At 39.6% G+C, this 144,179-nt stretch overlaps 1 protein-coding gene across 5 annotated transcripts; it reads left to right on the top strand.

Annotated features, from left to right (window-relative positions):
• Window positions 1-51,475: 51,475 nt before the first annotated feature.
• On the top strand, window positions 51,476-129,324 carry IGF1 (insulin like growth factor 1). Of its 5 annotated transcripts, XM_047868257.1 has the most exons (5): window positions 51,476-51,687; window positions 56,325-56,481; window positions 106,918-107,099; window positions 108,606-108,657; window positions 122,723-129,324. In XM_047868257.1, the coding sequence occupies exons 1-5, from the start codon at window positions 51,625-51,627 to the stop codon at window positions 122,746-122,748; spliced, it is 480 nt and encodes a 159-aa protein (XP_047724213.1). In that variant the 5' UTR covers window positions 51,476-51,624; the 3' UTR covers window positions 122,749-129,324. The 5 variants fall into 5 exon arrangements, with proteins under 5 accessions (XP_047724213.1, XP_047724214.1, XP_047724211.1 ...); XM_047868258.1 differs by lacking the exon at window positions 108,606-108,657; XM_047868255.1 differs by lacking the exon at window positions 122,723-129,324 and having other exon boundaries at window positions 108,606-108,767.
• Window positions 129,325-144,179: the final 14,855 nt, after the last annotated feature.

Here is a 144,179-nt window from a genome sequence, read left to right as displayed (position 1 = left end):
ACTTATCTTTTCCAGTGTAAAGAGATTCCAGTTCACCTTCTTTTGTTTGCCACGGAGTCGGTGGGGTGGGGGGCAGTTATGTCACCAATGATACTCTTCTACATGGTGCAGACACCCCATTCATGAACGCAACAGTCCCTGCAGATCTGATTTTGGGACTGAAGTGTTTTTCCAAAGTTTAAGTTTCAGGAAATCTGTTTTCTCTTCATGGAAAATCCTGTGGATGATTTCTCTTTCCACTTTTGCTAAGGAAAGTTACTCCCCTTTAGGAGGAGGAAATAAGGCATAGGAATGAATAATGTGGAAAATAAGAAGAAATGTAGGCTGTAGAGTTAGAATTCTAGGAACATAAACCCTCCTATACAGTTGCTGCATGACTGTGTGGCCCTGGGCAGCCATGGAACACACCAAGTCTCTGTTTCCCTGTGTGAAAGTGAGTAGTCATGCTTGTGTCATAGGATTGATACCATATTTGTATTAAAATTGCTTCATATGTATAACATATACATATACACACTGTATATCCACAAATGTATGTGTACACACACACACATACACACATACAGTTTTTTTTCCATAAATGCTTGAATGTGATCAATTCAGACATACTGTTTGTTTGTTTTTTTAACTTAGCATCTCCCTTCTTCTTCTCTCCCCAACCCTTGCAAACTTCCCCTCTCATAACTATGTAGCCCCTGTGCACTACCTGGTGTGTCTTTCCATGATTTTCTCCATGCCTATGTAATCATGACAAATTCATGTTCATATTGCATATGGAAACTCGTGAAAGCCCTTATAAACATGGGGTGTCATACATGCTTTTCTGCATTTTGGCTTTCTCGCTCAACATTTCCTCATGGGATTCCCTCCAAATCAAGAGGCAAGCTCTAAGTCAATCTTCATCATGGCTTAATCCGTGGTTTGACTGTGCTATAATTTATTTAACCACCACCTCTTGGTGAGCGTTTGGTTTTCCTGTGCTCTGTGGCCTAAATGCCACTCATAGATTGTGACTTGGCTGATCAATGCCCCCCAGAGGCGCCCTTTCTCACTCAAAATGAGATCCAGAGGCCTCATAATGGCCTGTGAGGTCATGAATGCTTCTTCTACCCTCACTTCCCTTCCATCCTCCCTGGGCATTCTTTGCCTCCCTCACTGCTCCAGCCACACTGACCTCCTTGTGGCTCTTCAAACCTATCACACACGCTCCTGCCTCTGGGTTTTTGTACTTACTGTTATCCTGGATCTACATTTTCAACCTATATCTACACAGCTCACTTCCTCACCTTCTCCAGGAACCTCTATTAAGACTGTCTCAGGGCACCTGAGTGACTCAGGCCATTAAGCATCTGACTCTTGATTTCAGCTCAGGTCATGATCTCACAGTTCATGGGATGGAGCGCTGCATCAGGCTCCATGCTGACAGTGTGGAACCTGCTTGGGATTCTCTTTCTCCCTCTCGCCCTCTCTGCCCTCCCCTGCTCATGCTGTCTCCCCACCTCAAAAATAAATAAATAAACAAATAAAAGACTGTCTATACCTTCCCAGCCTAAATAAGCAACTCCCCTTCCCCTTAGAATTTCATCTCTCCCTTCCCTGCTTTATTTTTCTCCCTAGGACTTATCACTTATTTATTTGTTTATTATCTGACTCTTTCCATTAAAGTGTAGACAGGGCAGGCATCTAACTGCTTTACTCAATTCTATAGACTGAGTACCTACAAGAATTCCTGGCCCTTAGTAGGGTTCAATAGATATTTATTGAATGGACCAATGAATGCATGAATAAAAGAACAAACAAAACTACATAGATAAGTGTGGGATATGGGTCATCATGGGACACAGAATAGCATCTAATCAGAACCAGAACAGAGGCCATTTTCATAGCCCTATCAACTTAAAGTTTCACCAAATTCTTAGCAAAGAGGAACTGACATAACACTGGAATTTGAGTCTTATGTATTAATTATGGATACACACATGCTTAACTACTCACTGAACTATAGAGAGCTTATTCCACAGGATAGATCTGTCAGTGCTGTCTTTGTTAAATCTATACTCAAACCCATCTGGTCTCAATATAGAGAACTCTGTATCCACTAGGCTATAGCTAAACAAACATTGGGATAGTGTGGCACAGTAGCTGACAACGCTAGGTCTGGAGTCTGATTCCCTGGGTTTAAACCCCAGCTCTGCTAAGTACCTCTGTGCGAGCTTGGACGAATTACCTAACCTGTCTGCGCCTCAACTTTCTATGTGTCAACTGAGAATAAAAAGGGTGTACACATCAAAAATTGCTTGTTGCATAGGGCAAATGAGTTAATACATGTAAGACACTTGGAACTCAGCCCATAGAAAGCACTCGCGTGAAAATTACAGAGGAAAGAACACAAACCCTCAAGACAGACTGCCTGGGATTAAGCCCAGTCTCTGCTACTCAGTAGCTATGTGACCTTGGGCAGATCACTTAACTTCCCTGATTCATTTTCATCATCTGCAAATTGAGGATAATCATAGTCTCCCCTCCCAAGACTATTGTGACACTTAAATATGTTTAGAGAGAGAGAACCTAAAATAACGCTGAGCAGTATCATAACATGCCATCTACCATCTGAGCATACAATATAATGTTTGCTGTCATCATCATCATCACTACATGTGGAGCCCAGATTCTGAACTACAGAGAGTGTCCCTTCCTAGGCCTACAGAGTGTCCCTTCCTAGGCCTGCCACACGTCACACAGGCCATTCTACCAGCAAACTGGACCTGACGTGTTTGCCAGGCCACTGCCTTCCTGTTCCTCTTCATCAACAGAGTTAGCCAATTCTGTGTTCCCAGAGCGCCTTGTCTTTGTTCCCAGTTTCCTATCCCTGGCCAGAGGTATTGCAGGTGGTCCCACCTCTGGGATTTCCAAATCCGCTGCCATCTCTGGAAGCTGTGGAGGAGACAAACAAGGAAGGCTGGTAGAGGCAGAAATCAGAATGGGTCACCACAGGGTTAGAGAAACACAGACAGAAGCAGGAAATAAACAGCTAGCTGTCCACATCTCCACCTCAACCTCTTCCTCTGTAAAGTGAGGTTCATAATAGCACTGACTCGGCAGAGTCACTTGTGAGGATTGAATAAGAGAAAGGGTGGGAAAAGCCTAGCCTGGTGTCCGGCATAGTGAGCAGTGAGGAGGAGGAGGAACACAGGTGTGCTTGGGGTACTACGGGAGCACAGGACACCAGCTTGGCAGGGGCAGAGATAGCAAGGTGAGGCGTGTGGGCTACAGTAAACTGTTTCTCTTCCCTAGGGAGGATGTACTTGGCACTCCACGGAGGCAGTCTTGGCTATGTGAATTTTTGGCCAATGAAAGTTGAATGAAGGGTGTGTTACCTCTGGGCAGCAGCTTTAGGACTCAGTGCCTGGTTCACTGTACTGTCTTCCCTGACTCTGCCAACCTGGAGCTTGTTTTGGGATCGAGCCTCCATCAGTCTGGAGGGCTGAACCATGGTGATGATCAGAATCGTTTTTGCTCACTTGCAACTGGCATGCAGCATGCTGGAGAAATAAGTTTTGCGTTAATCCACTAAAACATGGAATTGTCAGATGCTGCATCCTGAAAACACCTTAGTATTTCTGGAGCCTGAAATCATGGAGGAGAATGTTAGGAGATGTGTCTGGCGGGCATGCTTAGGTACTTGAGCTTTGTCTTGCAAATCACTGGGGAGATGCTTTAGCTAAGCCCTCCTGCCTTTGAGGAGCTCACAGTCTCATGACACATAATTTGCGTGGTGCCTGGTCTAGGGTCACATAACAATAAACCAGCTTCAAAATCCTCATGGCTCCTTCTTTGAAAAAAGATGAATTCACAACACTTCCCTGGCATTTAAAAATGCATATAAATGGCCCTGCTCATCCTACTTCTTAACACCGTAGTGTTACTGTAGTAACACTGCAGTAACCCACTGTAGTAACCCCACTATAGTAACCACAATGGTCTACTTACTGTCTGCAGAATGTGTTGGCAATTCTATTTTTTAGCCTTTGTTCATGTCTTTCTCTTCCATCTGTATTGCTCCTCTTTTCCTCCCAATTTATCAAAGTCCCAGGAGAAAGGCACAGACCTTTGAGGGATTGAAGCTCTGGTCCTGGTTAGTTTAATGGACCCATAGGAACCCTGTTACCAACTTTTGAAAAATCTCTTAACCACTCTGGTTCACATCAACAAAATGAAGATTATTGGGCTGGTGATCTTAAAGGTGTTTTTTAGCTTCCTAAATAACTATTATTTAATATTACATTTGACTGCAAATGAAAGAAACCCCAAAATGACTAGAGTTTAAGTCACACAGAAGTTTATCTTTTACCTTGTGTAAATGAAATCCAGAGGTAGGTAGTTCAGGACCACAATGGCACGTTATTACTATCTTAGTTCGAACTGCTATAACAAAATACCACAGGCTAGTGGCTTAAACAACAGAAATTTCTTTCTCACAGGTCTGGAGGATAGGAGTCAAAGACCAAGGTGCCACCCAATTGAATTTCAAGTGAAGGCCCTCTTCCTGGTTTTCAGACTGCTGTCCTTTCATTGTGGTCTCACATGACAGACAAAAGATCATCTCTCTCTTGTCTTTTTTTTTTTTTAATAAGGGCACTAATCCCATTCATGATGGCTCCACCATCATGATCTGATTACCATCTCCAATACCATCTCTTTGGAGACTAGGGCCTCAACATGTAAATTTTGGGAGGACATATTTGGTCCAGAGCATTCTGCCCCTGGCCCTCCAAAATCCATGTACTTCTCACATGCAAATACATTAATTCCACCCTCGAAGCTCCAAGGTCTTAACTCATTTTAGCATCAGCTCTAAAGTCTGAAGTCCAAAGTCTTATCTAAATATCATCTAAATCAGAAATCAGTAAGACTTAAGATATGATTCTTCTTGAGGCAAAATGCCTCACCAGCTGTAAACATGTGAAGCCAAACAAGTTATGTGCTTCAAATACATGAATATCTTGAGGCATAGGATAGACATTCCCATTTCGAAAGTGAGAAATGGAAAATAAAGAAGGGATGACAGGTCCCAGGGTAATCTAAAATTTAGCAAGGCAAACTCCATGAGATGTTAACACTCAAGAACAAAACTCTTTAGCTGAATGTTCTGCCTTTCAGATCCACTTTTAGCTATCTTATGTCATCAAAGAGAACTGGCGTCAGCCAATTAGCATCTTGGATGATGACTCATTTGCATTCAAAAGCTTAAAAATATTAGGTCTTTATCAATAGGCTCACCTTCTGGACAATTCTCAGAACTAAAATCTGTTGTAGTCAGGACTCTCCAAAGAAACAGAAAGACAGAGATAGTGACAGAGACAGACACAGAGAGAAGTGGCTTAGAACTCTCATGGTCTGTGACTTGCAGGCTGGAGACATAGGGAAGCCAGTGGGATAGTCTGAGAACTTTTAAAGAAGCCAATGATACAGTCCTGGTTGGAGTTTGAGTACAGGATAAGACTGATGTTCCAGCTGTGCAGTCAGGCTGAGAGATCAGATTCTCCCTTCCTCTGCCTTTTTATTCTCTTCAGGCCCTCAACAGATTGGAAGATGTCCACCTATATTTGGGAGGGCAAGATGCTTTATTGAGTCCACCAATTCAAATGCTAATCTCTTCCAGAAACATCCTCACAGACACCCCCAGAAATAATGTTTAGCCAAGTGTTTGGGTACTCTGTGGTCTAGTCAAATTGAAATATAAAATTAATAATCGCAATGGCCATCAGAAGACCAGCTTTTTTTGTCCTATTGTTCCATCATTGTCAACATGTAGTTAGAACTCAGTGGGGCAAGATGGCTTATTGAGTTCCAGTCATTACACCACATTCCACTCAGCAGAAAGAAGGAAAGGGATAAGGAAAAATTTCCCTTTATGGGTTATCTGGCAGCTACACACACCATCAAATTGCATTGGACAGGACCTAATCATATGGCCATATTTAGCTGCAAAGGAAGCTAGGAAATATGGTCTTTATTATGGATGACTATGTGTCTCACTAACACCTGGGAATTTTATTACTAAGGAAAAAGAGGGATTGGATATTAGGGCTAGCAGTCTTGGCTACTTAATTCATAAGAGAGATCTTAGCAAACCCATCTAGCTGTGTTTTAGGACTACCCTTTCACTTATTAGTCATGAAGGAAAAATGTGGATCTCCATTGGTCTGCCTCTTATGTGATTCTCTCAATTGTTTCAAACTCAGAAGTGGAAGAAGGGATTTATTTACTAAAACCCAATACCTTCAATGTATCATAGCAAATCAGTATAGATGGTAAACTGTGTCAATTTTGTTCTGGAAACAAGGTACCAATATACCAAAGAAATACCTTCCATCCCCACTCTCAATAAAAACACTAGAAATAATTACAGATAATGTAAGTATGAATATATGTACATTTTGATATATAAGACAAGCAGCTTATGAGAATAGCATATAGCTATTAGCATATATGCTATAGCATATGCTATAGAATAGCATAATGCTAAGAGATTGTTCTGGAGGAAGATAAATGGGAAAATATTATCTTCTTATTTCTCTACAGTGTCCAATTCCAAAGTCAAAGAAAGATGCTAGCCATACATTCTCAAAGAGCAAGGAGTTGATACATGAAAACTTACTTAAGTGTCTTGTTCCTCTTTTCGCTAAGGTGAATCCAGAGCCAACATAATACTGAATAACCGTGATGTTTTTACAAGAAGAATTTTACCTATTTTATGTTAGACACATATGTTACTTTACACATTAGTACATATTAGGGACATAAGTGTTCAACACATATTTTGTTAGATACTAACAATGCTACCCATCACTTTTGTTTAAGGGCATCCATCATTTAGGAAAGAGCATTACTGCTGACAAAACACATTTAGATAAATAAGATTCCTTCTCTTATTCACATAATGATTCATTTCATGTCACACACACTTCATTTTTGACTCATAAAGTGTGTCGCAACAGGCTTTGTAAGACTTATAATTATTGAGGCTATTTTTGTGCCGCTATTCACTGCCTCTTCTTAGCCTCTTTGCATTAATAACCAGTTTCTTCATCCTCATTATTTTGTATCCGACCAAAGAGAACTGTCGTCAGCCAATCAGCATCTTGAATGATGACTCATTTGCATTCAAAAGCTTAAAAATATTAGGTCCTTATCAACAAAAATTAAGCCTTCTGCTATACACTAGGCACTGAGGTAGGACAGGGGATACAGTAGAAAATAAGATGTGGTTCCTGCTCTAGTCCTCTCCTGCTGAAAACTTAAACATTAGATTATATATCACTGAGACCTTTCCAGAAGAGATTCACATTTTAATACAAAATAATTACTGCCATTGACTTCACAGCTAACAAACTGCCTTCATTTGCACTGAGCTCATATGAGCTGTGCAGCAACCTCTAGAGAGAGGTGTCTCCACTAACAACCCTATTTAACAGACCAGAAAACTAAGGCTTGAGATAAAAAAAAAACTAGCCCCCACATAACCTTGACTTCAACATCAAACTTGTCTTTAAAAATCTCACCCATATGTTCCTTAATTCTGGAATTCTTCTCAGAATGTCTGGATAAAAGAATATGGAGTTTTTTCAAAGAGTGGCCCTTGAATCTTCAACATCGGAATCATCTGAGATGCCTGTCTAACAAGCAGACGCCTGGGTTCCATCCCAGACTGCCTGAGTCAGAATTTCATGAGAGGTCCAAAAAAGTGGACAAGTTTTCCCAGGTGATTCTCCAGCCCGCTACAGTTGGAGATCCACCAAAGGAGGCCCTCTTCAGGCAGAAAAGAAAGGGAAGAACATTCCAGGCAGGGAGAAGTGTGCAAACTGATGTCTGGAGTTATGGATGTTCATGGAAAACTCAGAATCCACAAGGATTATCCATTGCATCCATTTCTAGGTGATGTCACAGACTAACCACTGAGTTGAAAATCTTAAAGGGAGGAGCTAAAATGCTTTTGGAGCCCTAGTCCCTGAGTCTCTAACACCTTCAGCCTTTTCAATCAGATTTGGGCTACCACAGCTGGAAGGTCAAAAGTCTGCCTCTCTTGAAACCAGGGACACTTAATATAATCCCTGACATAGTCTGTCCCTGGCTGCAAAAGTCTGCTTTGTTCCTCTGGGAGAAGAGTTTTCTCACTAAGTCACATCCAGGTTCTAAACAAACTTCATGCCATAATGGGTTGGAAGCCAGGGGACTTGGGTTCAGATCCTGTCTCAGCCACTGTGCTCATTATATGTCTTTGTTTGCAAGTCACCAGGATAGTTTAAACTAACATATTTATCATACAGACATGGGGTGTTTCATTGGTCCAAAAGACAGATCCAAGCCTCTGGAAAGAATATGCCTTCTCTATTATTCTTTTCTACTTTGCTCAACACATCTGTTTATTTTTCTTTTCTCTGCCAGAGTAGATTTTCCTGCTGCCCTGTTTATGGGATGGAACACAGCTGCCCCTCTGCTCCCCGTAATAGCTAATAGTTACTATTAATGTGGGTCAGACACTATTCTAAGCTGTTTATAAGTATTATCATGTTTAAGCATCACAACAATTCTTTGTGGTAAGGATGCCATGAATACCACTTTTGTACAGATGAAGAAACTGAGACACAGAGAAATTAAGTAATTTGCTCAAGGGCACACAGCTGGTTCTATTATGGACTCCAGGTAGGCTGAACTCAGAGGCAATAGATTTGTATCCTGCCTCATACTCTTTCATGTCACATAGAAAGATGTAATGGCTACCTCTGTCTCATTTTATATTTCCAAGTAAAACCAGATTGTCCCAGTATGGCTGGAGTCTAGGGTCACACAGAGCAATCAAGAATGAGAGGGCAATGCTAGCAGAAAGTAAGGGTTGGGGAAGTCCCTGTTCTCTCTACAGAAGGACCCTCCACACCTGCTAATCTAACCAAGTGATTTTCTCCAAATCCCTTTCCATCTTTGGATTGCAGTTTCCTCCACCATAAAGTGAAGTTGTTGATCCTGTTCAGCCTTTTCCAGAAAGTCTGCTGTGAAACACTGGTTCCATGAGGTGCTATGCACCTAAAGAGCTCTGTGGTGCAATAAGGAATGATATGTGCTCTATCCCTCCTTGGACACCCACAAGGAATTCTTGTGTACTAAAGACTCTGAAAAGTCCATTGGTGAAGATAATTGCTTGACTTAACACAGTGTTTCCCAAATGTATCTGAGCACAGAAACTTCCTGTCCATTCTCCATACAGACACAGAGCCTCCTGCTTTACAGAAACCATAGAAGAGTTCAAATAGGAATGCTATCAACTTCCTGCCACAAACACTTCAAGCCCACCTATAGTTTTGTCCTTCCTCTCTAGTTATAATTCTAAGGCTCATAGGTCTGGATTCTATCCCCTCCTGTATTTTCAGGAAACTTACAGTATCCATTTCCAATCTCTCTCTCTCTCTCTCTCTCTCTCTCTCTCTCTCTCCCTCCCTCCCCCTACCTCTACCTCTGTCTCTTCTATATTTTCCAACCTCTGTTTCTTGGAACCAATAAACCAGTTGAACATGGTAAAGTGTCTCTCGTCCTACAGAAAAGCTCTCCCCTTTTCTGGGAGAAAGTCGTCCTCACTTTCCCCTTTACTAGCCTATCCTCCATTCTTCCATAGCCAAACTTCTCTAGGAGGAATCTACTCCATATCTTCTCCTAGGCATTGCTTGGGCCACTCCAGCCTGTCTTCTGACCCCAACACCCACCATTCCCAAAATGGCTCTTGCGGGGTTCACCAATGGCCTGCATGTCATTAAATCCAAAGGACAATATTTTGGTCCTTATCTCCCATCTCCCCCCAGTAGCATATACCACTGCTGATCCAGCCCTCCCTCTCAAAGTGCTCTCCTCCTATGGGTTAAGGAATAAAACCCTCTCCTGGAATCCCTTCTATTCCTCTAGATGTTTCTCCCAAGACTCATAGATCTCTATCCTACAAGTCCCTAAGTTGAGTTCTTATCACACACATGGCTCCAGTTATTATCTCCAGTTGTGTATTCTCCCCTGAGCACCATGCTTGTATCTCTTTCTGCCCACTTGACATTTCTACTTGAGTAACTCACAGAGGCCTCAAACTCAGCACAACCAGAACACAATCTTCTCTCCACAGTCTGCTCCTACCCAAGTGCTCCCCATCTCATGAGAAATCATATGTCTACTGGAGTGCGAAAACAAGAAACCTATGAGACATCCTTACTACTTTCCTTTCCTCACCCCTCTTGTCTATTCAGCATGAGGTCCTCCCTAGTTTAACTCATGAATACACTGAAATTATGTCCATCTATCTCTGTTTCTATATCCACCACCCTAACTAAAATTGCCATCATTCATTACCTGGTCTCCAGCAATAACTGGTCCCACTGTCTTCCCTCCAAGTCTTCTCCTATTCTTTCTACAGATCCCAACTAAAACCATTTGGTAGCTTACTGGTGTTTTCCAGATAAAAACTGAAATCCTTAGTATGCCTCATCTTGCCCTTGTCATCCTCCCAGCCTCACCTGAAGCCACACTGTCCCTTGCTTTTGGGACCATGTGGGTAGACATGAGGAATGCTGGTAAATAGTCAACGATGAACAGGACAGCCCCCCAAATAAAGACTTACCCCTAAATTTCAATAGACCCAAGGTTGAAAATCTTGGTCTAAGATAATCATTTTATACTCCTTGTTAATGATTGGTTTAAAATTCCTGTACCACACAGCATCCACCAGGCCACTAGCACAGGTCCAGGAGTGAGCACTATCCTAAATTAACTCAATATGACCGCAGAAAAGGACTTGTTTTTCCATGGTTAAGGAGAAGCTCTCTCTCACCCTCTGTCTCATTCTCTTTCCTTCACCCCTCCCTCTCCATTGGTTAGAAACAAGAAAGCATGTTGTCCCACCTGCCACTGGCAAACACTTTATGACCATAGGAAGTAGCCCAAGAACACAACTTGTACACCAGGGATGGCACAGCAGAGAGAGAAATAGAACCCAGACTTTATGGCATCGTTGAGTTCCTGGATCAACCAAACCTGAAGTCCACCTTACTGCTAAACTTATTACATGTGATAAGTAAATATCCTAGTTGTATAAATTAGTTTGTTTTCTGTTACTTGAGATACTCTCCAATTGATTTGTATGGTTCCTTTCAGTCTTTTATGATCCTAGATGTGGCTAAGATCTACATGTAGCTTCTAGCCCTGTATGTATTCAATAGAAAGGTAAATAATTCAAAGGGGTACAGGTAGAAGACGGCAGGGACGACTACATTTTCACCAAATGAAAGAATACTTGTTTACCACTTGGGCCATTTCACATTATCTATTCCTCTCAGATTTATCTCAGACATATTCAGGACATGTTGAAAGGCAGATAATTTATTCTACTAAGATGATGACAGGTGTGTTTGTGACCCCATCAACCTTGCCTTCTGCCCGTTCCTATGGCTTCAGTCTCAAACATCTGCTCCTTTCCCCACTTCCGATGGGCTGGATGTTCAGGAACTATTTATCCACCACCACCGCCGCCACCACCATCATCATCCATCACAGCTCCAGATGCTGTGGTCACTTGCCATGACCATGAGGCACTGATTTTAGGACAAACAAGCCCAAATTGCTGAGTTCTGTGTTAGAATGGAATTTGGACAATACCAGTGATAGCCAGCATGACAGAGCGCTTATGATGACCGCTGTTAGCACTTTACACACCTTTTGTCATCGAATCCCCACACTGGCTCCACGATGCCATTCATTGATGCCATTAATCCTATTTTCAAGATGAGGTAATGGGCCACAGAAAACTTAAACAATTTGCCAAAGTCCACACAGCTAGACAATGAAGCCCTTTTTCTTGCATCCTAGAAAATAGAGTAGGTAAAGTCCGTATGATTTAGTTTGTTCTCATTAAATTTGTCTTTTCTTAAAAAGACAGAAATCGCCCTCACCTGGCTGTCCCTTTCCACCTTTCCTGTTCACCTCTGTGAGGGAAACAAATGCAGCTTCTGGAAGATGTTTTACTGAAATCCCCTTTGAGTAAAGAAGCAGTTCTTCCTTTTCAGTCACATTTTCCTACCTCCCCCAACCATTCGGGGCAGCACTCTCTTGACACAAGCCATCCTTTGCTTCTTTCCAGTGTCTTTCCCACCTCCCCGCCTTACCTCCACCCCAAGGCCTCTTGGCCCTTCCCTGGAGGGCAGGAACTGCCTGTTGCCAACTTTTGCACAGTTGCAAGTCCTTTTGAGCACAATCACGGAATACAAGGACGAGAGCTCAATCACCAGCAGCTTGCAATGAGAGAAAGAAGAAAAGGATAAAAAAAGAAAAATCCTGAAAAGCAGAAGGTCCCTGAATAGTCTTCCTGCAGCCCTGTGGGACAGCTCTCCCTTTCTTAGGTCTGAATTGTCACCCTAAATGGGCAGACTCTGCTTAGTTGCTGAACTGTCAGGGTGAGCCCTCAGCTGGACAGTTAAATAAACACATGAGGTCACTGGCAAAGAAAGACATTCCTAAGGATCTGTGCTGTCCTTGAGATCCCCAAGTTAAGACAGCCCCAAGTGTTAATTTGGGGTTCCACCCATTGTTCTGCTTTCACCACAAACTGCCTATATTTTTTTATTGTTTTCTAAGTTAAAAAGTGCAGCTCTCTCAGAGAAGCCCCAAGAAATAACCTTTCAAATAGGGCCTTCCAAATGTGTTCTATTCCAAATGCTTGCTCTGTCCAGAAGAGGCACACATTCCCACTCACTATGAATCCTAGTTCACTCTCCATCTCTCTGTTATATTCCTCAATAGCATTGACCTAAGTATTAGCGAGTAACAAACATTTCCTCCTTAGAAAATCAAATGGAGGGGCACCTGGGTAGCTCAGTCAGTTAAGCATCTGACTTTTGATTTTGGCTCAGGTCATTATCTCACAGTCATGAGAGAGTCTCTCTCTCTCTCTCTCAAGAAATAAAGAAAGAGATAGAGAGAGGGAGGGAGAGAGGGAGGAAAAAAGGAAGAAAACCAAATGGAAATTGGGCAGCAGGCACTGGATCTCCCTAGAGCCCAGTCAATGCTGCTCCTGTCTGAGAAAGATAATTTCCTGAGCAGGTAATGGCTCAAGAAAATGGGGTGAAAGCTCCAAGCCCACACCTGGAGGATTTCATGATATTGGCAACAGGGCAGGGACTTTGAGAGATGCCCTAGTCAATAGGGAAGAGAATTGACCAGCTGGTAAAAACAAAAATATATTTAGATGCCTCATGAGTATATACATGCCATGAGCACATAATCCACCCTTTGATTTTGAGCTAGGTAACTCAGATTGTTTCCTCCAAGATGAGGTATGATATATAAAGATCTAGTCTTGCTTTAGACATAGCTCTATCTCCCTTTCAATGCCCATCACCTCCACCTTGATGGCATCTAGCACTTTCATCAAACTCCACCCCCCAGCCACCACCACCACCAGACAAGCATCTGGCAGTCTCAGTTTGTATCACCCCTGCGCTGATACCCCAAGTTCCAACTTGTGTGAAAGACTAAAATATTAATATCTGGACACCCTCCACTGATTGATAGAGCCTGCCTGGTGGGCCTTGTCCAGATTCAAGAGGAAGACCTTATGAAAACACCATGTTTCTGTCATGGGTACATAACTGGGGAGTTATACAGTTGGATTGCCACAGATTTGCAACCCTGACAAATTCCTCCTCTCCTATCAAATTAACCTGATACTTAGCATCTCTTGGAAACTATATTAGGTCCATTCATTCATTCCACACATATTTATTGAGCATCAATTATTACCGTTGGTACTTGCGATATTTTAGTCTATGATACAAAGAACTTTTGTCCTCATGCAGCTGATACTCTATGGAGGTATGAAGAGAGGCAGGAGTGAAAGTGGAGATAGTGAGTAAACGATAAACATGATAAAAAAACTTAAGTTATATAGTATCAGAAGTGCTATGAAAAAGGGAAAAAAGAGTAAGTCAGGGTAAGAGAGATTGGAAGTGTTATAGAAGGTCAGACTGCTATTAACATTAAGGGTTCAGCATAGGTCTCAGTAAGAAAGTGACCAAACAGGTGGCCTAGAGTCCTTAAGACCACGTGCTCCTTGAATGCTTATGTGTGAGCAGGATACCCAGTAAAGCTAAAGTAGAATGGAATGGAGAGAGTGGTAGGAGATGAGGGAATGAGTTAGGAAAAGCAGACGCTGTACGATCTTTTACTCTAAGGAAAACAGGGAGCCATTGGATGGAGACATCTGTAGCTTTGTTGCCTACCCAGCACCCATTTCTCACCTTTTATCATACTTCCATTTTCCCTCTCCCATTCAGTCCATGTGGTTTAGGTGGGGCTGACCAAACCTCATGATCCGGGTTTGGACACCCAGGTCTAGTAAATCAGAATCCTGGTCATTGGGATTGGTTCAGAGGTGGACATTTGACCCACATTAAGCCTAAAATTCAATTCCAGGATTTTCACTGAAATAAATGAAAAGAGGAATGCTCTTTCTGCCTGGGTTGCCAAGTTGATAAAGTAAATCTGGAGTTTTCAGCAACCATTGTGGCATCATGAAGAAACAGCTTGCCTCAGCATGATGCCAATACAGAACCTAGGGATGGAAAGACACAGAATCCTATTCACATCATCTGAGCACCTGGATCCAGCCCTGCCTGAAGCTAGTGTCCCATCTTTTTAGTTATGTTAATAATTTCCCTTTATAGCTTCAGCTAGTTTAAGTTGGATTTCTCTTACTGGAATGGGAAAAGTAATGATTACAATGCTGATTGATGCAAATTAGTTGTTGTTTTTCTAATGGTCTTAATGTGTTGTCCCTTCAGCCAAAGGAGTAATTAATGCAAGACAGCAAGGAGTACATGTGAGTTGTGGATAACATTTAAGAGAACATCAAACCTTATGCTCAGCCTCAAATTTCCACAACTGAGACCATTAAAACCCCACCTTCACACTCAGTCTTACCTCAGTTCATGAGGACTTTTCTAGGCAAACATGGATGTATTGGAATAAATAGGCCTTATATCTGGGTCCCTCTGACCCTTGACACCCTGTTTCACAGTAACTGACCTCCTGCTTCCGCCTCCTCCTGTGTCTGAGTCCTCTTTAGCTCCGAAGCTACCAGGGACTTCACTTCCTTCTCCTGAGTCTCACTTTCCCCACGCCTGCCTGTAGTTGATTGAATCACCAGTCCCAGGTCTTCACTCCTACATTCACAGCCTTTCATGGCCTCTTCATGGGGGTAGTGGGCTTCCCTACCTTTTGATTTTTGAGTCTGGCCACATGATTTGCTTTGGCCCGTGGCATGTGGGCAGAAATAACAATGAGCCAGTTCGAAGCTTAGGCCTTAAAAGGGCTCACATATTTCTCGCCAAGGTGACTCAGTCGGTTAAGTGTCTGACTTCAGCTAAGGTCATGATCCCTTGATTCACGAGTTCAAGCCCTGCACGGGGCTCTGTGCTGACAGCTCAGAGCCTGGAACCTGCTTCAGATTCTGTGTCTTCCTCTCTCTCTGCCCCTCCCCTGCTCACACTCTGTCTCTCTCTCAAAAAGATAAACATTTTAAGAAAATTTTTTTAAAAAGGGCTCACATATTTCTGTTTACACTTTGTTATCACTGGTTCCTAGAAGAGGATAAGAGATATGTGAGAGCCTTACAATCTGCAATAGCCTGAATGGAGTTATCCCTATCTAACCAAAGATTACATTTACAGGCAGATTTGCTCACCCAAGTTCATTCCAGATGAAAAAACCACAGCCAACTTGCAAAAGCACTAACAATGTATGATTATTATTTTGAACCACATGATTTTGGAGTGATAGGTTATGTAGCATTTGATAACTGATACACTGACTTCCTTATACTGGCTGTCAATATCACCTTTCCGGCCCATATTCTTGGACATTTACTGACTAGATATCCTGGGCATCTTGGAGCAAGATGTTTAGACTTCACATCTGAAAAGACTTCGCTTTTCTTCCCTGTAGGGTTGCCGGATAAAATATAGGATGCCCAGTTTAAGTTGCATTTCAAATAAAACCTGAATGTTGTTTAGTGTTAGTATATTCTGAGCAATATTTGCAAATATTTATCTGAAATTCAAATTTGGGGCACCTGGGTTGCTCACTTGGTTAAGGGTCCAACTCTTGGTTTCAGCTCAGGTCATGGGTTCAGCTCACAGTTTGTGGGTTCGAGCCCTGTGTCTGGCTCTATGCTGACAGTGCGGGACCTGCTTGGGAATCTCTCTCCCCCTCTCTCTCTGCCCCTCCCCACTCACGCCCGCCTGCTTCAAAATAAATAAATAAACTTACAAAGTTTCAAATTCAAATTTAACCGGGCTTTCTGCACTTTATATTTATTAAATCTAACAACACTGCTCCTCTACTGCTTAACTCTGGTTGGCTCTGAAAAAAGAAAAAGATGCCCCTCCCCCACAGCACACACACACTTCAGGTTTAGGATCACTTACTCTGTCACTTCACGGAAGAGTTATTTGCAATGAAAGTTTAGAGCATTTTTTGGGTCAGTTTGTTTGAAGTGACTGCCCTGTGAATATTCTCTCCAAATTCCAAGGTGCAGAGGTGAGGGAGGGAAGATATGTGGAGTTGTTTACACTCTGTGCTCGTGCAGTTAACTGAGTAAGGACTCATTTCTCTCTCCGTTGGGAAAATCTGTCCATTCTCAACACATCAGAGGTGAAACACAGAGTTAAATTCCAGCAGCCACATATTGAGATTGCAAATGGCTGCTTATCATTCCTCAGTTCATAGAAGGACCATATCTTTTATTGTCAATTTGATTAAAGGCTTCAGCTTCAAAATAAAATTCGTGTCCAAGGGGCTTTCATTTTCCCTTTGATAAACGGGCATAATTCACTTTTCTTTAATGTTATTCCAAAGAGTGTTGTGTTACAATGGGGTTTTTGTGATGCCCCAAAAACATTTTTTGAAACTGTTCTTATCTTTCCAGGCTCTTGCTAACAGCCACCACGATACTCTCTTGGGCATAAGTGTGCCTGCTCTAGTAAAGGCTCAAGAAATAAGTTCATAGCCTCTGGAAGTTGGATCTCCTGGGTGGGAGGGAAAAAAGGTTGCACATAAATTCTTTTCCATAAAAGGCTTTATCAAATGACTGAAACAGCGCATACTAGGTAAGTAGTTCCAGATTCATTTTCAATCAGCATTTTGTGAGCACCAGCTAGGTACAGGGTGGTTCATGGTGGTTCCTCACCTTGAATGCACATGAGAATCACAGAGGGAGCTTTTTAGAACTACTGTTCCCCGGTGCCCACCCTCAGAGACTCTAGCTCAATTGGTTTGGGGTGGGGGCTGAGCATTAGTATTTTAAAAAGCTCCCTAATGATTCTAAGTTGGAGGCAGCAATAAGCCACGCTGATATATACAATTTCGTTTATTCTCCCCTACAATCTGACAAGGTCGGCAGGGGTATCAAGTATAACACAGGAGGGGATTTCTCATTATAAAGCAGCCTCAGTGAGCTCCTCAAGCTTGGGCTTATTTCATGCTCAATTTCATACTATGACAGCTCCGGGCACCAAGAGACTGAAGGGAATTTTTTTTTTGAGGCCTCTAAAGAGTTTAAATGCTCAGAGCATCTCAGAAAATTAAACTCAACATACCAAAACATGATAGATGCACCTTAAACTTTATATTATCAAGTGATTAACACACATAAAAGCAAAGGTGCAGTGTGACTGACCCCCCATTACCCATCTCTCAACTTCAGCAATTACATACAGTTTCCTAGTTCTGCTTCCTCTCTGTCCTCCAGGGTTTCGTTTGTTTTGTTTTCTGAGATTATTTATTTATTTTTAATGTTTTACTTATTTTTGAAAGAGAGAGAGAGAGGCAGAGAAAGAGGGGGACAGAGACTCCCAAGCAGGCTCCACACTGACAGCAGAGAGCTCGATGTGGGGCTTGTACTCAGGAATGGTGAGATCATGACCTGAGCTGAAGTCAGACTCTTAACCAACTGAGCCACCCAGGCATCCCGCTCTATCCGGTTATTTTAAAGCAAATCCCAGCTGTCGTATTATTCACCTGTGACTAATCCAGAATTTATCTCTAACACCTGAGGACTTTTTTTGTTTCGATGGTAAAATAAACACGACACAAGATTTACTATTTTAACCATCTTTAAGCGTACAGTTCAGTGGTATTAGGAACATTCACATTCTTGTGCAGCCATCACCACCACCCATTCCTAGAACTTTTCTCATATTCCCAAACTGAAACTCTGTTCCCATTAAACAGTAACTCTCCGTTCTCCCTTCACTCAACCCGTGACAACCACCACTCTACTTTCTGTCCTTATGAGTTGGACTCCTCTAGATCCTAGTTTCAGTGGAATCATATGATATTTGTCCTTTTGTGTCTGGCTTATTTTACTTAACATAATTTCTTCAAAGTTCATTCATGTTGCAGCGTGAAAAACACTAAGGACTTTTTTTTCTGTAGCAAAATCCAGTACCATTTTCATCCTTAATGAAATTAATATGATATTATTAAGATAAATTTCCTTTAACCTAATAGTGCCCTCTTACCCCAAACCCGGCACCATTTTGTGCCATTTATTTGTTAAAGAAACCAGGGCATTTGTCCATAGAATTGTCCATGTTAAATTTGGCTGGTTATATTCTCACTCCCTGGGAAGGATTTGGTATGCCCCTCAATCCCATTATTTCCTGAAAGCTGGTGGGTAGAATCAGAAGCTTGACCAGACTTGGACGATTGTCCAATTTTTTGGCAAGAAGCATTCACGGGGGGTGTGACATATGTTGTATGGTGCCTTTCAGGAGGCTAGTAATGTCTGATTGTCCTTTTAGTGATGTTAAGGTTACTCAGGTGATGCCACCCTGATCTTCTATCCAACTTCTCCATGATAGAATTTCAATACTTAAAGAAGCCACTTTGAATTTATGACCCCCCTACCCAGCTTTTCTCCTCTGTTTGAAGGAAGAAATAGTACCAAAGAAGCTTAAGGATTTGTTCAACATCATTGGTTTGTCAACCAATATATATCAAGTTCCCACTCCTGAGAGAACTCTTTCTTCTCCATCCTTCCATGTGGCTCAGTTCGTAAAGAACTTAGTAGGCCATGAAAACTTCCTAGAGTAGACCACAAGCCACAGGAGGGAAGAGAGCTTATCTATTTATTCTCCATTGAACTCCTTGGGCAGATGGCACAGAGCAAAGACTACTAAATATTTGTTATATCAAAGAATGACAAAAATGAATGAATGAATAATTACTTAATTTAATTAAAAGATGCATGAACTTTTTGGGCACTTTTCCAAACATTAGTTTCTACGTACATCTTCATAAAAGAAAGCCAAGTAGCTTTTAATAGATTCTGTCCATGATTCATCTCAATATAAATTTTAGATACTTGTAAAAAAGCAGTGTAATCCTTTGCAAAATGCCTTTTCTGGGAGCTCTCACAAGGGGTCAAGGACTGGCTTTGATCCACCCACAGGGCTCTGAAGTCTCTTACCTGGATCCTCTGATGCCCCTCTACAATTTGCAGAGAGCAGCCAGGGTGAAATTTTTCAAATGCAATTCTGGTCATGTCATTCCACCACTGAAAACCCTCCAATGTCCTTCCATTGTGCTTTAGAATAAAGCCCAAACTCCTAGCTGGGACCCCCAAGTTCCTATCAAGCCTACCTCATATCCATCTCTCCAGCCTCTTCTCTTAGCTTCTCTTCTCCTTCACTGGCCTCTTCATTTCCCTGACCCTAGAACCTGAAGCCTGTTCCCACCCAAGGACTTTTGTACCTGCTTTCCCCTCTGCCTGGCCTGTTCCCCCACAGATCTTCCTAAGGGTGGCCTCTAATCAATCACCCTGGGAAAACCCTACTTAAAATAGGCCTCCCTCCTCCTGGTGTTCCATCACTGGGGGTATTTACTTCTGTTCCATCACTGTGGGTATTTACTTCATAACCTCATCATCATTTTATTTTATTTATATTTTCCCTTGTTGACTATCCCTCTTCTCCATTAAAACAGAAGCTCCATGAAGACAGAGAATTTGTATTTTTACCATTCTATTCTCAACAACTAGCACAGTGCTTAAAACAGAAAATAAATTGAATAACTGTTTACTAGGTGAATGAATTAAAGCAAACCTTTATAACTTGTGAATGCAGAATGCCTAAATCCTTACATCAGCCTGGCTGCTCCCCTATCCTGGGCCTCAACACAGTATACAGCTAAGCCTTTTGATGCACTATGGCTCCCCTCAGACCCAGACTGTAGGAAATGCTGAAAGAGCCCTGATTTGCTTGGATCTCACATCTAATTTCCCTCATGTGAAGCCTGCTCCCACTTTGGGCCTGAGGTCTAACTCCTAAGGTTGTGGCTTATTCCTTCACCTAAATATCCACATTATTCCTCAGGTCATACATAGACTCTGCCTTTTTCTCCCTGCTTCTCCCTCTGCCTTATTCTTATCCACTCTCCCCCGATCACAGGAGTTAGAGCCTTATCCTTATCCTATCCCTGTGCTTGGGCCATGCTGCTGCTGACCTGGTGGGTCTCAACTGGATCTATCTCCACTCCCCCACCAAAGCCTCTCACCAACTCTTGACCAAAGCAGCCAACACCAGAATGGTGGGCCATCTTAAGTACTATTACACCAAGAGCAAGCAAACTTGTCTTGCTTCTTGTCTATGGAAGATGGAAAGGGTGTCCCCAAGGTCTTGAAAAGGAAGATGAAGTGGGCCTGTTTCTCTCATAAACACTTAGAATAAAAAGAAACACCAACATTGAAGATTTGAACTATTAAGTTGAACTGCATGAAATTGCCAGTATGCTACCTACCAAAAAACAAAAAAGAAGGTTCTTATCAGTCAGCCTAAAACATTTCCCACATGCCTCTTCCACCCAGTCATGGCACACAAAGCTATTGTCAGCTGTTTTAGACTAACTTGGAGTGAAGAAAATATGGACCATAATTAAAGGGTGAAGTCTGAGACCAAAAAATTCTGTGGAAGAGAAAGCCTCCCAACCCCTTTGTCATTGCTTAGGAACACTTGAAGCCAAGAATAAGAAGGAAATATTGGTCATTCATTCGATTCCTCAGCACAAATGCATTCAAGTCCTATGTGCACTAGTCACTATGCCTTTAACCTAACATTATCTTCATACTTCATGTTTAATCCTAGCCTTATTCTTCCTTTCTAGGAAGATCTTTGTGTTACAACAGAAACAGCACTGCTTTAGGGTCTCATATCTGTTCTTAATTAGCTGCATGACCATGGGAGAAGTTTCAGACTCTGAGTTCTGATTTTTCTCATTGATAAAATGGGTATAAGAAATACCCACACTATACTTTGAAAATGAAATCAGTTGATCCATACAACAAGTGTACTCACTACGGGAACATTCCTTTCATTTCTCCTTTTTTTCATAAACACTTTATATATTCTCAGATTTCCTCATAGCAGCCACAGCCTCTATTTTTGATAGGTTTGTGCAGTTGGAGCACACACTTAAAAAAGTCTGGGGTAAGGTTCATAGACACCAGGTGAAGAGTCCCTGATGTATGTTTATATGCTCCAATACTCAGTGGATGACTCTGACCCCAAATGATCAATGTTGCTATTTGCTTTCCTGTTCTATTTTTGGATGTTTTATAAACACACTAATTTCAAAGAGCAATATCAGAGTTTGGCTGTCACACTGGACTTTGCCCAAAGTCCTTGGCCAACGTGATCATTGGTCACGACTAATTGTTAACAAAGCTGCAAAGAAGAGCCACCACTCTTATGTCCTGCTAGGGAAAGTATAAATTCAGAATACTTTTTGGAAGACAATTTGACAGTCCATATTAAAGCCCCAGAAATGTGTATAACTTGTGATCTAGAAATTCACCATTAAGAATACCTGGTGGGAAAATAATACATTAGATGTTTGTTTATAACACATTGGAGGGGAACCCCTCAATATCCACCCAGAAACTTAATTAAATCAAGTATAACTTCCCATAAAATGGAATACAATGAGCCACCAGACATTGCACGATGAAATGAGAAAGTGTCATCTGTTGCTAAGTGAATAAAGCTGACTATAAAACAACATAGAACAATGTTTATTTCATTTACTTATTTTTAATAAATACACCAAAGGTTTAACAGCGGTTACATCTACATGAAGGGATTATTGGTGGTTTTTGTCACCCTCTGTGATTTTGTATATTTTCTAAATTTTCTGCAACCCACATAAAATACTTACAATGCTTTCAAAATTAGGAGGTGGGTGAAAGGATGCATCTTTTTGTTTCTAAGTAGTTGATTTAAAAACAACTCTTCAAATAGCACTGCCCCATAGGGTTGTAGAGCAGAGAGCACGGACTTCTGAGAATGATGGGGATATAAATAGCCATTTATGTCTATGAAAGATTTGAGGATCAACCCTGTTGACATTTCCCTGTTCTATATCGTTACATGTTTAGAGGATGTTGTAAGTTTTCCAGGCGACATACAAAAGATTTCCTTGACCAGTTGCATTAGACTCAGTGAATAATAATACAATGGAATTTCAGGGCATAAAGGAATCTTCAAAATCAATTTGTTTTGTTCCTTTCTTAGATGAGGCATCTACTCAGAGGAGTCAAGTGACTTGTCTTAGGCTACAGAGCTAGTCATGTCCTTACATATGACACTATGTAGAAAGTATATTGGGGTTCATATGATGAATGGGGAAAGATTACCACAGATTGGAAAGACCCATCACAAAACTATCCATCTGGAACAAGGTGGAGTATAAAAATCAGTAATGAAACAAGATGAAAACTGTGTCCGCCAGCATTCCACTGAAGGAGAGAGCACAGTGTTTGCTTCAAGGAATGTTATGATAAGCTTACTTGGACTGGAAGTTGAGGCCATGGGGTCATGAAATGGTTGGTGCCAAGGCTTTAGGAAGGGGGCAGAACCTCTCTCCACAAGAGGAGAGAAATGTATCTTTTCCTTAAAAAGGTAAGGATGAGGAAAGAAGAAAGAGATGAGAAATGTTAGTCATGAAACATTGGTGAATAGATGTGTTTTTTGGGAGGTCCATGAAATAGCTATGTTCTGTACCCAAGTTGAGGCAGTCAGTAGGCTGACTTGTCCCAACTCATCCAAGTTTGCCTAGGACTTTCCTAGTTTAGCAGTCATAGTCCCATGCCCCAGGAGACCCTCCGTCCTGGACAAACCAGGATAGTTTATCACTCCATGGCAACATGCATAGTTATGGGAGTTGGAGGCCTCATTTAACATTTAGTTTACAAAATAACTTTTTTAAAAATCCAAAGGACTGTCAAATTTTGCAAAACACTATGAAGTTTTGTAACAGGTTAAGTGAGCAAAAAGGGAAAGAAAACATCTCTTCCCACATCAAAAGAATGTATAATTTTTCAGAAGCCACTTCCTAGGATAATAGTAATGCTTTAAATTATTTATGAATGTGAGAATCTTAATTAGAAAGCTTCTCTCTTGCCAGTCTTGTGCCTGACAAGCAGGGATTAAATTCCTACCCTCCCAATGGTGCAGCTTACCAAACTTCTGTGATACATGTAGAAATCACATCTCCTATAAATAAAATCAAACTTCCATATGTAAAATGGAAATATAATTGTTGTACTATTTCAAAGTTCCAAGGTTCAAATGAGCTCATGAGTGTAATAGTGACTTAAAAAGTTGCTAGTTTCTTTGACTTTTACTGGTTAGAGGTGCCGTTTGCATTTCTATTTCATTTTTAGATCCTCTGAAAATATGCTTAAGATTGAAGGCAGAAAAAAACTGAATGCAAAAAGCCCCAATCATAGTGCTGGGCCAGAAGCTGCTCCCCAGCTCATAGAAACTGCCACTTTTTCCTCTTCTAAGTTTTCTCACTTTTCCTTTCTTAGTCTAATTCTCTGCAGCTCCAGAGTGAGGATTTGGGTGGCCATCACCCATGCCTCAGAGGAGAACTTGCCTTGGGAGGAAGAGTCAGGTCAGTTGGAAAAAGATGTGCCTTCCTTCTTGTCATTGCATTAAAGCCCTCCAGAGTTTGGTACAGCTCTCATAAACTGCCTTTCTTGTGGTCTCTTTGTGGCCACAATGGTAAGGATAGCATAAGGGGGAGGTGATGATGGAAAGATGTGAATTGAACAAGAACAACAACAACGAAAACACCTGTCCATTTAACTCCTAAATAAGAGTTAGAAGTATCTTGTTCTAGTGGGTATAGAATAATGGTTCTCAACCCTAACTGAGCATTAGAATCACCAAAGAAATTTGTTAAAAATAGAAATGCTACTATAGATTTACTCAATCTGTAGGTCAGCTATGACCTGAATGTTTGTTTCCCCTCAGAATTTATACATTGAGATCCTAACACCTCAGGTGATACTATTAGGAAGAGAGGCCTTTAGGAAGTAATTAGGTCATGAGGGTGGCACCCTTGTAAATGGGATTAGTGCCCTTATGAAAGACATCTGAGAGAGATCTCCTGCCTCTTCCACAATGTGAGGACACAATGAGAAGTCTGCAGCCTGGTAAGAGGTCCCTCACCCAACTATGCCAGGACCTTGTGGTTGGACTTCCAGCCTCCAGGACTGTGGAGAATAAATTCCTGTTGTTTTTAGGCCACCTAGTCTGTGGTATTTCGTTATGCCAACCCAAATGGAGTAAGATCAGGTTTATATTTTTAGCAGGCATATGTATATTTAACTACTTCCTCAGATAATTCCAAAGTAAAGTCAGGATTGAGAATCTTGAGTATAGCATATGTGTGCTATACTGGGTGCAATGGGTCTCAGACTGGGGGTTCTGAGGCAAGTAGAATGCAAGCCGCACTCTCAGAAAGGGTGCTTCAGTAGTTAAGAGCACAGGTTGTGAAGTCAGGAGGACCTGGGTTGGAATTCCAGCTCTGCCCATGTATAATCAGACAAATTACTTAACCTGAGTCTCACTTTCCTTAGGTATAAATTGAGAATGAAAATAAGACCTTCCTGTTAGATGAGAGAATGTTTGCAAAATATTTATAAGCACATTAACAAGGTATACAGTAAATAGCAAAATATAGGCGTTCCTCTACTTCTAACTAGTCACTTAATCCTCTATTAGTCTCAACAACCTCATCCACAGAACAGAGTGTGCTCAAGATTATCTCTCTGGTGACTCTCAGTTCCCATTTTCTATGACTAAGTAGGATGTAAAGGAGGCATTGGAAAACTTTTTCTCTAAAATGGTAAATATTTTAGTCTTTGCAGACCATACAGTGTCTGTTGCAACTGCTAGACTCTGCCATTATAAAGTGAAAGAAGCCATAGTTAATACATAAATGAATGAGTGTGACTGTGTTCCAATAAAAGTTTATCAACAAAAACAGGCAGTGGGCCAGATTTGACCCTGGGCTATAGTTTGTAGAACCCCGATATGAAGGATAAAAGAAGAAGGCAAGTTCTCTCCACTCTGTGCTAGTCAGAACAACTGCAGGTACTACAATTTTAGAATATACTAAGGCACAGAGAGGTTACATAATATGCCTATGGTATGCATATTTTTCAAATATGGTCATAACAACATCTCCCACTGCACATGCTGTTCATACAATGAGACTTTGACATCCTTTCATCAAGAGGTGGGGTCCATATTTCTTACCTTTAACTCTGGGCAAAATTATGACTACGGCATGATGGCACAATGTGTCTTTTGAGACAAGTTCATAAGCAGTGATACAGCTTCCATCTGGTTCTCTTGGGACACTTGCCTTTGTAACCTAGACACTATGCTGTGAGAAGCCCAAGGTCTCCTTGTGATAAAACCCACATGGAGAGAAATTGGCAGTTAGCACCAAATTATCAGTCATGGGAATAAGCCATCTTGGAAGTGCATCATCCAACAATAGATGGACCACCCCAGCTGCGAGGATCAGAGATGAAATGTTCCTGCTGAGTGCTGTGCAGGTTGAAGATTCATGAACTAAATAAATTATTGCTTTTACTCTAATCTGTAAGTTTGGAATGGTATATCATGGAGCAATTGATAACATTTGGTACTGGGAACAGGAGGAAAAAGTAAAATACACCATACCAGCTTTGGGATTGAACAGTGGGCAGAAATCTAAAGGGTCTTGAAGAGAGTGAAATCCAAAAGGCCTTAAGAAGGTATAAAAAAAAAAGTGAATTCAATGTTATTTTGAAGCTAGAGGAAAGGGTATCCATATTGTGTAGTGGCAGAAAATTTGACAAGTCAGTCACCTAGGGTAACATGGCCAATAGGAAATGTACCTAGTGAATTTGATGACTTAGCTAAAGGGATTTCCAAAAATATTGGAAAAAGCCACCTTGCTTCTTCTCACTATCTATGATAAAATGTGAGAGGAGACAAATTAGCTAAAGAACAAACTATTGTGTACAAATAAGCCAGGATTTTCAGGGTTTGAAAATAAAACTGTCTCATTCCTAGCCTTTCCAAGATTTTCAAATCTATAAATGGTTTCAAGGGAAAGATGATTAAATACAGGGTGTGACTATAAATCCTTTTGTTAGGGCTTCAGAAAAATTTAACCTGGTGCCTCAGAGACCTTGATAAAAGGACTTCTAAGAATATGAGGGGCATAGATCACCAATGATCTCCATTAAATAATAGGGTTTCCAAGAATATTAAAGGCAATGTCATCCAGTCGACTCACAGGGGGCCAAATATTTAAAGGTCTGAAATAGGTTTGTGGGTATAACTTTTGTATAATGGGTAAAGATCAATATGATGCATAGAAAACCCACAGTGTTTTTAAAATAATTTTTCTGGTGGAAGCACTACCAATTTAGGTTGAAAGGGACAAAGCCTATATAAAATTAAAAGACTTTTGGACTGGGATATGGACTAAGAAAATTACTCAGCTGCAAATACAGTCTACTGTTTATGCATAATAAAGGATAATTCAGAAGATGGAACCAAGAGTTAGAAGGTAGAGAACCAAGAGCTGTGGAGAACCATTCTAGAGAGTAGGATGAGCCCTAATCAAGGACTAACATATGTGTCTGGCTGGATTCCAAAATTATTATAGCCCCAAACAGTTGTGTGTTTCTTATTTTCCCTCTCTCTGAAAGACAACATCTGTCAGGTCATTTAATGCCTATCCCAAATTATATGTTGGCTATGAGAAGAGCAGATAATTTGCCTCTCTAGTCACAAGTCATCAGAATAAATACTCAAATGACTGTGCTTGATGCCATAATGAGATGAGATTTGGGGTTCTGGGAGAAGGGGATGGCACTCCTCTATCAAAATGTGATACTCTGTGCCTTCTGAGGCTACATCGTAAAAGATAATACAGCTTTTGCCCAGTTATCTTGAACTACTCATCCTTGGAATTCAACCACCAAGCTACAAGACAGCCCAAGCTCTCAGATGGAGAGGTCTCTGTTGAAATTGTCAGCCATGTAAGTGAGCCCTCTTGGAAGTAGGTCTTCCAACCTTAAATGTGCCACCCCCAGCTGATACCGTGCAAAAGAGAGATGAGCCACTGAACCTTACCCAAATTGCAGATTTATGCCATAAATAAATGATGATTGTTTTTAAACCATTATGTTTTAAGCCAACACATTATTATGTTTTAAGTCTGTCACATAGTGACAGATAACTGGAACACTTAACAAATGGTGGAGCTCACACTTGAACACGAGTATTCTAACTCCAGAGTCCACATTTGCAGTTGATACAGAGTTGATGCAGGATCTGCACTGCCCAGATTTCCCTGCAGGAAAGAAAGGCATATTCACTCAAGTGCTGCGTATGTTGCTCACCAATGGCTCTCAATTCTCAGGTCCCTACTGTAATTGCCCTTGGCTGAAAAGAGACACCTTGCCTAAGGTCATGGCTCTCTCCAGGAGCAGCCTGCATCCAACATCTGGTTGATGTAGAGACATGAAAGGTCAGCCTCCTTCCCCTGACCTGGGCCAATTCTGAAGGGCTGCCCCAGCTTCAGAACTCTCTGAGGTCAACTAAGGCCTTCCTGCTGCTGTGCCACAGCACAGCTTCTCTGTCTTCCCAATCTGCTTCTTTCACTTCCTCCACAGGTGCAGATCCTGAGAAACCTCCACCAAAACTTCCTGCATGCAAATCTCCATTTCAGAATATTTTTCTTGAGGAACCCAACCTGTAACACTATTCTTATCCATCATGAAAATAGAATGAGATGTCTACAAAGGACACAAGCTTAAGGCATTCAAGCACAGGCACTTGATGGAAATAGGGTAGAGGGAAGTTAGTCTATGTAAGTAACTTTTAGTGATTACCTACTACATGGGAATATAAAAATAAGAGACTGCCTTTATCTAGAAAAGCTTGCCATCTAATAAAGGATGTAGACAAACATGGAATTACAATACAGTGTTATAAGTACTATGAGACAGAAGGATTCTAATGGGTCCATGAGAACCTAAAGGACCAGGGACAGTCTCTGTGCTTTGAAATATGGCAGAACACGAGCAGCATACAGGGATCCATTGGCACTGCTGAAAATACAAAAGGATGGGAACTGGTAAGTGATATAGCTATAGAAGTTGGCATGGGCTGGACCATGAGAGACTGTGAGTACCCTGCTTAGTGGAATGTATTTTACTTTATAGGAAAATAGGCTTCCACTGAAGGGTTTCAAGAAATGGATCATCAGAGTTATATCCACATTCTAGAAAGATTACAATGGTCATATCTCTGAAGATAATTTTTAAAATGGCAACACTGGAGACAGAAAGAGCATTTAATGTTTGCTGTAGCAATGATCCAGATGTGAAATTAAGATCTTTATTATTCTTCAGTGGTGCCGACTAAGAAAAATGGGAATTCTGTACCTCTTCCCCAACTCCCTGCCAAAGATTAAACCATCTAATCTGGGCAGTCAATGTTAAATGTGACTGTCTGGACTGATTAAACTGAGCAATTAGCTGATTAATCCTCTCTTCCATGGAGAGGCTGAGAAGGCAGAAGAAACAGCAATAGGTCACCAGTTTTGTTAGGGAAAATTAGTTCCTCCAGCCCCAGCACTTCAGAGAAAGCACCAGTTCCTCAAAATGAAGATCTGTATTAGCCACTTCTGTGACATGCCACTGCCCAGCCAAGTGTTGAGACATTCTGGGCACCCCTAAGGAGTGATTTCCCTGCCCCAGAGTGTCAGGACCACTCGAGGGACTTTCCTCAAGGATGAGAACATTTCTGCTGGCAATGTCTTATCAAGAATATCTAGTCCAGCTTGTGCCAGAACTTATTTGGTGTTTGTGTTTACCTTAAAAAGTTATTAGCCATTGTTTCTCTGGTTCACAGGAAAGCAGAGACCTGAGAACAGTGCAACAGCAGAAGAAGTATGGAGGAGGTCATTCTCATGATTGGCTGGGAGCAGAATAATCTCAGCATTAGGACATCTAAGAGTTCAAGAAAATTGCTGGAATCCTTTCATATTCAATTCCCTTAAGATTAGAAGGTGGGAATGGAAATAGGAAGAAAAGTTTCTATTTTGTTTCATTAACTACAATCTACACATACACACATACATACACAACTACCCCAATTCACTTAACATTTTAATTTCTTAAAATAGGTCCTACTTGAGCATATGAAAAAAATTACACAATACAACATACTATAGTAAAAATAATGTTTTTCTCTTTCACCTTGTCTATCTTGTCTCTCATTCTTCTCAATTTCCATGTTAGGGGAATTACTGTGTGCAGTTTCTTCTACATCCTTCCAGTAATATTATATATATATATATATATATATATATATATATATATATATACACATACACACACATATACACACATACATACACACATTTTTACACATATGGTAGCATATTATTCAAGCCATTGTTAATATTGCTTTTCTATACTAATAATACACATTGATGATCTTTCTGTATCCATACAGATAGAACCTTCTTATTTATTTAGCAGCCACATAGGATTCCAATATATGGTTGGCAATAATTTGTTTAATCAGTCTCTTACATTGATAGACATTGAAACTGTGTCCAAAATTTTGCTACTACAAATAATTAGGCAGTGAATGTTGTGTGTATATGTGTATGTATTTGTGCAGTTGTATGCATTTATCAAGTGCATAAATTTATAGAATTGGAAATATTGCATGGAAGGGTATGAGCATTTAAATTTTTGAAATATAGTGCCATACAGGCCCTTTGTTTCCGATGCCCCACCGTACCCTTTCCTTAGTCACTAATGGCTTCCTACTACAAGCACCTGCACGGCTTTGTCTGAGGGATTTCCCTGGCTGTCAAAGTGTGTTTTGAGTGCTCTCGGGTAGGCCAGAAAAGCTGGGAACTGAACATACCAAAGAGAAGTCCTCAGTCAATGACAAATAAATGCCCCCACTTTCTTCACCCATTGGCAGGGAACATCTCTATACTGAGGTCTGTAGTGGAACTGAGCCTCAGCTATCCACAATGATAGCCCTCTCATTAACGTACCCTTTTATTGGCTTCCTTCCCTTCCCTCGCCTTTACCCGTGCTACATGGGATCGCCTACTAAGTAAACTACTTGCTCTCAAATCTTTGTCTCAGAGCTTACTTCTGAGGAAACACAATTTAAAAGTACCCTCCACAAAATTTGTGATAATTTGCACCTCCACAAACAATGTCTGATCCCATCCCCATTTCAATTCCATCCCCACTCCAACTCACTATCTGTTTTATTGTTTTTATTCATTTGTTCATTTGTTCAATAGATACTTCTTGAGTATTCTCTATGTTTCAGGCACTTAGCTGGCCCCTGGATACAATATGAAGCACTACAGATCAGATGTACCTCCATTGCCTGTATTCCTCCTCCTTTAAGTTGACACTTAAATTGCTTCTAAGAAAAGGAAGTCCAATATTATTCCATGGTCAGAGGAAAAGCATTGAAAATGCATAATCTTGACTAAAGAAACATACAAGTGAGGGATTCCAAAAATCTGTTATCAGCAGCAACAAGACTGATTATCAAATCCTCCCCAGGTTTGTAGATGGATGGGATTGAAGAGAACAGGAGATGTCAGACCTTTGAAGTAGGTCAAAGGGACCTAGGACAGAAGATATTCTTCAGAGATTTCACATGGTGATCGAGACTAGGGTCTGGTCCAGTACAAAAAGAAACTGTGTAGTAAGCAAGCAATTCTGTCATACAGCTACAAGTGTTCTGCTTTCGTGATTTATGGACATGTTTTTGTTTTTCAGACTGCCTGTTTTAATAGTAAAGAACTTTATTCCCAGAGCACTAATTAATGGAGGTATTATTGTTCTTAAAAGAACAAGAAGGAAAGTCACCCCTATTCTGGACAAATGCCACAGTCTGCCTTCTCTGCTCCTAAACCAGGCTGCCAAGCTTTGCTGGGAAGAAGTAGCTCCATTCTAAAATCATGGACTCCAACCACAGCTGAGCCCTGGTTGCTCTGAATATGACCTGATGCTTGCCCACAGTCAACTTTCCCCCATTTTTCTCAGCAGCTATTTTAAACTTTCTCCTTTCTCTTTAACCCCCCTGAGCTTCTACCTTTTGCCTTAATCTAAGCACATGAAACTTTTTCCTATTTTAAGGGGAAAAACTGGGCAATCCAAACATGGGCTCCTCCATCCACAAATCTCTCCATATCTGCTCCATCTTCTGCTCTCGATTACTGAGAGGACTCAAGGACCTCACCTATTTCTCTGGTCTCCTCCAACTCATTACTCTAGGGCTCACCTCCTATAACTCTTGTATCTTCATTTTCCCAAGGCTTCACTACAGACCTTTGTTTTTAGCAAATAAAAATGCCCAGATCTTTCCCAACTTTAATTAAGAGGTGCTTTTTGGGTCATTCCCTCAAACTCACTCCCTCTCTAATTTCTTTGATAATTTTATGCCTTGAAATAATTGCCTATCCTCACTGCCTTTACTCCACCTCCCCATCACTCCAAACTCCCTCCATCTTCATCCACCCACCACAAACACATGTACTGTTCTCCTTTTCCATATTTTCAAGTCAAATAAACTCTTTTCACATTTCAACCTCCTTCAAAATCTCCATAGCAGTGGTTCTCAAAGGTGGTCCCCAGACCAGCAAGCAATCAATACATACATACATACATACATACATACATACATCACCTGGGAACTCTTGAGAGATTTAAACTCTTGGGCTCCACTCAAGACTTACTGAATTAGAAATGCTGGGGTGGGGCCCAGCAATCTGTGTTTCAGCAAGCCTTCTAGGTGACTCTGAGTTTAATACTTCTAACCTTTCCTCTTCCTTTCCAAGATTCCTTCTTCACTTAATTTCTGTGAGCTAGATAGTACTGATTCTTCTTTTACATTTTAAGCTATTCTTTTTAGTCTCCTTCTTCCATTCATCCATAAATACGGTTTTTACTGGTGCTCTATTATCTCACTATCTGTCCTGCCCATGTGATGTAATCTATTTACAATACTTCAGTTACAACCAGCATTAGTCAGGACTCTAGGTTATAAATGGCAGAAAATGAAATTCAACTTAAGTGATGTTGAACAATGTTAAACAAAAGATAGAATTTATTGGTTCATGTAACATGTTTGTCTTGCCCCAGGATCTTAAATAATGTTATGAGGATTTGGCCTCATTCTCTTTCTCTCTTAACTCTGCTTCCATCCAACTTGGTTTTGCTTCTAGTCCACGTCCCTCTATGTGGTCCCTTAAAGCTCCAAAAATACATGCTTTCAGTTCCAGGGCCATATTGGTTTATGTGCCCATCCTAAACCAATCATTGTCTCCAACAAAGTAATATGATTATTTGTTAATCCTGAGTCATATCACCATTTCTGGAGGCAGGAGTGAGGTCAACCTCAAAAAAACTGGTGTTTATTTAACATACATTGAGCACTTACTATGTCCCCAGTTCTTTGTTCTAGGAATGCAATAGTGACCAACAGAGTCAAAGTCCCTAGGCTCATGGAGCTTATATTACAGAGGGAGATGTAGTCAATAAACAAATAAAAGAAACAAACAAAGGAAGATAAGCATAGGAAGATAAGGGAGTGGAGAGTGGTAAGCTGCTGAGAGGGACAGGGGTAACTTCCCAGAAAATATCAGGATGTTGTTAACAGAAGGAATAATGAATTCTAAGTGGGTAAAAACAATAGATACAATTCCCAGGTCTACATCTTTAACAATTATAATCAATTGCCTATTGACCCTATCACTTAATAGGAAAATTAAAATTCCCAAACTGAAATTAGCATATGCCCTACTTTGAAGTTCTTACTCAGTTTTCTTTGAATTGTTTTTCCTTTTTAAATGCATGATTTTTTTTAACTATTAGGGATCAATATCTTGTCTTCATCCCTTCAAACTGGAAGTTATAAATAACAAAGGATAGTAGAATGGAAGCCTCACAAACAGGAATGGAGAGAAACTACAAAGACTATTTTTGAGAAGTCTTAGGTAGGAAGTTTGTTGAAAGATGAAGTGTAAAGAAATGAACAACAACCTATGAACAACAGAAATGAACAACTTCCTATGAACAATAACCTTCCTATGAAGTCCCCTCCAATCATCCAATGAAATACTCTGGGTAAAATCTTAAATCTAGAATGACTTCATTTTTCCATTATCTCTAGCTTCTACCTGATGGTTCATGATATGAGCCAAACTGATTATCTAATTTCCCAAGTCAAGTTTCACTCACCAAATCTTGCAAATTCTGCTTCCTAAATGTTTTTGGAAAATATTCTCTAACCAACATTCCTGTGACTATTTCTCTAGTTCATGGCCCACCATCTCTTTTCTGATTCTTTCATCTGAATCCTACCCAGTCTTCTTGTTTGTAGTATGTCCCCTTCCTCAATATTCTTCACATTATTTCTGGAAAGGTCTTAGATTTCCAAGCAGTACAACCTACTGTACTATAGGTTGATTTGATGTTTTAGGGGAAAAAAATCTAATGTGAGGCTGCTCAGCCTGATTATGCATTTTTGTTAGCCACATTCAACTGATAAGGTGCAGCTAGGGAATCAACAGAGATTTAGAGTTGGGGTTTTTGCCTGACAAATATGGTGGGAAGAGGGATGGACAAGGTATATATACACATAGGGATGGATTAAAGTGCCAGATCATAGAACCTAAATTGGTAGAGAGGGAAGCAAGGTCATGAGGGAATAAGACAGGGAAATATGGTAGAATCAAAGGATTGGATATCCCAGTGGGGTTAATAATGGTTACAGGAAGAGTACTGAAAGAAGTAAACTGGAAAGATAGAAGATGGTATGCAGGCAGTGGTAGGTATACTTGGAATAGGGATTTTGGAGATGATTCTTTTTTTTCTTCCCTGAGGACATGTTTATCTAACATATTCTGAAAACAATGGAAAATGGATTGAATTCAATTTAAAGTTAAAGTATGCTTTTGCATTGGAATTTTAAGGAATAATACTTGGTCACCTAAGTAAATGGCAAAAGCCACAAACCCCCAAACATAAACTTGAACCCTGAACCCTCGGATTAAACATCTGATGCTCTACCAACTGAGATACCCAAGAGAGTAGTAATTGAAATAGAAATCTCTAGGGTATAGTGTGTGCATGTGGAAGGTGGGTGATAGCTGAGACAGAGTGGAGGAACAGATGATTGGATGCAAGGAAGCCAAGGAGTTCAAAGACCACATTATCAGATGGATTGTTCATATGGATGCTATAGTCCTCAAGAATGGTTACAAGAACAATGATGGAAGGAAAGACAATGATCCAGACAACAAATCTTCAATGAATGAAAGGGAATGACTAGGAAGACAATGGGTAATAGCAATAAGGTGGGATAGAAGGTGGCATATTCTGATAGCTTGTGCTCCTCAGTAGCTGGAAGTAGAGTAGCTTGGGAAAGAAAGAGCAAAATCAGAAAATTGTCATGGGGAATAAAAAGGACATCTATCCATCATTTCCAGACCCTGCTGTTTATGAAATATAACATGAAAAAATAAAAGTTTCAAGAGAAGACTAGGAAAAATTGCTGTCCTCAAGAGACAGATGGGTTTCAGTTAGAGTAAAAAGGGGAAGCAAAAGATGAAGAAATGGGGGATTTTGCTGATGACATGTCATGAGTTCCAAAGAGCATAGTTGAAGAGTTTGGGGAAGGAATACAGAAGACTAAGTCAGATTAAGGAACGTGTAGAGCAGGATAAAGAATATTCATTATGAGATGTGACCTGAAATGTAAACAAGGATCAAAAACATGATGGGGTTAGTCTACGTAGTCTTTTAGAGGGAAATTAGTAACCAGCTCTGGTTGTAGTCTCCTTTCTGTGACTGGTCTCTGAAGCAGTTTTCAGTAATGAGGTGGGAAGTATTGGAAAGCAACATGGTCTTGCTAAAAAGCACGAGAAGCTCTGTTAGCCTTTTAAGGAACCCCAAAGCAATTCCTATTAACCTCTACATAAACTGGAACCTTTCCAGGGACTGTTTGTACTTCTAAGTGAGGCTGTTTTCCTTAAGTATATGGAGAGAAGGGATTTGGGCCTTTACATCTTGCCTCCACTGATCCATTTTTACGTATGTTCCTCCACTTCCCCTCAGCTAATTGTCTAGAGAGTTAACATGGCAGAACAAAAATTACAGTTGCTACTCAAATCATCAAAATAAGATAAATACTAATCATCAAATCATCAAAAATAAACAAATCATCAAAATAAGATAAACACTAATATTTAATGTAATGTCTTTCTAAATTAAAGCTAACAAATATGACAGAGAGATCAATGTGACTATTTTCAGTTTGAATGAAATTTCAGAATCTGAGATTCTTTTGGATAGCTATTAGGTGTCCACTGTGGATTAATGACAGGGATAGTAAATTTTATAGTAGGTGATATTTCCTATGGACATTGCAATCATTCATATTAGCTAGCTTATCTATCAAGGCTTAAATAAATTTGAGAACATCCAAATTGGTTTGAAACAGGTCACCTTGACCTTGACCCAATTTTTCTACTAAAGAGAGGCCATCAGGAAACTCCATATACAGATAGCACAAAATAGGTTCCAAATTGGAAAACTTTATGTTAGTGGTTTGTACTCAATGTATATAAACATTCTCACACTAACAACATCTACTTTACTAGCACTTTTTGTGTGCTCAATCCGTGAAGTATGTATCCATATCCTAATTTTATAGGTAAGTAGTTTTCCAGAGAATAAATAACTAGCCCAAAATCATACCAGCAATTAATGATGCTGCTGGGATTTAAGTCTCAGTCTGCTTCAACCTGGGATTATAGATAGAAAAGCTCAGAGAGAATGAGTAAATACCCAAGGTCATAGAACTATTTGGCAATACTTCTGGGATTTAAATCCAGGTCTTGTCTCAAGTTCTGTGACACTTAATTTGGGGTTATTTACTCTTTCCAACACAATGCTTCTATGTCCCAACCTAGACCATCTTGAAGCTTGGCCTATCCACCCAAAAATCTATGTCTAAACTTCCTTTCTTTTAGTGTTGCCTCTCTTTTCTGAGGCACACAAATCAGAAGAAATCTTTTTCCCAGGCAAGTGCCCATCAATGTGTCCAAGAGGCCATTCTATTTATTCACCTACCTCTTCCACAAGGTGCCATATTAGTAAACATATATAGCAAAGATACATTTCTTCTTTCTTGTTCTGTTGCCCAGTTGAGATCACTGTACTTCATTATTCTGTACATTATCCCTCATCAGATCTCCCATTCTCCATTTCAGTAAGATATCAAATGAATAGTCAGGTGGACTTGTGGTTTCTAAGGTCCCTTCCAATAATAAAATACCATGAGTCTCTCAATACTGTACTTCTGATTCTTGTCTTGAAACATGGTACATTAAGCACTGATGGCAAATATGTGCTTTTCCTTGCTATCACTCCTCCTCCACCCCTCCACAAGGATATGCATAGTATTTATTTTAAGTGTTGGCTTTGCATTTCTATAGTTTCTTCTATGATGTCAAGTAATAAGGTTTAGTCATGAAGAGGGAAGGTTGTTATGGTTTTCTATATTTGCCATCTAAGTTTCCACACACTCAGTAGTAAGATGAAAAGATGATGTTGGCTTTCCTGTCTTTGAGGCTGAGAGTCCATATGTACTAATGAGTGGTTCATGTGCTTCTTCTAGATGTCTACAGATTGTCTGTTTTAGAAACTTTCTTGGCAATTTACCAATTAAGCTTTGTCTATTGCAGCTTCTGATTTTCTATGAGTTTTCTCAAATAGCTTTCCACCTACATCTAACACAATTTTGGTTCAGTTCTGTGAACTAGATAAAATTGTTTTCTTTTTTTTTAATGTTTATTTATTTTTCACAGAGAGAGAGAGACAGAGCTTGAGCGAGGAAGTGGCATAGAGAGAGGGAGACACAGAATTGGAAGCAGGCTCCAGGCTCTGAGCTGTCAGCACAGAGCCTGATGCAGGGCTCGAACTCACAAAACGCGAGATCATGACCTGAGCTGAATTTGGACGCTCAACCAACTGAGCCACCCAGGTGCCCCAGATTAAATTATTTTCTGCCAATAAGCTAAAATTATCATAATTATAATTCAGTAACATAAGGAACAGTATCTAATTCACCAATGATTTGTGTTCTAAATGTTTATGTACTCCAAGAAATCGTAGCTGCATGAAGGAACTGAGGCCTGTGGACATTAACCCACTTGCTAGGATATTGGCTATGAAGTCACACTGCAATACAAAGCCCTTCCTTTTATTCCAATTTTCTTTTTACTCTACCTACTTTTAAGAAGTGCTTTTTTTTCCTAAAGAAAAGATTATTTCTATTCAGTTGGAATCAGACCTTTAGGAATTCTTACCACTGATAACACTGTGATTTCCCCTACTCCCTATAAGAATATACACATTTTTAACTCAGTAGGGAAAAGTCCAACAACAGAAAGGTAAAAGGAGAGAGAGAGAGATGAGCTGGCAGCTGGATGGGAAGGTAGAATCAAGATGGGAGAAGGGCAAGCATATTTATGTGCTAGTGAGAATGATGCAGGAGGGAGGACTAATTGAGAATACAGGAGAGAAGGGAAGAATTTCTAGAGTGAGGTCCTTGAACAGGCAAGAGGGAAGGCAAAGGTGATTAGTCTCAACTAGGAGCATGGGCATGTACATCTGCTAGTGGGAAAGCCACAGTATGTGGCTACAAAAAAATGGGTGGACAAAAGAATACTATGGGAGGAGGTTGTAGGAAGTCTCTTTTGATGCTTCTATCTTTTTGATGAAACAGGAAGTAAGGTCTTCAACTAAGAGTGAGGATGGTGGTAGAGGTGGTAGAGAATTTGAGAGATGAGAGAAAATGAAAACCACCATCTATAAGAGGAGGTGAGTGAACTGATAAAGGAAATGAACTACTATTGCTAGCCAAGGTCAAGGGCCCATTCTCCCCTCTCTGCTGACCATAGCAATAAATACATACCAACAATCACATAATCTAGGAATTCGTCATCACATGTTCAATTTAACACTTCATGGTTATATCATCTCTAATTTTTTTGTGTGTTTAGTGTCTCTTAAATCAAAAGAGCTAGCTCCTCCAAGTCATAGATCATGTCATGCATTTCTCTGTGTCCTCCTGGTGCCAACTAATGGAGTGGGACACATAGTAGAAGTTCCATGAATGCTCACTGCATTCAATTAGAACCATAACTGCTCCCTCTCTAGAATCAGAAACTGACCTCATGTGGCAGCACTCACAAGCATGATGCCAACACAAAAAGAGAATGTGGTTCAGAATGGTTGATTTTGAGCTCCCTGGTCTTAGAGCTTGGAGATTTGGACTGGGGGTAATGGTTAGGAGGGTACCAACTGGGATACAAATATCTACACTGGAGAGTTGTATGCTCTGTGGAGACTTCAGACTACAGAGGTGGCTTTGGAAGACTTACTGTGTTCAAGTAACGTCACCAGGAATGCATGACAAAACCTTATCCAGCCCATGGCAAATACAGTAAAACACAGTCAAATCTTTATCTGTGCCATTTAGATAAGTTAACTGTTAATCCATTTGCTTGCTCATTTTTCAAGAACATTTGAATATTTGTTTCAATTTATACAAACTACAACTTTAAATGAGGAAACTTTGATTCAACTCTTAGTACTAAGCTTATTCTGCCAGCTAAAAAGTTTAAGCAACTTGAGATTTTAGTTTTTATTATTGGTCCTTTAACCATGATTATCATAACAGGTAATTTCTTTTAAAGAACTACTTCTAGATTCTTACATTTTTAATCTTATTTCAAATTTAAATTATTTACCATCTCTTAAGTCTAACCTATTTTCTACCTGCATTAAAAAAAAAAAGTTACTTTGGGTTCATGTTGTTTAGTTAAAGCCCACAGTTAGTGCCCACAGCACACTTTCCCTTTGTGTTTCTAGGAGGTCTTTTTTCAAAGTGGGTCAGTGACACAATCAATTAACCCAGGTACTGGATAGAAGAATACAGCTAGAAGAATATAGATTGTATTTCTACTTCTTACCATGTTGCCTATTATGCTCAATGACTATCTTATGAATGAAGGAATAAATATACAAATAAGTGTCTGTATGCCTATACAAATGCATACAAGAGGAGAAGGGCATGAACAAGTGATATGGGAGTTTACAGGGATGAATCATCACTTCTAGCCAGTGCAGGGGTGAGGAGGGCGTGGAAGAAATGGCAGGAGGATTAAGGAAGGATAGGTGGAAAACATGCCAGAATTTTCAAGCCAAATGTGCTGAGGTTGAGGTAAGGATGAAAATGACTTTAGTAGGAGCCGAAGGTACAAATGGGGCAACACATGTCTAGAGTAGAGTAAGCAGTCTAATTTGGTCTGATGGACAGACGAGTTATGGAACAAGAGGTACTTTTGTTTGCAAAGGTACGTTTAGGCTTATTTGTAAAGGGCTTGGAAGTTGTACTGATTTATATAACTTCAAAATAAAAAGCTGGTGTGATTCAATACATTACCCTCCAGGATAGAGAACATTGTGAGGCAGATATCTACAAAGAATCTAAATACTTCTTTTATTTTTTAATATTTATTTATTCATTTTGAGAGAAAGTGCAGAAGCTGAGGAGGGGCAGAGAGAGAGGGAGAGAGAGAATCCCATGCTGGTTCCTTGCTGTCAGCACAAAGCCCAACGTGGGGCTTGAACTCACAAACCACGAGATCATGACCTGAGCCAAAATCAAGAGCTGGATGCTTAACAGACTGAGCCGCCCATGTGTCCCAAGTCTAAATTCTTCTTAAGATGACTCTTTAGAGGTTGCTTAGAATGTCTCCTTTTGGAGGACATTTTGAAATGTAAGCAACACAACAAACAGAAGCCTCTTGTTCTGACAGTGCAGGACACTGAAAGGTCTGATTTTACAAAGTTTGGATACTCAGTGATACAGTCAAGGTGATCTCTATCTGCATTTGCATTCCTTGTCCCTAGAAATTTCCGGCAAAAGTCCGTTTGACAGTAGAAATGAGCATGGCACCATGAGACTAAAGTGAAAAAGAAAGATCTCAGATGGAAAGGTCCTTCAGTATTGCCTTTGCTTGCTCTTTCTTTTCTTTTTCTCTTTCTTCCCACTGCTTTTTACGTGTTTGTTTTGTTTTGCACACGTACACTTACTTAACTGGAACTATGGGATTTAGCATTATAATTCCACACGTATCATATTTCAAGTGTTTCTCTGTCTCAGTTACTAAAATCAGACTTCCTGGGCAAGGAGAAAGCCTCCACTCTGCTCCCAGCAGATGATTGGGACATAATGAACATCTGGAATGTATACTCAGCTTCTTTACATGATTACTGATAGACCCAATCCTATTGCGTTCTTCCAGGACTATAAAAACGTGTTAACATGGTTACATCACACACTTCAGCTGGTTTGTATAAGGCTGATTTTGTCACATGATATTTACTTTAAAAAGTAAATAATAGTCTCATTCAAAGTGATGCTGTAATTCAGGGCACCCATGTCAGCCCAGCCCTGGCATTTCCTGCCCATTTTCTGGACTTAACCAAATTACTTAGCACTGAGCTATGTAAATGTATTCTCCAGGCAGCATAATTTAGTAGTTTCAGGAGAATGAAGTTTTCTCCAGTTTGGGATGACCCCAGCTTCAGTGTGAGTAGCTGGTATGCCCTAAATGATGAATTGGATCTTCTAGTCATATGTTTCAGAAATGACTTACCTTTCACAAAGAAAATCCCTCTTGTGTAGGATAACACAGCCCTGGGTTTGGCATGTTCGGGACATGATTGCCGGTAAAATTTTTCAAAAGGGCTCAATGAAGATCCTGTGGAATTGTTATTTATAACCTGCAAAAATGCAAATTTATCATCACTGATGCTAAATGCTGACAATTGCTATTGTCTGGTTATTCCTGACTACACTTAGCATTTGTTCTTGGTTCTTCTCTCCCACTGAAAAAAATTCCCTTCATTCCCCAGGAACTTTGGGTTTTATGCCTTGTCTATTTTGTGTTTGGGTCTTAAGAGTTGGTTAGGTTTGGATCACAAGAGTCCCTTGCCCCACTGAGGCTATCCATGGATGCAACACTGGCATATTGTCTGTTGTTTGACAACACATGCTTTATCTGAAAAATCCACAAGTGAGTGGGGAGGAAAAGTTCAGATGTTGGAAAACTTGACCTAGATAGCCGCTTGGGAAAAACAGATGCCCTCACTTAGCAGCCCCAGCCTCTTTTCACACACTGCAAATGCTACAAATGCCTCTGGATGTCTCTTGCTTTCCAAAGTAGTGGAGTGAGTTTAACAACCTTGGCACCTTGCAGAGAAGCTAGCTACTCCAGGATATGGGATTGCTACCTTGATGGGAACCCAAGCAGGGAAGGAGGCTGCCAGTTGGATTGGCAGTGATCTAGCCCCAGCAAGATCCAAATCTGAAGTCACCATCTTCCTTGTGAAGAATCAGAAAAGGAAAGCCAGAGAGCAGTTGATTAAAGGGAACTAGTTCAGCTAGTATTCATTAGCCAGTAAAAGAATGGAAAGAAAGGGGTATGGAAACGAACACAGAGAGTAACTGGGAACGAAAGGCCAAAATACTAATTAGTGAACATACAGTCTGGTCAAAGCAACCTACCTTGAATCGAAGAAAAGTCAGCAAAAAATTAGGAACTGTTCCTAATCTATCCTGAGGTCCATTTGGGAATTGCCAGACAGGAAAAGAAATAGCTTTCTGAGAACCCTCAACCTGTACTAGTTCTAAAGCAGGTTGAGAGGGATTTGCTATGTTATCCATCCCAGGACAACCTGTAGCTGTTTCCCAACCTTAAGAAGTACAGACACCAAAAATTGAGTTTGCCCTAATGTCTAAGAGTCTAATAAGTTGAGCATAAATTACCATCAAGTAGGAAATGTTAAGATCTTAATGTCTCATTGGAACAAGTTCATATAAATCAGAGTAGAATTCAGTAGATAGACGTTTGGCGGTGTGAGTTGCTTTACTGCAGCTGCCCACATGTACATCCCAGAAAATCTACACTCTGTTCTTACTGTAATCAGGAGAGTATAAGCCTCCTGTCTGAGGCAAGCTCTGCCTGAGTTTTTGGCTTGGGCTCTTGTACCTTTTGCTTCTTGAGAGTAATTGTCGATTTATTTGGTTACTTGTTTTGTTTTATTAGACACAACATACTGTAGTGAAAATTCTGTGGGGACTTGTTTTCTTCTCTATGCTTCTGAGGCAGCAGCTCAGGCTGGAAGTAAGCATAATCTTTCTTTGTTAGTTTCTCTTAATATGCTCCAAACCTGGCTGTAACCAGACTCCACCCTAAGAGCTCATCTCTGAGCTCTTCAGGCTGGCTATTTTAGAAATTACTATTACAATTATTCTAAATTCATGTTTAGAATTAATTATCCCTTTACTGAGCAGCAAAGAAAGTAGAATATTGTACAATGGAGGATGGAGGGATTATACAACAAAATACTGAAAGGATCATCCATCTACTAAAGATGTATAAACCATGTCATGTTATATAGTAGACTAGCCTGAATTTGAGTCCTGGCTCTGTAATTTACCAACCATGGGACATTAGGCAAATCATTATGTTCTCCTAGCTCAATTTTCTCTTCATTCATCCAACAAATACTTTTGAGAATCTGATTATGTTCTAAGAAGTGTGCCAGGCACTTTGACATGAAAATGGTAATAGAGTATTTCATTGGGATATGTGAGAATTAAGTGATACAATTAAAGTAATATGAAATAAAGAACTGAATATAATATATACTTAATAATACCAGTAGTTATTGTCATTGTTAATTAACAAATATATCCTGAGAGCCTATTAAAAAGCAAGCACTATGCTGGGACTAGGGATATGCTAGTGGACAACAACAGGTTATGAAGAAGCCATGATGAGCATTATCAAGAGAGGAGGCTACTGGGAAAGGGGGTGTTTTGAATGGGAGGAGAGAGACTTAGATGTGGCCAAGGGACTCTGAGGCAATGTGAAACACATGAACATGGCATTTGAGGAGGATGATTCTAGAAACCAGAATTGGCTAGAATGACATGAGGGAAGACTTGTTAGGAGCCCATGCAATAATCCAGGAATTCATTAATCCAATCTAAAACAATGCTGGGCAAATTGAGAGGAAGAGGCTGAGCTTTTCAGACATCATAAAGGAAGGTGGAAGAATGAGGGTGAGGTTTGATGAGTGAGTGTGTATCCACATCACATAAGTAAGCCAAGACCAAGATAGTAATCACAGAAGTCCAAAAGATTTGCAGAGGTAAACCGAGTTACTAGATATACATCTTCTCAAACACAAATGCATATATGCTCCTATTCAGTCAATACTAAGGACAGATGACATTTTCAATAAAATTTTTGAGACTTTTATTGACTATAAAAGTAATACCTGCTGAATATAAAATAACAATAATAATAATAATTGGGAAATGCAGGAAAGTATTAAGAAGAAAGTTAAAATACCACTTGTCTTCCTGAATCTGAAAAGAGGATCAGCCCCAAAAAGCCAGGCATGGAGTCAGTCTCTGGAGGCAGAAGCATGTGGGAAATTTCTCTCCCATTTTGCAAAAAGGCAAGACATCATCCTACCCAAACACCACCATAGGCCTGAAACTTCTCTCCAGTGATCGAAACAGCTAGTTTTAAAATAAGAGAATGAATACACTTATTATCTAGAGAAACTAAGCACTGATGTTTGAGTGTTATTGTGTGCATACGTTAGAGTTGTGTGAGTGTGTGTGTATGTGTGTTATGTATATTTGTTCCCATTAGTGGTAGGGAAAAAAAACTGTTATTGTTTTTTGTCACCAGTGAGAAGTATCTTCATAAAATATAATGACATGGACAAGGCAAGTGCCCTGTGACTTCCTTTTATCAATAATCAGGGAACAGTGAGTGCAGGAGCCAAAGGTTTAAGAAAAATGTATAGGAAGAAAACTTAGAATTGGGAAGTATAATCCATTAACTTGAGTTTTCTTTTCTGCCGGGAAAAGACAATTATTATTGTTCAATTTTAGTGAGGGAGGACTAGTGAATGTACCTTTGGGGAACCAGTGGTGTGATATTAATATATATGTCAGCTTGGCTAAGCCACAGTAGCCATATATTTGGTCACATTCTAGATGTTTTGTGAAGTTAATTTTTTATTTTTGAACTTTTATTATTTTTAAGTTTATTTATGTATTTTGAGAGAGACAGAGAATGTGCAGGAAGGGCAGAGAGAGAAGAGAGAATCCCAAGCAGGCTCCACACTGTCAGTGCAGAGCCAAATGCAGGGCTCAAACCCACCAGCCGTGAGATCATGACCTGAGCCAAAACTGAGAGTTGGACACTCAACTGACTGAGTCACCCAGGCGCCCCTGTGAAGGTAATTTTTAGATGATATTAATATTTAAATCAGTATACTTTGAGTAAAAGCAGATTACCCTCCATAAAGTGGGTAGGCCTCATCCAATTAGGTGAAGGCCTCCACGGAAGAAGAGGGAATTCTACCAGCAGACCACCTTTGGATTCAAACTGCAACTCTTCCCTGAGTCTCCAACCTCCTGGCCTATCCTGCAGATTTTGGACTTGCTAAGCCTTCACATTCATATGTACCAATTCCTTAAAATACATTGAGAGAGACAGAGAGAGAGATCCTATTGGTTCTGTTTCTCTGGAGAACTCTGATCAATACAACTGGGTTTAAATATTTATGTTGAGTTCTGGAAGAAGCTGAGGCCTTTAGCAGGTGTTGTGAAAAATAGCCAAGTGTGTTATAGGCATATCTGAATCCCTGCCTGTAAGGTGTCCATAGCCTCCTTTCACCCCATGCTCTCAAAGAGAACAACAAAACTTCCCTGATTGACCCACATAAAGAGTGGGATGCTCTCATGAACCAGTTTTTATAGCAAATTCAGGTCTCACCAGAAATAAGACCTTTCTGACTTATTGTGCAAAATCTTTATCAAATATAATTATTTCATTTTTCCATTAAAACCTACTTACCAAAGTATACACACAATTTAATCTTTCCAAATGGAAGCTCTGGCAAGACCATTGGGTGACCAATAGATACCTCAGTCTTTCTCACCTAGCACTGCTCAAATTGACCTATGTTATAATGTAACCCAGGTTTGTTCTTGCATATTTACCTTGAGGCACAATGCTATTCCCAGAGGTAATCACAGATTCAGCTACGTACAAATCTTTGTATCATGAGAGAATTAAGACTATTTTCCAGTCTTGTAGCCAAGCAAGGACTACTGATGGTGAAAGAAGACAAAAGGGTTTCCACAGTGCAGAAGTCTGAGAGCATAGCTACAGCCTCATCCCCCCACATCCCCCAACAATGGGAACCTCTTCATTCGTATATAACTTTGTCCAAGCTGTTCCTTCTGCCCAGAATAGCCTTTACTGTTTTTTTTTTTTTTCATCTTGGAAGTGAACTCATGCCTCAAGACCTATCTCAAATGCTATTCACTCCTTTTTCAACATCTCTAAGCTCTATGAAAGACTGGAATAAAAATGAATGTGAGTTTAAAGGGTATTTACATTATTAAGAAATGTAATCAATACATTTATATGGTAGCATTTTTTACATGCAGGGTCTTTGTTCCATACTTTTTCATTGTGGCTATGAACTTTTTTTCCCCAACACATGGCAGAGTCTACCGCAGTGATTTTCAAACATCAGATATTCAAATATCAATTACACATTTGTTTTTTGGTCATAACTGTTGGCCACCTATATTATCTACTTACTTAATTTTTTTTTCTTAAATTGATTTTTTTATTTTTTTTTTATTTATTTTTTTTTTAATTTTTTTTCAACATTTATTTATTTTTGGGACAGAGAGAGACAGAGCATGAACGGGGGAGGGGCAGAGAGAGAGGGAGACACAGAATAGGAAACAGGCTCCAGGCTCTGAGCCATCAGCCCAGAGCCTGACGCGGGGCTCGAACTCACGGGCCGCGAGATCGTGACCTGGCTGAAGTCGGACGCTTAACCTACTGTGCCACCCAGGCGCCCCTTAAATTGATTTTTTAAAAGTTATATGCTAAGTTAGATTCTGACAGAATCTGAGATTTAAAATATCTATTTCAAAAACAGCATCAATTGCCCTAAAAAGATCCTTAAAAATAAACTCCATGAAAACAAAATAATACTTTTAAATTCTGGATAAAACCGCTGCACGCAAAGCCTTTGGGCTTAAGGTCCATTTTTGTTTGTTTGTTTGTTTGTTTGTTTGTTGTAATCAGACAGGAAGATTAGGAAATGTTAGAGAGGCAGCGAAGGCAGGCTGGTACCAAATTGAGATTTTCTCCCTGGTAAACTTAGGGTAGAAAGAATTGACAATAAAACTACACCCACACTTGTGTGACTCTTTAATGCCCTGTCTTTGATCATCAGTGTAAAAGCCCTTATTTTGAACAGTGATGAGCATAGAGCAGACAGGAAGAGTGGATTTGAGATCCACTTACAAGCACCTAAATTTGTTTCATTAAACAAGTAAGTCACTTTTCTATCCATCGATGCCCCCCCCCTTCATTTTTCTTATTCACCCGCAAGAGAATTTATTATAGTTTTCACGTGAAATAGTTTACCTTTATCATCACTTATTTTCCGGACTTTCATTAAATCAACAAAATGTTTTGAACCCATACCAGGAGCTCAGCATTGGGACTGCAGTCACGGGAAAGACATGTGTGCCCTCGCTAAGTTTATCATCTTTCTCTCCCCTTAGCTCTCTTCCCCTTTTTAAAACTACAGCGAATCAAAGACCCAGCTTATTTATTTCAAAAAGATGAAAAGATTAAAGATTAGTGCAGCTTAAAGTCTATTTGAATCCGGAGATTTTCAAAACGCCCCACTCCTCCCAGACTCCACACATTAACCACGAAGATTGCCCTGGCACTTTTCCTGCAGGCCACTAGGCGGCGCGCACATTTTTCGATTCCAAAAGAAAGTGCGTATGTGGGTACTTCCGCTGAAGTTTGGAATTGGTGTCTCCTTTCCCCACTTTCTATTTAACTTGGGGCAATTGTGGAGCCCTCGGGTTCTCCCACTGCACCAAGACATCCCCGCCCCATGCAGTGACTCCTTGTCTGCCATTACGAAGAATTCTTTTGCTCCCCAAACCACAACAGTTTTGCTTCTGACTGTTTTCAGCATTTGCCCTTTTGACATTTTAGAAGAAATGGGATCCAAGTTTGATGTTGAAAAGAAAGCACTGATTTATTTAGTGAGAAGATCTCTTCTCGCTATTACCGTTTTCCCTAGCTGTGGGGAAAATGCTCCTCTAAGGATTTAAAGCAGTTCATTTGAGCTAAATATCGTCCTAAAGAATAACAGAGCTCCTTCTGAGCAGATCTTTCGGAGCTGACATTGGTGCCCTCGTTCAGCAGTATGTTGTATTTTTGAGGTCCAGCCTTCTTCTCTGAGTTTTACATTCTGAACTGACAAACGTTTGATTTCAAACATTGCAGAATACGCTTCCAGACTAACCGTCCCAATAAATCATGGTCTAAGACATACATCCAAGAGTTCCCTACCTTCTTTGCCTGGTAGGTGGCCCTAGAACCTTACACCTCACTGTTTCTCTGATCCCAAAGTCCCCTTCCCTCTAAATATCCATCCTGAGCATTTCTTGGGAGTCAGCAAAGCCATTCATGAAATAAATTGTAAATATGCCCTATTGTACATGGAAAGAAATTGCCTTTGGGGTGAGTTCCTCTGCAGTTGACCCGGGGAACGCTGGGAACATGTTTTGAGAAAAAAGAGTGAAGACGGCCTTGCCCACTGCGTTGTGTGAATTTCCATCAGCCTGCTCTTTAAGGAGATGAACAACTTTTTTGTTTGTTTGTTTGTTTAAAGAGAGGTGTCAGAAGTCTTCTGAGGCTGCAGCTTTATGCAAATACGCTACTCAAGAAGCCGGCTCTAGGGGAGAGTTATTTATATCCCATAGGCATTACACATGCAAAAGGTGAAACTGTGAATCTCTGAATTTCCAGGAGTGGATGTTCTCATGATGAGCACATCCTTGCAGTTAGCTATTTTGGTGGCACACAGTTCCCATACCTAACTGTCAGATTGTTCCAGACAGGAGACTACATAATCATTCAGTAATTTTAGAATGACCCCGTATGTTTCTCTCCCCATGGGACTTCATGATCTGAACTTTTCCTAGGATCAGATTTACTACCACCTTGGACTGTCTGGTAATAGATACATTTCATTTCTTTTTTTCCTAAACAGGTACAGCCCTCAGTTATTAAGAGGTAATCATGTGGCACATTTATTGCCCTTTCACTTTCATATTGACTCGTGGAATTAGCAAAGAAATTCCATTTCTCTAGGAATTATTGCCCCGCTCCATTGCTGGCTCACCCTACCCGGAAATACAGACCATTCCCCACATCGAAGTATACAATCATCACTTCAGGAAATTGCTTTCCCTATTGGAAACTGAGAGCTCACATCGGAATGTTTCCACAGCACAGCTGATGATAATTACGACTCACTGAAATTTCAGTTTTCTTTGATTGTGACATAAAAACTGGGACATAAATTAAAACCCAATTATCCTTTAAGGGTAATTGGGGTTATAAAACCAAGAGACTGTGAGTCAGTGTGTCGATATCGCAGGAGCACAGCGTCTGACGGAACAATATGTGTCCTGTGTCCCAAACAGCCTTTCACACGAAATGGTTGGGGATAAGGTGATCTGTGCACAATGCATATGCCGAGAGAGTACATCAGACTGGGTTACGGCCTTGGAGAAATGCAGTGAGCCTCTAGGACATCTTGGAAAGATTAAAATGTGCTAACACTGCAGTTGGAACGTCCTGGCCTTCACCTGTGAAGGTGTCCAGTGGTGGAGCAAGGCACTCGGCACCGAGACTCCAGCCAAGACCTGACTGCACGCTTGGAAAATGCAGTTCTTTCTACCTGGGAAATAGGTACAGCTGTTTGGCTCAATACAATCTATATCATCAATGTCCACGAAAGGGTGGGCTTTGTTTTTTACAAAGGGCATGATCCACAAAGGCTGCAGAAAGGATTTTTGGTAAATCATGTCATAAATTAAGTGCACAGAGGGGAGCTCATTAAAGGAAGACCTGAGTTATTCTTTAGGACAGGAATTGCCCACACACCTGCAGCTGCCTACCAGGCCACCTCCCGCTGACGTGTATTTGTATACACTCTTCAGGTCACATCAAATCCACTGAAACTTCCCAACATTGTACCCCAAACCCTCTCGTGACACATCCCTCATTCTGGATTTCCAAAGAGTTTCACTTCCCCATCTTTCTAGAGAATTTTTTACTCCCTCTTGGTGTGTACTGTTTGTATTTTTACAAGAGCACATACCCGCCACGTGACAGTGACATTTTCCTCTCTGGCTCTGCCACTCAGCTGAAAGCCCCGTGGGGGCCTTGACTGCAATTCATGCAGCTGGGCACACAGTAGACACTCACTAAATGATGCTGAATATAATGTACCATCCAAACAGCATGACTCCAGATTTCCAGTTTTTCTTTCTGGAAGGTAAACATTGCCACGAGTTATTAACTACACAGAAGACTTGACCAAACCCAACCCCCTTGCAAAACCAACCAGGTTTTCCTTTGAGGACACTCACCTCTGCAAACAAATTTCTGGCCACAGGACACCATAAAGGTCCAGACTAGGGTTTGGAGCAGACCTCTGTTTTAGTTGTTGCGTCAGACCCATCGAGGCCCCTGAGAATCACGAGAGAGAAACGCAAGGTCCAGGTTATTTCCACCAACCCCGGGAAACCGTGCCTGGATAGACATCTAGGGAAAGTGTTATGTCTGATCTGGGCTTTTGCAACCTTATTTCATAATCTACTTTCTTATCTACTATCTCACAAAACCAAAGAGCAATTGGTACAAACTGTATTGACAAAAGATCAGAACTTGATTCTCAATGGCAAAGGCAAGTATACATTATAAATAGCAAAACAGCTGGCTTGGACCATGTTGCCGGCCACTCATCCAGTTGAGGGATTTAAATGACATCATAACCCTTGAGAGGGTATTGCTAGCCAGCTGGTGTTATTTAGAATACACAAACATTGGAGAAAGAAAACACACACACACACACACAGTCACACACACACACACACACACACACACACACACACACACACAGGTTCAAGTTATGCAGAAAAACACGAACAATGGAAAAATAGTTTGCCCCTCAGGTGCCCTTCCCCTGGGGGGTTGATAGGAAGCCTAGCGGAGAAAGGAAGAAAAAGATTTTATTTTTTCAATTGGCTTTACAGCTCAGCAAAGTCTTTGCCCTGTTGTGGGCAAAAAGCATGAGACAGTGTCCTAAAGGGAGCCAATTGCAATGCTGCCTGCCCCTTTTCTAGGTTCTAGGAAATGAGATCATTCCCCTTGCTTGGCAACTAGGACAAGGGGTCACCCCAGTGCTATCTTCCAACCTAGTTTACCCTGGTCATTTCAGGGTTAAAATTATAGGGTTTGCTCAAGCTTGTTTTTTTCTTCATTTCTGTCTTTTAATTTTGCATTTGCTCTAGAATATAAAAACGTTTGCCCATCCTCCATCGTATGTTCCTTTAATACTGGTAAGGTGTATTAGCAGATGTGTCTCCCTGCCCAGCAGAAAGTTAATCAGAGAACAGATCCTTATTTTCTATGGCAGCATCAGTATTTTAATGTCTGCTAACCCTGTCACTAACACACATTCTTTTAAGGGAAAAAAATGCTTCTGTGCTCTAGTTTTAAAATGCAAAGGTATGATGTTATTTGTCACCATGCCCAAAAAAGTCCTTACTCGATAACTTTGCCAGAAGAGGGAGAGAGAGAGAAGGCAAATGTTCCCCCAGCTGTTTCCTGTCTACAGTGTCTGTGTTTTGTAGATAAATGTGAGGATTTTCTCTAAATCCCTCTTCTGTTTGCTAAATCTCACTGTCACTGCTAAATTCAGAGCAGATAGAGCCTGCGCAATGGAATAAAGTCCTCAAAATTGAAATGTGACATTGCTCTCAACATCTCCCATCTCTCTGGATTTCTTTTTGCCTCATTATTCCTGCTAAGCAATTCATTTCCAGACTTTGCACTTCAGAAGCAATGGGAAAAATCAGCAGTCTTCCAACCCAATTATTTAAGTGCTGCTTTTGTGATTTCTTGAAGGTAAATATTTCTTACTCTTTAAAGTCATTGGGGAATTTTCTTTAAATTGTGTACTGTTTGCTTCTGCCTAGAAATGTTATTCACTTTAGAATTTTCATTGTTTCGGAACTGGGAGTTATTTATAAATTGCTGAATATGCATTTCTGTGGGATCTGAAAAAATAGCTCCGGGAGATGGATGCCTTTGCACAGATATCTGTATGAGTAGAAACTATTGCAAGGTACTTGTGCTAAATCCTCCACTTCTGCAGGGCTTCAGTGGTGTCCTTATAGAAGATTCCTTTAAATCCTGTCTATGGTTAAAGACTGTAGAGCATGGATATGAACTTTTGGATTTTTTTTGCAGGTGCAGATGTTTTATTTTTAAGACCATGTTCGTGTGTCTATGTGTGTGTATGTGTGTGTGTATGTATGTGTGTGTGTGTGTGTGTGTGTGTGTGTGTAACTTGTCAGGACTGGACTTTTTATTACAAGGCACATACGAAGAGTTATCTGTTAGATGATATTAAAGCTTTTAAATATGATCTTTGGAGCTAAGGTCCCAGAACTCTCTGCACTTATGCCCAGAGAGTCAAAGTTAGAGTGAAGTTTAATTTGCTCTTCTGAAAAAGAACTCCTTGACAATTCTTGCTGGCCTCGCATATTCGTATAATTTAAACAAATGCATACTGTATATACGGAGAGGGAAAACTTTCTAGCAACTGCATGTCTAAGTTTTCTCTTTTGAAGAGGACTATCATGGGCGAAGTTTGGACTTAGGGTTTCGTGTTGTAACACTCTGATTTTATACTCGGTGTTGTAAAGTCTCTTTAGGTAAATTTGGCTGCGGTTGTTAATGCCAACTTCTCGTTTCCAATCACTGGCCCTAGTTCAAGTTTCCATTCTCAGCAAAATTATATCCTTCAAGACTTGTGTTTTTCCAATTTGCAAGCACTTTTAAGCCGCTGTCACTGGCTTCTCGATGCAATTGCCTAAGAGCTCAATTCATAAAACGTCCCTGCACTTAGTACAGCATTCATTCGCTGCTTTCAAATACTCCACCACTAGGACTTTTCTTAGTCAAGTAAGTGGCTTAGGAGTTAGGGATACGGCTTTGTCAGGCACCTGATTCTGCTACCCTCAAGATACAAAGCCACATGATGGGTACTTTGCTTTTAAAAGAAATGAAGTCTCTCTATATGTATATGCATGTATGTGTGTGTGTGCATATATATATGTGTGTGTGTGTGTGTGTGTGTGTGTGTGTATATCCATATATATATGTGTGTATATATATATGTGTGTAGATAGATAGATAGATAGATAGATAAATAGATAGATCACGCGATCTTACAGCTAGGGTTTTTGTGTCCCTACTTAGATATTCATAAAAGAGGTTGTTGAGTGTTATTCTGCATTAATTACAAGTTTAGAAAACTGTCTCCAGATGAACTTTTCAGAAGTAAAGCTAGCAATAAGTTATTGCTTTCCCCCCATTCCTGGAGCAGTAAGTGGTTTGAGGAAGCCGTGTGATCCTTCAAACATAATTCAGTAAGTAAAGGTGTCCTGCCTAGAGGCAGCATTCACAACTTGATTGTACTGAGTCTCAAGATATTTGCAAGTGTTTGAGTCAGAGGGAAGAGGGTAAGGCAGAAGACTGGAGCTTGGGTCACTGTTCAGGGTGGCTACAATAGGCACACAATGGAAATTGGTGCCTTGATTGGGAGGAAAAGATTGACTCAAATCCCAGCTGTGCAATTTGTTCATTGTTTGAATGGACAAAAGGCAGTTTACCCAGGCTAATAGCATACCTGCCTGGGTGTCCAAATGTAACTAGATGCTTTCACAAGCCCCACCCACAAAGCAGCACATGTTTTTAAGTCCTGTTTTCTATTCACATCAGCCTCATAATACCCACCCTGACCTGCTGTAAAAGATCTGGAACAAACAAAAATGGTTACACCTACAGTGAGTATTTTCTTATGACTATTGCCCTGAAATTTTGCTGGGCATTTTCGTTGTAGCCCAGACATCTGGAACCAATTGATATTCCATTTATTTAAGATAAAAAGAAAGGTCTTTTAAATTTTGAAAATGTGAATGATTTTTGAGAAACAGTGTTCTGATGTTTTTCCCCCTTTTTTTTTCTCTCCTTCTCTTTCTGGTTCTTCTTTCCTTTCTCTCTGTATCTTTCCTTTCTGTTTCTTTTGTGTTTGGCAAAATAAAAGACCAAGAAAAGGATGAACATATGGGGCCACTTGTTTCAAACTTTTAACTCCTAAGCGAGTTTGTTATTGTTTTCTTTTAGGGGAACATGATGTGATAAAATTCTCTGGTTCTCTGTGGGTGTACTGGACTGTTCTCTGAACTAAAGGAAAATGCAGTAGAGGTTCTATCCTGTCCTAGAGATAAAAGTGCTGATATTTATCTAACAATATAACTCAGCAAAAAAGAAAAGGAAAAAAGAAAAATCTATATAAAATCAATCTCAAATTCTTAAATGTTAGTGATCTATAGGTATTGTTGGGCTTATATGTGTGATACCAGAAATAACTATGGAAAATACAGTTTTGACATCTCCCGAAGTTCTCAATTCACTAAGGCTATCTCTTTCCCTGGATTTCACGAAAACTAAAGAACTTCAAGGCATCTACAGTTGCAGGTGCTTGGCCCTTGGCATTACTATAAACTCAACAAAGAAGGGAGAGATGGAGAAGTGAGACAGGTAGACTAGCATACATCTAAAACTGGCCCATTGCCAGAGTGTGGGGTATGTTCTATAAGATCAGTTTGGAGTTTGCTCTTTTGAAAAAGGCAGTGAAGTCTAGTTGGGTTGGAATTGTTGAGATTTCCACTGGAAGTATTGAAGGGGAAAGCCCCCACCAATTATTTTATAACTAAGACCAATGCAGATTGGCTGATGACCTGTGCCCAGCAGTCCTGGTGGCTGTGGCTATGTGGTGGCAGAGGGCTTCCAGGCAGAGATCCTCCTGAGAAAATGGAAGAGATGTTCGGTTGGGTGTTTACCTTCTCTTCTATTTTACGGTCATTATTTATGATGATCTGCAAACAGAGGGCACTTTTCATCTTAAACTGTTTTACAAGCATTAACTAAATATTTACGTTGTGTTAACAAGAGTCAGGGGTTTAAGGTTTTTTCCCAATTTCTGAGCTGAAGGTCTGGCCACAAAAATGGAAATCTTAATTAGAATGATGGAGTAAAGTCTGCCACTGATGTAGAGAGCCATTAAGTTGAGAGTTCATGGAGGGCAAGGAGGACAAATGATGGAGTCTGTTCCTCCAAAAGGGATGGGGTTGAATGGACCGGCCTCTACTGTGAGGTTCAGAAAAGCCTCTTTTTATAATGATCACTTCCAGCGTAACTCCATGACCCTTTTGACAGGGTCCCTCGCTTACATCCTGTCAGTGACTCATCCAAGGCCACTGAAAGTAAATGCATCTGAAAGAGGTAAAGCTACTTGCCTTGGGAGTCTTCCTGGAAGAAACCACATCTTTGTGCCACAAGTAGCAATGTGGGAAAGTTAGTGATCAGTACTACTCTGAGAGTGGATGGAGCCTTGAGCCACAGCAATCTTGCTTTAGGCAAGGCTGCCATTTGGCTTCTATTATTGGCTAAATAAGTCAACCAGGGGTCCCTTGGTATATTTTGCTGTAAAATGGATACAGTGACACATAAGTCCCTCTGAGACATGAAGTCACAATTCCTGTGACAAAAAAAAAAAAAAAAAAGAAGTCTTTTGCAGGTTTTGAACTTAATGCCCTGTTCTTGGAAGGCAATATCTACATAAACGTTGATTTGATAGTGCACTTGACACAGAGGGCATTAGAATACAGAAGGTGAAGGGTCTACTTAGCATGAGCCAATTTCATTCCTAAATCCTCATATTTCTCCAGTTTCTGTTCATATTTTCACTTCCACTTGTGGTTGTGTTAACTACTGATATTCCCTAGGTAAAAAGTTTCTCTCTTTGTGCTTCTCTCTGTCTCTGTCTCTGTTTCTCTCTTTCTCTCTCTCATTAAGTGAAAATTAAAAAAAAAACCCACCCCTATAACGACATACAGTATTTTCACAAGTCCTTTTTTATCCACAGTAAATTCTTTTTAATAAGTAGCTGGGGAATGCTGTTCTAGTTAACTTAATATTCTGGTCCATAACAAATGCATATGTCATCTTTGAATGGCCAATCTTTAGAGAATTTAAATTAATAAAACGTATTTGGCCCCAAATCTGGACTGAGCATAGTTTAACCTTTGAAAATTCAGAAGGTTTACCAGGATCTCTGAGTGGTGTGGGATTCTACTGCAATAATAGCATTTTTCATTTACATAGTAAATGTTTCTAGATGTTTTATCTCATTGAATTGTAATAGGAATCTGTAAAGAAGGGGTTCGGAAAAAGTCCACGGTGGCAAGGGGATTAAACACAGGTTGTTTGATGCCAAGACATGATCCGTCCACACCACCCTATGGTCTGCCATGCACTCTGATGCACTTTTGTGCAGGGTAGTTCTGACTAATGGCAGTAACAGAATGTGTGTGTGAGGGGAGGGGCAGGGGGGCAATGTACCTTTGCCTCACCCACACTGCCCTTGCAAGGACCAGGGAGGAAACATGACCATTCTTCTGTGTTTTTGGCAGGTAAAGATGCACATCATGTCCCCCTCTCATCTCTTCTATCTGGGCCTGTGCTTGCTCACCTTCACCAGCTCCGCCACAGCTGGACCAGAGACGCTCTGTGGGGCTGAGTTGGTGGACGCTCTTCAGTTCGTGTGTGGAGACAGGGGTTTTTATTTCAGTAAGTAGCCCTCCCTCTCACTGCTCTGTGGATTTACAACCGCAGGGAGTGTGTGAATAACTGAATGACTGCCCGTGGCTGGCAGCTGTCCTCAGCCTCTGAGATTCTTCACCTTAAAGTAAGCCTAGTGGTTCAACGGGGCTGTGGCAGGTTTTGCAGATTTAGGATGGAATTTTCCTCCTTAGCAGTTTGTCTTTTAACTACTTCCTGCTGAGAGCTTTCCCAAATCTATTGTGCTCTACCCTCACTAGTCCTTTCCTTTCAGTGAAAGGATGGGACAAGATGGAGCCTAGAGGATTGCGTTTTTTTTGTCTCAAGATCTGTGGGTGCACATATAAACATATGGAAACAAGTGCTAGGTAATTTGGAGTAAAATAGTAAGGGGGACTTGGAGAAAGAATTAAGGGGGCACATCCCAGATGTCTCCACGCAATATGAAATCACCAGGAACAGAAGGTGAACTTCACTCAAAGGCACATTTGCAAATACAAAGACAGTCTCTAAATGCAAACTCAAATGCCATATTAATTTGTCCTCTATGCAAATTGACCTTGATTTTTTTGGTTATTGCCTTCCTTTGACTTAGCTTTTCTCTGGGACTCTCCATCTGGAAAAGGGTTTCTGACAAGTGTGGGGTTACTTATCCCATAAGTAGATCTCAGGTGATTAAAATGTTGACAGTCAATAAAAAATAGACAGCCAACTCAATGTTTCCAAATAATAAACACAAATATAACTCAATGTTGCCTGGGGGAACTGATCACTTAAAGAATCTACCTCAGAGGTACCTATCAAATTGTACATTATAGGACAGTGAAAGATTTAAAGCCAATTGCTCATTCTATATAATTGTTTGGAATTTTAGAGAGTTCCAGGAAACTGATGTTCAGGTCCTCAGTGAGCATGAATCATTCTTAGAGGTTCATTATCACTCGAGTGTAGACAGCTTACCTCAATTGCCCACTAAGCTTTGAATAGCTCCTCTGATGACTCACAGACTTCAAGTCTCTCTCATCTTCTTCCTGGGGAAGGTGGTGTGTGCTTGTGTGTGTGTGTGTGTGTGTGTGTGTGTGTGTGTGAGAGAGAGAGAGAGAGAGAGAGAGAGAGAGAGAGACAGAGACTAGGGGAAGGGTCCTGAATATAGCAGTCTGTGATGAGCCGGGGAGATGGGAAAGGAGAGGCTGGTGGAGGACTGATGGGTACTCATCACAGATTTGGCAACAAATAGTCTTTAAACAACTACAAACAGAGAATGAGAAGTGCTTTCTATACTTGAATGAGTAAATTCCCCCTCTCTGTTTCCAGCTAATGCTTCAATAGAGTGAATTCAGGTATTTTTCTCCCAACAAAGCAATTCTATCTGGTTCTCTGTTGTAGTGCAGATGAATGAGTTCATTGGGTGGGTACTTTTAAAATAGCAGACCTGTTTTACCTTTGAAATATCCAGTGAAAGGCAAATGTGTTACATCAACATCACCCAATGGTGGGTTGTCATTACTCTTTATTTTGCTGCTACTGATCCACATATAAAAAATGAATAAGTAATTCCACTTATTATGCTCAAGAGATTTTCCCCCTTGATAATCCATTTGCAAAATTTCCTTTGATCCAAGGATCAAGGTGATTGCCAAGCCCACAATTGTCTTCTGTTATGTGCCAAGCTGAATTGTCTTGTTTGACATGATGTGCTCCAGGATTTCCATGCACAGTGCATGGAAACTGGATCATTCTGTGCCTCTGATATTTGAATTAGATGATGAAAAATGGGAACAGAAATAATGATTTGGTTCCACATAATCATATAATACCGATACATGTGCACACAGACAGTTAAGAGTATGGGACAACTAAGATGGAAACCAATTTCAAGCCACTGAAAAGGTTCTTTTATTGTTACTACAATGATCAAATTTTAGCAGATGTTTTTAAACTCCATTTTAATAACTTGAAAGGGAAAGTTTATATATAGGCACTCTTAATGTTTGAAGTATAACTTTGGATAGAAAGTGGTTTCATAAATTGTGATTATTGTCAGCATTGCCATTGAGACTCTATGTTTCATAAATTCTGCCTAATAGAATTCTATGACTTATATAAATTTTTTGTCTGACGCAGAACCTCATGAACAAAAGTATTCTTGTTAACTTTGTAGTCAACTGGACAATCTCTTTTGCCAAAGAGAAGTTAGCTTTAATTCAAAACATTGATGGAGCATGTGCTGTATGTGAGTTACTGTACTAGGCATGAATAAGATGCCTAGAAATGAATGAGAGATTGACTTTGCTTTCAAGAAACTCATAGTCTGATCAGGATGTTTCAAAACTGCATGTAACTATTATCAAATGTCATATGAGAAACACAATCATAGAAGAATAGATTATAGTCCTTTATGCTTTTCCTGAAGATTTTGTCCCATTTGAAATCACCTAGCCATTATCTACCCCCTCAATGGGCTTCTTGATGCCAAAGACTATCTTTATTTACCATTGAATCCTAGTAGCTAGCCCTATGCCTGGCTGATATAGTAAAGGCTCGTATTTGATTATTGAACTGACAAGCTTGAATTGAATTTAATTGAATCCAATTGAATGGAATGGAATTACTTATTTGGGATCTCAGTCTTCAGAACCTTAAAGAATTAGGTTTGTCAAGTACTTTGGACAATTTATACTTCCTATATATCTAGCTATTGGATAAAACTATTTTTCTTTTATTCAACTGAATACAGTATACTAACAATGTCTTAGAGACTGCATTTTGGTCATCCCCAAGCTACACTGATTGTCTGGTTTGTGTCTAAGCCAATTATTCTAACAGGCATTAACTGTTGTCAACAAATTTTATTGAGTTTCCTTTTTGTCCGCTGAGATTTAGTGTGTGTAGAAGTCAGCTTTAAGCATTTACAGTCTTTGAGATACTTTTTAGAGGAAATCAGTCTTCCCCACCTCTATCCCCTGTCAATTGACTCTTATCATTGTTTTTATCCTTATTTTCAAAGTTTTACTGTGGCTGTGCTTTTTATTTTAAGCTGTGTCAAATCCATTTTGAAAGTATAGTTTTGTTGTTCTTGTTATTTTTTAATAGTGGAAGGCAGTTTCTGATCTTAGTTTGAAATTCAAACATTAAAAGAAAATTGCCTCCATATTTATCTTTTTGCTTGGCCCGAATGTTTAACAAGGGGAATTTTCTCAATCTATTAGAAAAGAACAGTTCTGAATATAAAAAAAGTTTTTAATGTTGACTTTGTATTGACTGACCCAGTGTGTGAATGAGCTCATCTTTGTCTACAAGCACAAGTTCCACTACAGCACAGTGGAAGCATCCTTCTAGATTATCTGTTTTGTGAATATTTTCCCAGCATAAGTGGAACAGTTCCTCTATAATTAATGCAGCTTCCCCAGACATTTTATGAAATGAAAGTTCCAATGAACAGCTAATTACTAATTCTTCCCTATGTATCATAGTAAGAGAAGGTATCAGCCAGTCTTGTGCTCTCACCGTCCTATGAGGGAAATGGTAGCATAATGAAGTGGCACATTGGGAAAGAGCTAGCTATTATCTTGCCAGATTGATGGAGCCCTCATAGAGGAGGGCTTGTTATAACGTCATTTTGCATGAAACATAGCAAGAGGAAAAGAGCTTCAACTGAAATAGAAGTTAAGCTTGCCATAGATATAATTTTTTGACAGTCATGGTGATTAACCATTTTAACGTGTACTTTAGGGGCTCGTGGAATTTCTCTCTTTGGAGATACTTTAAAAATTGACAGACAACCAACCATCTTGGATGGTTTCAATTAAGAGCAACCAAAAGAAAGCAAGTTTCGGGGGTCCTTTTTAGTTTTAAGAGTCTATAAACAGTCCCTTAAATAAACTGTATATGCTTTACCTCGGCGGTCTGGGAAAAAGGAGAAGTAAATCAATTAGAAAAAAAAAGTTGGATACCCTTTCAGCTATTCCAGATTTATGGCTTTTGTAAAACATACTTCCAATGCATAGTTATTAAGAACGGGTCTGAATAAACTAAAGGCATTCTTCATGTATTAAAACATACTGCTTGAAGTGAAACTTTGCAATGAATTTCATTGTTATTGATTGCAACAACTTTCCTAGATCTAGGTATTATTATTAACTCAGGCTTCTTTCATTTGAAATATAGTGCTCAGAAAACTGCTCCCAGACCTGTCATTCATTAGCTGTATGACTTTGGCAGGCATTTAAACTTCCTGGGTCAAAATGTCCTTGTCTATAAAACAAGGGGATTTTGTTAAAGCAAATGACTTCTTCTAACTTTAATGGACTCATAGACCAGATTGTAATTATCAAGGATTGGGTGCTATTCAAGAAAGAAGAACCTTGGATTTAAGTAGTGGCCAAAGTACATTTAGTGTCCTTTATCTTCTCTACAGAGTTTCTGTTTGCCCCTAAAGATAGGCGATTCCACCTACTTAATGAAAGAGTAGCCAGCTTCTTTTGTTTTGTTTTGTTTTGTTTTGTTTTGTTTTGTTTTGTTTTGTTTTAAAGTGAGCTTCAACCCCTCAGGGATAGAATAAAAGTTCAGACATGACCAAATACATGAGGGTCATCTGGCCAAAGGAGCACACACCTCATGAAAGCAGACAGCTATTTTTCTTTGCAAGGAAGGACTAGGTCACAGGTCTCATCTTTACATATTCTTACTCTCTTGAATGTGAGAACAAGTGAGTAGGTCAGTTTTAAGTTGCACTTGATTACATTTGAGGGGACAAGAAGAATCTATAGGCTTCTAAACCTTGACCAGCCACCTTTTGCCAACCTATTGATACTGTCTTTCCAACTAAAGAAGGAAGAGTATAGTTTGGGGCATTCAAAGATACATACTATTAGCATTGCTTTGAATGGGGCTGGGTTTGGGCTACACCATTTGTATTCCTTGTTTTGGTACCCCTTGGACTGCCAGTCATGCATTTGTATGACAGCTGGTCAAAGTTAAGGGTACAGTCACTGGCTGTGGAAAAGCTTTTCAAAGAGAAAAGCTTTGAAATTAATTGGCACATGTGGGGTTTGACCTATGGCCCTGGCCTCATTAGCACCACTAAGCTAATAAGTCACAGGTATTCTTAAAGAAAAGCAAAGAGTTTTTACATTGACCTGAAGTGCTTGCTACTACTCTAAATATGCCCAAGAGGACCAGTCTATGCAACCAAAGGACCACTTAAAAAGTGATAGTATCTATGCAAAATAAGAAACTAATTTGCATTTTTCTGACATTTTTAATGTTCTTTGGGTTTATCTTCCTGATGGAGAATTATGGGAAGCAGAAAAGTGAAGGGTTCGAGACTAAGATCCTGGTCTCTATTGACAAAAATTTAGAGTTTGAATTCTAATTTACTTGGTGTGTGGCCCTGAGCAAGCTACTTAACATCTGTTCCTCAATTTCCTCATCTGTAAAATGGGGGCCTACCTCATAGAAGTGGTGTTAGGATTAAATGAGTTAATGTATTAGAACATATTGATTTAGAATACTGCCTGGCACATAGTAAGCACATCCATATGTTAGCAATTATATTTATTTATTCTTTTCTGGGATCTGTTGCAGAGTCTATTGCAAAGGTTGAGGAATCTGCACAGCCCAATAAGTTATACACTCATTTTCTCTCCTTAGGGACAACTGATAACACCTGTTATTAGTAATAATTGGTATATAGCAGTATCAGTAACAAGAAGAATGTCTTGTGTTTGAATAGTACATTTACTTTTTCAAAATCCAGTTGCATGAGTTTTCTCACTTTGTTTGGTTTTACCACTGGAATGCAAGAATTATGGATTCACTGAATAAATGAGAAACATAAGACACTGAGACTTTGTGACTTACCTCACTGGCTGGATCCAGAACCAAAGCTAAGGTCTCTTGTCTCCAAGAAGCATATTCATTTGGCCATTTACATTGTTTAGAGGCCCAATGTGTGATAGCATAGGGAGATGCTTCCAAAAATCCCAGTCCTCTTCCGAGAGATAAGGAGCAGAAACCCCTGGGTAACTGAATTGATTCTGAAAACTTCTTTGAAAGGAGGCATGAGGGAGATATTCATGTGATAACCCTACAGTTTCTCTTGTAGGAAAAATTAGGAAATACTAGTAGAATTTCCTCAGGGTGCACAACAAAATCTTTGATTGGAGGCTACTGCTGTTCAAGAGCCTTCAGAGACTGGACCCCATTCAGACAGAACACTGCAGCTCACCTGTGAGCACCAGGATATGTAGTATGATCTGGGGGGGGGGGGGACATCTCCTCTGGCCAACTTCAAGTTGTCTTCATTCTCTTCCAGCAAACTTCAGGTGCCTCATTTCTTGCAGCTGTTCTGTTGCTTTTTCTCAAAGACTGGTTGAAGAAGGGCTGTTTATTTGGACCAGAAATCTTTCTCTGGGAATTATGAGAGAGATGTGGTAAAGGAGAGGTGGTCACAAGGTTCCATAATCCAGATAGTGTGCCAGGCAGGAAGAGGCTTCTCCAATTTGGCCATGGAAGGAGTTATGAGAGCAGGCTTGGGTTTGGATGAAAGGCTTCCACCTGTGCAGGTATCACTCAACCAGCTTTTTGAAGACCATTGGTTTTGGATGTCTCGTATCTTAAGTGGCTGGTAGGTTAGGCATTTTAGATCCAGAAGAGAGTTTTGGCATTCTTCAAATTCCCTGGGCCTCCATATACCTTGTCCAGACATCATGTTCCATGCCAGCATTCTTCAGGGCCTCTGTTAAGAGATGACTATCCCTCTAGCAACCTTCCTTCCCATTTCACAGCCTGCAACAAAGAATCCGACACACTGAAAACAGGCACAAGATCTCTCTCAAGTACATTTTTCATTGTTCTCAATAATGGACTACAAAGCCTTTGCTCTTTTATGCAGCCAGACGTCTTTGACAACCATGGTGGCAAAAAATCGTTTTTGCACTGAGCTGCTGCTCTGGCAAAGTTCCATCCTACACCTCTCTGTGAAACATCAGCAAGCTCTTACATCACAAAGAATTACTTTTGGTTGCCTGGAAAGTTCAAATCCTCAGGCCTTATTAGCTGTTAGACTAAGAAGATGACAACACAGCATTTTGTTTGTCTTTATCTACATGTGAGATCATGTTTAAAACAGCAAAGAGCTGTTATTTGACGTGCAATTCCTGAACCGTAGTAAGTTGTATGCCTATTTAATGCATTGTTTAGTCTCACATTGGCTAAAGCCACTTAAAGAAGCACTTGGCAAGCTCTGGCTTTTCATTCTTGGCATAGCTGCCCCTCTTACTTTTTCACTGAACCTTAAATACCAAGAAAAACCCTTCACTTACTTTATATCTGGCATATTGCTTTATGCAGTTGGCCAGAACTTTTGCATGTGGCCCTCTGCATTTGTCCTAAGGTAATTAATGGCTTTGCAATATTTGATCAGCAGCAGTACGGATACAAAGAGAAATTGTGCAACCAGTAGAGACCACACAGTCTTTTAAATTAAAACCTTTTGCATTTAATGCTCAGGCATACTACAGGATAATGGTTTCCATGCCAAAAAAAGGGGGGGGGCATGGGGACGCCCCTGGGAAGACATGCAAAAAACTGATTATTGATTAAGCATACATCTCTCTAATATCTCCCTCTTAAAACTACCTGATTGCTCAAAGGAAGTAAAATTAAAGACTGCTACAAGCTTGGAAAGCCTTGAAAAATAGTCAAACATCAAGAATGAAATTCAGAGAGGGGCGCCTGGGTGGCTTAGTCAGTTGAGTGTCCGACTTCGGCTCAGGTCATGATCTTGTAGTTCATGAGTTCCAGCCCCACATCAGTCTCTGTGCTGACAGCTCAGAGCCTGGAGCCTGCCTTGGATTTTCTCTCTCTCTCTCTCTCTCTCTCTCTCTCTCTCTCAAAAATGAATAAATATTTTAAAAAGAGATTTAAACTCAGAGAGAAGTGATGTGTCCAAGGTCACACAGCTAATTAGTGACAGAAATAGAAAAAGATACTGTTGATTCTGTTTTCTGATTCTAATGCAGTGTTTGGCCTTTAGAAGCAATGAACCATGCCTATATCAAAATTACCTGGTAAATTAAAATGGCCAGGAGGGGCCTCCAATCAAGCTCACCCAAATGAACGTAGATCTTGGTGGCTCTCATTCCAACAAACTCACCTGAAAGTTAACACTTTTGTTCCCTTGCTGTAGAAATTTTCACAAACTAAAATAATTCCCTGCCTGTTTCTTATACATTACACAAAACCTGCAGATGCTTTGGGCATTCCACTCCACTTAAGGTCATAATTTAGACTATTATTGTATATTATATTATTCTGACTCTTTGGTCACTCTCTCCAATGTCAACTTGGGTAGAACTGCTTTGGAATGACTTAGCAAAGCTGTGCTCCTGGAAAATCTGAAACAGTCTGACGAGTTGTTGGATCAGCTTTTTTTTCTGGAGATTTCTCTGACGGCCCTAGGCCAAAAGAAATTTACACCTGATTTTTTTGCAGACTTCCAAGCAAATACTCTATGAATCTCTTCAGACTTTCTTCTTTCATCTGTGGTCTTTATGAGGTACTAAAAAGGCTGTTGAAGGGGTCTTTTTAAACTTTGAAATTTTGTTAGTCATAGACTCAATTCTGTGAATATTGCTGGGAAGATGGTACTACCTCTGTGCCATTTACCCTGGTGAAATGGTCTTTCATCAGAAGCAAGTGATTAAGAAAGTCCACACTGAGCCAACCCACAAGCAGCCAACTCCTGATAATCTATGAAACTGGGGAAAGGAGCACCAAGAGTTAGAATTCTGGATTAAACTGATTTGAGGACACTGTAGATTTTGGCCTCCTTTCTCGCTGCCCCCTGCCCCAGCTCCTTTGTGAGACCAAGTGGCCTGTTTTTAAATCCTACTTCATTCTCATACTCCCCACTTGCCTCCATGAGCAGTGCCACTGGCAAGAGAATTTCTCAACCTAAGCACTATTGACATTTTGAGCCAGATATTTTTTTTTGTTGGGGAAGGAGGGCTGCTCTGTGCATTGTGAATGTTTAGCACCACACATGGCTCCTACCTTCTGGATGCCAGTGTCCTTCCTCCCAGTTGTGACAATCAAAATATCTCCAGACATTGCCAGATGTCTCCGGCGGTGGGCCGGGGGGTGAGGGGTAGTGTGGAATCACCCCTAGTTGAGCACTACTGGACTAGAGGTCTCCAGAAGAGAAACAGTTAGAGAGATGAGAAAGCCATTAGTGAAACTAACACAGAAAGTAATTGTCAGTCACTGGTTAATCAGAAGTCTATGTTCCATTACCCAGAGTAACAATGAGAAGACTCATTGTGGTTTCAAAAGTCTTTCCCTGAAAATAAAAAGCTCTTCCTATAGGCTATCTAGAAGGTATTTGTAGGTGCTCCTTCTTGTCTTATAGCTGTGGAATTCATTTATTTTAGTAATGCAGCAAAGGAAGGCAGAAATGGTGTAAAGCAAAACTTTGTGCTTTGAAGTATGATTATGACCACCTGTAGCAAAAGATAACTAGATAAGCTAGTTATCTTTGACCTCAATATTTATGGCCATTCCCTTCTTAGTCATATAACAAATAAGCTGCCAATGTCCCACAGTTGAAAAGGCCTGGTTCAGATATGGTGGCCATGATTTTTCTCTTCCCTTCTTGTGTCTTTCCTATCTGAATATCATCAGAGGCATTTTATCGCCAAGAAACAGCCCCAGCAGAAAACAGAAAGAGAAGACACTGGAAATCAGAAGTTCCACATTTGGGCCTCACCCAGCTCCCCTACTTAACAGCATTTCTCCCCTTTGGAGCAGTTAGTTAATATCCTTGCGTCTTACATTCCTCATTAGTAAAGTGGGAATTAAAATATTATACCTCAGAGTTCTTTTGAGGCTCAACTATAGAAGGGTTTGGAAAACCTAAGGGGTCATCCAAACATGTTGCTATAATTGATTGAATTAAATGCTTTGCCTTGTCCCTCTATCACCACCACAAATTAGTTTAGTGGTTCAACTTCAATTATTAATGACATTGACCCATTAGTTCAATTGTTCTGCAATAATTATAATCTAGACAAGTTAATTTGGCAGTGTATCACCTCAACCTTACTAATTAGAAAGAAAAGTATGTTGGTATCTTCTGTTCACTTCTATATCACTTTACATTTAGACCACCCAAGAGTTAATTAATGTATTTTCAGAATGCTCACCCAGTATTACTGTTATGTCCTCATTGCAGGGAACAGGAAAGAGACAGAGCCTATCACTTTACCACGCTAAGCTTGCTTAAAAAGTCTGTCTCCACAAGGTGGTTTTGTAGGCACTGAGGTATCACATGTAGGCAAGAGATTTCCATTCTCCCAAGTCAGCTATTGGTTATTTCTGCTTAGCCTCAAAATGCGGTGTTTAGCAGAGGGAATGTACTCGCTAATCAGAAAAGTATCTTTGCACTCTCAGGTTGCCCATTGTAACAGCTTCCTTATCATAGCCTGACTTAGGGGAATTGAATTTTTTTGTTTGAGCATGGCTTTGATGAAATCAGAATTGTGAGTTTTATCACCATGCAGTCCAGGGACCAACTGGCACGTGTTTCTTCTATCCCAGAGGCTTCAAATCCAACAGCTCTCAGATACATAATATTTGACTTAGCGAAGACACTTATGAACCTCACAATCAAGTACTGGTTACCACTGTTGTGAATTTTCATTCTATTTTGAGCTCTTTTAGAAAAACAAAGTTTTACTTTTTTTTCTGTCCTCCACACCATCCAATATTGGGCAGTTAAAACTCCTTGACTTGATGTTAACAAAGTCATTCCAACAACTATTTCCTTCTACCAGTCCCCAGAATACACCCCCATCTGCTGCTGCCACCATTAAGGATCTGAGATTTAAGATATAGAATTAAAAATCTATTTGAGGTGTCATCTCTTAGGACACATTCACTATTGCCCCAGTAAAAATTTCTCCTTGCTCAACAGTAGGCTAATTCTAGTCAACAGAGAGTTTTCAAGGTCTACAATAGGAGCCTTCACAAAAAGATTCTACCTGTGGAAATGGCTTTGAAAACAGACCTCTATTTAGTTCCTCTCTATTTCATCTGAGGTATCCATACTAAAAGGAGCGATGGTAGCCATGGGCAGGCAGGTAACAAAAGGTAAATCCCTGGCAAATAAGCCCCCAAGGTAGGTAAAACAGCTGGAGTACCAGCCCTCAGAGAACTCTACAAGTAGTTTTTATTTGCCAAAGTATAAATGAAGAATCGGAGAGCTAGAAAGAACTGCAGAGAGCAATCTGGTCCAGTGCACTCACTTCCCAGATGAAATGAGATCCAGAAGAAAACAATGTGCATCAGGTCACAAAGTACACTGGTGGGAAGGCTGGGACTGCATGCAATTCAGTCACCTTGCTCAGTCTAGGGGTTTTTTTACACAGGAAGATGCTTTGAACTTAACCTTGAAAAACCCACATGAAGGTAGCATTAACAACTCAGAACTGCTATGTCATTCTTCTGTTGTAACGCATTAGAATAGTATTTGAAAATCTGAGCCCTTAACCAACAAGAAAACATTTTTTCCAACTACTACCACCCTTTGGATAACGTCATCAAGTCTCTTTATCTCAATTCTGATCAACCTGACTACAGGACTATGGATCTTCATAGACCCTAGTAGTTTGATGAATTGGAGGCCTAAAAGAAAAAAGTGACGAGCTCATTTCTTTTTAGAGATACTTTTAAAGTCATGTCAGTTGGTTGCCTAGTTTATGCATTTGTATTGCTTGTTAACTCAGAAGCTACCCAAAACAAAAGGCACTGTCAATACATTATTTCTGTCTCCACATTCCTGACTTGCTAGTCTTCCATGAAGGTCTTCCATGAAGAAGCTTAAATTTTCCTACGTATTTTGAGTTTTATGTTTCTTTCCATTAAAGTTTCCAGCCGTTCATAGACATATTTAGTTTGGCAGAAGGTCGTGGTGACTCATGGAATGAAGAAATTTGAAAGCAAAGCTACTGAAAATGGATCTAATTTCTTTTTGGGGTAATTTGGGAGCGAGCGATTGATAATTTGTCTAATTTTTCCTGGTTTCATCAGCTGCCATACTGCCAAATATTTGTTCCATATGGATGCTTTGTTATTACTGAAACATATAACAAATTTCAGCTGCAACTATATCTAATATGGTCAAAGGGCAAGACTATTGTTGGCTCATTTTCTCATTGTTTTTGGCTGGACACCCTCAATCAATGGTTATTGAGTGAAAAAACAGGATCATATTGAAACCATTTTCAGCATGTTCCTTCCTATGGATCCAACCGTTTCACTGTGAGTTTGTCAAGCACGGCAAATGTTCCTTATTAAAGGGAGATTATGTTTTCGGCATAGACGTGACTGCCAGTTAATTGCATTCACCTTATCATTCCACTCTCTCAATTTGGTATAGAGATAGTTTTTGGCTTTCCAAAGATTCCTTCTTTTCTGCTGATTCTTGCCTCCCACTATGGAATAGATATTTGGGGACAGATTCTGAGGAGATCAATGACATACTCACACAATAAGCATCATTTCAGACTTACCTTAAGATAGTCTATGAGCCCTGAGTCATTTGAATCGTAAGACTTATAAAAGGTATTAGTGCCACAAATCTGGCTGGCATTCTGTAGATTACTAGTGCTTTGCATGCAATTGTGGAAATCTCCCTTACCAGAGAAGCCAGACAAGGGTTCAGTAACATTGCATGGAAACACTGGCCTGCATAAGCTAAAGACATGGAAGGACTTCTGGCTGATTCTGAAGTAGGCATTGATCACTTACTGTCTTAAAGTCATTCAGCAGGTAACTGATTTCTTTCAATATATATGATTTCAAATCCCACCCCACAAAAAAACACAAAAGCAATAATAAAAAACAGAGAAGTCTATCTCTTAGAAGAAACCAGATGTTATTGAAGACCATGGAAAGTGATTTGTGGCAAGTAGTCTCTTGTTTATGATAGGAAAATTTGGTTTGACTAACAAATGTTCTAAGGGGCACACATGTCACATAGTAAAAATATAGTTTAGCGTATGAAGACAGATACAGAACCTTGCTACTTACTCAAAGCAACCTGATGGCTTGTTTGAAATGCAGAATCAGGGGCCCTACTCCAGACTAATTAAAACAAAATCTGCACTTGTAACCAGATACCCAGGAGATTTGCATGCACGTTAGGATTCAAAGGGCCCTGGTCTAGGGAATCACAGGAAATAACAGGTACATGTTTATTAGTGACTCATCTCTGAAGAAAGAGAACACCAACTAGTCAGGGCTGAACTTCCACTGAAGTTTTGAAAAATGTTGTTGGGGCCAAACATGCTTGTGATCATTAACAATATATATACTGATTGAACAGTATTAAGTCCCTGATTCCTTAGGTCAATGGAGCCTTTCCTCAGGGGAAGTATAGAACTGCTCCAAGGATAACCCCAAGGCCTGACCTTCTGTGAACTGGAAATTGGAACTCCTAATTGCTGTGGCTGCAATTTCCAAACCCATCACTGGGGCCAGGAACTGAGATCCAGTCCTTAAGATCTTGCCAGCTTCTTTTTCAATAGTTACATTTTATAAGAACAGCCAAGCAAGAGTCCTTAAAAAAAATATTTCTAATTGCATTGAGTGGACAAATGTGTGTTTTACTCATATCAAATTGCTTCCTTTGTCATGCTCAGCCAGGTTCTAATATTATTTCTTATGACTCTGGGTTGATCAGATCCATTAGATTTGTTATCAAGATTTAAAAGAAATGGTTTTGAGCTAAGAAAAGTGGGTTTCTATCTCCTATTGGAAGATGAAGGGTAAACTTTAAAACTGCTTTTCAAAGAGGCAGTTGGCTCCCCAGTTGAAAGCCTTCACTAGATCCATTCTGGAACTCGGCAAGCTCCCCAGCCTGAACTTTAATGAAGGTCTAGATATCTAAAGGACATGTTTCTTCAGAAAGATCTTATCCCACAGCAGGGCAGGTAAAAGTGATAGAAGACCAGTTTATAATTTATTTTCCTTGAATGACACTAGAAAAATGGGGGAGAGCTTTGAATTAGGAAGTTAGGGAATCTTGGATTTACTCATAGGTTTATCACTAAATAACTTGGTAAATTTGGTGAATAGTCCCATGAGTCTCAAAACCTGTTTCTATTGGAACAATACTATTAAGATGAACCATGACATTCCACTACTGAAATGGGATCACTGTGATCTCTTTTCACAGTTTTCTGGGGGGGATCCGGCGAGGGGGGAGGGGAGGCGGGAATAAGTCATAGACATAGTTTTCACATTTTTTTTCATATTCATTTTCCTTAAACTTTAAATAACTGTCACCTCTTGATTGTGTTCAATTCTAGGATTGGTGGTATTGGACTTACCTAACAATTATATATTTTATTTGTTCAGACTTAATCCACAGCATTTTAATGCAATAACCCTTACTTCTTAGCACTATACCCATTGAAAGAATGTTGATAAGATACTAAGACCTTTTCCAAAACTAATATTTACTATTGTTTCATGGAAATCTCTAAAATCCTTTAAGAAATCCAACTGGATATAAAGCTATTATTGTTTCTTTATTAGCATTCTTCTTTCATTACTTTTATTCAGAGCTTCAGTAAAATGTATAAAAGTAAAATTATGTACTAACCAATTTAATTATAGCATTGACTAAGTATCTGCTCTGTGTTAAGCAATACCCAAGGGAGGATGAAACTATGCCTTGAAAGAGATTTCACACTGGTGCATGAGGACCCATTAAATATCAATCTTAAACCCCAAGCTTGGGTCAGATAGAAATATCTCTCCCCTGTCTTATTCCAGTCTACACCATCCATTGAGTGCCTTCTGGTTAGCAAAACACTAATGATTGAAAGGAATGTAAAGCATACCTACTACCCTCATGGAGTTACTTTAGAGCAGATGTCACAAAATGGTGCCCTATTCCAATCCCACCTGAATCTAGTTCAAAACTGTTTTGTTTTCTCCAGCCAATATACTTTCTAAGTTTTGGAATTATAAACACCAAGAGATTTAAAATAAAAACAAAGATTAAAAGCTCCTCTTGAAAAGTTAGGTGATCTAGCATTGCTGGCCAGCATTCCTGAGTAGCAGCTATTGGCTAGAGCTTTTTAGGTGGGATATGTATCCCTCCAGCTCACCACAGGGCCTTACAAGCTTGCTTTATTCATCTATATACCAACCTGGCCTTAGCATACATGGACAAATGCCTTTCCTACCCCAGATATGCAAGATCTCTTAACACAACTTTCTTTTTTATTCAACACAACATTCACTTATTGCCTTTGTACCATCAACCATGCATTAGGCCAGCCACTGCTGATTCATATGAATAAGGCACAAAATTTTTATTTAAGGCACTTCATAGTTCTTCTCAAACATGGAAAAGGTATAGTTGGTTAAATTTAAAAGACAATCAAGTCCTCCTGGTGAAGGAAGAACCCAAATATGAAAAATTCAACATTCAATAATTTAGAGATCATCAAAGGGATATTTCTTCAAGAGTAAGTGGAGTTTTTGGCCAGTGACCTTGTAAAGCAGGAAAGACCAGGTTCCCAGCCAATGCAATGGATGAGTTACGCAATCACTCAGAGTGTTTAGGACAATGGAGACCATCAGACCCAACTCTTCAGACAAAGTGAGTTGTAGCATTGTAGTTTGTTTTGCACCAAGATCCAGAACAGCTGTTACCAATTCACTGGAAGATTACACATGTGTCCTTCCTTCCATTCCCATCACTATTTAGGTCCTCCTCATCACTCACCAAAACTATTGCAACAGCCTCCTCAATGATCATTCTGTGTCCAATATTGCTTGACACCAGCCATCCCACCCATGAAATTAATCTTTCTAAAGCACAGTTCTAATCACTTTATCCCTTTTCTAAACAACTTCAGTGACCATCCATGGCTAAGTAAATTGAATCCAAGCTCCCCAACTTGACAGTAAGGCATTTTATATAAGACCTCTGCCTAATTTTTCAACTGTATTTCCTAACATTTCCCTACAGCATAGCTCACAAACTGGCAGTCTGTAAATTGTATCCAACCTTCAGGAGTATTTTGTTTGGCAAATGCAGTGTTTTTACAAAACTTTGAATTATCTGTCAATATAAATAACTCTGACTTCTACATTGGCACCAAAGTCTTCACCATTCTCTATTGCATTACTGTGGCCCACTCACTCCTTTACATGATTTTCTTGGCTTTTGTAGGCATTTGAGTTTACAAATGCTCCCTACATATTCTAACATCTAACCTAGATGATTTCCTACTACATATATTATTTTCCTGGATTTTCCTCCTATTTTTTCACATGTCACCTCCTCTGAAAAATCTTCTACTAGATGTCAACCTCTTTCCTTTGAATAGCAATAATATTACTCATACAACTCTTATCATCTATTCTATATTGTGTTTTTTGGTGAGTGTTTGTGCTTTATACCATCTGGTTGGCTGTAAATTCCTTGAAGGTGAGAGCTGTTTTATTAATCTGCTGTAAAATCCCACATACTCCCTTGTATACAACATAGTCAATGTCTGCATGGAATTAAGCTATCCATTTTTCTTTGGCCTTCCAGGCCTATATTAGTTGTGTGTGCCCATAAGAAGGTAGTAACTCATTTGAAATGCAGACATGGCTGAGTCGGAAGGCCTCCATGGACTTTTAAGCATTTTCAAGTAGGGAGTGAGAAATGCTGTATCTAAAGGAAACTACTGAGGGAATTTAGGTAAACAGAACATGATCCTTTTTGTTGGAAGCTGGCTGTGATCTTCAGATTAAATCCTTATTGCATGTCTCACAAGGAGTGTCAGCAAACCCTTTAGTATGCTCAACTTTGTCAGAATTACAGGAGTCAGTCTATTCCTGGGGGCCCAGCTGAAACAGTGAGCTGAGCCAGCGCCAGGTAGAGCACAAATACCCCAGAAAAAAATGAAACAGAAAGAACTCTGCACACTGCATTCAAAAGTGTCCATTTCCAGAGTTACTGAGTGCCCAGAAATGCACTCTCATTCCTGTTTGCCCTGGGAGAAGGGCCATCAATAAGTTGCAAGCTTATGGAGTCAGAATTCAGTGGTTCCAGAAATGGATCCAACTTCATGGATTTTGAATCAGAATGATCAGTTGTAAAGTATGAACTAAAAAGAAGAAAGACACTCTTCTAAAATATAATTCAATTCAGCCATGTTTTATGGACTAATATGCACCCAGGATAGTGCTAGAAATCAAGAGAAAGCTAAAACAAGAAAGCAAGTAGGGACAACTAACCATATTCTCAAGGTATGACATAAAAGCCTGCCTCAAGTTACCTTTAATCTGGTTGAGAATGTAACCCTTACCCATGTGTAGGAATTATCATCAAAGTAAACTGACAGCATTAAAATAAATAATAAAATAAAAAATGGCATTCTTTTTTTTTATTCCTGCTAGACATGGCAGATGTCAAACATGTTTACTAAATTTCCAAATGAACACTGAGAATTTTCATTCTCCTCTTTCTACATACAGTTTTGTAAAGTTTTCCATGGTTGTTTAAAAGGAAGGTGGACTTTGTCACTTTCATGTACCTTCTGTCTGCCTGGATTCTTAACTAGGTAGAGGTATGGATGTGCTCTGTTGCTTGAAAGAGGCAAGAAATACTGGGTGAACAAGCTGCTTTGACTTTGAGCTGATGGAAAGTTCATGAAAAACTCCCTCCCTTTGTGAAGTTGCCAGACCAATCTTTCCAACTCAAGTTCAGTGATGTATCCAAATCTTACCTGGAGTCATGAGGCTCTCCTCCCATCTGATTTTCTGTATCTCCCAGTCCAAACAGGATCTGACACAGAGAACATGGGCATCATTGGCTCCTTTTCTTTCAGCACAAGGATTCCTCAAAACAGATATTTTTCCAAAATAAACAGAAATTCAACTGTGAGTGTCCAGGTATATTTGAATAATATGTATGTATGTATGTATGTGTGTATGTATACCAAAGGGTCAACGTTAGGTGTCAAAAGAGGCTCTGATTATAAAATAAGGAGACTTGAACACCTGAGGAGACTTGGCTTTGCTAGTTATAAGTTGGGTGCCTTTAGGTAATTGTCTTGTTTATAAAAGGGGTATAGTCAGCCCTGTTCTGACTCCAGAAAGGGGTTTTTGTGAGTTTCAGGTGAGATAATACCCATGGAGGCAGCACAAAGTTTTCAGGGAATCAAGGCCAGCTACAGGTTTCTAGAGATAAACTGAATGAGGTGTTGTTTGAATTGATGGACTGCTAGGTCAGAGTACATTCTAAGTTACAATTGGGTTAGCCAAGATGACATTCAGTCATCTTCCTCCAGAGGTTGAGGACAGCCATCTCTTTTTGGGTCACATGCGTTTTTTTGTTGGCATTACAAGGGCAAAGTAGGAGTAGCTATATTATTGGTCAGTGCTTCCCATATTCCACTATCCCATGAGTAGGGATAAGAGGTTAATTAAATATATCTCTCGGGCAACAGAAATGATCAAGGCTGTCCCTGGAACACAGTTGCTTGAAAATGTAGGCTTTTGTTTCAGGGAAAATCTCCCACAGAGAAACATGGAACACCAAAGAGAACTATAAATAGGACTATCATTTATGTCAATTATAAATAGATTTGTTCCCTTTTGATTAGAAGATTAGTTCTAGCTGAAAGTCTGTAGTTGAACAGAAATGAGGGAAAAACTGACAAAATATTATTACATGCTAACAATTAGATTTGATACCTTTTCCTCCCTGAGGTATTTTCTCTGATTTTCCCTAAATGAAGACATTTGTGTTTAGAATCCAGATTTTAGTCTTTGAAGTACATTTATTCATATTTCATCACCTCCTCAGTATCTCTCCTTACCTTCTAGATTAGAATACACACACACACACACACACACACACACACACATGCACACCGCTTTTTAAATTGAAAAAAATGGAATAAATTGAATATCTGTGTTAGAAACTCAAAAGAGGTAAAACTCTCCTCAGAGGCTCCTAAGATGGTCTTCATGCCCTATTACAAATGTTTGCCTTTTCATGAAGCAAATTCTATACCAAATTGTGGGTCCTTAGCAAACAAATATTAGCACAATGACCTAAGGGACCAGAGTAAAAGAGCTATAGAGGAAGGGCCATATCCCATAGGCTCTTGCTACTGAGCACTTGTCAGACATGCAGCCATTTTTCTTTCATTCTAGAGGGAGCAATATCCAGAGGGATCCCAACTCTTTAGATCTGGTTAGCCAACTCTTTCTCCTTTGCTCATGTTCATGACTCATCTCTTCCCAGGGCCAGGGAGAAAAGTGGCAGCTTCCCATCCAAGCCGTCTGCTAGGTTCATCCTGGGACGAGGATTTGCGGAGGGAGCAGCAGGGTGCTGCTGTACCAGGCATGATGGAATACAATGGAATGTATGTCTCCTGCCCACTGGGATGAGGGAATGAAAAATCTTACCTGAGTCTAACCTACCTTGCTTCATGGAGACTCTTGATCTCAGCTGCCCCAGACTCAGCATTAAGAAAGAGGCTATAGGTGGGGAAATTGGGAGGAGAGGGCAGATGCAGTGAGCAGGGGCCTTTCTGGGAAATTTGTCCCCACTTTAAATGCCCTATTCTGGTTTCACTGTAGGATATTTTAAAATGAACTTAGCTTGTCAACTGGAAATTCACTGCCTGACCCAAGATTCAAGGGAGATTTCTGGAAAAACACTAATCAGGGATTTGGAAGGGCTGGGCCCCAACACATAAAGAAATATATTGAATATTTTTAAAGATATAAAATTCTTAGAACTGTTGGACAGGTTTCTGCGTGTGACCTCTCTCTTCCAAGTGGCATTGCTCAACAGCCCAGCTCTCATCAGAAGGCTGACATCATGCTGTTGTGCAACTCACAGCCATTGCAATGTCACTTAACTAACTGCATTTGCTGTGCATTCAACTACTGAGAAGTCGAGCTGCTTTAGGTTTTGAGTCAGAAGTTCTGAGCAGGATGATTGCCATGAAACCTGAGCCCGTGGTTCTTTTAAAAAGTCAAAATACATTTGGATCTTGCAAATGGAGAATGTCAGAGCCAATATTTCCTTCTTTAATCAAAACTCGGGAATGGCACAGTGGGTGGCTCGGGCCATGTCCTCCCTTTTTTTCATTCCCTTCCCCCACACTCTCAGCCAAGAATCTTCAGGCATGAGAGAGATGAATGGAAAGAAGCTGTAGGTCTTGCATGTTCAGTCCTGAACTTCTCTGCCGAGCACTGCATTATGGTGGGCTCTGACACAGTAGGATGTGGAAACATGAGACTGGGTTTATCCATTTGTTCCCAGACTGATAGGTCAACAGAAAATAGTAAAGGCTTCTTTCCACTTGGCCTTGCATTACCAATCAAGTATTTGGGATTCCATCTCCCAAATTTTTGGAAGCTCCCTTTCTGAAAGGGACCTCTCAGTCCAACAGCCTGACTCTACCTCCAGTGCTGGCCACTGACTCTGTTGACTCTTTGATGGGGAAATCTTCTATCCTCATCCCCTTGGATCACTCCTATAGCTCAATCTATGAAATAATTTTCAAAAATGAGGAGATGAGACCCTTCTCCATTCTTAAATAGGCTGGTTGGTCCAGAATATTCTTGGGAGCTTCATGAAGAGTTCTGAGTCTTGTCTTATTCACAAAAGTGGCAATGGCCTTCAGACTGAGTTAAGTGAAACATTACTACGTTCAAAATGACTAGCTTTATCTTGTTCCTTCCATGTTGCTATCTTCTTTCAGGGAAATCTAGGAACAGCAGAGTTGAATCTGTTCTTCCCCCTGGTACATGCACTCCCCTCTAGGGAAAACCCTGACATTCCGAACACCTCATGAATCACTCCAGAATGTCAGTAGTAGCCTTGGTTAATGGGAAGTTTCAGAAAGGGAGCTTCCAAAAATTTTCCACAATGCCTGTGAAGTGAAATAAGTATATTCACATTTGCTTAGAAGTCACGTCTGGTGCTTAAGATAGGCTTTGAATAGATGGGATTTTGAAAGATGGAGAAATTCTGAGCAGAGAAAACAACTTAATGGAAAAGCATATAAATGCCAAAATATAGGGCATCTTTGCCGGTGCATAAGCTATCCAGCCAGTTGTTGGGGTAGTATGCTTGTGGAGAGTAGTGCAAAATAAGCCCAAAAGAGATAGGCTGGAGAAACATTTGTATTGAAGATTAATAATAACTAGCACTTTCCCAGCACTTATTATATGCATGGTACTGTTCAAAGCACTGATACAAAAAGCTATAAAGTATGTACTATCAGTGTCCTCACTTTAACGTGAGGCACAGAGAAAGATATAATGTGTATAAAGGCACATAGCTTCTAAGTGGGACAAAACCATGGTTTTAATTCAGGCAGCTGACCACAGCACCCATTGTACCTGGTAGACTTTCAGCATACTGCTCATAGCATGACTTTATTCTTTGCTTTTTCTTCCATCCCCTCTTCCGTAGCTATGAAAATACTGGCTAGCCTCTAAGGGCAAGTTCATATATTCCTTCTTTAATGAGACCTCTTCCACTCTATCAGTAAGAATTTGTCTTTCCCTACTTGAGGTTCCCCTTTATTTGTATCTACAGTAATTTTTATCATCTTACTTATATCACAGTTAAGTACGTGCTCATTTACAAACTCCTTCAGGCCAGAATTGTCATCATATGCCCCTTTATATCCTTAGACCCTGAGATAGTACTTTACATGTGGAAAGTGCTCAATTAACATAGCCTGAATTGAATTGAATATCACAGTCCACTGGATGAAGCGTGGAGATATGTCCCCTAATCCCACATACCTCGTTAAGATCATCTTTCCAAATTCAAAACAACAACAACAACAACAACAACAACACGAAGAAATCCTGAGCCCTACAGAGAACTCTTCCACTCCTGAAATCCTACAGCCCATCAAAAACCATTTGGAAAAGCACAATGTGGACAATCCCAGGCCACAGACCAAAAATACCATTCCAGGGTTGGCCCTGCTTGGCTGCAAAAGAATGCTAATTTCAACAGTGCTTTTAAAGGCTAAAGCATGGCCACACGTGGATGAAGTATCTCACAAAAGGCTGTGGGGTTCCAGAATTTCTGAGAAGGTTCCCTTTATCCTAATAAAGTTCTCAGCTTCTCAACCCCCAAATCCCAACTCCCTGCGGGAGACTCAAAAACACCCAATTTAATTAAAACCTCTCTTTTTCACATTGAAGTCACAAGTTTTCACAGGGTGCGACGTGTTGCTAACCCAGCAATTTCCAGACTAGACTGCTCAGCAAGGCAGGTGCTGTTTTCTTTTTACGGCCCATATCCTCAAATTGCTTTGCTGCTTAGATATCACTGAGGGCCAGGTTGCTCGGGCAGATTCCAGTCCAAGCTCTCTCTCTTTCACCCAACTTTTTAACAGCATGGAAGATTTCTTTCTCCCATAGGTGGGGCTATCCGATAGGAAGAGAATGTCTTACCTTTTTTAAAAAGTATCCTTTTAATGTTTGTCATTCGTTACCTCCAATCTCAGGGAGTCAATAACAACAAGTAAGCACAGTGTGATGCCTTTGAAAGGATGTCAGACGAGCATGTGGAATTGCCTACAATTATCTAATTGTCAAGACCAACGCTACACAGATTGAGTGTTATAGATAAGCAAAGTTGAGTGCTGAAAGGTGATGGATAAGTGCACAGTTATTTGCTGAGCATCTATTATACGCCAGGCTCTGTGGCAGGTGTTGGGGATTTAGTGCTGAACCAAACTGACAGGGTTCTTGCCTTAAGCACTTAGAATTTAGCTAGAAAAGTACGGATGGCCAGTGCTAAAGGTAAACAAGGAGTGGTGAGGCTGTTATGCCCTGCAGTTGTCTAGGAGGAGAACTATACAGTACATTCCCCAACCTTTCTTTTCTTCCCAACTGTTGGAATATTTTTAAATCTCCCATTTTCTTCTTAGCTTTTCTTCTTATTGTTGCCTTCTATAGCAGGCGTTGTTGCACACCCACTGTTACAGGCACTGGTTTAGATTCCTTGTGTCAAGGAAGCCTCACTGTTAGCTTCAGTTTGGGCTCTGGATCTTTCATCTTCTTATCCCAGACAATCAAAGGAGCCAGCTTAAATTGTGTGACTAGTTTGCTTCCATCAGGAGTCAGACTCATTGTTCCCCCTCTGTTTTCCTGCAAATATTGGGATATTCCAGGTACACTGGAGTCTGGAGTCTCTCGTCCTGGGAAGGCCCACAGTTCCTGAGGCGTTAAGAAAAGGAAACCATAAAATGTCCATGGGCCTATGTATTGGTACCTTGGTCTCAAACTTCTAGAAGTGCCAGCTTCCTGGAAATTTTTTACCCACTCTGTGTAAGAAAACAAAGTAGAAAATGATAAGAAACACTGGATAGGTCTCAAATTATTTGTTCAGGAAATATTCAAGTGCTCTGTGCAAGGGAGAGCAATGGTCTCTGGTCCTTGATAAAATCTATGGAAGTCACAGGTTTTGATACAACTTCATTGATGAGTTTAATGCCAATCAAAGAGCCAATTTGTTTACCTAGAAGAATTCTAGGAATATAAAAGAGAGACCTAATGTGGAGAATCATTAATAAAATCATATCAAATTAGATATGAAACTGACTCACTTGATATGACATTAGAATGCATATTTTGACATTGCTATTTTTCTCACCAGTAGCCTTTCTGGTTTTCCAAAATCCTCTTCCTTGTTCTCCTCTGACACTATCACAGACTAACCTGCAATAACAAGATCATCTGAAACTTCATTCAAGTTGAACCTCTGAGATTCTGTATCCCTATATCCCAAATCCCATAATTAATAGAAGTTTAGGAGAAATGATCCAAGACTCTTCTGAAAACCTACCCAAGGTGTTACTGGAGTCTTATTAGAATGACAGGAATGAATCAAAATTAGATGCCTAGATATAAGGATAAAATACTGATAAACAGCATGTAGATCTTGAGAAAATAAAATCAAAAATAGCAGAGAACTTGTTTAAGCGCACCAAAAGAATTCGAAAGAAGAGCCAGTGTGTCCTTTATCTGTATTTGCCAACACAAAGGAAAAATCATAATCTCTAAATGAGATGGTTGAAAACTCTGGCTTTTAAATGGGGGGGGGCAGTGAAAAGAGATTGAGAATTCCAGAAAAGCAGTGTTTTATCAGGTCTAATTTAGTCCCAGAGCTATTGGGAGTCCATTTGTCTCCAAGTGGAGCATTGCCTGGTGTCTGTGTTTCTGTTCATGCAGAAAGCTGCTGGGGCCATCAGAGCAAGAGAGACTTCACAAAGAAAGTCAGAAAGCAGTGCCAAAAGGCAAACACGGTTCCTGTCACAGCCAAAATAGTTCACTTAGCTCTTTGTGTTGCTCTCTTACTCTGTAATAGAGCAATTTCTATGAGAGTTGTATAAAAATAAGGAGATTTTTAGCTTTAAGCAGCAAATGAGTGAACTGGGCAAGAAAAGCATGAAATTTAGTGAGGGAAAGAGTGATAGGGAAATAATATAAGAGCCCTGGAAAAGAGTGCTTCCTCTTTAGAGAAAATACTATGTGAAAATCCACACTTGTAAAACAGATACACTCTGGATGGATTTTCTCAGTTCAGAACAACTTATCACTTTACTGAATGCTTTTTTAAGACTTCGTCTTGTGACTTCACATTTAATGTGGTTGAGCACTTCCTTTTGCTCTCTCTCTCCTTTACCCCTCTCTCTACCTTACATCTACTGGAGAGGTAAAGGAGAACCCATGAGGTGTAATCCCTCGTAGGTCTCCGTGCCTATCCATGTTTGTAATTCACTTCTACCATAGTGACAAGACTCAGAAATATGTCAAGACTTAGAAACCCTTGGTAGTCCAGAGGGTAAGAGTTTCTGTCAAGAATGGAGGCAGAGGGACTGTAGAATTATAGGGCTGCAAAAAACCTTCAAACTCAAATCCCTCTGCTCAGAAAGCAATCTCTTCTTCAACATCCTGACAAAAGGACTCTGCTGAAATCCTCCTCAACCGGGGCGCCTGGGTGGCGCAGTCGGTTAAGCGTCCGACATCAGCCAGGTCACGATCTCGCAGTCCGTGAGTTCGAGCCCCGCGTCAGGCTCTGGGCTGATGGCTCGGAGCCTGGAGCCTGTTTCCGATTCTGTGTCTCCCTCTCTCTCTGCCCCTCCCCCGTTCATGCTCTGTCTCTCTCTGTCCCAAAAATAAATAAAAAATGTTGAAAAAAAAAATTAAAAAAAAAAAAAAAAAAAAGAAATCCTCCTCAACCTTATTGTGCCCCTCTTCTGCAAACAGAAAATCCTAGCAATGGGGTGTTATACCAATCCACGAGATGGTCATCTCTCATGGATGGAAGTCACCCCTCAGTGACTCAGCAGGGCTTTCTCTGAACCTTCCTTGTACCTTGTACCTGCTAAGGCACTTAGCCTAATTCTGCTTTGTATTATGGTTATTTATGGGTTATCTCATCCCCTGCTGGGTGATAAACTCCTTGAAAGCTAGGGCTTTGCCTTGCCCAACTATCTGTCATACTCTATAACACTTAGGATAGTGCATCTTAAAAATGGCAGGTAACAAAAAGTTTTGTTTGCTTTTTAAAGTGACTTGTTTTTAAATGGAATTCTATCTTAGTTCTACAGGAAGAGTATCTACATTAGAAATTATTTTGTCACCATAGGTTTAAATTTCCTTGATGTTCTTTTAATATTTAATCCATAGAAAGTATGCTTAACACATAGTAGACAGTGTATAAGTTTGTTGAATGAATTTATGAATGAATAAATCAATGTACAACTGCTCATAGAGGGTGTTCCCCACTTCCCCTGTGAAGTTAAGGCAGTATTAGGAGAATGCTTTACTTATCTGAGCCTCACTCTCCTGTTTTAGTCTAGTATTGCTGATACAAAGGTGTCATCATCACCGTTAACCCAATGCTGATGTAACCTGAACTTTTGCTCTGTGTAATCACAGATTTGGGTGAATTTCCTAGAAAAGAACAGTCCTGAACTAAACTGTTAAGTACATAAAATATAAATTGGGCCTCTTCCATATGGTCAAGAGCAAGGGAGGCCTTAACTCTGCTCTGCCCCTTTCATTCCGACCCCCCCCCCCCACCTAGCAAGGCCTGCAACAGAATTATAAGAATCTCAAGCTTGCCTATTTTATGCCTCCTCCTACTCCATCCATAAACCCTAAGTGATCTGTTACCTTCCTTCCCAGAATATCTGTATAAATATCTCCTAATCCAATGAGACAAAGCCATAATAGGGTCATTAGAGGCACCAATAACAAGCCAGTGTGAACTTCAGCAAACTTTGCTCTTTCAAGAAGTGGTTATCATTAAGATTCTGTGCAAGTAACAGAGTTCCAGGGTTACACTGGCTTAACCAACATGGAAGTTTGTTTCTCTCCCACATAGAAGTCCCAAGATACATAGTTCAGGACTGCTGAACTATCAGCTGAACAGAGTAGCTCAGGTATCCAGGCTACTTCTAATTTTCTGTGTCACTGTGTTTACACTGTGGCCCTCCTCTATGTGGCCCAAGATAGCTGATGGAGCATCTTAGAACAACATTCTTGCCAGCAGGAATATTTTTAAAAGCAAAGGATACATACTGGTTGTCTTTTTAGGAAGTATCCAGAAGCTGTCTTGTGACACTGTAACTTATATCCCATTGTCTAGAATTTAAGTAAATGGTCACACTTAGTTTCAAGGGAGGCTGGGGAATATACTCAGCTGAAAATGAATGTTTCCAGTACCATGGAAAGAGGGAGAGTGGGTATTGGGCAATGAGAAGGAATTCCTGCCAAAAGGACCACCCACAGAGCTCCTTAAGTCATATCACTTAGGTGCTCACCTATGCACTACAAAATCAAAGTTTGATCTTGTGCCGGCCAGATCCAGATGCCAATTCTGGCAGCATCACTTAATCAGCTGTGTGACCTCTGAACCTTTTCCCATGCTATTAAACATAGGAATAATACCTCCCACTTAGGTTCCTATAGGATGATGTGAGATAACTGGTGTGCATAGCACAGTGCCTGGTACACAGTAGACATTTATTATTGCTCACATTTATTATTATTATCATCATTCTCTCCACATATAAGACTCTGCATTCTCTGTTCCAGGCTTTAGACCAAGTTGGGTGTGAAAACATTAACAAAGCTCCCAGTGGTGGTATTTCTTGAACAATTTCACACCCTATCCATTAGCCAGATGTGTTAGAGCAATGAATGGCTGCTCAAGAGAATGCTTTTATCCTTAGTTGTCCTTTCCTTTCTGTCTTTGTTGCATGGTGTCAAACAAGACAAAAGCAATTAATAAAGTTCTCGCACTGGAAGAGATGACAATTAGAATCAGCAGAGATCAGAAAGGAGCTTAAAATGATGAAGGGAGTAGTGGGATTTTTAGAATACAAAGAGTATTCATTTTGACTTCACTGTTTATCAGGTCAAGCAAACTATTGTGGAAAGTCAGTCTGGAAAAGAGTAAGGAATACATACCTCTTTGGCACTGTCCACTCTGCTATATCAAGTAAATGGGTTAAGAGGCATACGGAGCTTTATTTTCCTCTTAGAAGATGCTCCAAGATGCACTAAGCTCCTCCTATTGTTTTCTATCAAGGCAGGAACTTGCCCTTCAAATTGAAAAGTATTGTAATAGAACTATTTGGTGCTTAGGCAGACAGGAGTTTCAATCATGGCTTGGCCACTTAATAGGTGGGTGATCTTGAGATATTAATAGACTTTTCTAAGGATTAGTATTTTCAACTGTAAGATAAGGATAATAATGGTGTCCATCTCATAGGATTGTTGTAAGAATTAAATGAGATAGTGTATGTATAAATCAGATGCCCCCAGGTTTTCTGGTATGCTAGGGTCACACTTTTATCCACTATCTACATAAAATGGCTTAGAACCCCTTTCCACATTTCACGGGAAGTCCATGCACTTCTCCAAATCTCTGAATATTTGGGGCACCATGCTTCTCCTTAGTTCATTCCACAGTTTTCTTCTCCACTATTTTCCACTCCTATTGTCACTCTTGAAACTGTCATAGTGTGTCACCTGCTGCTTCTTCCATAGTTCATCTAAAAGATGAATCAAGGATAGGAAAACATGGAGACAGGAAAGTCGTGAGTGCCTGAAATTTTGTGGGAGCCCTGAGAGCTATGAACAAAAAGACTTGAGGGGTATCTGGGTGGCTCAGTTAGTTAAGCATCCAACTCTTGGTTTCAGCTCAGGTTATGATCCCACTGTTTGAGTTTGAGCCCTTCATCAGGCTCCATGCTGTGGGTGTGGAGCCTGCTTGGCATTCTCTCTCTCCCTCTCTCCCTGCCCTTCCACAGCCCCCCTCTCTCTCAACAAATAAATAAACTTGAAGAAGAAGAAGAAGAAGAAGAAGAAGAAGAAGAAGAAGAAAGAATGAAGGAGGAAGAAGAGAAGGATGAGGAGGTGGAGGGGGAAGAAGAAGAAGAAAGAAATTTGATGCAATACATTGCTTGCCTGGATAAAGGGGGAAAGGAATAACAAGTAAACAAAGGTGACTGTAAAATTTTGAGTCTAGATAAGCAAGAGGATGATGGTGCAGATCTGGACAAGTCCAGAGGAATATTTGAACTTGGTCAATGACATAGATGTTGACTTTGGTTTTAGAGATACTGATTCATAGCCATAGTCAAGACAATTCCCATGGCTCATTATTGGTGCTGGTTCAAAGCTCAGAGAGATGGCAGCCCAAAGAAACAGGTTTGGAAGTTTCCTTGTAAACATGGTAGCCAAAGTGTGATCACTGTCACTCCAATATTTAAATATTAAGTTATTTTTTTAAATAAAAAGGAAGAGGGGCACCTGGGTGGCTCAGTCGGTTGGGCGTCTGACTTTGGCTCTGGTCATTATGTCACAGTTCATGGGTTTGAGCCCTGCGTTGGGCTCTGTGCTGACAGCTCAGATCCTGGAACCTGTTTCAGATTCTGTGTCTCCCTCTCTCTCTCTGCCCCTCCCCTGTTCATGCTCTGTCTCTGTCTCAAGAATAAATAAATATTAAAAAAAATTAAAATAAAAAGGAAGAAATAGAATTGCCATTTTGGAGTCTCACAAGAACTGAGCATCATCTCCCCAAAAAACCATTTCTTCAGACCAGAAACTGAGTTTTTATTCATTGTTATTTTTTAAGTAAAATTTAAAATTACAGCATCATAACATTGCAGTTGGAATAGGCCTTAAAATGTTCCTGGTCCAAATTCCTCACTTACATATGGGGAAATCGACCTTCTAGAGAGTCCAGGAGAGTTATCCTTGTCCACTCATGCTGAATAGTGATGCCAGGTATCCATAACCCACTAGTAGAATTTCTGTTCTTCTTTGCTCGTTTTTTCAGCTACAGTTCAGCTACCAAAGCTTTGCTTTTAAACATTTTACCTGATTAAAAATGTTCTTTCCAATTAATGTACATACACAGGCAGTGAGGAGACAGGGTAAATTAAGGAGCCAGAGGGTGTGGATGTTAGTCCCATGCAGAAAGAATTGGCTATGTGACCTGAAGGGAGTCATTTAATCTTTCAAGATCTCAGTGTTCTGGGGCACCTGGGTGGTTCAGTCGGTTGGTTGAGTGTCCTACTTTGGCTCAGGTCATGATCTCACAGCTCGTGAGTTCAAGCCCCGTGTCAGGCTCTGTGCTGACAGCTCAGAGCCTGAAGCCTGCTTCAGATTCTTTGCCTCCCTCTCTCTCTGCCCCAACCCACTCGCATTCTGTCTCTGTCTCTCTCAAAAATAAATAAACATTTTTAAAAAATTAAAAAAAGAAAATATCTCAGTGTCCTCACTTGAGCAGCAAAGAGATTGGTCTGAATTAGCTCTGAAATGCCTTGCAACTCTGATGTTCCTGGGTTCTTGGAGGTATCAGCTGTCTCCAACTGGATCCACATTTTCTAATCCCACACAAGATGGAGAGCAGGCCCATTCCAGTATTTGGGGAGGCCCATCAGGACAAGAACTGGCCTTTCTCTGTGGGGGCTGGAGAGGGGAAGCAGCTGAAGCAACACTATCAGTTTCCTTCCCATTCAGAAGAGAACAGTCGAGCTCCTCCCAGGGGAAGCCATTTGGATTTTGACAGTGCAGGGTCTGTCTTATGACGGGAATGGAGGACTACTGTCAAATGAGGGTGCTTAGCGGCTGTGATTCTGAACACAAAATCAAAGATGGAAGGAAATCCAAGAGGTCCTTGGGTCCAGTCCCCTGTCTCTATCTAAGCCTTCCAAGGCAGATGGTTGTCATTCTACATTTAAAGATCTCGAGGGCAGCTTCCCACAGCGCCCCGGATCAACATGTTTCCCCCTCACAATCAAGAAATTCTTCCTGGTATTTAAGTGGAAACACTTTCAGTATAGCACTAGTTTGTTTACCCTTGTCTAGTCCTCAGTGGAGATGAGGAAGAATATTGTGTGGAATAATAACCCTTCTTACACCTGGGAGTGGTAATTAAGTCATCTATTAGCCCTTTGGGGGGGGGGTAAATATTAACTCCATTTTCCACCCAGTTAATCTTTTTTTGTTTTTACTCCTAGCTGGATTCTTTCCAGCTTCTCCAAATGAGTCTTAAAATAGGAGGATGAAATCTGAGTTCCCACTCTAATTAAAACCTCAGCAATGCCAAGTTTTGTAGAAGGATTACTCTCTAGGCTTTCATTTCATAATTCTCAACATACGCCTGCCTCATATTACAATTTTGTTGTAGTACTTTCCTGCTGACTTGGGGCCCACAGCTATTTTGCTATAGTACTTGTCTCTGCCAGTTGGAGCCCATTTTTGTCCATTTAAACATCTTCCTGCTTTTAATGACCTCCCCCATTCTACATTGTTAAAGGTCACTTTAAATTATTTTTTTCTAGTTTATTTTATTTATTTTGAGAGAGAGAGGGAGCAAGGGAGGGACAGAAAGAGGGGGAAAAAAGAGAATGTCAACCAAGCTGCATGCTGTCAGCACAGAGCCCAATGTGGGGCTAGGTCTCATGAACCGTGAGGTCATGATCTGAGCTGAAATGAAGAGTCAGACACTTATCCAACTGAGCCACCCAGGTGCCCCAGGTCACTTTAAATTCTAACCTTACCTTCTAATATTTGAAGACCTTTTCCTGATTTAGTGCAATCTGAAAAAACATTCTAGTCTATTATTTCATTGAGGAAGGAGTCTCAATTTTCTTCCAATACCCATAAGCATGGTTTGAGCATGAAAAACAATGTAGTAACCCCTTTCCAGTCATCTATTCAACAAACATCTTTTCAAGCACTCATGGTAAGCACTATGCATACATTGATGGATAAATCATAATTTCTTCATCCATTCAGCAACATGTACATACAATGCACACAAAATGGATTTATAAAGTACCTACTCTTTGCAGGCCTGTGGTGGGTATAGGGCATATAGAAGTGAACAGGACATAAAAGGCTCTTCCCTTTATGGATCTCACATTCTAAGAAAAATGGAGGAGGGAGACAAAACACTCGTCAACCAATAAATAAACACTACTTTGTCAAATCTTGATAAATGTTCTGAAAGAAAACAATGGGACAATAGACATCAGAGTGGTGGCTATCTTAGGAGAGACCTCCCCAGGCAGGGAGGGGGACTCTGAAGACCTTATAGTCTCACAGGGTTCTGCTCTTCTGAACCCATTCCCTCTAGCAATCCAACCTTGTTCATGGTCTCTTCTCCCAGACCCAGAACTAACTTTTGCTGGGATGTTAATGGCTGATAATGTACTTTCCCTAGTTAATTATTTATAGTTCCAAAGGACTCTTTCATGTTCTTTAATCAAAAGAATAGATAAAAGAAAGGAATTTCAGGATATAGGTGTCTTAGTTCCACAAGAAGTTAATAGACATACCTGGAAAACAAGGGTCTAGTGGTCCCTTAAGTGTGGAGATAATGGACTTCAATAGCATCACATAGATTTCTTCACTGTAGAGTTTCTCACAATCTTGAATAGGTTGATGAACGTTAGGACTCTTCCAAATGGATGTTTACAGCTGTTCCCTAAGCTCTTTGCATGGACTCTGTGAAAGAATATTCTTTGATAAATGCCAGGCTGAGGAGATGTCCTGGATCCTTTGCTGTCTTTTGATGTAGGGTTTGGCATTTGGGATATGATTCCAAATCATAAGCACCCAGTGTGCAGGTCAACCTTGGATGTTTCTGAAAGATTTGGTAACAAGATGAGCTTCTCCATGAGCCTGGGACTGTGCTTCTCTTGTTTCCTTAGATCATGAAGCCTTTTGAGAGTCTTTTGAGTGTCTTGAATAGCCTTTTTCCAGGAAAATCCACAAATATACATTATTACACATGATGCAGAGGGGTCACAGGCCTCCTACAAAAATGTGTGCACGGACTAGATTTCTAAGGACGTGTTCAGTGTTAAAATTCTAAGTTTCCGCTCTCAAATCACACTGACCTCTTGGTTCATATTTTTGGTTAGCCTGTGAGTTTTTTGAGACTGGGTGTTCTACCACCTCCCAAACTCCTTCAGCTTTGGCGGAGTGCTCAGTACACAAGGATGCTAATAAGTTTCCCTATGCCTTTAGTCACCTCCTCAGAGGGTCCTGTGGTGGCTGCTGCCTGAGAAACATCCAGGGAGGGTGAGGAGACCCCCCAACAAAGAAGTACCAGCCAACCCTGGGGATACCTGGTTGGCTTCCCAATTAGTGAATGAGATCATTTTCCCTCTGATCTTTTCCAGAAATAGATCTGTGAAGAAAGCGTGCACTGAAATGACCTAGCGAGGCAATGAGAAGGAAGTGACTAGAAAGGGAATTATTAAAAACCCAACTTCTTCTTTAAAAGGGAAATGGAAACAGGGACCTGGAGGAGGGTTATAACTGCCAAGCCAGCAGTGGCTCCTGCTTTCCTCTCCATGCTCCCAATATGGATTTCCTGCCTGCAGGGTACCGTTTGATTTAGAGCTATGAGAGCCTCACACACACTCTCATGAGAAGGGCTTGGAAAAGAAATAGAGCAGCATTTGCCCTCTTCCTGCACTTCTGTATGAAGGTAGTTAGATTAATTAACCCTGTTTCCTCAGCAGGATTGATCCTGACACTTGAGAAATTTGATGATTATGTGTAGCCTGACTGACAAATAACAAATTAAGATTTTTCTTTTTTTGCAAAACTGAATGTCCTCTGGTTTATATAACCACCTTGGTTCTATAGGCAATCATCAGTGGCGTATTTCCCTTTCACTCTCCTTTGCCATGAGTTTTGAATGAACCATGAAAGGATGTTTTGATGATGTGGTCCTGAAGGTGTGCCAAAAACCCACCCCATCTTTTTGGCTTCTCTGCATTACCCTGGGAGGTTATAAAGGGTGAAGGCATAGAAAAAGTAGATTTGGGTCCTTGGGAAGTCTGTCTTCTGAAGTAAGTTTTACAATTGAGCAGATTGGCTTGAATACCCACCTGACAATTTTGAAAGCCTAAAAATAAATTGAACCTGGTACTTAGAAAAGGTGGCTTTCAATATCAGAGGACGTCCCTGTGTTTCTAGCTTTCCATGTGGTCGGGGAATTTGTTAAGGCTCTAATTTCCTTCCCTGCGACCTGGCTTGTCTTCAGGTGCTAGCTGGAAGTCAGAATGACACAGACTGTGCAAATAAAAAATGCAGGGAAGGGGAAAAGGTCAACATGTGTTTTTTGTTTCAGTTTAGTTTCTTACTTTTGAGGGTTATGATTTTTTTTTCCTTTTTGCAATAAAACTGGTCCTGCTACCAGACTAACATATGGATACCTTTATTAGGCAATTATCAAAAGAGATATCAAGCATTTCAGGAGTTTTTAAAGCGTAAGAGGTCTTTCCCAGAACTCCTGTCCTCATTGGCCCTTTCCTGCTTGCTAGCGTTCTACTAAATCATATATTATATATACCCATTGGAAGTCTGCATCATATATAGGCATTGGCATGGGCATCACCTGAGAACTTATTGGAAATACACATTCTCAGGCACTGCCTCAGACCTACTGAAAGAAACTCTGAGGATGGGGCCTAGTGATGTTGTTTTAACCAACCCTCTAGGAGATACTGTTATGTTGGTCATGTTTTGCACACTGACTGCTTCAGGAACCCCCACAGATTTATAAATCTGAAATTTATCCTTGCATGGAGGTTAGTGGAGACAAATTGTTGCTGGAGAAGTTTTACCATTGGAAATCAAAGGAAATTTCAGATTCATAAATCACTTAAACTTTCAATTTTCTCATCCAGAAAATGGGGACAATTCCATGTGCCACATAGGGTTGTTGAAGTGGCTGAAGGACAGAATGTGTGTGAATGTGATTTGTGAACTGCCAAGCACTCTATGCAGTTACCCCTAGAGTTAGCTATACAAATCAATAATGCTGAACCAATATTATGAACTTCAGGCTCATGGGAAGCAGGGGTGGGGAGAAGGGCACAGGCAGGGACTGTGTCTCTTCTGTCCTTATCAGTACTCTAAACCCTGAGCTCAAGCACATAATGGCCATTAATTGACTTTTTGCTGAATAATTATAACTAACATTTGGTAAATGTTTACTCACGCACTCATCAAATACCCTTTGAGGTGGGTACATTCTGCATCCCCCTTTTTGGATGAGAACTGGATGTTAAGTAACTTACCCATGCCCACAGTTAGAAATGGTGGAGCCAGCATCTGAATTTAGGCAAACTGGCTCTGGTGCTCTGACTTCACTGCACAGCCTCACAATTAATCCATGAGTAGTAATGCTAAGGGTACTCTGTGCCACTCACTGTTCCAAGCTTTCCTGGTGCCTTCAGTCATCACAATCTGATAGAGGTACATACCATTATCATCCCCCTTATTAATATAACTTATTCTTATACATGATTTCAAGGAGTAGAAAGTTACATGAATAAAGACACTTACTGCTATATTTGTTAAAATAAACAGACACAGAGACTAGCCCTGATGTTGGATTTCTTCTTACCAAGGTAAAAATATCTTCATATTACATCTCTGCGTGTACTGTTTGTCCATCTGACTTGCCAGTTCACTAATGAATAAACATTTATGAAGTCCCTGATTAGTGCCCAGTGCTGTGCTTCTAGACACAGAGATATGAAACACAGTTTCTGCTCTTAAGATGCTTCAAATCAAGTTTCAAAAATGGGCCAGTCCTCATAAAACAGAAAATAAAGGCCAATAGATAGTTAAGTGCCAGTTATGATGCATAAATAATCATTTTATACCTTCAGAGAGGTTAGAGGGAATGAAGTCTTCAGACAAGAAATTTAACAAGGGCCTGAAAGAAACTCCTCTTTTGGGTTGGATGGGGAGGCCAATGGTCAGGGATATTACTCCCTAAAAGTAGATTGGGCAAGAGTCTGGCATTCCACAGAGACCTTGCACTCAGAAGGAGAACAGGAGGAGAGACTTTTGTCTTTACAATACAAATCCCTCCACTCCATACAGTGGGGTGTGGTGCTGTCTCCCCACCCGAGAGAAGAAACCTCATAGATACTTGGTGGTTTTGAAGATTGAGAACCAGTGTGTCTTGTCATCAATTTCATTTTCCCTGGTTTTACTTCTACTTAACAATCCTTTGGATGCCAAGCCCAAGTCTTGGTTACACCCCATGTTTCCTTCAGAGGAAACTGTACTAGTAACTGAAAACAGAAATGGTTCTTTTATTCTAATTCATGGGATGCAGGTAAGATTCCTGTTTGTGCTCCACCTTGGCTGGTGTCTTTACTAATCCTCAGACAATAGCTGGATATAATTCTCTGTTTTGATCCTTTGGTCTTCCCTTCTGGTCTTTATGCAAAGTTGTGGGCTTTCATGAAAATTGGATTGTCTGACAATATCTTCTGACTCAATAATTCCATTCCTGAGGATTTATTCTTATAAATTATCTCAAGGAGTAGGAAGTTATGTGCATGAAAACACTGCTACATTAGTTAAAATAATGATAAAACTGGATATAGCCTAAATGTCTAGTAACAGGAAAATGGTTAAAGAAATAAATGATGAAAAATCTACTCAATAAAACATTCTTCTGCTTTAACATTATAATTCTGAAGATCATGTAACAATATGGAAAATGCTTGCAATATAATGTTAAGTGAAGAAAACACGATACTGCATTAAATTTAAGCTGTGACTGTAGCTATGTCAAAATGATGTGTGCATCTGGGTGAGACCTAGAAAAAAATTTTTTTGAAAGCCAGAAAAAAAATTTTAAATGAAGATAATATTATTTGTTGAGATACCAAGATTATGGGTAAAATTTCTTTATTTCAATTTCTGCTAAAGTTGTTATAACTTTGGCAATTCAAGAGAATTGGAAACAGGATAGACTGGCTACTGCCCCTTCCTCAACTGGAAAGAATCACAGTGTACTGGGTGAGATGTGAGTATCCCATACCCAGCTGTGCCCCAAACTGCAGGATTACACAGACTTCTCTCTCAAGGGCAAAAGCCATGGATGGCATTCCTTCTGATACTCCTGGAATACCAAGTATAAAACTGTTTACTGCATGTGCTCAAGCCTTGGGGTTGGCTGACATAGACAGCCTCACCCATATCCTTCATAGATGTTAGCATTACATGCCTTTAAGAATCTAGCCATATGATTTGGGTCAAGTTACTTAACCTTGTTAAACCTCCATTTCCTCAGATGTAAAGTGGGTATAGTAATAATGTCTATTCCATGTAGTAGTTGCTCTAGGACATAAATGGGAAAAAGACATAAAAAGTAATATTTACTATAGTAGTTTAATAGAAAGTACTCAACAAAGGGAAGCTATGGGTAATGTTTTATTGCAAAAGTCCCCCATTGTTCTAAATGTCAAAGAAATAAGTTTAAATATAAAATGAACAAAAGAATTAAATGCTGCCTTTCAATCTCAAGAGAAACTTGGGTTTAATGGAAAAGTTTCCAACCTCATTTGGTTATATCTTTGGGTCTTATTATAGCTCCTTCTCTCTTATTAGCTCATGATTATTTCTAGGTTTGAGTCTTGTCAAGTGTTCTTGCTGTGTGAGGAGGTTGTCTGCACTACAGTGTTTAAATCATTGTGCAGGGAGTTTACCCAAGCATCAAACAAAGTAGCATGGTCTGCATAGTAACTCTGACATTTGAAGAAATGCATAATTTTAGGCCAGATAGAAGGCTAGAAGAAAGAGACACTGCTGGTGATACCACAGATGACTAACCCAGATGAAGGAGGTGAGAAGTCTGGGAAGCCAAGAGCCACAGCCAAGGACAAGAGAGGAATTTGGTTTGAAAGGAGAGTGTTAAGACATCAACAGCCTGGAAAGAGAAGTCCAGGGTAATTTGTGGCTTGTTGAGTACCAGGAAAAAAGATGTGGCAAAAGAAGGCACAGATGTTGTGAAGAATGCAAGGAATTTATGACGATTCATAGTCTGACTGCAGGAAATGCCTGCCAAGGGCAGGTCTCAGTGGACCATGGGAGCACTGGTTCAGGGAGAAGATATGTGAAGATCAGGACTTCACAAGTGACCTTTACCAGAGTATCATCTTGAACCAAAAGCAAAGGAGGAGAAGAGGTAGAAGACAAGAAGTTGTTTGAGAATAAAAATAAATGTTAGCAAGTCTTTAGAAGTAATTAAAATGTTTCTAAACCAACAGCCCACCTTTACCTATCACTCTTTTCTTTAAAAGTCAACAGTGACTTGCACTCACAGTTCTCTTATCACAAACCCTACTACTCAGTCAAAAAGCTTTGCTTCTCTCCTCTCATCCCAAGTATACAAAAGTTGTTATAAAACCTTGAGGATCATTTCTTCTCATCATCCTAAAGGTTTATACATGCAGTTTTTATACAAATATGCATCTAATCGACATGGTGGGGATTATAGAGACCATACCTATCAAGTGGTCAAAGGATTTGATATTCTCCTTTCCCACAGATGTGGGGGGCTTGGTGTAGTGTTGCAAGGAAGAAGGTACTTGCTGGAATGCTGGGAAGGGAGAATGGAGGCTACCCTGCTAAAAGACTATGCATCAGAAGAGATCTTTTAGCCTCTGAACTTGGGCCCTCACTTCCTGCTTAAGTTAGGACAGAGCTAATTATGCCAAATTATTAGCATAAGCAATGCCTCCATGCAACCTTCCCAGACCCAGATCTGAGCCAAAGAGAGCAGACAGAAAGCAAGTGTTGTGGGAAATAAAATGTCCCACAAGCAGTTTTCCTGGCCCAGAGTTCCTGCACAAAGGAGCCTCCCCAGCTATATTAGCCCTCATGTCCCTTGTTCCTAATGAGGCTAACTAATTCCCCAACCATGGACAAAGGTTTTGTGATAAACTGAAAAATGACTTCCGGGGCAACTGTCTTTAGTTCTCAGAAAGTAAATTCATGGAAGTGAGTGACCGGCCAGAAGGCCAAGAGGCCATTGCTTCAGAGTGGGGTCCCAGAGCAGAGCGATGTAGTTATTCACAGCATGTTTGACTATGTGAGAAAAAAATAAAAATAAAAGAGTTTGGTTTCTCTTTGATGATTTCTCAATATCACAAGATGAAAGTACTTTTCTTTGCTGAATTTAGTAAAATAAATAAGAGAAACAGAGAATTTTCTTCATTGATAATATTTGTTAAATAGCATTAATAAGTTTTGAAGAGGTAGGCATGGTAACAGTCTTAGATGAAATACAATTAAGAAAAGTTTTTATCTTGGAGATAAGCTACAACTTAACCACACCTCTCTCTCTCTTCTTATTCATAATTTACTTCTTCAACTCAGAAAAAAAAATACTTGGGGGAAGGAGGTTGGGATGAGTGGGTGGCTAAAAGCTAACAGTTTAGTGATTGCCAGATTACTAAGAAACCTCTTTAGTTGACCTCCAGTTTGCTATCATGTCCAAAGATATATGAAATTATAAAATACAATAATTTGAGGAAAGCACTTAAAGTCTCTTGGTCATGTTTAAGCAATCAATTAAGAGAAAAGAGAGAGAAAATATAGCAGTTTAATAGAAATTTAATAGAAAAAAAAAAGAAACAAAGGATGGTCTCATGAGTCCAGATTTTAGCCGAAAGTTCCTGAAATAATATAATCACTCTAAATAAGTTATTCAGCCTCAGTCTGCATACCTGCTTGGTATTTTGATAAATACTATGACTTTCTTGAGAACTTCTTGTACAGATTTTTAAACTTTAATAACCTTAACATTAGTTTATTTTACTACAAAAGGGAGTGATGTTTGAAAAGACATGTTACAATGGTCATCTTGTAATTTTGCTCTGGGCAGATCTTGGGTACCAAAAGTAGAGATGATGACCTGTCTGGAAGTCTGTTCACTTTATCAGAGATGAGACAACATGTAGTTGTAGCTAGGATTTTCCAGGGAAACTATGTATCTGTCCCTCTGGAAGGAACTGAATATCATATAGGATTCATATACTATTCATAGACACCAAGGAAACCAGTGAAATAAAAATCAGCCACAGCAAGGGTTACAATGCTTAGCACTTTAGTCAACAACATTAGCAACCTTCCTAGGGCTTGTCACTTACTCATCTTTTGAAGATGCAGCTTCGTGAAGGGTAATGATCAAAGGTGGTGCCCAGGATTTCACGCTAATCCTCATTTCCAAGTGCCCACATAAGTGAAGGCCATGGCTCACTTATTCCTCAAAGCCTTCAGGACCCTGATTTTCAGAATATAGTTTGGTTCTTTCTACTGTTTCAATAGCTCCAATAAATGACTCTCTTTCTTATCCTGTTTCTAATTCACACCTGTATCTTCCTTGAACCGGCTTCTGCAATCCCCATAGATGGTCTTGTCCTCTCCTCTTACTCAAACCCACCTCCACGTTGGACATTCCCTATTTGCCTCCATCAAATTCAACACTGATCCCTGCTTTCCTTAAATTCGGCCTATAAATCTTATTTTCATCTAAAATTAAACCTGACAAAGAGGAAACTCCTTGTTCTCTCATCAAACTTCTCTTCACTATATGTTTTCCTATTATTAGGGAGAAGCACTGATATGCCATATACACATTATTGATTAAAAAGTGGATAGCATAACCATCCAGATAATCCTGAGTCATACTATTAGAAGGAGCGCTTGATACTATAAGTACTTTGTTTTGTCGATGTGAGAAAACTAAATCTCAGAGAGTTCGGGTGACTTGTGAGTTTGCACAAAGGATCTGAGGCAAAAATCCAATGTTGTTTTCAGTATACCACATTGCCTTCTTTTTATTCCCTCTCTGCATATGGCATGGTTCTAGGTGCTACAGAAACACTTCCCAGGACCTTTCGGTTCAGGAACAACACTGTTCACAACACCGGCATGAAAGGGACATCACACACAACCCAACTGGCACTGAAGTGAGCTCCGTGTAGTTATTTATATCATGTAACGCCCTAACCACCTTTTCTCTCCCTCCTCTTCTCTGTGTTCAGTCTGTCGCTGACTCTGGCTGTTTCTTCTCTGCAGTGATGCCAAGGGCTGTCTCTGCTGCTGTGGAGGCTGCCTTCCAACAGCTCACTCCCTGATGCAGGCCCAGTGCCTCTCCTTACGGGCCTCCACCTCCCAACACTCTCCTTCAGACACGCCAGACTGCCCTGGCAGCTGTCACCCCCTTCACCTGCCATCCTGACCGTGTCACACCCACCCCTGGGAAAATCTCCAGATGCACCCTGAGCAAAACACAGAGGCCTGAGTGAGGAGACTGACAGGGAACAGGGCCCCTGAGAACGCAAGGCAGGTGCCAAGTTGCAAAGAAAAGAGAAATGATAGACTTTAGAGTGAAACTAAAAATAAAGAGAATGTGTTTTAATACCCTTTTGGCTGATTCATCTTTCTGTGGCACCCGAGAGAGAGGCGTTACCCTCTATTCACCAGTGCCTTATGTTTTGCCTACAAGGCCTCTCTTCTCACATCTGAAAGAGTAAACGAACAATAACAATGCAAGTGTAGGAGATAATGTTGGTAGCATGGCTGCAATCTCCAGGTTGGAGCCAGACTCATCTTACAATTTCCGTCATAGCCTTTCTCAAAAAAAAATTAGATAACTGAAGTCCATATATGCAATTCCTCAATGTCCCTCCGTATTCTTTCTCTTGTCTGTTTTCATCTCATTCAGGCATGGGTCCAAGATGGAGTGGTGATTAAGTGGGCCTGGTGACACTGTATACTTGCTGACTGCTTATTCCCAAAGTGTGGTTGGCAGGACAGGGAGCCCCACTTTCAGTCATTCCAGGGAGAGAACTAAACACTAATTCCCGTGAAGTCTGCATAGCATCAACTTTTGTGCTAAAATTCATCAGTGGTAAAAACGTCAGTGGCTGTCAATAGCAGGGGAGAAGAAATAGAGGAAGAAGAGAAAAGAAAGAGATGAGGCATGAAGCAAAGTAAAAAGAGAAAGATACATAGGCTGGTTGAAAGTGATTGGGAAACCACTTCTGATCATCTATTTTGCCCATACCCATCTCATGCCTTGCAACACTGTTTTTGAAATAAGCAGATGGACGTGGATGCTAACAGTGAAAAACTGTTGGGGAGAAATATAAGGTAACAAAAGGTCAAGATAAAGCCCATATGACTTTGCTTTGTTTGACTTGATATGAGGATCCATTCTGAGGGTGTCTATTCCAGATTAAAATTATTTAGAACAGGCTATACAGCATGTAGTTTGAATATCCTTTAAAAAGAACAGTGATTCATTTATTTTAATTGAGAACAGTCCTCCTTTATCTAGAAAGGATCTTTTTCAACCAAACTTTGGAAAAGATGTATTTTTAAGAGGAAGAGAGGAAGAGGATACCTGCCCAGCTAGCTATGTTATCCAACTCAACTCCACTCCATAATAATAATTACTATTATAGCTAACATTTATTTTAGGCTTTACTGTGTACCAGACATTGTGTAAAATACTTTACGTACATTATTGCTTGATCTTCCCATCGGTCCTGGGACTGATGTGTACTCTTTTACATATGTCCATTTCATACAACCTTTGAGTCTTAGAAGATTTTGGTGCCTTGCCCAAGGTAAACAGTAGAATAAGTGGCAGAATCCAGGTCTGTCTGACTCCAAAACCTGTGCTTTTAGCCAGTGCACATATTGTCTCCTTCACTGGTATGACTGATGTCACTGGCAGATAATACTCTAATCCCATAATATGTTCTAAATAATTGAAACTACATAACTAGAAAATGGTAGCTAACGTATATAGCAGGCCCAACTGAAGTAATTCAAACATAAAAATGACCTCTTGGCATTTGATTATCTTTTACCTTAGACGTTGATAAACCAAACCATTCCCTTAGGACAACATTTCTGTCCAGCAAAGCATTTCTCTTGCCAAAGTATAATTTTGTTGGCTACATCTATCTCCTCCAAGCCCTGGAATCAGACCTAAGCTAGTAAATTGTGCTGTCCTGGCAAGACGCTCATCCTCCAGGGCATTGTATCAGACTAAAGCAATACATCATGTTGCTTCCCACTCTGTTGGACCATTTATCCAGAGTCCTAAAACGGTAATGTTTCTTCTCTGAGTCTCTAGTTTTCTTGTCCCTGGGCCTTGTGCTTTAGCATCCTGATCTTAGAGATGGAGGCGAATTAAATCGCATTATTTTTACACCTGTCCTTGAGTTGAGGCTTCCAAAAGAAAGGAGGGTTTAAAGAAAGGGGAAGCCCCATAGATCTCTGTTTCATTCCTTTCAGACCCACAGACACACATTCACTTGATTGGGTAATGAGAATACTTTGATCTTTTGGGGTTGTAGGGATTTAGTACCTGAGAAAGAGGTGCTGAGTGGTGGGTGTAGAGGTGGGTCAAATAGGGCCAAGATTCCTAGAAAAGATGACCTCGTCCAACTGAGAAGTATTGGGACCAGCAAACACTGGCAATTAAAAATTAACATAAACCAGAGTGAAATCAATACCAAAATGTGATAGGTTTTCCAGAAAAGTTCATGACATGTAGTTCATAGACAAGAGGACATTTTCTCAGCGTTCACTTTTACAGATGCCAAAGGTCAATCCTACTTGGAAAGATCCTTCTGCAGGGAAGCAGAAATATATAGAGTCCACTACAACATATAAGGCAAGCAATAGGTATATATTTTAGAAAAAATTCTTCAAAAACAATCTTAATTTCAAAGTGTTTTATAGTAGCTTTGATATGATGGTAAGTCACTTGACTCCCTGATACACGTGTATGTATATACCATGTTATTCTAAGTGCATAATGATGTGCCTGGCCTACAGTCGTGAAAGCTTCTTTCCATATCTTTACTAAGCACAATGGGACATATATCTCAATAACTGTTTTCATTCAAGTGTGATTTCTACAGAATTTGTTTAAAAGGTAAAATAATGACTCATCAAAAGGCCTTGAGTTAAATGCAAATCCTATGAATTCACCCATCAGTGTATTACATGTTGGGTTTGAATAAACAGTCTTATTACAATTTTCCTTACATTAGGAATTCACAAAAGGAGTCCAGTTTTCCATATAAACCCATAAAATGTGTAGGAAGGATTGAGAAGTGATTCTCACTTTTCCACAAATGAAAATAGCAATTAAAATGCTAAAATAGAGACAACTTTAAGATTACTTATATTTTACTCAACTTTCCTACAGTATACCATGCAAAATTATGTCAACTGAATGATTTTTTTTATGAGACAAGATGGCCCATGGGGAAATGTTGCCTTAAGAAACTAACCATTCTGAGTTACTCTAAATTGTCAACATGCCTGGAGGTTTTGGATAAATAGCTGGTGTAAGAAACCTAATTTTTTGGCTTCTGTAGATTCTCAGTATAGTATTTAATTTTGTGATCAATCATCAGTTAATCAAAGTTAAATGGAAAGTAGTTTATTATTACTTAATAACCCCATCTGTGTTTTCTATCAAACGCATAATCATGAATTTTCTAGGAATAGCCAGCTTGAATTGTCTTACTTATTTTTTTCTGCTTTCAAAATATGATTGACTTTAGAACCTACTCCTATTAGCAATTTCTAAAGAATAGTTTTATTCCTCAGAATCCAAAAAGTAGCAAGGTGTTTTTTCAGAACTGGATATTTCTTTATTTGCAAAATGTTTGCATTTTTCATTATTTAAATACTGATTCTTGGGGCTCTTGGGTGGCTCAGTCACTTAAGTGTCTGACTCTTGATTTCAGCTCAGGTCATAATCTCATGGTTTGTGGGATTGAGCCCTGTGTTAGGCTCTGCACTGAGTATGGAACCTGCTTGGGATTCTCTCTCTCTCCTTCACTCTCTCTCTGTCTCTTTCAAAATAAGTAAATAAACATTTAAAAATAATTAAGAAAAAATAAATACATATTCTTCAAATTAGTGTCTCCTCTTGCCACTGATAGGGTTGAAATAATTAAAGTAAAGCTTTCTCAAGAAGAGGGAAGTTTCAAAGGAAATTAAAATTGGGTACAGCATCCCAACTGTATTCTGAGAAGCCTATAAGAAACACAAGCATATATAGCAACAGTAAAGGTAGTACCATTTTTACTAGTAATGAACAATTAGAACTCTTTGTTCTAGAAGTGATGACCCCAGTTAAATCTCAGAATTACACCTTCTCCTTCAGAGATGGAGGGAAGCAAGTTGCTTGCATCCATGACAAAATGTGAGACTCAGCTAATTGGTGTGGTTTTGATGATGCCACAATTCTGCCCAAAACCCTTGTAACTAGCAAGTTTGCCCTGAAGATTATTGAATTACTCCACTGACCATGCATTATTTAAAGGGAAGTGCTATTATTATAGAAGCCAGCTGCTTAACCATTGGAATTCTGTCTGTTGGCCAACTTTCAAGATACAGCAGTGCACTGTGACTATGCATTATGTCTACACATAGAGCAGTCAAAGCCTAGGTTAGGTGGTGGCCAGCTTGTCTGCTAAGCAATATTTGATGTGCATGCTTTGGAGAAAAACTACTGATAAAATAAATATATAAAATTTCAATGTCAAGATTCTGTCAGCAAGAAAACTTCTGTGAAATTTTATACATGCGTTGTCTCTTCATGCTAATGGTTGAGTGAGTAGATGGTCATTTCTTAATGAAGTGACCAGTACCACAGAACTCTGGGACTATACTAGTTGTAGAAAGGTCTATCCCTTTTCTATTCTATTTGTTTTGTGGCAGTTTCAAGGGAGAAAAATATTTTAAGACTCTTGGGGAACTCAAGTGACAAATAGAAAAAATATTTTTGCTTTCTAAGTTAAAAAATATTTGAACCTCTTTTTTGAAGATAATGTAAGTAGCTTCCAACCATATTGAATATTTGCCCTAGAAGGGTTTTCTCCTACATTTCTTTACTTGTTAGAGAATCTTTGAAATAGGACCATGGCAGTCATATGTTGTGTACAATACAGGAGTATGCTCCTAGGATCTCTGGCAGGTGTTCAGACAGCCTTTACTTAACTGTTTCTAGAAATGGGAAGGTCATTACCTTTAAAAGAAGTTTGTCCCATTTTTAATACTTTTGAACACAAATTGCTGGTTTTTTTCTTATACTAAGGCAATATTGTTTCCTGTTCACCTACCAATTCTGACTCTGCCCACTGGAGTAGAATTACATAGTTACTAATGAGGAGCTTTTATTTTTTTAAAGTTTATTTATTTTGAGAGAGACAGAGCATGAGCTTGAAGGGGCAGAGAGAAAGAGAGAGAATCCCAAACAGGCTCTGCAGGGTCAGCACAGAGCCTGAGCTAGAGCACAAACTCACGAAACTATGAGATCATGGCCTCAGCCAAAATCAAGAGTGATATGCTTAACCAACTGAGCCACCCAAGCACCCTACTAATGAGTTTTTAAAGGTAAGGATAGAACAATTCATTCCATCTCATTTAAAAATTAATCATAATAACAATAGCTGTAATTTAGATGTCATTTAAAAAATCCCTATTTTAGGCAGTCGGTTAAGCGTCTGACTTCAGCCAGGTCACGATCTCACGGTCCGTGAGTTCGAGCCCCGCATCAGGCTCTGGGCTGATGGCTCAGAGCCTGGAGCCTGTTTCCAATTCTGTGTCTCCCTCTCTCTCTGCCCCTCCCCCATTCATGCTCTGTCTCTCTCTGTCCCAAAAATAAATAAAAAACGTTGAAAAAAAAATTTTTTAAAAAAATCCCTATTTTTCTCAAAATTTATACTGGAGCAAATTATTTTACTGCCTTTCTAGCAAACCACATAGTTTCAGACTTCTAGTTTTGACCATACCAACAAATGTCATTATTTTTTGTTTTGTTTGTTTTTTAGAGAAAGAGCACAAGTGGGGGCAAGGGGCAGAGGGGGAGAGAGAGAGAGAGAGAGAGAGAGAATCTTAAGCAGGCTGCATGCTCAGCGTGGAACCCAACACGGGGCTTGGGATCCAAGCCCAAGACCCTGGGATCATGACATGAGCCAAAGTCAAGAGTTGGACACTCAACTGACTGAGGCACCCAGGCACCCTTTTACTTTGTTGTTAGAAAAAAAGCAATATGAGTATACTTGTAGTGGGAATGCAAAATGGTACAGCCACTATGGAAAACTATGGAGGTTTCTTAAAAAATTAAAAATTTAATTTTCATATAATCCAACAATTCCACTTTTGGGTATTTATCTGAAAAGAATGAAACACTAATTTGAAAAGATTTATGCCCCTCTATGTTCACTGCAACATTATTTACAATGGGCAAGATATGGAAGCAACTTAAGTGTCCATCAATAGAGGAATGAATACACAAGATGTAGTATATAGTATATACAATGGAATATGACTCAACCATAAAAAAACAGTGGAATTTTGCCCTTCGTAACAACACGAATGGACCTAGAAGTATCACACTAAGTGAAATAAGTTAGATTGAGAAAGACAGATAACATACGATTTCACTTATATGTGGAATCTAAAAAAACAAATGAACAAACAAATCAAAATAGAAACTGACTCACAGATACAGAAAACAATCTGGTAGTTGCCAGAGGGGAGAGGGTGAGGGATGGGCAACATAGGGAAGGGGATTAAAAGGTACAAACTTCCAGTTATAAAATAAATGAGAAACGGGGATGCAATGTGCAACAGAGGTAATAGTTAATAATATTGTAAAACTTTGTATGGTGACAGATGATAGCTAGATTTATCATGATGATCATTTCATAATGTATAATGTTGAATCACTATGTTGTACACCTGGAACTAATATAATAGTGTATGTCAATGATACTTCAATTAAAAAAGAAAAAGAAGTAATATGAGGTATTTGAAAGATAAAGGACAAAACTTGACCCTCAACTATGGCCTCTCAATTAGTGAGAAATGTGTTTTTTTGTTACATATCTTGATATAGAACCAGAAATCAAGCCTATAGCATACTTCAAAGGATGAATTAAATTTCAAAAGGTCATAACTAAACACTTATTATATTCATATATTCCAAATGAAATACAGTTAGTCCATTGTAATATTATGAATAGTCAAAGAAAATCATCTCTCTAGAATTATGGTAGCTAAAGACAACCAGTAGTTACATTTATGGTAAAAATCCAAGTTTTTATACCACCATTTCAACAACATTTAAAAAAAAAAGCCAAACAAATATGGACATGAGGTCAATTTTCTTTATGGAGCATTACAGAAAAGTCCTAAATTTCTGTTCCTAAATTCATTGACCTAGAAGCACAGCTATTTTATAGAACTGAGCCATGTCAAACTCTGAGATCAGCTAAGAGAGGTGACAAAGCACATGCCCAGTATGTGTTATTATTTTTGCTATGTTGATGATTACTTTCTATTTCATAAGAGGAAATAGAACTGTGGTGAGTTTCATGGCTATTGAGAATCTCCAAGAAGGGAGTATGCAATACATACAGTGTTTTCTGCCTTCCCAAGATTAAGGTTGGTGTCTTCCTCTAGAAGGAACATTATATTAGAGATGCATGAAATGGAAATGCTAAAGAGGTCCAGGCATTGCAAAGCCTATCCCTCTCCATATTCAACCCACAAGGATGAATTTTGAAATCAGTTGTTTCTGAATTAGCCAAGTTTGAAGGTTTTTGGAATCACCTTTACCACCCTACCTCCAAGCATCAGATTACTATTCTATATTACACAACAAACGAATCCCAATTATGTCTCATTAAGAAATGTATACTTTTGACAAAGAGCAATCATTACCCGTGATGGACAACAGGGATACCTCAAGGTAGGCTGAGTCACTTTCTCCTTCACCCTAAGAGAAAAACCAAAGTGTATCAGCTACTCTCAACTGGCTGACCCCTTCAATCTCTTGAAATAACCACTTAGCAAGAAGTATGTAGAAGTCCTTTGTGGATTACAAAGAACCATGTAAGCTCATTTGTGTCTTTCCTCTAATTTATAGTCCCAGGAAAAGATTATAAAAACAAAAAACAAAAAACAAAAAACAAAAAACAAAAAATATTGTTTACATTGCCCAAGGGACTGGTCGAGTCTCAGCTTGCCAGGGCCTGGCTGGCGAGAAGAACAAGTCTTCTGCACTGGTAGATCCTCCAATGGCAAGTGAAAGCACTGCTGAGGCCTCATGTGGGGCCAGCTGACTGGTCCCTCCCAAACCTCTCAACCATGAGGCGCCCACAGGGTTTGCCCCTAAGCAAGAAAGCAGACCCCACCCAAAGAGACCACAAATGAACCCTCACTGAGTTACTACCCCCCAGCTGCCCTAAGTATGACAATAAACCTGCCTTACAGGGAGGAAGCATCCCCAGGCTCCTGTGCCAAACATCAGGAAAACATTTGGGTTTGTGGAGGATGCCATGAATGGTTGGCCCTTCAAGCAGCAAGGCAGCCAGACTAGTTTGGTAGCAGGCCATTACCATGGGTCTGATCTTCCCTAACGAGGGAGTTCAAAATATACATGAAGATTTTGACTTTCAAAACTCCATTCTGAAGAATGGTGTCATTATGATACAAACCTAAGACTTTTTATTTAAAATATAACATTATCTTCTCTGTCAGGAATAAAGATCAAATAAATGCCAGATTGATGAGTTGGATTCTTCTGGATCAGTGGTTCACAAATTTTCTTCCATGAAGCCTGGATATCAGTGCAGAAGACCCAGGCCCCCTACCTCCCTTGGGAGGAGAGAAAGCCAAGATCCTGTCCCCCTGCCTTTGCCCAAGCCAGAGCAGTTTCACTTTTGTCTGTTTTATCTATTGGTATATAAGCAATATTTGACTCAACAGAAGTTCTACTGTGACAAACAGTTTACAAAGAATTCAGGTACATTTTAAGTTCCTGTAAGCTTGTTTTGCCCTCTCTTTTAGTTGTAGAGCCAGGAAAAGTGTGTCCAAATCAAAACAAAACAAAATAAAACTAAACCAAAACCTACTTGCCAAGTAAAGAGGTCTAATTGATTTGTAAATATCAAAAGAAATTTGATTCATCATATGCCCTCTGGGCAATTAGAATCACATGAAAGATGGACACTTAGTTCATTCTGTCTCAGTGTAGTAGTTATTCTATAAGAAAACAGAATTGATTGCTCTGGTCTCTCTAGGGTGAAAGGAGAGGAAGCCCTGTAACACTAATATTGCTACCAATTCCAAGTTCCAAGGCTTCTGGATGCAGCTAATACAAAAGCTGTTTCTTCAGAGACCATATAAGATCCCGGAAAAGGATACTCAGAGAAGGTGAACCAATATTTATTTAGGACCTGCTATATGTCAGGGGGTGTTCTAAGCACCTTTAGTGCATTTTTTTCATGTAATCCTTAAAGAACCTTATAAGAAATATATTAAACCTACTTTACAAATGGGTAAACTGGGCCCCAGGAGGCTTAAGTGTCTTGTCCATAGCTACTCAACAGATCTCCTGGGCTGTCTGAGGAACTTGAACTTTGCAGGGAATAGATCTGAGTTGGAGCCCTGGCTCCATCCCTTACTGCATGAATGACCTTAAGCAACATCAGTAAAATGAGGAGCCCTTTGAAACTCAATCTGATGTTACAATGGAAGCAGTTAAGCAAAAGAGTAAACACTTGAGCCATCCTGTGCATAAAAACTATGTAAATTTGCTAAAAAGATGAAGAAAACTTGAAACATGATCTTCCTTTAATTAATATTCTTAGCAGCCTCCAAACTAAGGGAATATATAAGGAAAGACTGGGTTTGGGCATAGATAAGATCCTTGACTACAGGCTTCTGAGAACTTGAGAATTAACAAAAATAAACTGCATGGTGCATGAGTTAGTGCTAAGGAGTGTAATGCAGAGTCTAGAGACACACTGTGATCCAGAAGAATCTGTGGGATCAGGAATTGTTGGGGAAGCTTCAGGAAGAGGTTGAGGTGTGTAGGTTGACCAGGTGTGGGGAGAGGAGAGGCTCCAGGGGCTGGGTGGAACTGTGAAGATAGCTGATTCCCCTCTAAAGCCAGGCCCCTCTGTTTGATTTGTACAGACAAGCCCACGGGGTATGGCTCCAGCAGTCGGAGGGCACCTCAGACAGGCATCGTGGATGAGTGCTGCTTCCGGAGCTGTGATCTGAGGCGGCTAGAGATGTACTGTGCACCCCTCAAGCCTGCCAAGTCTGCCCGCTCAGTCCGTGCGCAGCGCCACACTGACATGCCCAAGGCTCAGAAGGTAAGCCAGCTGTTGGGGAGGGATCCAACATCCTCAAGAGACTGAGGTATCTTATGCCTGTGGGTAGACCAAACAGAAACTATGTCCCATAGTCTCCTGGCTTCCATGTCAAAAAACCACCATTCTCACCTCAGATGTCCATCCCTTTGGTCACTCCACATTGCAAAGTCTCCTTTTCACTGCTCTGGACAGTCTGATACTGGAAGACAATGGAGAACAGTCACTAAATGTGAGCTTTGGTATCAGATAAAACTGAAGTCCTAGCTTCACCAGTCACCAGCTGAGAGCCCGTGGCCAAATAACATAACCTATCCAAGCGTTAGTTTCATCGGTAAAACTGATACAATACCTACTGCATCAGGTTGTTTTAAGAATTAATAAATACACATGCAATTCTTTTCACGTTCTGCACAAAGTAACTGTTGGACAAGTGTTAGCATCTGTCATAATTAAAATTAATAACAAAGCACAAAACTTTTCAAGTCCTGGTATTCTGCAAAGATGCAAAGAAAAAAATGTGCTAAAATGAGAAGTATTTGAAACTCACATTCAATGGCAAACCTGATTAAAGAAAAATATATTAAAAACAGAAATTTCTGTTTGGTTCTCAGAACACCTAGAAATTTCTAATGATCAAAATCTGTAGATGTCTTTTTCTATGAACTAGACTTCAAACAAACCTCAGAGGCACTATTTATGCCATCCAAAGCAACATAAATCATCTAATACACATTAGCCACTTGATAAATTTTGTTGAATGGGTGAAGAAATGAGTAGAAGTGATTAAATTCTAGTAACTAAGTAGAAAGAATGAGAACTAAAGAGCAGGTGGTAGGTGAAGGAGAAAAAAATAAAGTGAGGATGGGTGAGTAAGGAAAGAAAAGCTCTCATTAGGGTCTCCTTGGGGGCACTATTTAAAAAACCAAAAACCAAAAACCCAAACAAAAAAAAACTGCAGTTTTACTCTTTGGAGGCCAAACTAGCATTGTGCAGAAAGCATAAGAAGAGAAACCAAGAAGTTCACAATGACACATTTACTGCTTCCTGGTCCTAAACTGCAGCTGAGCCTGGAGGAGGACCAGGGAGCTTAGCAGAGATGTGACCCCAGGGATCCAGCTTGAATGATGGAAAGGGACTGGGCACAGTCTGGTGCAGAGAGAACACAGTAGCCAATGGGTGAGTCAGGGAGGAAGTACCACAGAAGTAACTCAGGAGAATGTGGCTGAGAAGTGTGCTTGCGGGGACAAAGACAGGTTAATTCTTTCTCTTCCTAGGTGGCTCAGTGCCTCTCAATTTCCAGTTGGGGAGGGGGTGGGGATTAGAGATCAGTCCCAAAGTTCTAGAAGCTTGGTTCTTGTGACTGAGGCCTAGACATCCCTCCAGCACCAGTGCTGTCTCCTGTGCCACATGGATCCCGGGCATTCTGGGCTGACTCAAAGGCTCTGTCTTCTGGGACACCAAGGGAACCACCTGTTCTCAATGCAATTATTTTTGTGATGTTTACAGTATCATCCCCCATCTACCACCAAGAAAACGAAGTCTCAGAGGAGAAGGAAAGGTGGGCCAAAGAAACACCCAGGAGGGGAGCAGAAGGTGGGGACGGAAGCAAGTCAGCAGATGAAAGGAAAGAAGAAAGAGCAGAGAAGGGAGACTGGAGCTAGAAACTGAACACAGAGGCAAAAAGGAAAATGGAGGAGAGAAGGACTAAGCAGACAGAGGCAAGGACGATGAGAGAGAAGCAGACAGCGATAAAGAAAAGTGGGAAGTGCTATAGAGGAATGAAGAACAGTAGGCCTGGTGGAGCTAGATAATGAATGTGATGGAAGGAAGAGAAGTAACCTGTTGTAGAATGTGGATAACAAACATGGAGACAATGGAAAAGAAAAACGTAATGCTCAAGGAAGTCCAAAGAAAGACAGTGGCAAGAATGAAAAAGAACAAAAATTATAAAAAAGGCAAATAAGACACTACATTCCCCTCCCCCCAAAAACAAATGAGAGTTAAAGAATTAAGACAAAATTCAAGGCTTTTACATGTATTTTTAAATCTTGTGTGAAGCTATTATAGAAGAATTGCCCATGTCAATATATGTCCAGAGTTAAATATTAGCCCAAAATTCTCAGCAAGACTGAATTGTGTCATAGAAGTTCCCAGATTTTCTTTCCTGCAGTGTCATTGGAGGCTGCATTTCTTAGTCAAGTCCAGGTTGAGGCCAAAGGGCATCCAGTATTTGCTTAAAGGCCTATGAAGCCTGTGGGGTAACCTGCAAGAGGAGTCATTGAACCTTTTCTTTTTTTGCACTTTGGAATCAGATATAAAAGATGTATTGGTCTGCTTGGGCTGCCATAACAATCGCCACAGACTGGGTGGCTTAAGCAACAGATATTTTCACACATTTCTGGAAGCTGAAAGTCCAGGTGAAGGTGTTGACCTCATTTTAACTAAATTACCTCTGTAAATACCGTATCTCCAAATAGGAAACAGTTTAGGTATTGGGAATCAGGACTCTAGGTACTGGGAGTCAGGACTTTAACATATGAATTGCTGAGGAGAGACACAATTCAGCCCAGAACAGATTCCTAATGTCTGATCACTGCCTCTGATTCTATCTCCTATAAACCTGTGTGTATGTCTATCTGTCTCTGTCACACACACGCACATACACACACAAACACACGCACAAATCTAGGTTTTCATATATGAAATCCTATGAGTTTCTGTTCCATGGAAACCCTAGGACCGTGTTACTTTAGAGCTGAAGTTCGTTGGCTCAATCCTTTCATTTTAAAGACAAGGATACAGGGGCGCCTGGGTGGCGCAGTCGGTTAAGCGTCCGACTTCAGCCAGGTCACGATCTCGCGGTCCGTGAGTTCGAGCCCCGCGTCAGGCTCTGGGCCGATGGCTCAGAGCCTGGAGCCTGTTTCCGATTCTGTGTCTCCCTCTCTCTGCCCCTCCCCCGTTCATGCTCTGTCTCTCTCTGTCCCAAAAATAAATAAACATTGAAAAAAAAAATTAAAAAAAAAAAATAAAGACAAGGATACAGAGATCCACAAAAGGGTAAAGACGTACTTGAGTTCTAAGCTGCCCTCCTTCTGGCCAGCAGAGAAGAGCACATAATCAACATGGACTAAGAAAGAATTCCAAAAGGAAAATATGGGGCAGAAATAGGCAGATGAAATCTTCCATTAATTCAATATTTTTCCACCAGAAGGAAGAACATGAATGAGAGCAAGGGGTTGGATTTCCCTGAGGGTAAAAAGAGCTAAGTAGAATCACAGAATTTAGGTCTTGTAAATCTTCTCCTTCAGCGTCTCTGATTTAATTAGTAGGGTTAGAGTCTTAATAGATATAAAGCAAAAAGTCTCCAGATCATCCAAATTGTGAATTATAAATGCTGAGAGAGGGTATAAGAGAAAAGTGGTCAGTCAAGCAAATAATGAGACTTTGGGTAAGAAGATGACTAAACCAAGAAGTGAAGCATTTCATCCAAGTAACCTACTTTGAAGATGTCATGGTATAAAGGAAACTTTCTTCCTGGTCCTTCATGTCCCTGCTGTATTTCTACTTCAGGATCATTCTTCCTCTATGGTCCAGTGAAAACCCAGGATTATATAATAAATATAACATAACATAACATAACATAACATAACATAACATAACAAAACATATAAGGCCATGCCCAAGACTTAGCCCAGGAGGAAAACGTCCAGTCAGAAGCATGTCAAAGCCCCAAATGGGAGCCAAGCCACTTCTGCTGTGGTTACAAAAGGCTGGCTGATCTGAAATGACAAAAGCTAGGCTGGTGCCTAAGCCCATCTAGCCAGCCACCTTATTCAGGAGATGCTGAGTTCTTCTGCTAAAACATCCATGCTTTGGAACCAGCCTCAGGCATAAGCCAATATTTACTGTGACTACCACCTGAGAGTAGCCTGCAAACACAGATGGCTCTTCAAGTTCTTCAGAAGAATTAATGATTTGTGTCCTATGGAAATGTTCCTTAGAGATTTTCTCTTCCCTATTTCACTGTTGACTGAGTAAATGTCAATTATGACTCAAGGCTTTGGATAAGCTATTAATTATCCTCTATGATAAACTTCATTCAAAAGAAGTAAGGCAAAGACTTTAAAAGAAAAAAAAAGAAATAGAACTTTCTAGTTAAAGAATGCTTAACTCTCACACTATGGCTTATAATGCACTTCTTCTTAGAATGGGTTTTATCAACTCTAAAGCAGTCATCTTGAATTCCTAACATATGATTTCTGAATAATATGAACGAGGTAAACAGGAAGCATCTATTATAGTCTTTCCATCTCCTCCTTTCTAGTATCAATACTAAGCACCTAGTGATACATGGCATATAATGCTAGATGGATGGATGGATGAAATAGACAGACAAATAATTGTTATATGCAGCTTAATAGCGGAAGAGAAAGACCATAAAAATGAGTAGCATTGCTGAGATGAAATGACTCCTCTTGTCCTGGCATAGGATAGCAGGGCAAGGACATAGTAAAAAAAAGGAGAGCAAAGAGTTGCACTGACCCAAGTCTTGCCTGTTTAGAACTTCCCTCTATAGCTTAAATTGAAATCATTCATGGACCTACTGCTAAAGGTGGCAACTGTCTGAGTAGTACTTTATAGTGAATGTTATGTACCTATCTCTCTCCTTGCTGCTTTCTTGAAGTAGGCAGAGTATTGATCATCATTTAAAATTCTACTGTTTCTCTTAGGGCAAATTGACTGTGTGTAAAACAAATGGGAAGATATAAGAAATCATGATCCTGAAATAAATTTGTTGAAAAATATTTTTATTGAGCACCTACAATGTGCCATCCTCTGTACTAGGCATGAAGGAGAGTTATAAGGACTGAAGAGGCAATAAAACATAGTAGTTAAGAATACCTGGCTAAGAACACTGCCTGGGTTCAAATCCTGATTCTCACTTACTGGTGGTGTGGCTTTGGGCAAATCATGTCATTTACCTGTGCCTTATTTTACTCATCTGTCAAATGATGGTGCTGATTGAATCTGTCTCCTACAGTTGTGAGAATTTATTGAGATTATGTATGTGAATGTGTGTGCACAAACTTTTATATTGCTTAAAATGGTACCTGGCACATAGTAATCACTATTAGAGTTTTAGTTAATATTATTTTACCTAGTTCTGAAAATTCGAGCCATCTGAAAAAGAAACAGATCTCTTCATGTGGAAGTGAGTCTTGTATCACCAAAACCTTCGAGGCCAACTTTGCCAGCACTTTCTGGTGAATTTTCAGCACTTCTGAATTGTAGGGTTTCAAGCAGATGATAGAAGGGAACTCAGTGATCTAAGAGCCCTTCCAACCCAGAGAACACCAGTGCTATGAATAATTCCAACTTAAATGGAAGCTCAGCTCTCCCATGTGAGGAACTGCTAACTTTTACTTCAAGGTCACAGAATGAACTTTCAAAAAACCACCATTTTTCTCAACCAGTTAAAATCAAATGTAATATGTGTTTTCATTTCATGGTGCCTGAGGAAAATTTAATTGTAGCATGAACTCCAGCTCTTACTAGTTTTAAGTAAAATTGCCAAAGTAAATAGAAATGTGGGATATTTCCGGGCTCACACAGCTTCCGGGACATTTCAGTTTCTAGGGCTGCCGATCCAGTGCCTTTCACAGGCATTTGATCTTCTTTCAAACATCTCTTGAAAACAAACAAAAGCTCATACAGCTTCGAATGTGCGTGCTGTTAGGATGTAAGGGTGGAAAAAGAAGCAAAAAAAAAAAAAGAGTCCTCAAAGAGACCCTTCTCCCTCCCGTCACCCCTTGACCACCTCCCTCCCACCAACCACCACCAAGAAATAATCTTTTCTTAAGTAATACATTTTGCAGTTTCTTAAGTATATTAACATCCCTGGGGAAAGATGAAATCTATTCTTTTTACTTGTCTATGTGAAAGGAATAGGGCTTTTGCACTATTTACTAGGTAACATGGAGTTGACTTTTAATCCAAGGGCAAAGCTGATAGTTTGAAGTTAAAGTGGAAGCCTTTGGTAGCAATAAGAAGATAAACTGTTTTAGGTGAAGCAGCAGCAGAATGCCCTTTTATGAGGTTAGGAATTTGGGGTAAATCATTTTCCAAAATTATAGGTAAATAGAGTTTCTTGGCTTTTCTTTCAGTGAAGAATTCCTCAGGTTGTATGCTCATCAAAATGAATGAAAGCCCAGCTACCAGATTTCTTTGAAAATCAGTGACAGTATTTACTGACCTAATAAGCAAGACAAATCCATTTTTAAAGGAGCGGGTGAGGTTAGCAAATGTTCCTCAATGGCTACCAAACTTCCAGGTCAAAATCAGCTTCTCCATCCTCAGGGTGTTAACTGAAATTTGAGCACCTTTCCCTGACATTGGGGTTCATCTTTAATGGGGCTCTGTTATGCCTTTAGTGCTACCTCACTTTTATCCACCAACCAAAAGAGATTGCTTAGAAAGACAGACTTATATTTAAACTCAAAAAGAGAGAAATAGAAATTGAGAACAGCAGGGAAATTATGTGCGATGTGGGACAATGGGCCTGTGAGTCCATATCTGATACTTCTTGAGAGCAGCCAGGAAAGTTCTCACCATATACTAGAAGCTCAATTACAGATCTGATGGGCTACTGCTAGATAAGTAACAAAAGCTAGAAAACATTTTGGAAAATTCCTAGCTTTATTTTATTAACTAATGTGGTTACAGTTTTAAGACCTTTGGTCAGGAAACTAACTTTTTTGAAAAAGTGGAAGTTTGATAGAAATAAGAATGCTTATTGGTACAACCAACTAATTTTAATTTTAAATGCCCTTGCTGGTAATTTACAATCTGTAATTAACTACAGAAAATAGCTTTGAGAAGAAAGGGATTCTTTACCTTCTCCACGTGCGTGTGTGTGTGTGTGTGTGTGTGTGTGTGTGTGTGTTTGTATAGTTTTGTGTTCTAGCATTGTTTCAATCACTAGGAATTTAGGGTGAATCACTTTCCAAAAGTATAGATAAATGCAGTTTCTTTGCTTTTCTTTCACTGAAGGCACATTCTTATGGAAAACTAATCTTCGTTCAGGAGAAATCACATTATCCCTTTGTCTTCTCAAAGGCCCAGGTTTAGTACTAAGTTAAATATTATTTAGGAAATAAAGGAAACATTACTGAGGGGGCAGAAAGAAGTTGGTTTTCTTTCTGTTGTACCTAAGGGTCGAAGGATTTCAACTACTTCCAATCTGATCTATAGAGAAAGAGAGTGACTCTATAAATCAGAAAACAGAAACTTTCATACAGAACCAATTTGCAACTATAGAAATTTTCAGGTCTAATTCTTGACTTAGCACAAAAGTCATTGCATCCAGCCTGTCTTCGTTCCAGCATTCTCTTCCCCTATTTCTATTAGAGATTGGGGGTATTGGCAAAAACTATTAAGTGCCTTTTTCTACCATGTTCCCCTTCTGTAACCATAAACGTCTAACCTCCTCAATTCACTTGGGCATACACATTTGTTCCCATTGGATCAAATAAAGGAACATACATTTATTTGAGTAGGCATGTGTCACTGTCAGTCTGGAAAGAAGGTGGCAATCATTTCTACCATCCTCCTTGGCTCCTCTAACTGGTAGGATCAGAATTCCTGTAAGAAGGTAGGATGTTAAGAGTAAGACCTATGAAAGGCTGTACATGATGGCAACTCCTCTGTCTGGTAAAATAATACCTAAGTTCCCAATGAGGGACCAAGAGATTTTACATCAAACCCAAACTGACCAAGTGGCCCAGGCTTCCAAGATGGGATTCATATGTCAAAAGTTTTAATATAATTCTGTGTAAAATATATAAATGCTTGCGTGGGGCTTTCTGTCTGGCCAGCTCCAGGAGGTCAAGCAATCAAAGACCAACCATCTCTGCCATCTGTGAAAATATGATGTGCTCTTTTCTTAGCCATAGATCACAGTTATGGCAAAACAAAAATTTCGAATGATTAGGTTCAAGACCATGGCAGGTTGAGGGTTGGACAAGAATTTCCAATCAGTTGGACTGTTGTAGACTTGGAGGGTATGCAATATTCATGTCATGGTGTGAGTGTGGCATGCTTGAGTAGTTTCATGAGGCATTGCAGGACTAGAAAATAAGAAAAGTATAAATGAATCAATAAATATATAGCATCATACTGTTACTTTGTCAGTATTGGTTGACTTAAGCCACTAGTGGATGCTCTGGCTTGTCCTTCTGTAAATAATGACATGCTTCCTTCTTGAAACGAATATTAGGATGGAGGTAAAAGTGATGATGGCACAACGAAGCAATTCTGATTTCTAAAACCTATACACTCATGAATTGTTCTTGTGCCATGTTTTTGTCCTGGAAAAGCTCCGTCTGGCACCATGTGTGTTTACTTTTATATGCTGAAAGGCTCCCATCAACCTCAAACAGATGCAAATCACTTTAACTTGTCATAGTGTTATTTTGTTCATCCTAAAAGTTCAGACAAGCCTTCCAAACTTCCAAAATTTCTCTCAACTCAGTGAGGAGAAAAATTTAGAACACAACATTTGAGTGTTCTGCCCAGATGTGTCACACACACAAAGAATGAGTGGAGGACAACACCCTTTCCTACCGATTCTGTGAACTCTTCACTATGGTGTTGAAATGACACTGAAAGGTACAACCCTGGGCCTCAGAACATTGTAAGATAAATCACTGCATACACCACTGTAAGTACCCCTGCATAAGTTGTATGTCAGATGAAACAATGGCATTTTGGAGGCTTGAGAGAAAAAAATAATCAAATCCAGTTTTTAGGTAAAAATGTGCTGAATCTTTAGCACATATCAGTGAAATTGCTAGAATCTGGTGTTTCACTTTTTAAAATACCACAACATTTGAACCTTTCAGCAATTCCAAAATCAACTCCTTCTGGGAAAGATAGTGTGCTTAATCTTTTTTTTTTTTTAATTTAAAAATGTAACACAAACACAAACAGCTAACTAAACAAGCTGCCCATAAAATCAACAGTCTAAGCAGACTGAACCCTGAAGTGTTTTACAACATCCTTCAAGACTATTAAAGGCAACATAAATACCTCTTGCCAATGAGGGAAAATACCCTTCAGTGCCTTTTTTTTCCTTTTATTTCTTTCCCAGGCTTTTAAACAATTTTGGTAGTGATTTCTTACATCACAGACAGAAATATTTAAATGGAGTCAGGTGGTATCTTTTGAAGAGTAAGAAAGTTGCTAAATCAGGATAATCTGGGAATAATTATGGGACAAATATAAATTCCCTAAATCCCGGGGATTCCTAGGGATGCACCAGTCACTAAAAAAAAAAGAGGTATACATCTGCTATCCCAGCACTCAAGGGAGCTCTGAGCACCCAATAAGTAGATTCCCTTTCTCCAGCCAGGGAAAGGACAGCACCCTGCCATGGGATGCTCTTTGATGGCAATAACTATAAAATGGGGGGTGGACAGTGAGAACACCTGGTATTTATTAAGCACAAGCCCTGTGGTAAGGTTTATAGTGAATTATTTCAGTAAATCTTCACCATAAGCCTGTAGGGTAAATACTAAAATTATCCCCATTGTATAGATGTAAAAACCTGGGCTGAGTAAGGCTAAAAGTCTTGCCAAAGTCTTGCTCTAACAAGTGGCCAGACCAGAATCTATACTCAAAATGGACTCCATGGTGTTAACCATGTACCACCCTCTCTTTTCTGCATTTTTCCATTGATATTTCTTGTACCACAACCTACTAATTGTGAGTTGCAAGACAGGAGGGGCTCTGTGCTGTTTGTCCCTGTGAAGACGACAGTAAAAGTAGGACGCCATGCAAGGGTTGCTATTGGCCTGAACTCTATTGTGCTACTTCTTCAGAAAAATTTAAACAATTTAGCAAGAATTTCCTGGTTTGCTATGTTTGCTCAAAGCACCATGTCTATGGGGAGGGTAGGGAGATGAAGGAGACACGCTACTTGTGCTCAAGGAGCTTACTTTTCAGTGGGGAAACAAACACATACATTACTCTGTAGCACATCAATACTCCAACAAAGATAGAGGCAGAGTAAACTCTGATAGCAAAGAAGCCTGAGCAGACTGATGTTGCTAATAAATGAGTTCACAGAATAGATCAAAATCAAGGGCCCTTGAAATAGTAGGCTTTCTCACACACAACTATGCCAGGTAAATGTGTAAGGGTAAACACATGCATTCATAACAACATTATGAGGTGGGTGCCCTTACCCCACTCTTTCGTTTTACAGAAGAGGAAACTGAGAAGGAGAGAGCAATATAGTGATTGTCAAAGGTCCCTTAATTCCTACGTGGGGAGATGGGATCTATACCAGGTATGTAAGCCTAGGTCTTTGGGGAAACCAAGATGAGACTAGGCTAAAAGAGTAGGATTTCATTAGGAAAAATACCAGTGTGAAAGGAAATAGGGGAGGAACGAGGAAGCCTGGGCAAGCCCTCAGAACACAATGCAAGTCTGACTCCAAGTGAAGGAGAAGGGGAGGGAGAGAGAACATTGGGTGAAAGTGTCCTATACTGCCATACAGGCTAAGGAAAAGTTCAGAAAAGTCACTAGGGAGTCCTTGAACCGAAAGTTTGCCAACAAAGGAATCTCGTGTTTCTCAGGAATGGGTGACCTTCTATCCCCACCAAACTCAGTCTTGGCATTGGGTGAGGTGCCAGCTCTGGGCCATTCCCCATGGCTAGAGGAAAGGGTAATATTGGAAAAATGGCCATTACCATCATAACCACAGAAAAAGTAGGATGAGGTAACTTCCAAAAAAAATAAGAGTCTGAACAGACTGACATTGTGTCCAGTCTATATACCTTTCACTTTGCTAGAGAGGCAACCATCCTACCAGCCTCTCAGAATGTGCACCTTTGTCCTTTGGTTTTAAAAGTCACACCCCAAAGCGCTGAGTAGATTGCATGACACTTACTCTCTTGGCTCCCAGAGATGAAAGGCTGACCCAACTCTCATGGAATTTGAACTTGTGATTCCCTGAAGTAAAGAGATATCAAAGTTGATACTGAAATATTTAAACCACTCTCCACAATTTCATGTGTCTCCAGGCCAAACCAGCAAAATAGCTATAACATGTTTTTTTTCAACAGGTAAAGAGCTGATATGTGGGTGATCTTTCCAATTATATGATCTTTTTTCCTCATTTTGCCCTTTTTAACAGAAGGTCAATGCTGAATTATGACTTTATGCTATACAATAGCTGCTGATATTCCATGCTGGACAATAACTTCCCAGCATTTTTTTATAGGGAGCCAGGCTTTTCTTAGACTTTATGTCATACAATACTTACTTGTTTGGAGTAGTTGAGATGGAAACAGTCTATTGAAAACATCACTACTTCCTTTCTGAAATTTAAAGAGACTATTATCATCCTTCTTTTAGATACTGTTTCTCAGGCAAAATCTCATAAAGATAGGCAGCAAAAAAAGGGCTTATAATATCCACAGGGTTCACTCTTACTAATTGAATATTGTGCTACTAGATTTCTATCAATAATAATAGACATGGGGCCCAACTCACACTTGTGGTCAGGGAGGGACCCTACCCCTTAGTTTAGAGTCTTGCCTTACCCTTTAAACAAGAATCTACCACCATCTGGGATCATGGGCAGCTCATAACATTGTTAGTTATTGTCATTGGAAAGAGATTTGGATTTTGAAATACCCAATATTGTTTTATCTTTTGGGGAAGCAATATGGTAGAGTGGCTAACTGATGAGCTCCAGAATCAGAGGGAACTGGTACAAATCCCAACCATGGTCACATCTTCCTTATAAAAAATTAGGCAAGTTTTCTAAGATTCAGATTCCTTCAAGGTAAAATGGGCAAGACATAGTGTCCATCCCCAAGAGAACTAGAAGAATTAAGAAAAATATATGCAATTAACATACATAATATAGTGCCCAGCCCCTAAGTGATAAAATTATCTTATTTAAATAATAAATTGTTTTCTTATTAGTCCTAGGTCTATCAATTTGTTCTTATGTGACCTCAAGCAAGTCACCAAATGTTAGCAAGCCTCAGATTATAAATGGACTGAAGCAAATAATATCACCTTACTAGAGATCACTGTGTAAAGTATAATGTGTCTGCAAATGTTAATCAAGGTTACTGTTACTGCCATTGTTATTAGCTCTCAGTGATCTTTTTAATCAAAAAGTTTGTGGATTGTTTTCCTTTATAAAGTTAGGAGCTAGGATAAGAGCCAAGAGACAATGGGAGAATGTGAATGTCATGCAACATTTCAGGGCATTTTTCTGCTTCCTAAATATCTGTGCATGGTACATAATGTGTTAGAATGTATATCGCATATTAGGACCTTGAAACCTATTCCCTGATGAGTTGGTTTCCTTCAGAGTGATAAATTTCCTCAACCAACCTGAGTGAGCTAGAGGACCAACTTTTTTTTTTTTTTTAAATAATCTTACCTTCCCTGGTGTCAATAGGAAACAGTATTTACTCACTACTGTTTTCCTTTCAAAAATCTGTCTAGTTGCATACTAGAAACAGTTTCAGCTGGTTTGTTTGTCTTGGACAAGCTGTTGAAGTGAAAAGTTTTTGCTTGGCTGAATGTGGGACAGTTTCATAACCCTCAAGAAGTGCATTGAAAGTGGGTGCCAGCTCCGGCTGCTTCTAACATGCCTCCACTTGCTGCCCATTGTCAAGGGTGGCCAGCATAATTAAATTAAGACAATGAGCAAAGCAACAGATGCGACTGAGACCAAATCCCTGAGTGCTTTTGTTTTGTCACCATCATTGTCTGCAACAAAGAAGTCACATGTGAGAACCTGGGAAGAGAGCCAAATGCAAACCAGACAACATCCCAGCTGGTTTTGAATGGCCTCCACCTTACGCGTTTGTGCATGGGAACCATGCTACTTGGAGCAATGACTGCTCTACTCAAGTGAGTTTCTGCTCATGGTTTTGCTGCAATGCCGAAACAGACCCAGAAGAAATGGGCCAGAATATCCCTGTGCTCAGACTGACACTTTACACCTCCACTTTGAGAGAAAAGAAAAAGAATCTCTCTGTTGGGGAAAAGGATAAGATCTATATGATTGACCAATCTAAACTCAATCCCTTTTGCTGTGGCCTTCATGAATCTGAAGAGGGAAATACAGAAGATACCTGAATTTTTTTATTCTGTAAATCTGGGATTAATTTGGTTTAAGAGAAAGATTGGAGATTAAGCACCTCCTTTGGCTTTCTTTTAATTTGTTACTATTTCATTCTTGAGCATTTTCCTATGTGGGCATTATCCAGATTCTTAAAAACCTTCTTTTCCAAGCTGGTATGCCTGTTAAACAGAAAAAAAGGCAAACTCAAATTAGTATATTTCTAGACCTGTTATTTGGCTAGCAGTTTGGTAGAGAAGTGGTATCCTTAATAATCGCCATTTTGGGAGCCACCTACCATCAGCAGGGTCCACTGAGTATTGAACAGAAATGTTTCAAGGAGTTTGGGACAGTAGTGATCCTACTCTGTAGCCCCATTTGTCTTTCTTCCATTTGTCGGGAGAATTCCTAAGCAAGCAGAATAACATGTAAGATTAGAAATACAAACTTACTGGTAGCTTAACGGTAGATGTTTTGTACAGCAACATATGAACATTAAATGGACTTGGTAAAGTTGTATGATATTTGGGGGAAAGTGCCAGGATTTTAAACAGATGGCATTTCAAGCTATCCTGTACAAATGCCAAACTTCCTCCCACAAGCTTTTTTCGATGGCCACTGAGCTAGTTATTTTAATAAACATATTTATACAATGACGCTATCTTCCTTCTATTCAGTCAGTACAGGATATTGACCACCAACTTACAAAGTGCTAACTAGTTTTTTTGAAGGACTTGGTGATAACTCTAATGTTCCAGGTAGAGCTGGAAAATATGTGTAAGAAAAATTACCAATCTCTATGGGCCTTAGCCAATAGATATTATTTCCAGAGACTGTAGTTAATTTTGTTCCAGCTTCTCACACTCTGCAGGTCTCAGGTCTGAGCAATCTCCAAGGTCCTTACAATGACCTCTAAGTTCCTAAGAATGATTGGATTGAGAGGTCATTACCTTAGCCAGGAGGAAGAATTTGGAGATTCCAGACATCATAATAAGCACTCTTGTTTTGGGTCATGATGAAAACATGTTCTGGGGAAAAGGGATACTGCGGATTCTTGACCTCACTTTGTACCAATAACTATTCATTATGTTCTCCTCTAAGGTCCTCCTGGCTAGAGGTGAAACCAAGAGGAGAAGCACCTTATGTTTATGCATGCAAATGCCATTTCTTCCTGGATTTAATTCACATCTGATTTGTCTAAATAAACTTTGCTATTTAAATATATTCATAGATAAAATAATAACCATAGGAAAAGCATAATGACTTCATTCTTCACATTATTACAGGGTCCATTATGGTCATCCATTTAATTAATTCTCTAGCTATTTATTGAGCAACTGCAATATTCCAAGCATGTTTCGGACATACGGATATAACAGTGAACAGACAAACACGTCTCTCTAGGGCTTCTATTTTAAGCAAAACTCAATATTCCTTGGATAACAGCATTGTTTGCTAATAAGTGAATGGTAGCACCAAAGCAAGGAACCAGGGTTTTTAGTCCAGGAAGGTGACTTTCCAATGAAGATGAAAAAATAATAATAATGAGTAAATAATAATAATAATAATAATAATAATAGCTGATACTTACATGGTGCTTACCATGTGCCAGAACTATTATAAGTTTACTTATATACTAATACTAATTCTTTAATTCTTTTTTTAATATGAAATTTATTGTCAAATTGGTTTCCATACAATACCCAGTGCTCATCCCAACAGGTGCCCTCCTCAATGCCCATCACCCACCCTCCCCTCCCTCCCACCCCCCTAATTCTTTAATTCTTAATCCTACAGGTAGGAACTATTATTATGCCAGTTTATAGATGAAACTGAGACACAAAAGACTGCCATTTGCACAAGTTCACACATAACTAAACATGGAAGAGCCAAGATTTGAACCCAGCTCAGTATGTCTGTGATTTGATAGATTCTAAATCAATTATAAAACCTCCCAATCTTCTACTTCTAAAACTTTCCCTCTGTCCAAAGAAGAAAAAAATAAAAATGAAAAAGAAATGTCTCCTTTTTACAATAATTAAAACAGAACAAAATGCAATAAAACAATAGAGGATTACCCCAGAATGTGTTCCTTTTTAAATTTTTATTTTTTTATTTTTCTTTCACCAGGGAAAGATGCCACAGGCCAGAATTCTCAATTTTTCAGAATCTCCTACCTGTCAACGAAACTGTGATGGCAGCAGTTGAATAGAAACATATTTCTGTGCGTTCATAAAGCAATTTGTGGTCCTCATGACACCAAGGGACATAAAAGTAGCCTGAGTGAGGTTCGACTAAACTAAAAACTAAAGGCTTATCCACTTCTTTCTTAGGAAAAAAAAACAGACCCAAGCTCTCTATGAGATTGACTGATGAGGCATAAAATAGGAAAGGTTGAGACCCCATGTTACAAATAGATGGGTAGGGTACATAAAACCTCAAGTTAATGTCACTTTTTCTCCTTTATTTTTAGGAAGTACATTTGAAGAACGCAAGTAGAGGGAGTGCGGGAAACAAGAACTACAGAATGTAGGAAGACCGTCCTGAATTGTGAAGAATGACATGCCACCGGCAGGATCCTTTGCTCTGTATGAGTTACCTGATAAACACCAGAAGACCTACCAAAAAATAAGTTTGATGACATTTCAAAAGATGGGCATTTCCCCCCAATGAAATACGCAAGTAAACATTCCAACATTGTCTTTAAGAGTGATTGTTAAAAGCTTTGCACCTTGCAAAAATGGTCCTGGAGTTGGTAGATTGCTGTTGATCCTTTAACAATAATGTTCTATAGAGAAAAAAAGAAATATATATGTATATATTTCTTAGTCCCTGCCTCTCAAGAGCCACAAATGCATGGGCGTTGTATAGATCCAGTTGCACTAAATTTGTCTCTGAGTCTTGGCTGCTGGAGCCATTCATTCAGCAGCCTTGTCTAAGTGGTTTATTAATTTTTTTTTATTTGCACTTCTTTCTACGCAACACAGGCTGTTTGTTTTACAGTGTCTGATAATCTTGTTTGTCTATCTTCACCCCCTCTCCCACCTCATCATCTTTATATTTGCCAAATTTGGCCTCCTCAAGAGCAGTAACAAGCAGTCAAGTAGCACACCCAAAAGATTTTAACCCAAAAGATTCCATCTGTGGCATTTGTACCAAATATAAGTTGGATGCATTTATTTTAGACACAAAGCTTTATTTTTCCACATCTTGCTAAAAAAATGCAAGTAGTTGCAGTTTTGAGGCCAATCATTTTTAGGCATATGTTTTAAGCATAGAAAGTCTCAAACTCTCAACACTTCTTTCAAATGATGAGTTAGTGTGCAACCTGATTAGTAATTTCTCTCTTTTTATTTTTTCCATATAGAGCACTATGTAAATTTAGCATATCAAGAATACAAGATATATCACAAACAGTATGTAAAACTCTGTTTTTTAGTACAATGGTGCTATTTTGTAGTTTGTTATATGAAAGAGTCTGGCCAAAACGGTAAAAGGTGAAAGCAAAACAAAAGAAGCCTGGAGCCAAAAATGACACAAAGGGGAAGGGTACTAAAAATCCATCCATTTGGGAAAGAAGGCAAAATTCCTGCAATTATGCCTTCCAAGAGAAACTTAAGACACAAAGTCCGCTGATGCAAATTTGATTGGTGAGTCTAGAGAGGAGTGGAAAACGCAGAAGGCTAGGAATTTAATGTCCTGGTTTCTATTTCTCACTGAAGAAACAACCATCTGCCGACTCTGTCTTGGACTCACCGCTGTGTGACTTTGGGCAAGTCACTTCACCTCTCTGTGCCTCAGTTTCCTCATCTACAAAATGGGGGCAATATGCCATCTACCTACCTCACAGGGGTGGTATGAGGATTAAAAAGATAAAGCTCCAGATTTTCTCCTGGGTTGCTATGAGGGCACACGGTCAGAGCCCTTGAGTTGCTGGGATGCCAGGAATTCTATAAACAGCCCATCCGCAATATAGCTAGAAAATTGATTAGCCAAATGCTCCTGACATGCTCATTCTTGTCAATGAAGCTATCCAATGAACTATCCAACTATCTAGTTGTTAAAAGCTAACAGCTCCATCTCCTTTAAAACACTTTTCAAAATAACTTAGAAATGTCTGATTTACATTTGATCTGAATTCTGCGTTTGGATTTATGAATACAAAGTGAAAAGAGAGAAAGGAAAAGGAAAAAAAAAAAGATTTCCACCAGTGAAACAGCAACTACTCCATCTGACTCTTCCGGGCAGTTACTAGTAATGTGGTAATACTTTTTGCGATATTATAAATGATACTTTATTCATTTTGAACAATATAGTTATTCTTTCTCTTTGGGCAGTCTAAAAAAATGGTTTCAAATATTTAAGATTTCAAATATTTAAATAATATCTAATTTTTAAAAATCACAAAATTAATAAATTTGTGCTTCTCCTTAGCTGTATTTACTTATACATATATATTTTTTTAATTTATGTTAAAATATACTTGACTAGAGTTGCTAGTTGAGAGGCAAAATTTTCCTTCAAAACTAGAAATTTTCCTTCATGTCTGCTTACAGAAGTGACCCCTGACCCGCTGTGGGTGCATCTTATCCATTCAACTGAAAATTGATATCAAGAAAATCCAACAGAGAGGACAGGCCCATGGTGGCCTAGAAAATGTTTCCCATCTACTTATCAAGATTTTCTTATTAGAACAATGAATCATCCATCATTTAGATCTTTTTATCTGCCTTCAAACTTTTTGGTGAAAAGCAACCAGGCTTGATTACTTCATGCAAATTGTATCCCTTTTATTCTTAGAAAGTGTACATAGAAAACAAAAATAACATCTTTAGTTTTCATCCCACTGGTTCACCTCAGGGTTGAGAGACCAGAAAAAGTCTGACTTCCTGGATCTTCAAACATACCCAAAAGAAGGCCTATAGAGCAGGTACCCCTGCTCAGCCAAAAAGTGTTTAAATCCTCAGACCCTCAGCATTATTTGAATTGAGCACCTCTGTCATGCTGAGCAATGTTCTGATCACCACAGACAAATGTAAAAGAAACTGTAACTCATTTTTGCCCTTCATCTATTTTCCAGACAGATGTGTTCTATGGAATTAGGTGCTTGACCCCTCTTCCCAAAATGGCACTTCTGGTTTCTATTTCATGTTCTTTATGTATACCTTCTAACATTACTGTTTCCCAGCAAAACTTTACCTGTAATCCTCTGCAGACCTATGAGTTTCCAGACACAGTTGAATATGGTAATTCTAAGAGTGTCTATGACTTATTTGATTCACTTAATAATTCTATTCACAGCCAAAAATACCCCAGTGAGGAAAGCTTAAATGTGCAAAGTCATATTATCTTTCTTAATTTTTCCAACATATAATCCTCTCCTTTATATCATAAATCAATGAATTAAAAATTAACTAATTATACCAACTCAACTATCTTATTTTAAAATGAAATAAAACTAGAAGACAAATCAATGTAAAACTTCAAAAGTCAGTTGATGCCATACTCTACAGCAGAATGACACAGGATTGATAGAAAGGAGCACCTGAAATTTCACAAGTCAAAACTTTTATAAGCTTTGCTTTTGATTTCTCAAATGAGGCAATTTCAAAATGTTTATGAAAAAGCTGTCAATATTGGTAATAACAGACTTAGTTCTAGTTTAACTGACAATACTGAATTACCTACATCAAATCTCTGTTCCCAATTCCCCAAATAATAGAACAGTATCTTTTGAAGACTTTAAGATGAGGAGGCTCCACTGAAAAAGTTAATGTATCTTTACATCAGAATCTACTCTTCTAGAGATAAGAGAAAAATTTGCAATACCCACTCCTCCATACACACATGCATGTGCATGTATGTATACACACACACACACACACACACACACACACACACACACATGCTCATCCTAAGAGTCCAATGGAATACTCAGAAGAAATCACTTCCTTGGAAAATCTTATTGAAAAAAAAAAAAAAAAGCCTGGCCTCCCTTGAGAATCCATCCCCTCCTTGGAATGTCAATGTTTATGTAGATGAAACCATCTCATGCACTGTGGCTCCAGGGTTTCTGTTACTAGTTTATGCACTTGGGAGACTGCTTGAATGGAAGATGTAGCACATTTTGCTTTCCCATTTATTGTTTGGCCAGCTATGCCAATGTGGTGCTATTGTTTCTTTAAGAAAGTACTTGACTAAAAAAAAAAAAAAAAGAGAAAAAAAAGAAAAAAAAGAAAGCATAGACATATTTTTTTAAAGTATGAAAACAACAATTCTATAGATAGATGGCTTAATAAAATAGCATTAGATCTAGTCACCACCACCTTTCAACTTTTTATCACTCACAAGTAGCGTACTGTTCACCAAATTGTGAGTTTGGGGGTGTGGAGGCAGAAGATGGCATTTTTCTTAAGTTAGAAGCCTCCATTATTCTGCTGGCTCTCAAACTCAGAAAAATTAGCAATATATTATCCAATCTAAATACCTTAATCAAGAGCATAGAGTATAAATGGAGGGTGGGGAGGACCTTACAGGCAACTGGCAGAACAAAAGATGATAAAGTTACTTATTGATTTTTGTGCTCTCTGCTCTAAAAACGAATATTCAGCAAGTGGAGAAAATAAAAACAAAGAGAAAAAATGCATAGATTAAATCTGCTAAAAATAGCTTCTGCCATATCCCCCTTAAGTCATTCTTTGGCATTTACTGGTTTATAGAAGATATTCTCCCTTCATCTAAACATCTCAAAGAGCAGTAGCTCTCATAAAAAGCAATCACTGATCTCATTGGGAAGTGTTGGAAAGTATTTCCTTATGAGATGGGGGTTATCTACTGATAAGGAAAGAGAAGAATTTATGAGAAATCGTTGAAAGAGATGGCTAACAATCTGTGAAGATTTTTTTGTTTTGGGGTTTTTTGTTTTGTTTTGTTTTTTACTTTATACAGTCTTTATGAATATCTTAATGTTCAAAAATGACTTGGTTCTTCTTTTCTTTTTTTATATTGGAGTGAGGGATGATAAGTTAAACCCACATAGACTCTTTAAAACTATAGGCTAGATAGAAGTGTATGTTTGACTTGTTGAAACTATAATCAGACTATTTAAAATGTTTTTGCTATTTTTAATCTTAAAAGAGTATACTAATTTATTAGAGACAGATCCTGTTTGGCTCTTTTCATAAGAAAGAACATTCCCACTCAAATCACCTGTGCTTTCCCAACAATATTTTCAAAAGATAAATCTGATTTTTTAATACAAGAATTCTTTATGCCCCTTGCCTGCAATGATCATGAAGTTCAGAATATGAGGGGGCAAAAACGAGAAGAAAATTTAGTTGATTCTTTGTTTTTGGTTTGTTTGTTTTCAATGCTAGTGTTTAATCTTATAGTACATATTTGCTTATTGCTATTTTAATATTCTAAAAGACTTTCCTATTAGGTATTAGAAACTGATACATAGGTATTTTTTGTGTGTGTGATTTCTATTTAAAAAAAAAGGATATGAGAAGACTGTCTGAAGCTTTAAGTGCATATGGTACAGGATAAAGATACCAACTGAAATAACCAAGTCCTATCTGGAACAATACTTTTTTGGGGAAACCTCTCATAGATAAGACAGAGGCCCAGGGAGTTTTTGAAACTGTTTCTATTCCTCCCAGTCATTCATTTAGTATCTCCCTCAAAATTTTATAAAGGGGTGACCAGGCTGAAACCCTGGAATTAAAGGGACCTCTTTAAAAATAAATACTCCTCATGTTCCCTCTTAATTTATGGTTACACATTGATCTTAAACATGGTCCTTCTTTCTCCCTGTCAGCTGTCATTCTTCAGCTGTCATTGATAAGGTCTTTGAAGGGAAAAAAAAAATTGTTTCATTTGAAAATGGAGAACACAAAAGTCCAAATGTTACTGCCCAATTGAAATGTGATTTAAGATGGAGATAGTTTCTCCTACTTAGTCCTTGCTGAATCACCTGTCACCTTCAAAATGACCTTTCATAAGACTTAGAATCTGCCCTTTTTTTTAATTGCCCAGGCCTACTGCAGCCTAAAAGTAAACATTATATTAATTTTCTTTTACCCAAACTACACTGATGTAAAAGTAGGAAAAATAAAAACAAAACTCAAAATCCCTTCCAAGCCACCCACTGGCCCCCTTTACCTACCCAGTGCAAAGTCACTTCTGTGAATCTCTTAATCTGATTTTGTTTGGATATTTATCTTGTACCTGCTGCTAAACACACTGCAGGAGGGAGTCTGCAACCTCAAACTGTCTACTCACATCTCTTATCTGTGTCTGTGTATCATTAAAATGTCTATTCAAAATATTAAAAACTTTCAAACACCATGCAGCTTGTATTCAGTTTACATAAAGGCCCAAGTACCATATCAGATCTTTTGTTACTAAGAGAGTTAATGAACTATGAGAACTGGGATTATATCATGTGTTTTGATTCATATGTTTGTTTGTTTTTTCACACCTACAAACCAGGTGTGATAAAGACACTTACAGACACTGAATTTTTCCCTGATACTTTGGAACAAGAAAATAATGATTGGTCATTCATTATATCTGTCTTAGTTCAAAGGCATTTTTTATTAAATTAATTCTGATTGCATTTGAAATCATTATTCACTTATGGCAGAGGATATCAATCCTAATGACTTCTAAAACTGTAACTAACTGAATCGTTATCTTACATTTACTGTTAAGTAACCATATTTGGAAAAATGTATGGCTAGAGCGTCATAATAAAATGATATATCTTTCTTTAGTAATTACATTAAAATGAATCATGTTTGATTAATTAGTTCTTTTGGACAATGTTGGTGTAATGTGTCATTCCTTAAGAATTCTATTGTTATGTAGCATTTTTATTAATTAAATCACTGCAACAAATAAACAAAAAAATTTACCCAGAAAAATAAAACTAATCATATACCAGGATGGAGATATCTTATAGAATTTACAGATTATATTTAACAATAAATGTTTCAAAGAACTTGTACAAACTATGTAAAAGATGTATGAATTGTACAATATATGCATTAACAATAAAGCAGGTTTAAGTAACTGACCCCACTCACTGTAACCCAACAGTGAGTTATAATCCATGACACAAATGGTCTGGGAAAAGATTTTCTATCATGTAGGACACACCTACAAGTAGCATTCAATACACTCCCAATATTGTGTGGTTCCATGAGAATGTGGTCTCTCAGCATTGGGTTTTTATTTCAATAAATTTTTCTAACTCTTTACTGAATATCAAACTCATAGCAGTATTTGTGGAAGCACAAAGTGGAAAGATCAGTAATTTCCCTCTTGTTATATGAAAGCATTTCATTCTATTTGCCTTTCTTAAACCTCCCATGAACTATTTGGAAAGTTACCTAAATGTCTAAAAGGCTCAGGAGTCTCGTACTTATTTTAAGAAACTCCTAGCAATACCAGTTTATTATTTTCCCACGTGCAGCTCACCGTTACTCTGTGACTCCCTCAGAGTTTCTGCGGCTCTCCTTTGACACTGACATTTTCCAGGCCTCCTTGTCCTATTTGTGCTCAGCATCTTGCTTCCAGTGGCCATGAGCTTCTAACCGCATTGTTTCTCTCCACCTTCCCCCCTAGACAATACTTTTCTCCCTTCCTTCACACTAGGCTAATGTGGGTACCGCCTTTCACTGAAGGCTCTGGGGATGATGAAGTGGGAGGCAATTAAGCATGGGGCAGAAATCTGCTGCCAATGTCAAACATCACTGTCACTAAAATCCATTAAGGAATCTCTGGCTGCTTAAGTGTCTCTTGTCATTTTAGTAAGACCCCTTCCTCTCCTCAGCAAACTCTGCCTGGAATTACTTCCTATCCAATCCTTCAAACTCTCCCTTAGAAAGAACTTTCAAGGACATTCTATTTCATTCTCATGCAGAGCAATCTTCCCCGTCACAGCTTCACTCCTGGTGGGAGTGGGAGGAGGGCCTGCTCACTTTTTATTACTGAATATGCCCCAAAGGTGATTTTTCCTAAACAAAAGAGCAATTCTGTCCCTAAGAGGAATTTTGTCTTCCTTCAAGGTCGTCTGAGCAAAATTGCAGCTGCTTTTTTAAAATGACATTTTTGCTTTCCTGTAAGATCTGTAAGAGTGGTAATATTGTTGATTAATAATATTAATATTTGCTGAGCACTTACTATGGGTCAGTCACTATGCCAAGTGGTTTACCTCTATTATCTCATTAGTCCTTATAAAAATTCTGAGTCAGGCACTGTTATGAACCCTATTTTACAGATGAAGAAATGGAAACTCAAAGACATTATTTAACTTACTGAAGGTCACAGGCAGGGTGGGCTTGCATCTGGAACTGAGGACATCAAAATCTGCATTTTTACTATTTTGCCATTCATGCCTCAATCCAGACCCAAGGTCAGTTCCATATACTGACAGATACATTCTTGTTAAAGTTTGGTTTTACATGCTATAGGAAAAAATATAGTTAATTGCACCTTTGAGTGATAATTTATGAATATTATATTCTGAACATAAGTAAGCATTTTTGCTCAATAACCAACATATCTAACTGGGCCTTCAACCCTACCTGTCGCCATTTCTCTGCTCATTCACACTGCAGTGTCACTTCCTGATAGTCCCTCATATAGTGATTGTAACATCCCATGGTAAGCCAATCTCGGGATTCCTCAATGAGGAGGTATGACTTGGGTCCTTATACAGTCCAGAAATGAACCATTCCCACATAAGTAAAACTAGAAGCTGATGATGAAGAATCTCACCAAGAACTTTGGCAACAATATGCCTATTGTTCTCTTGACAGCTTATCATAGCCAGTGTGGTCTCCAGGGACATGGTTGAATTGGGGCTTCATAGACAAATGTGGATTCAAGGGGTGAGTTTCATGAGACACATGTTCTTATATCCCTGCCCTTCAAAAGGGCCTTAATTATACCACTCTAGGACTTCCCAGTGGGTATAATGCTAGCCCCAAATGGCATTTTGGAAACATGTAAGGACATTTGGGGTTGTCAGTCATGATGATTGAGGAAGGCATTATTGGCATTTAGCTGGACAGGGGTTAGGACTCCAGACATTTCACATAGATGACAAACCTATTTGTAATCACGTAAGCCTAGACTATAACTCCAATTTATTCATAAGCTCAAAGTATTTTTGCATAACTTTAATATAAGCTGATTTTTTCCAGGAATGTAATTACCATGTAAATTAAGAGGAAGGTGGTACTTTATTTCATTTGGAACTTTACCCAGTGTTGCCACTATTTTAGAAAAAAAAAAAATCATTGATGACAATGCTAATTGTGCTATTTGAATCTCTCCATTCTCTGAGCGGATCAGTCTGCTTGCAGCTGTCACATTCATGATTCTCCACATAAGTGTAAACATCTGACCACTTCATTATGTGTTCTAATAGAGTTGTGCCTGAGCATTTCTATCTTGTAATGCATGTTATTCTATTATAAACTACTTTCATTTTAGTTCTCCTTTATATTATGGTTCAGGCAACATTTTGTTTTTTGTTGAAGTTGTATATGTCAGCATTATCTATGAATTTCTCTTTGGGGCATTAAAGGGTATATCATAAAATATTTGTTCCATAAAGGGGAGCTTTGGGTTTGACAGAACTGAACCACTGGGCTATACATATCAATTAGGATCCTCCCTGGGTTTGCCCTCTTCTCAGTGAGGCATCTTTAAAGTATAAATGCTGAGCTGAAAGCCGGTGTCTTCCTCACCTGTTTATGGATAGAGATTAAATCTCTCTGGGATCCAATAAAGGATAATGGTTATGGTTAATATAACATCTGGTTTCTTAATGTTCTTTCCTTCACCCTGTGATGGGATGAGATGATTTTGAAAAGAATAAAGCAATCAGTAAAAACAGAAACAGATGTAAATTGGATTTGAGACAATTGCAGCAGCACATCCGAAGTAAAATTCGACCTTGGATTTCAAGCAAGGTAGGAAATGTGGCCTAGAAAGGAGGTTTCTCTTTTTAATGACTACTACCAGGAAAGTTAAAAATGGAGTAACTGTCCTATAATTTCCTAGCTCTACTTTGTTTATTTAACTCAGTGGCTCCTACTTAGCTCCCAACCTCTTTCTCAGGGAACAGTAGTAACAGTCTCTCTCCAAATGGAAATGGGGAGTGGGGTGTGGGGTGGTCATCATCTCTATTCATGGCAAGTCTCTATATAAGTACTATGGTTGAATCTATCATTCCACCCCACAACTATGGGACTGTCCTTCCCAACCTCAAATCTCTGAGAGAGAGTGAGGAGAAAGTAATTGTTCCTGTAAAGAAGGAAGGAGACAACAGTATCAGAAGCAGAAACCATACCCAGGGTTGTGCTCTGCCACTTTATTTGGCCCAGAACTTCTACATCAGCCACCCTCGTAGAACCTAAAATACCCAAAGGCAGGGTTACCCCAAGACCAAAATACTCTTCTTATTTCTTCTGCCTCTCTCTGCTTTAAAGGTCATTTGGGAATGGAAACATTCCCATCCCCTTCCTATGCCAAATAAATTCTCTTACACTGTTAATATTGAAAAGTTTCTCCTGGTATCTCTAGATCTCACAGCCACAGTAAAAGGTACATATTTTACACTAGAATGTTTATCTGTTTGCACTCATACCCATTTCCCAACATTCCCTTCATTCGCTATTTCACAAGGAACATTTCCCTGTCCCTGTGTTCCCTGGTTGCTGACTAGGTTTGCCTAATAAGAGGCACTGTGACAAAAGAAGCAAGGCAGGAGGAAGGAAGAAGCTGGGGTGTTTTCCCCATTTTCTCTCTCTGTTTCAAGTAGCATCTTTGGCACTGATGGCAAGTCCTCCATGGTTCCTGCTCCCACCCTGAGTAGCACCCTGTCCCCAGAGGGGACCTAGACCCACCCAGATGGTTTTTCTCAGATGGGAACACCATCTCCTGTCTGCAACGATGGTAGTGACTTCCTGATGTTGATCTCTGGGTTGACTCCCCTTTCTTATTTGGATACTCATTTCTTCCATCACCTGTATTAAATACCCTCTGTTTACAATACCTAGAATGGTTTCTGCTCCCCTCACTGGACCCTAACTCATACCCACAGGGATAACATGGTGGTAAGAAGCATGAGCACCGAAATCAGGCAGATGTGGGTTTGTGTTGTGGTTCTGACATTTCTAGTTGGCTGCTTTGAACAAATTAAAACAACTTCTGTGAGTCTCGGTTTCCTCTTTTGTAAAAATTAATAATAATAATAATAATAATAATAATAATAATAATAATATAGTCTACCTAATATTAGTATTTGAGGATTGAACATTATCATGCAAGTCCCTAAACTTCTAGATTTCTCAAAATATTGCAATTTCCAAAAATAAATGTATAAATTGACATAAAGTAGAAAAATATATTTGACTACAGTAAGGACATTTAAAAAGAATCTTTCTGTAGTTACAAGGGAATGCATTTAAATATCATGGATATAATCTCAGAATAAAGAGAAGTTTCTTAAATTTAATAAATTAACCTTTATGGAAACTCATCACTTTGTATTAATTTTTTCTTTTCATCTTTTCAATTTCTCTATGGCTAGATTAAAACACTGGCACAGTTATGCATTGGTCTGCTCATCAGCTCTTGTTTAGTGTGATTCCTAACTTTTGTACAATTTCCTTCATTATCTCTACTTCCATTGTCTTATTGGTCATGAGAGAGGTAATTAAAGACCTAAGATACCCAAGGTAGAACTCTCTCCATTGGCTTGTCACACCCTTTCCTATGTACGCTCTGGTTCAAGGCCTCAACTTTTCTGACACTGACCAAGTGACCACTTTTTTCCTTAATTTGATTCTGACAGCAAAATCAAGTGAAAAGAACTGTTTGAACCTAAAAATCCTTGCATCACAAATGTGAGCCCAGCATTTTCTTGCTGTGTCACTGATACTTTCTTTTTATTCATCCTGGCCCAGCCCAGCCATCAGAGGTACAAACTTTCCATATAATGATTTTTAAGAGCTTATATGGTATTTTCAGGCTGTCCCTATATAATATCAAAATAACTACTCTTTTACTATAAGTTCAAGAAAACAATGCAAATAAGTCCCTTGTGTTTCATTATGCACAACCTAAATACCAATAACTTTTTAATCAGTTTTCCTGAATTCATCAGCATATAACTTCAGTTATTCTACCTTTTGCTTTTAGTCATATTTGTTCCATGCCGTATTCTTCTAAGTCATCACTGTAATTTTTGGCAACCTGTTAAATAATATTTGATGGTCTAGTCTCTTACTACTCAGCCTTTCAAATTTTCCATAATGTCAAGTAGAAATATCCCTGATGTTGCAAACACAAGAGTCCCTGAAAGAAAAGTGAACCTATTTTCAAGTGCTTCTTAAACTGAGGATTTAGTTTGAATCTTTCAATATGTGTGTAACATTATTCCAAATCTTCTTTGGGTTGCTCTTGCAACCCAAAAGGACCCAGGGGTGTATCAGTCAACTGGAAAAGCAATTTGAGAACCTCTAGGATTGATTTTTGAAAATGCAGTATCCACAAAACAGACTTCAGATGCTATCCCAGCAAATCTTGGCAACTCTGTACTTATGTAGAAGATGCCTTCTGTGGGTTTGTCCAAAGGTTGTTCTATGAACACCATCACTCTTTTAAACACAGCACATTCTATGCTGCATCCACGTATGATCATTTCGCAAGAATTCTGAGTGTAGACTTGTATTTCCCAGTAAGAGTATGCAGCAAGCTAGAGCAGCCTGATAAGATAAGGAAAATATGTCAGTAAAAGGTTTGCTTAGAGAGTCTTTTGGGCACATTCATGTTCTCCAGGGTTTATTTGTACAATATTAGTAAGCCAATTCCCAAAGTCAGACTGATAATATTCAAATACTTCCAAGAAGACACTTGCACTGAACAACACATTCTTGGATCATCATACTGCGTTTTACCTGAGAAGTAAATAAATGTGGTAAAACAGATGTGGGTGGCCATAAACAATACTGTTCCATGTGCATTTGGTCATGACGTTGTCTCTGAAAATATGATCTCTGAAGAAAGGCAAACAAAATTTCTTGAAGAAGTAACCCAGATAAACCCACGTGAAGCCACTCGTCCAGTAGTTTTAATGGATTGCACATAATCACTCATACTTTTTCATGTCCCCTGCCTTGGGACCAATGCTACATAGTTTAGAGACAAGTAGACAGGATTAGGGGTGAAGTCTGTGAACCACAGAACACAGTTTTCCTCTCCATGAAACTAACTGGCCCTTCTGGGGATCAAACCCATGACCTTGGGCTCATTAGCACCCTACTCCAACCATGCCCAAAACAAATACAGGTTTGAAGCAGAGGAGCTTCAAACCACACATAAGAATGTAATCAACAGAGCCACAGGAAAACACATAAAGTAAACACTTTCTATATAGGCAAAAAGAAAAAAAATATTTGGAAAGAGACTACATTCTCTAAATCCCTTAGTCATCTGAAGTCTTACTGGAAATTTCCACTTGGATATCTTCCATCACTTTGACTTCTACCCACTTTCCTCTCTCAACCCCTACCCCTGAAAGGAATTTACCATTTGGAACTTTTGTCTATGGCACCATCACTCAGTCAACCAAGTTAAGAACCTTGGAGTTGTCCTTAGCAACACATTTGACCATCCAATGCATATTTAGTCCAAAACAAAATCCCCCTGAGATCTTTATTCAAACATCTTTCATATCTCTCTTTCTGTCTATCACCAAAGACATCACCATAGTGCAACACCTACTGCCTTCTGAACAGTTGCAATGACTGCCTATAAGCTCTCCCATCTCCAATCTATTTTATATAAAATTCTAAAAATCCTAGTTAGCATATCTTCTCAAAAACCTCAGTGACTACATACTGATGTCTCAAATGTCCAATCTGATATCTTAAATTTTCCCAATATCTACTACAACTAAACTTTTGACATGTATCCCACCTTTGCATAAACCATTCACCCTACCTGGAAAGTGTGCCCCTTCTTTTCCAAATATCCAAAGGCTAGCCATGTTAAAATTCTGTCTCTCTAGCCTATTTCAAGCCAGGATTTTCCTGGATTTTTCACTCTTTTAAATTCCTGAACCCCTCATTAGCAATACATTCATGAGGAATCTAATTCTCTACTAATCCATCATTAGTTTATTTTTCCTCTATGTAACACTTATCCATCAACCATATTTAGATTCTCTGAAGGCAGGGATTTGGCTTTCATCTCATAGGAATTCATTGAGTTCTAATGTGTGAGAGGTACCATTGGGAATATAGTCGTGAAAAAAACATTATATGATAGTAATAGTATAGTATAGTCGTATATTACAGTAAGAGTGAGATGGGAAATAAATACATGAACAAAGTACTTTCTCTTTCTCCCAGGTATTCCCATGGATCTTCCTACTTCACACAGCTTTCACTGAAAAAGAAAAGATGCCATCCCTGGCCTCGATCTAAAATAGCATACCCTGTCTTGGCCTTTTGATCCCCTTACCCTGCCCCATAGCACTTCCCACTGGCTCTATATTATACATATGCTTATGTATTGGCTTGCTTACTGTTGGTTGACCTCAGTGATGTATCTCTAGCACCTACAACAGTTTCTGATATATATAAGGTCCTCAATAAAGATTCATGAGATGTATGAATAAATGAATGAAAACTTGAGCTGGGGCCTGAGGAAAATGTGGTAGGATTTTGTGATGAAAAAATATAATAAACAATAATAATAAGATATATAAACAATAATAATATATTATTTATTATAAACATATAAAATAAAAACAATTAAAATATAAACAATAGCAGCAGCAACCATTTCTTGAGGAATTCTATGTGCCAGGTATTGGATGAAGGGCTTTAAATATCTTTTTTTTTTTTTTTTTTTTGTTCTTAAAATTATTTTTATTTTTTTTTTTGTGAAATTTATTGACAAATTGGTTTCCATAGAACACCCAGTGCTCATCCCAAAAGGTGCCCTCCTCAATACCCATCACCCACACTCTCCTCCCTCCCACCCCTCATCAACCCTCAGTTTGTTCTCAGTTTTTAAGTCTCTTATGCTTTGGCTCTCTCCCATTCTAACCTCTTTTTTTTTTTTTTTCCTTCCCCTCCCCCATGGGTTCCTGTTAAGTTTCTCAGGATCCACATAAGAGTGAAACCATATGGTATCTGTCTTTCTCTGTATGGCTTATTTCACTTAGCATCACACTCACCAGTTCCATCCACGTTGCTACAAAAGGCCATATTTCATTTTTTCTCATTGCCACGTAATATTCCATTGTGTATATAAACCACAATTTCTTTATCCATTCATCAGTTGATGGACATTTAGGCTCTTTCATAATTTGGCTATTGTTGAGAGTGCTGCTATGAACATTGGGGTACAAGTGGCCCTATGCATCAGCACTCCTGTATCCCTTGGATAAATTCCGAGCAGTGCTATTGCTGGGTCATAGGGTAGGTCTATTTTTAATTTTCTGAGGAACCTCCACACTGCTTTCCAGAGCGGCTGCACCAATTTGCATTCCCACCAACAGTGCAAGAGGGTTCCCGTTTCTCCACATCCTCTCCAGCATCTATAGTCTCCTGATTTGTTCATTTTGGCCACTCTGACTGGCGTGAGGTGATACCTGAGTGTGGTTTTGATTTGTATTTCCCTGATAAGGAGCGACGCTGAACATCTTTTCATGTGCCTGTTGGCCATCCGGATGTCTTCTTTAGAGAAGTGTCTATTCATGTTTTCTGCCCATTTCTTCACTGGGTTATTTGTTTTTCGGGTGTGGAGTTTGGTGAGCTCTTTATAGATTTTGGATACTAGCCCTTTGTCCGATACATTTGCGAATATCTTTTCCCATTCCGTTGGTTGCCTTTTAGTTTTGTTGGTTGTTTCCTTTGCTGTGCAGAAGCTTTTTATCTTCATAAGGTCCCAGTAATTCACTTTTGCTTTTAATTCCCTTGCCTTTGGGGATGTGTCGAGTAAGAGATTGCTACGGCTGAGGTCAGAGAGGTCTTTTCCTGCTTTCTCCTCTAAGGTTTTGATGGTTTCCTGTCTCACATTTAGGTCCTTTATCCATTTTGAGTTTATTTTTGTGAATGGTGTGAGCAAGTGGTCTAGTTTCAACCTTCTGCATGTTGCTGTCCAGTTCTCCCAGCACCATTTGTTAAAGAGGCTGTCTTTTTTCCATTGGATGTTCTTTCCTGCTTTGTCAAAGATGAGTTGGCCATACGTTTGTGGGTCTAGTTCTGGGGTTTCTATTCTATTCCATTGGTCTATGTGTCTGTTTTGGTGCCAATACCATGCTGTCTTGATGATGACAGCTTTGTAGTAGAGGCTGAAGTCTGGGATTGTGATGCCTCCTGCTTTGGTCTTCTTCTTCAAAATTCCTTTGGCTATTCCGGGCCTTTTGTGGTTCCATATGAATTTTAGGATTGCTTGTTCTAGTTTCGAGAAGAATGCTGGTGCAATTTTGATTGGGATTGCATTGAATGTGTAGATAGCTTTGGGTAGTATTGACATTTTGACAATATTTATTTTTCCAATCCATGAGCAGGGAATGTCTTTCCATTTCTTTAAATCTTCTTCAATTTCCTTCATAAGCTTTCTATAGTTTTCAGCATACAGATCCTTTACATCTTTGGTTAGATTTATTCCTAGGTATTTTATGCTTCTTGGTGCAATTGTGAATGGGATCAGTTTCTTTATTTGTCTTTCTGTTGCTTCATTGTTAGTGTATAAGAATGCAACTGATTTCTGTACGTTGATTTTGTATCCTGCAACTTTGCTGAATTCCTGTATCAGTTCTAGCAGACTTTTGGTGGAGTCTATCGGATTTTCCATGTATAATATCATGTCATCTGCAAAAAGCGAAAGCTTGACTTCATCTTTGCCAATTTTGATGCCTTTGATTTCCTTTTGTTGTCTGATTGCTGATGCTAGAACTTCCAGCACTATGTTAAACAGCAGCGGTGAGAGTGGGCATCCTTGTCGTGTTCCTGATCTCAGGGAAAAAGCTCTCAGTTTTTCCCCGTTGAGGATGATGTTAGCTGTGGGCTTTTCATAAATGGCTTTTATGATCTTTAAGTATGTTCGTTCTATCCCGACTTTCTCAAGGGTTTTTATTAAGAAAGGGTGCTGGATTTTGTCGAAGGCCTTTTCTGCATCGATTGACAGGATCATATGGTTCTTCTCTTTTTTTTGTTAATGTGATGTATCACGTTGATTGATTTGCGAATGTTGAACCAGCCCTGCATCCCAGGAATGAATCCCACTTGATCATGGTGAATAATTCTTTTTATATGCCGTTGAATTCGATTTGCTAGTACCTTATTGAGAATTTTTGCATCCATATTCATCAGGGATATTGGCCTGTAGTTCTCTTTTTTTACTGGGTCTCTGTCTGGTTTAGGAATCAAAGTAATACTGGCTTCATAGAATGAGTCTGGAAGTTTTCCTTCCCTTTCTATTTCTTGGAATAGCTTGAGAAGGATAGGTATTATCTCTGCTTTAAACGTCTGGTAGAACTCCCCTGGGAAGCCATCTGGTCCTGGACTCTTATTTGTTGGGAGATTTTTGATAACCGATTCAATTTCTTCGCTGGTTATGGGTCTGTTCAAGCTTTCTATTTCCTCCTGATTGAGTTTTGGAAGAGTGTGGGTGTTCAGGAATTTGTCCATTTCTTCCAGGTTGTCCAGTTTGTTGGCATATAATTTTTCATAGTATTCCCTGATAATTGTTTGTATCTCTGAGGGATTGGTTGTAATAATTCCATTTTCATTCATGATTTTATCTATTTGGGTCATCTCCCTTTTCTTTTTGAGAAGCCTGGCTAGAGGTTTGTCAATTTTGTTTATTTTTTCAAAAAACCAACTCTTGGTTTTGTTGATCTGCTCTACAGTTTTTTTAGTTTCTATATTGTTTATTTCTGCCCTGATCTTTATTATTTCTCTTCTTCTGCTGGGCTTAGGCTGCCTTTGCTGTTCTGCTTCTAGTTCCTTTAGGTGTGCTTTTAGATTTTGTATTTGGGATTTTTCTTGTTTCTTGAGATAGGCCTGGATTGCAATGTATTTTCCTCTCAGGACCGCCTTTGCTGCGTCCCAAAGCGTTTGGATTGTTGTATTTTCATTTTCGTTTGTTTCCATATATTTTTTAATTTCTTCTCTAATTGTCTGGTTGACCCACTCATTCGTTAGTAGGGTGTTCTTTAACCTCCATGCTTTTGGAGGTTTTCCAGACTTTTTTCTGTGGTTGATTTCAAGCTTCATAGCATTGTGGTCTGAAAGTAAGCATGGTATAATTTCAATTCTTGTAAACTTATGAAGGGCTGTTTTGTGACCCAGTATATGATCTATCTTGGAGAATGTTCCATGTGCACTCGAGAAGAAAGTATATTCTGTTGCTTTGGGATGCAGAGTTCTAAATATATCTGTCAAGTCCATCTGATCCAATGTCTCATTCAGGGCCCTTGTTTCTTTATTGACCGTGTGTCTAGATGATCTATCCATTTCTGTAAGTGGTGTATTAAAGTCCCCTGCAATTACCACATTCTTATCAATAAGGTTGCTTATGTTTATGAGTAATTGTTTTATATATTTGGGGGCTCCGGTATTCGGTGCATAGACATTTATAATTGTTAGCTCTTCCTGATGGATAGACCCTGTAACTATTATATAATGTCCTTCTTCATCTCTTGTTACAGCCTTTAATTTAAAGTCTAGTTTGTCTGATATAAGTATGGCTACTCCAGCTTTCTTTTGGCTTCCAGTCGCATGATAAATAGTTCTCCATCCCCTCACTCTCAATCTGAAGGTGTCCTCAGGTCTAAAATGAGTCTCTTGTAGACAGCAAATAGATGGGTCTTGTTTTTTTATCCATTCTGATACCCTATGTCTTTTGGTTGGCGCATTTAATCCATTTACATTCAGTGTTATTATAGAAAGATACGGGTTTAGAGTCATTGTGATGTCTGTATGTTTTATGCTTATAGTGATGTCTCTGGGACTTTGCCTCACAGGGTCCCCCTTAGGATCTCTTGTAGGGCTGGTTTAGTGGTGACAAATTCCTTCAGTGTTTGTTTGTTTGGGAAGACCTTTATCTCTCCTTCTATTCTAAATGACAGACTTGCTGGATAAAGGATTCTTGGCTGCATATTTTTTCTGTCTAGCACCCTGAAAATCTCGTGCCAATTCTTTCTGGCCTGCCAAGTTTCAAAAGAGAGATCAGTCACGAGTCTTATAGGTCTCCCTTTATATGTGAGGGCACGTTTACCCCTTGCTGCTTTCAGAATTTTCTCTTTATCCTTGTATTTTGCCAGTTTCACTATGATATGTTGTGCAGAAGATCGATTCAAGTTACGTCTGAAGGGAGTTCTCTGTGCCTCTTGGATTTCAATGCCTTTTTCCTTCCCCAGTTCAGGGAAGTTCTCAGCTATTATTTCTTCAAGTACCCCTTCAGCACCTTTCCCTCTCTCTTCCTCCTCTGGGATACCAATTATGCGTATATTATTTCTTTTTAGTGTATCACTTAGTTCTCTAATTTTCCCCTCATACTCCTGGATTTTTTTATCTCTCTTTTTATCAGCTTCCTCTTTTTCCATAACTTTATCTTCTAGTTCACCTATTCTCTCCTCTGCCTCTTCAAGCCGAGCTGTGGTGGTTTCCATTTTGTTATGCATTTCGTTTAAAGCGTTTTTCAGCTCCTCGTGACTGTTCCTTAGTCCCTTGATCTCTGTAGCAAGAGATTCTCTGCTGTCCTGTATACTGTTTTCAAGCCCAGCAATTAATTTTATGACTATTATTCTAAATTCACTTTCTGTTATGTTATTTAAGTCCTTTTTGATCAGCTCATTAGCTGTTGTTATTTCCTGGAGATTCTTCTGAGGGGAATTCTTCCGCTTGGTCATTTTGGATAGTCCCTGGCATGGTGAGGACCTGCAGGGCACTTCCCCTGTGCTGTGGTGTATAACTGGAGTTGGTGGGTGGGGCCGCAGTCCGACCTGATGTCTGCCCCCAGCCCACCGCTGGGGCCACAGTCAGACTGGTGTGTGCCTTCTCTTCCCCTCTCCTAGGGGCGGGATTCACTGTGGGGTGGGGTGGCTCGTCTGGGCTACTTGCACCGTGCCAGGCTTGTGATGCTGGGGATCTGGCGTATTAGCTGGGGTGGGTAGGCAAGGTGCTCGGGGGCAGGAGGGGCAGGCTTAGATCGCTTCTCCTTAGGTGATCCACTTCAGGAGGGGCCCTGTGGCAGCGGGAGGGAGTCAGATCCGCTGCCGGAGGTTTGGCTCCGCAGAAGCGCAGAGTTGGGTGTTTGCACGGAGCGAGCAAGTTCCCTGGCAGGAACCGGTTCCCTTTGGGATTTCGGCTGGGGGATGGGCGGGGGAGATGGCGCTGGCGAGCGCCTTTGTTCCCCACCAAACTGAGCTCTGTTGTCAGGGGGCTCAGCAGCTCTCCCTCCCTTTGTCCTCCAGCCTTCCCGCTTTCCGAGCAGAGCTGTTAACTTATGACCTCCCAGACGCTAAGTCGCGCTTGTTGTGGGAACACAGTCCGTCAGGCCCCTCCGCTTTTGCAAGCCAGACTCGGGGGCTCTGCTTGGCCGGCGAGCCGCCCCTCCGCCCTGGCTCCCTCCCGCCAGTCCGTGGAGCGCGCACCGCCTCGCCGCCCTTCCTACCCTCTTCCGTGGGCCTCTCGTCTGCGTTTGGCTCCGGCGACTCCGTTCTGCTAATCCTCTGGCGGTTTTCTGGGTTATTTAGGCAGATGTAGATGGAATCTAAGTGATCAGCAGGACGTGCGGTGAGCCCAGCGTCCTCCTAAGCCGCCATCTTGCCGCAACTCTCCGGGCTTTAAATATCTTATCTCAATTAATCCTTAAAATAACTCTATTAGGTATTCATGATTACCTATTGACTAAAGTGAGCTTAGGAATATTAAGTAGCGTGAACATACATAACAGAAGAAACTGCCCATAATCTACACATAATTCCTATAAATCAACATAAAAATAAAAATAACCCAGTATAAAATTGGGCAAAGATATGAACAGAGAACTTGTGGAAGTGAACATACAAATGGCTGATAGTCATATGAAAAAGAGTGCTCACTCCCATTTATAGTGAGAAAAATTAAAATCTAAGCCACAGTGAAATGGAATTTTTTACTCATAATATTGGTAAAAGTTCTAAGGTTTAGTGATATCAAGTATTGACAAGAGTGTGGAAAAACATATTCTCATATTCTACTTGTGGATGTATATTCTAGTTCATTGGAGGGTGAGTGGGCAGTAATTAGTAAAATTTAAAATGCCCATATCCTCCATCAATTCTACTTACTACCCTAGAGAAGTCCTCACAAGTGTATGCATGGGGAAAAGCACAAGGATATCTGATGCACCACTATTTATTAAAGTAAAAACCTGTAAATAATATCAATGTTGACAGGGGTGGGGGGTAATGATTAAATAATTGTGAATATATTCATAGTAATGAACACTACCATGTCGTTTTGAAAAATGGGGTATATCTCTATAAACTATATGATTAGGTGTCCAAATAAAGATTTAGAATGATATCAAGGGGCACCTGGGTGGCTGAGTCAGTTAAGCATCTGACTTCAGCTCAGGTCACGATCTCGTGGTTCATGAGTTCAAGCCCCACTTCGGGCTCTGTGCTGACACCCTGGAGCCTGGAGCCTGCTTAGGATTCTGTGTCTCCCTCTCTCTCTGCCCCTCCCCTGCACTCTCTCTCTCTCTCTCTCTCCCCCAAAAATAAACATTAAAAAAATTTTAAGATTTACAATTATATCTAAAGTAGCCTATAATATATGCAATAGAAAACAAAACAGTGCATTTTCTATGGAGATAGCTGATAGATAGATAGATAGATAAAA

This window comes from Prionailurus viverrinus, chromosome B4 (assembly GCF_022837055.1).
Source record: "Prionailurus viverrinus isolate Anna chromosome B4, UM_Priviv_1.0, whole genome shotgun sequence".
Lineage (NCBI taxonomy): Eukaryota > Metazoa > Chordata > Mammalia > Carnivora > Felidae > Prionailurus > Prionailurus viverrinus.
Note: the sequence above shows the minus strand (reverse complement) of the source record. Positions and strands in the feature narration are given on the sequence as shown.

Bases quoted from the DNA above. Each gene is read 5' to 3' on its own strand.
- IGF1 (XM_047868255.1), top strand. From the start codon at position 51,625: ATGGGAAAAATCAGCAGTCTTCCAACCCAATTATTTAAGTGCTGCTTT. The intron at 56,482-106,917 runs GTAAGTAGCCCT...TGATTTGTACAG, and splicing joins AGACAGGGGTTTTTATTTCA to ACAAGCCCACGGGGTATGGC. The intron at 107,100-108,605 runs GTAAGCCAGCTG...TGATGTTTACAG, and splicing joins ACATGCCCAAGGCTCAGAAG to TATCATCCCCCATCTACCAC.